This window comes from Lactuca saligna, chromosome 5 (genome assembly GCF_052625555.1).
Source record: "Lactuca saligna cultivar CGN05327 chromosome 5, ASM5262555v1, whole genome shotgun sequence".
Lineage (NCBI taxonomy): Eukaryota > Viridiplantae > Streptophyta > Magnoliopsida > Asterales > Asteraceae > Lactuca > Lactuca saligna.
In genome coordinates, this window is record NC_136421.1 from 130,571,891 (window position 1) to 130,716,069 (window position 144,179).

The window sequence follows — 144,179 nt, forward strand, 5'->3', positions numbered from 1 at the left end:
GAGTTTAATAGTCAAAAAACTCTTTAATTGTGACAACTCGATATTTCGAGACAATGTAATGTAAAACGAATCAAATTTAGGTCAAAATATAACTTTCCTAAAATCTTATATGGGTTAAATAAAATATTAGGAATCGTATCAAGGTTTTTGTACATATAAAGAACCCTAAAATCCGAGTTATAACGAAGAAGTTATGACCAACCGAAGATTCTCAGCAAAACCGGCAACACCGATTAAACGAAAAACACGAAGTTTCAATACAATAGTTTTTAACATTAAGTATCTAAACGAAAGTTATAGATAACCTCAAACCGTGAGCATACATAAAAAGAACGTCCAAATCTGACTTCGTATGAGGAAGTTATGATTTTTCCAAGATCCGGGTATAGCAGTAGACAGCTAAGAACTCAAAATAGAGCTCAAGATACTTTTGACCAAAACAACCTAAATGAGAATCTAAGGTATCAACATTAGTAGCGCAACGGTGAAAAGTCTGACGAAAACGGACATCGGATGAAGAAGTTATGGATTTTTAACGGAATTTTCGTGTCCCGGGCCGTTAAAAATAAATAATTAAAAATAAAGTCAAAATTAGCCAATGAAGTCTAAACAAGAGTTGTAGATCATGTTTTTAGATACGCGTGCATATAAAGAACGTCGAAAACGGAGGTCGTACGCGAAAGTTATGGATTTTACAAGTTCGGGGTCCAAAATCTGAGGCTGTCAGGCCCCCCACGATGTGGCACAAGCTTGTCGCGACCCGGCAAGTGACTGAGGGTGTCCAATCAACGGAAGGGGATAAGGCTTGCTCCCCACGACGTGGCCAACCTTAGCCACGACGTGGCACACCAGAAATGCCACTATAAATAGAACTCTTGGGGTGTCGGGTTTAAGTGCTCCATTCTTCCATCTCTCGTGCTGAAACTCTGCGGTTAAGCTCCCAAAACCCCGGTTTTTCACCTTCAAGTCCCGAAGGAAGGTTTTGTGTTCCCGAGATTCCCGATATTCCCGAGAATCCCAAGATTTTCCCGCGTTTTCAACTCTTCCTGTCAAAGTTCTGCTCGATTCTTCTCTAGACTATTTCAAATCAACCACTTCAATCAAGTGAGTTCACACCCCTTAACTAATGTTTTAAACTACTTCTAAATGTTTAATGGGGGGGGGGGGGAATACAAGTAGAATCATGCTAGTATTATATCAATCACATGCGATTAATAAGTAGAATTACGCTAGTTATTACATCAATCACATGTGATTAATATACAACATTCAAAAGATTTGGCTACTTATTAGCCGTTTTACCAAACAGTTTCCTTCAAATGACTTTTTATAAATATTTTATATGTTTTAAACTCCTTTTTACACTGTACAGCTTACTCCGTACATTACCTTTCAAACTTATTTACAACTGTGTTTCAATCAAATGTTTCCTTATACTCAAAACTGTTTTATCATACTTATGCCTTCAAATTGTTTTATAAATCGACATTAAGTCGATCTTTTCTTAAAATAATATTTATGTTTCAAATGTCTTACAAAATTTATTTATGCTTTTATATTATAAATTGCATGCCTCTATATGTATAGTTATATAAGAAATGTTTAAAAGACTTAGGAAGGCTATCCACCCTATTTCCTTTTCGCGCCTTGAGATGTGGTCTGGTGGGATATTGGGTATTCGTCCGAAAGTCGTTTAAATATTAGTTATATATCATGTGTACATATATAGTCATAAAAGGTCTTTCCAGTTCATCCCATGCCCTTAGTTAGTAAGGGTATACATCCATGACCATACGTACCAGTTAGACTGCTAGTAAACTACCATATGGATAGTTTAGGAAGATACTAGAACCGTTACTAGAACGCGATATCATACAATGAGTCAATACTTTCTAGAACATTACATATACAACTATACTAGGACGAGAACATATACAACTATACTAGGACGAGAACATATACAACTATACTAGGAAGAGAACATATACAACTATATTAGAACGAGAAACATTACCCTTACATTAATACGTTAACAATTGTGATCCACTGTATCGGGGCATGCCTTAAATGTCATGGCCCGAGTTGTAGCCAGAATTCTCTTGGAGGGAGAGCGTTGAGTTTGCGTATAGATCTATACTGGATTGACAATCCTACACCTTGCTGCTAGCTACAGCCGGACCTGTAGGTCTGCGGGTGCCAAACGTCATTCCGTTATTACGACCGTTCTTTATGTCGTTGTTATCAGTCGATAGTATGGTGCAATTATCACATTATACCTTAATATAAATCTGGTTTAAGGTAGTTAGTACAGCAGTAGTTCCAATAATACAAAACTACAGTACTACAATGATTTACCCATTACATTTTAGTGATAACCTCACTTAAACTTTAATGTACAAACTATATTTTGTTAAAAGATAGTTACACTTGGGAAATTACACACTTTTACATCAAACGAGCATACAAAACAGTTAAGCCTTGATAGAAGGCTACTTTAATAGAAAATATAGGTTTTTCTGAGAGATTCAAACTTTTTCAAATTCTTACAATACATGGACTTACAAATTCTTACATACAAATTAAGACACTAAATACTTATGATCTCACCAGCTTCAAAGCTGATACTCGCTTTCAAAATTACTTGTATCCTCAGGTCATCATAGACAGGTACCGATGCAAGGAGAAAGGAAGATGGAGCTTGTTCAAGACTTATCTTTCATTTTGATTTATGCTTTAGTGTTTATCAATATTTGACAGAATACAATTGTATAATAATTATTTTATTAATGCAATGGATGATTTTGTTGCTTGTTTACTACTTTACATTGTTGTTGATATTATACATGACGTCCTCCGCCCCAGAACGTTTCCGCCGTTCTCGGTTTTGGGGTGTGACAGATTGGTATCAGAGCATTGTTTATAGTGAATTGAGTATATCAACCCATAAAAGATATACTAACTATAAATACAATGAGATTAAAAATACTCTGATTTAGATTTTATACTTTAAATAATAAAATATTTAAGTAAGTATACGTGCCTGCATTCATACTAAAATCAGTATCACTAGAACAGTACAAAAAAATTACGATTGTTGGGCAACACAAGTGGGCTTAGAGACATATGGTCAAAACTGGGAAGATATAGCCTGATCACCTATATTATCCGAGGGTTGACTAGCATGTGCCTAAGTTTTAATTGGGTGGTTGCAATAATGCTAAAATCTTACCAACCCTACCACAATGAGAACAATAGAACATAACATTAAAAATTTAAAATACTATAGGAGTATTTGGTGTTACTATAAGTACTTTATACTTGAGAACTAAAATGGGATCTTCATTATTAAGTTGATAGTTGCTAAGTGGATACACTGAGGCTATATGTAATTAGGTTGTTATAGACTTAGAATCTGTGATAATTTTTCCTTGCCCCTATTCTGTGTGAATTTGGAATTAAGGTCACTTATTCGAAGGTCTATCCTGTTTAGATTACACATAGCTAGTATGCACTTCACAAATAGCAATGTAACTAATGAAGGTTTTCTAAATAATTATCTAGATAGTTCATCAAATAATTATCCTCTTACCCTAAATTCTCGCTTAGAAATCATAGTTAGACTCCATCCCCTCAGCAACCAGTATCTTCCGAACGAAGTCATAGCTGTTTGGCTTGAAGAAGAACCAGTGAATGATCATCCTATCCCCTTGGATGATCACCATGATGAATACTTTTCGTATGATGCTAACTCCGAACCAGAAGTTGAGAACCTACCCTGAGCAACTCCCGTTCCAACTCTTAATCCTCGTCCAGTTTTTCATGGCCCGACCCTGAGTGAGTGGAATGATTGGAAATATGGAGCCAAGGACAAGATCAATCTATGCTGTTTGATGGCGACCGAAGCTTTTCCGACTTGACCAATGGGGGCTCAGCAGATAGAGTCTTGCCAATCTTGGTCCGCAGAATGGCCCGAAAGAAGATTCAAGGCAGGACAACCCTAAATCAGATTACAGAAGTAGTCGCCTATGCTAGAATGCATACCCTCCGCACCATTCGTCTAGAAGATGCTCACGAGAGGTCAGAGAGAAACCATGAAACCCTGCTGCAAGCACTGGCTGAATCACGAGCTGAAGTCATAGGGCTCCGAGTATGCCAGATGGTGTACGAAAGACACCTACCTGACATGGAACGTCAATTGGCTGAACTAAGAGTTCACCAGAGTGATGACCGTCGCCAGTAGTAGACGCTTTACCTTATTTCCTTATAAAGAAGAATCGTAATTTTCTGTCTATACCTGATGTGGCATTTTCTAGGAAATTTTCTTGTTCCGTAAGTACTTTAGCTAGGTCTTTATGCTACCAGGAACTATCTTCTGCGGATATGATGTAAGACCTTTACAAGGTCATTTTCTAGAATCTTTACATCGTTAATATCAAAGATATTGACAGCCGGCTAACTTCTGTGTCATTCTTCATTCAAGTACTCTTATCATACTTTCATTGGAGTCTATATGAAACATGCTTTAGTCAAGTCATTGGACTATAGCGATTTATCTCTGGAGACACTTCTAAGTCTCTTTCTGTGGTTGGATCTTGTTATTCACCAACCCATGATACCTCAGCTCGAACGACAAACGTCTTGCGACCATTCTACGAACATACTCCCATTCCGTACTAGGACTTCATCATAGGGATGTAGGTCAAACCTTCGCGAACATACTTTCATTCTTTACTAGGACTGCATCATAGGGATGTAGGTCAAACTTTCGAGATCATACTCTTACTCTTTTCAAGAACAATCTAAGTACATCAAGGGTCAACCAGAATAGCTCACAAAATCTTTATTCTTTCGTGTTAACAGAATCATGTCGTCATCCGGAAACAACCAGCCAAGCAACGAGACCTCTACTTTTCCTATGGACGCCGCTACCTTTCAAATGGCAGTTACAGCTAACGCAGTGGCTACCGTAACCGCGGTTCTTGCGCACCGTAGCGCTAACAGCACAGTCAATGCTACTGATGGGAATGAAGTTTCCAATCGTGGTATCCATCCAGGAAGTCACCAAACGGTAACGGCCTCAGGCCCGCAAAGCCAAAAACCAAAGAACAAGAAACGGAAGCGTCAAACTCAGAAAGAACGCGAGAAACCCTGAAAACTTTCCATGCAACAACAGCAAGCGGAAACCTCTGTCATCCCAGTACCGAGCAGACCATACAAAGGAACACTCCCGAAGTGCGACCGGTGCAATTACCACCACGAGGGAACCTGCCGAGCCTTGCAATGCAAAAATTGCAACAAAAAGGGGCACACCAAACGTTACTGCAAGAGCCTATCAAAACCGATCAACAATTCACCCAACGCCGATGGGAACCAGACTTGCTATCATTGTGGAGAGTTTGGGCACTATAAAAGAGATTACCCGAAAAAGGAAATAACCCGCGTCCCCATAACTGCTACTCAACGTTTCACTTCCACCACCAATGTGGGTGCTGTCCATATATGTTACCAATGCGGTGAAATTGGACACCTCCATAAGGATTGCCCGATAACACAAAACTCTGGCGCAGACGGGAAGATTCTCAGGACCACAGCCGCAGGAGAGCCTGCTCCGGAACCACGTTAAATGTAATTTAGGCGTTTTGTTGTAACAGACTTATAAACTATCTAAAACTAGTGCAACTAGAGTCTTACCTTTTGCGAGATCCTGTTTGTATAGGAATTCTCGTGCTACGTATACTTGTCTTTTGTAGTATATCTTATTCGCAGCAATAGTCTTATGGTAAATCTAAAGTACTGTAACTCTGTTCATGGTTGCACGGTTATGCTTTGTCTGTAAACGTCTTATGTTCAAATCCAATGCCTTTAAGTTTCAGTATGATTTCGACATTATCATATGAATTGATTCAGTTTGATCCTCACGAAAACAGCTTCATACGTACATCTCTTTCTTCTAGATCACTTTTCCAGCGAAACCGTCACATCAGAACGCTGAAGTACTCATTCCAGGAGTACCTATTAGTTATTTTCTTTCCGAAGAAATCCCCGAAGTACCACTCGTGCAGTACGTCAAGTTTAATCCAGGGATTCATGCGGTTGATCTATCACTGAAGAATCTATGCATAAGAGTGATATATAATCAAGGTTCTACAGGTTTAGAATTGATGATTCCACTTTAAATTATTTTTCCCCGATGGGATGTGAACTTAAAGAAGAACCAATTATTCGACTACCTTTTCAACCTTAATTATATATGACTCGTATACACGAAAGGGTGATTGTGAAACTAGGTATGAATTCTAATATGAACGTCAGGACGGAGAACTGCCTAAGTACGAGTAATCACATCGTCATGAGAACAAGCATAGAACCCAGTACGACTCCCGTAAACAGATCACCTTATAGTTTAAACACCCACGGAGATACAAGAATAGTTTGGACAACATAGCGAACTACACATAAATAGAATTAGAAGACTAGGTTCCTCACCCTAGAGAACCTCGGTCATATTCTTCCAGAGATCGACGGATCACATTGTATGTACCTCGGTTATCGAAGACTCCGTCGAGATTTTTCATTAGAAATTGTTATCTCTGCCGCGCGTAGACAAAATGGTTGAGCAAACGCAAAGAAAGAAACTACTTCCAGGAATGGATCCGGGATCTGAATATCACCAGTTCGAGTGTTAGGGAAAGATGTCCGGAAGACTATCTCCTGAACTCGATGCGGACACTTCGAGTCCGTAGTGATACCCTTCGGATAGGACCAACACGTTCATAGCTTTTATGAGCTAAACGAGTAGGGTACGTCTTTCTTACCTGGATCAGTTCGTCATTTCTACATGTAATGACTTACTTATCTACCCTTGTAGTAAGAAGGAACCCATGGGAAAACATTTCCTTCAGAGGAACTTTTAGCGATGTTCTCAAAGCACGAGTTTTGAAATTGAAGAGTCAAATTTCCAAAGACACACTGTTAGTAATGTGAGAAATTATGAGCACTCTTGCAATTTGTCAAAACCATTGAGCATTTATCGACATCAGAGACGCCGACAGTTGTAACGACAAAAATTTCGAAACAATTAAAACTTTTCAAAACAATCCATTTTAATAACGTTGTAACAAAAAGGGTTTTCAATACATTATTTAACAGAGTATTTTTCCCAGGTCCATTTCATAAAACACCAACGCGAGGAACGGTACAATCACGCCTTTGCCTTGCCACAGACTCCTGAGAACCTGAAAACAAAAAAACCACAACTGTAAGCCCGAAAGCTTAGTGAGATACCCCCAAAATACCAACCACATATACGCCCTTCCAGGCCACAACCTTCCGGTCCAAACATATCGCCTTCCGGCCCATTGCGTAATGCCTTCCGGCCCATAACAAATCGCCTTCCGGCCCGCAATGTGAAAGCATATATATATCATGACAGAACATAGAACAACCGCGCATACCGGGTCACACTCCAGACCAGACAACCATACACATAACATGTAATCATATAGCAGTTCACAGTTAGCAAATCGATCAACAGATCACATAACATATCATTACCCTAACCAAGATACCAGCCTAGCCGATCACTAGCATAACATCACCCTACGGCTCAGCCAACATAATAATTATGCACATACGTCTTTCCAGGCCATGACCTTCCGGTCCACATCGCATTGCCTTCCGGCCCGCAACATGTAATGCCTTCCGGCCCATATCCCGCAATATCATACAACAGACAATTACCCTGATTTCCATCCGCTAAAAGGGTCGGCCTTGGTGCCTTAAACCCTATAGATATAGTGAGGATAACTCACCTTGAAACTGCCGACTGAACAGATAACCCAAGCTGCTCCGATCCCTGATACGATCTCCACCACTGGACAACCACCAATGCACTGAACTCGAAACCATAATCAACAATTACCAAAATACCCCTGGAAACCACTGGTCAACCCTTAGTCAAAGACTGGGTCAAAGTCAACCCCTGACTGACCCTACTCGCCGAGTCAACCCAATGACTCACCGAGTCCCTATGCTCAGAACCTCCCTCAATTAGCGACCCGACTCGCCGAGTCACCCCAAGACTCGTCGAGTCCAACAACTCTGAGTCCACTCGCACCCAACTCACCGAGTCATCCCTTGACTCACCGATTCTCGACTCAACCAGGAATTATTGGGACTCTTCAACAAGACTCGCCGAGTCCAAGAACAGACTCGTCGAGTCTAAGGCTATCTTCAACCTACTCGCCGAGTTGTTCTTCCAACTCGCTGAGTTCCAGGCCATCTTCAAGCAACTCGTCGAGTCCACCCATGTGACTCGCCGAGTCAACCCGATCTGAATCAATTCAGAAGCACTCCAGGCCATGCAATTGATCCAAAACATAGATCCAACCTCCTACAATCCATTCATCACGTAAAGTGGCAAACTTTACGTGAATCTAAAGAGATCTAGGCCTTATTCACCTTAGAACTAAGGTTTGGGGCATGATAGCTCCATTAACAACACAAGAACAGGGGCTTTAATGCTCTTAAGATCTTCTCCACTCCAGATCTGAGGTAGCAACCTCAGATCCATCCTTCAAACTCAAGATGTCACACAACTAAGCTTCCCACACAACCCCAAAATGAGAATCTGGGAAAACACAGCCAAGAACGAAAGTATTACCTCCAAAGAATGCCTCAACAGCAAACAAACTCGAATCCAAGCAAAGCCCTTTGATCCAAGCCTCTTCTCCTTCAAGATTTCTTCAACCCACACCTCTCCAAGCTCCAATTTGCTCAACAATGAGGTTCCTCCACGGAATTAGGGTTTCTGGGACTCAAGGGGGGATCAAGGAGGCTGTGGGGGAACATAATGATCTTTATATAGGGCTCATTCCCTGGATTTAGGGTTTTTCTTCGCCCAGCGCCTACTCGCCGAGTAGGCGATTTGACACGCGACCAAAATCGCGACCTGACTCGCCGAGTCCATCCATGTGACTCGCCGAGTCGCCCTCCAAAACTTACACTTTTAACCCTTCAACTCTACTCTTTCGATTCTGGGATGTTACAATTCTCCCCCACTTAAATTAGGCTTCGTCCTCGAAGCCTACGGCATCTCAACTGCAAAATACTTCCCACGACGCGCCACCTGACCTTGACCGGAGCAAGTCCCTCAAGGCACCACCATAGAAACCAGAAGCTCACTTTCTCCTTTCATACGGTGTCCCAACCACCTACTCAACCCGGGCACCAACTGTACCCTCCGATAGTCGCACTCAACAACCGAGAATTACCCATGATGCCTTACTGCTCCAATTCTCATCTTTCAATTGACTCATATGTCTAGAAACCATGAACCATCAGATCCCCGATCCGAATCCCACTCTATCCATTCCATGACGACAGAAAGACCCATTCTTCAATTTCCGGAGCAACTCCTCCGAGTTCTCCTCTCGCAATCATACACACATGCTGATTTGGCTCTAGCACCCTTAGGTTTGGAAAACTCGATACACTGATGATATCCTCAAACATCCTTCCAGGATGAACCGCTAATACATACCCAAAACCCTGATCAGAATCTCACTGAGAGTCCAAGACTCTCTCCCTGCATCCCTTCCGAACCCCTTTCCCTGGCTCTACGCCTGCGGAATTCCCTCCGTGCCCTGAGCAGACATCACGAATCGAATGAGCTTTTATTCTACTGCCGCAAACACGCTACTCAAAACCATCGACGGACCACTCCAATCATAACTCTACACTGCCGCTTTCACTTCCGTGAATTCGCACTCCCTTTCGGAATTTCATTCCTCCCTCTTTCCTTACCAAGGAAACCACTCGTCCGCCCTGTCACTATGACAGGTACTATGGGGCTCACCCCACGCTACACTACCTCTTTAAAGCGTACCCGACATCCATACATCACCACTACTCCAACTCTCTTCGCAGGGACTCTCAAGCGCATGCACTACCTTCACTACTCAAGATCGCTACCCGGGGCCAAACCTCCCAATGTAGTCACACTGCAACATACGCAATACATGTCCTCGAACCGATCCAACAATACTCGCAGAGTCTTCAACATGACTGGACCGCCTCCCCATGCCTTCAGCCAATCTAGACCACTCTCAGAACCTTCAGCCAATCTGACTGGACCGTCCTCCGAGCCTTCGGCCTGATTGGTACGCCTACCGGCCTTCAGTCTATCTAGACCGCTCCACAAGCATTCATCATTCTGAGCTACCTCTTCGGGAAATCTTCCCATGCATATCGTTCTATCCCTCTAGGGGGGTTTCCGAACTCTAATTCCAGCATGCATACTTGGTCCCGGCCTGCTCCCAGGCCTCCACAATCAAATGCACTAGGTTTGTATCCCTCCCCGCACGCCCGACACTCGCTCCTATCAGACTATACTCTGGGCTGACAGAACACGGCTGAATCCCAACAGCTAAGCACCCTCATGTACTCATCGATCTCCTGGAGAATTTTCCAATTCTCCCCCACTTATAGCACTGATTAACAACCACCGGTCGCCATCACCGACCTTCCAGAACAACTCGGTACAAAGAAACACTTACACGCGGACTGCTTCCCACAAGCATAAACAACCTTAACGAGATCTCACATCACCACTGATTAGCCCGCTCGAAAGAAACTCAAACTATATCTAACCACTCCTCAGAAAGCCGATGCTACCCGACCTTCAACCCAATGTTGCATCTCCACTAATAACCCTCACGAATGATAACCAACGAAAGCACAAAACACCAAACTATAACTATGCCAAACCCTCTGGGAACAACGGATACCAAGACGAAAACCCGGATCACAAATCCATAACCATGCCAAACCCTCAAGGAACAACGGATACCAAGATGAAAACTCGAATCACAAATCCATAACCATTCCAAACCCTCAAGGAACAACGGATACCAAGATGAAAACCCGAATCACAAATCCATAACCATAACCTCAACCCGCAAAATGACGAATACCGCATCAAAACCACACAAAGATACCAACACAAACAATACGCCATAATAATCGCAAGATAACATGACATCCAGAAAGAAACATACCTGCAGCTGCATCCGGCACTGCTCTAACCTCCTCTACCGCAAGCTAATAAGCACGACCCTGAGCCCTTGGGGGCTCCGCTCCACCCCGACCTTCTCCTGAAATCCTCAAAGTGGCCGGTGCTGGAGCCTGCACCGGTCCCGCAGAAAACTATGGACAGTTGACCCTCATATGTCCAACCTGACGACAATGATAGCAAATCCTCAAATCCCGAACCGGCGCTGACCGCCGATAATCCCTCGCATAGTGTCCCTCCTTTCTGTGCTTACGGCATGCACCACCGGACCTGCAAACTCCGGTGTGACTCCTCCCACACTTCCCACAAGTGTGGCTGCTCCGATCCCCCATCCTGGAATCAACGGTCTTAGACCGTTTCGTTGCCGGCTCTGACTGGACCGGAGCTTGCCTCAGCTCACGCAACTGCAACTCAATCTCTAACTCACGCCGCCTGGCGGCCTCCTGCAACTCCAACAATGTCCCGCACCTCTGTGCGGACACAAACTGTTTGATGTCTCTCTTTAGCATACCCAAATATCGGGACATCTGAGCCTGCTCCGAAGCGAACTCAGGGAAAAACATCGCCCTCTCAGTGAACATCCTGGTGATTTCCGTCACCGACTCCGAATCCTGCTTCAGCTCGAGGAACTCCCGAGCCAACCTCTCCCTCTCTACCTGCGGAACATAACGAGTACTAAACATCTCTCTGAACTGATCCCATGAAATCGCAACCCTCTGCGCATCCAAATATGACGCCGTGGTCAACCTCCACCAATCCTTTGCCCCGAGCCTCAACAGGTTCAGAGCACACCTCACCCTCTGATCAGCAGGGCATGAACACATGAAGAAACACCCCTCCACGTCTGATAACCATCTCATAGCAACAATCGGGTTCTGAACTCCATCGAAGGTGGGAGGCTCCGTATTATCGAAGTCCCGATACTGAAAATCCCTATCAGCTCCTCCCCCTGCCGTTGCTACAGCCACTGTAGCTGCCGCGGTAGCCGTCTCCGCGAGAGCCGCATAGCGCTCATCAAAATACTCAACCATGGCGGTCTTGATCGACCCAAACAACTCCGGCAACTCAGCCCGCAACAATGTAGCAACCTCATCATGCAGGATCTCGCGAATCCTCGCATCCAACTCGCATGAACTCATATGACCAATAATCTCAGGCGGTACTGACCCGTTCGCAACTCCTCCTCCTGCACCCGATCCTGACCCGGATCCGCTTCCAGCATGCCTCGAAATCTCCATACTGAAAATATACTAGAAAACCTCAGACTCTTCCCCCTATCCCGGGAACCAACTCTCAACCCAATCCTAGAGGTCATGGTTTCCCTGATACGCGTATGGGTCCTGTGCTTTCAGTAGTACGGGCCCATACTACCTTCCACACCTACCCATATTTGTATGAAGTACTACCACAACACCCTAGAGAAACATGCATAACAACACTCAACCCTCACCACTAGAGGAACACTGAGAATCTCCCATAAGGAACCCTAGGCTACAGGCATCATAATCAGGCAACATTAACATGAATTCCTGAAGATCCCTAGCCTAACTCTAGCATGCTGTTCTATCAAAGCTCAATAAAACAAATGTCATGAGTGGTAATTTGGGGTTACTTACTGGCTCCGGCTGATCGTACCTCCGCGTCCTCTTTTACTTAAAATTAAAAAAAAAAAAAAAATCCATTTTATTTCCTCTTTTTAAAACCTTCCTCGATTTGAGACTAGAGTCACACAAGTGTTCCTCCAATTCACTCAAACCAAGGCTCTGATACCAACTTGTAACGACCAAAATTTCGAAACAATTAAAACTTTTCAAAACAATCCATTTTAATAACTTTGTTACAAAAAGGGTTTTCAATACATTATTTAACAGAGTATTTTTCCCAGGTCCATTTCATAAAACACCAATACGTGGAACGGTACGATCACGCCTTTGCCTTGCCATAGACTCCTGAGAACCTGAAAACATAAAAACCACAACTGTAAGCCTGAAAGCTTAGTGAGATACCCCCAAAATACCAACCACATATACGCCCTTCCAGGCCACAACCTTCCGGTCCAAACAAATCGCCTTCTGGCCCATTGCGTAATGCCTTCCGGCCCATAACACATTGCCTTCCGGCCCATAACATATTGCTTTCCGGCCCATAACATATCACCTTCCGGCCCGCAACGTAAAAGCATATATATATCATGACAGAACATAGAAAAACCGTGCATACCGGGTCACACTCCAGACCAGACAACCATACACATAACATGTAATCATATAGCAGTTCACAGTTAGCAAATCGATCAACAGATCACATAACATATCATTACCCTAACCAAGATACCAGCCTAGCCGATCACTAGCATAACATCACCCTACGACTCAGCCAACATAATAATTATGCACATACGCCTTTCCAGGCCATGACCTTCCGGTCCACATCGCATTGCCTTCTGGCCCGCAACATGTAATGCCTTCAGGCTACGACTCAAGAATGAGGTTCCTCCATGGAATTAGGGTTTCTGGGACTCAAGGGGGGATCAAGGAGGCTGTGGGGGAACATAATGATCTTTATATAGGGCTTATTCCCCGGATTTAGGGTTTTTCTTCGCCCAGCGCCTACTCGCCGAGTCCATCTTTGGACTCGTCGAGTAGGCCATTTGACACACGACCTGACTCGCCGAGTCCATCCATGTGACTCGCCAAGTCGCCCTCAAAACTTACACTTTTAACCCTTCCACTCTACTCTTTCGATTCCGGGATGTTACAACAGTTTTTCGCCAGATTCTAGGTCTTACCTACGTACCGCCTTAGTTCATTCAGAACTCCTCGCAAGCTACAGAAACTCGTACGACTTTGACCCAGCAAGGGATGGCCTTTGACTGGGAGGTTACGCAAGAAAAGGAACCTTTGAGATTCCAAGTGAGTGACCAAGTTCTTTAGGATAACTCACTCTGAGAATGGCTTAATACGCTTCGTGAAGCGTGGAAAGCTAAATCCAAGGTAGAGAGGACCTCCGAGATTTTTATCAGAATCGGTCCTGTGCCTCACACAAACTAGACCTACTCCGCGAACTCAGTAACGTACTATCTACTCTTCGCATCTCGATCGTGAAACCATACCTTTCCGTTAGGACTCTTGCAAGTCTACTCGTCGAGATCCTCACCTTCGTATTAGAACCATAGTGACCCTCGACCGAGAGGTCAAGCAGACGAAGAAACGCCATCGCCAGTTAGTGAAGGTTCGTTGGAATGCCAACCGAGAACCTGTTATCACTTAGGTGCACTAGAACCAATCGATTAGGAAGTTTCCTCCTCACGACTCGATCATTCGTGAATACTTCTTTGCTTAAATTCTAATTTCGGGACGAAATTCCTTCTAACGGGGGGATAATGTAACAACCCGATATTTCGAGACAATGTAATGTAAAACCAATCAAATTTAGGTCAAAATATAACTTTCCTAAAATCTTATTTGGGTTAAATAAAGTAGTAGGAATCGTAAGGCTTTCGTACATCTAAAGAACCCTAAAATCCGAGTTATAACGAAGAAGCTATGACCAACCGAAGATTCTCGGCAAAACCGGCAACACCGATTAAACGAAAAACGCGAAATTTCAATACAATAGTTTTTAGCCTTAAGTATCTAAATGAAAGTTATAGATAACCTCAAACCGTGAGCATACATAAAAAGAACGTCCAAATCTGACTTCGTATGAGGAAGTTATGATTTTTCCATGATTCGGGTATAACAGTAGACAGCTAAAAACTCGAAATAGAGCTCAAGATACTTTTGACCAAAACAACCTAAATGAGAATCCAAGGTCTCAACATTAGAAGCGCAACGGTGAAAAGTCTGACGAAAACGGACATCGGATGAAGAAGTTATGGATTTTCTATGGAATTTTCGTGTCCCGGCCCGTCAAAATTAGCCAATGAAGTCTAAATGAGAGTTGTAGATCATGTTTTTAGCTACGTGTGCATATAAAGAACGTCGAAAACGGAGGTCGTACGCGAAAGTTATGGATTTTACAAGTTCGGGGTCCAAAATCTGAGGCTGTCAGGCCCCCCATGACGTGGTACAAGCTTGCCGCGACCCGGCAAGTGCCTGAGGGCGTCCAATCAACGACAGGGGATAAGGCTTGCTCCCCACGACGTGGCCAACCTTAGCCACAACGTGAGACACCAGAAATGCCCCTATATATAGAACTCTTGGGGTGCCGGGTTTAGGTGCTCCATTCTTCCATCTCTCGTGCTGAAACTCCGCGGTTAAGCTCCAGAAGCCCTCACGAAGCCCCGGTTTTTCACCTTCAAGTCCCGAAGGAAGGTTTTGTGTTCCCGAGATTCCCGAGAATCCTGAGATTTTCCCGCGTTTTCAACTCTTCCTGTCAAAGTTCTGCTCGATTCTTCTCTAGACTATTTCAAATCAACCACTTCAATCAAGTGAGTTCATACCCCTTAACTAATGTTTTAAACTACTTCTAAATGTTTAATGGGGGGGGGAGGGGTAATACAAGTAGAATCATGCTAGTATTATATCAATCACATGCGATTAATAAGTAGAATTACGCTAGTTATTACATCAATCACATGTGATTAATATACAACATTCAAAAGATTTGGCTACTAATTAGCCGTTTTACCAAACAGTTTCCTTCAAATGACTTTTTATAAACATTTTATATGTTTTAAACTCCTTTTTACACTGTACAGCTTACTCCGTACATTACCTTTCAAACTTATTTACAACTGTGTTTCAATCAAATGTTTCCTTATACTCAAAACTGTTTTATCATACTTATGCCTTCAAATTGTTTTATAAATCGACATCAAGTTGATCTTTTCTTAAAATAATATTTATGTTTCAAATGTCTTACAAAATTTATTTATGCTTTTTATTATAAATTGCATGCCTCTATATGTATAGTTATATAAGAAATGTTTAAAAGACTTAGGAAGGCTATCCACCTTATTTCCTTTTCGCGCCTTGAGATGTGGTCTGGTGGGATATTGGTTATTCGTCCGAAAGCCGTTTAAATATTAGTTATATATCATGTGTACATATATAGTCATAAAAGGTCTTTCCAGTTCATCCCATGCCCTTAGTTAGTAAGGGTATACATCCATGACCATACGTACCAGTTAGACTGCTAGTAAACTACCATATGGGTAGTTTAGGAAGATACAAGAACCGTTACTAGAACGCGATATCATACAATGAGTCAATACTTTCTAGAACATTACATATACAACTATACTAGGACGAGAACATATACAACTATACTAGGACGAGAACATATACAACTATACTAGGAAGATAACATATACAACTATACTAGAACGAGAAACATTACCCTTACATTAATACGTTAACAATCCATATAGATAAGGTGATCCAAAATCGACAAGAAATGCATAAACATGCTAAGTGATTTTTAAGTGGATTGCATAAATTGTATGTTTTGAAAAAAGTGCTTTTATAAATTTTTTTTATTATTCTACCATTTTAAAACATTTTGTATCATGAATATTTCATGCATAAAATATTTCATGGTATGTTTTGAGTGTTCCAAATTCTATAAAGTTGAATTTATTTTAAATCTAGTTTTACCGGTTAAAATTTTAATTCGACGTTAAAACGACTGGAAACATTTTTTTTAACTTTTTAATAAAACTTCCTTTTATTATAAAGTTATGGAGTTTATATTAAGTTTAAAAATCATTTTAAACCAGTTTTAAATCTTTAAAGTTTGGCAATTTAAGAGTTCTAAAAAATTAAAACTCTTTTAACAAAAAAACTTAATTTTTGACATCTTATGTTGGAAACTTTTATTTAAAATTCTAAAGCCCAACTTGATGCTATGTTTTTTGTCAAAATATTTTTAGCATGACAAACACATTTACATACAAATAATATTTTATAGCAGCCAAAATAAACATTATAAGCATGCATTTTAAGGTGTATAAACAAAGTCATTTTCTAGTAATATTTAATGTCGTTGTTTATACACAACAAAAACAACTCTTTGTTTATTCTAATGCAACTTTTATATAACCAAAGTACAAGGAAAAATTGTTATATAAAAAATAAACACTTTTAAACTGCAAGTTGCCAAAGATAACAATCATGAACATTTCTTTACTCAAAAAGAAATACATGTTTGTTTTTCATAAACCAAAGATTATCAAACGTAAAAAATCATTCTATCATATAAAAGATGACTTTGATACCATTGATGAGTTTTGATACAAAAATAAGATAGTTTTTCATAAAAATCGGGCAATAAAAGCTATAAAATCTACTAGAAATTTTCATGTATATTTTCAAAACAAAACCACCAATGATACTTTTAAAGATGTTAGAATGATTTTCAAACCAACCATAGAGTGTTTTAGAATGACAACCTTTAGAGTCTTTGAACTCACTTGGTTTTGGGGTGTTGATAAAGATGTAAAGATGAAAGAGGATGATCTTCTCTAATAGTATCCACCACTAACATTAAGGTATCAATAAATTCTAGTTTCCTCTTGAAATCAGAGTTCTTGAAGCCTTTATGTGCATCAATTCTTGACAACCAACTTCCAAAGGTAGAAAGTAAGAAGATGGAAGATATCTTCGGCTTTTAGAGAGAAAAGAATGGCAAAAGAACTAGCAATTTTTCATGTAAAGAGTCTCCTTTTATATCCTCATGCAAGGTAAAGGCTATACATTACAATACTCGAAAGTAATGTCTAGTACGGGGAGCATGTGGGGCAAGGGAGTGAAGGTTGACAAGCAACCTCCATCCTTTATGGAAGTTACAACCATAAGGCCTGATGAGAATTTTTTTTGTCTTCAAGTCACTTTTGCAAATTACTCCAACGAAATTATTTAAGTCATATTTACTCAAAGCATCCAAAATATTTGTACATGACTTATTAATCATACCATATGATTTAATAACTAGTTTGTTGTTATTTTTGGTATTATTTTCTATAAAACAATAATTTTTCTCTAATCAAATACAAAGGTTGAATTTATTTTTTAATAATCAAATTCATAATAAATACTCAATAAGTACCAACATGATTAAGGTGTGACCCTATAGGATCATGTGTCATTAGCAATATTGTTACAACCCATTATTTCAAGTCGATGTAATTAGGTCAACTTGTAACCCCTTTTAAAGTAATAAAGAAATAATAAATTAAAATAAAATGTTAGATAAACCTGATATCTATGAAAAAAGTTGTAGTGGTCGTGACAAGGAAGAAGTTATGGCCTATTAAAGTTTCGCTACAGAACCGGCGCTGCCACCTTTGTGACACGTCAGCTTCACCATCAATCCACTAAACATTAGAAATGGTTATCACTCCAATCATTTATATTTTTAATTTTTAATTTTTTTAACATTAGATTAAATAAAAAAAACATAATTATAAACTTATGTAATCATTTTACTAATTATAAAATCAAATAAGTATATTATTAGTTTTTAAAATTAAATAAACATATATAGTTGAAGGTTTAACTTAATTCAAATAAAAATGAAAGAGTATAATAAGATTAAATGATAGAATTCTAGGACCAAAATTGTAATTTCAGTTAAAACAAATATGAATGTCCATCCATGTAGGTTTTGGTCGTCTTCTTCACCTGTTTTTAGAAAAAATGGGTCCATTACATTTTTTATAATTTCCATGGTTACGGAGGAAAAAGGAAAAAAGGGGTCGAATATATGTGAGCTGCTTTCTTATTGGTCATCTTCGTCCGTCCTTCCACCCATGCTACATCCAAACCATCAGCCTTAGGGGCGGTGTTCACGCATCCTTAGGCCGGACACATCAACATGACGTGTGGGTTAGTCCTCTCACTTCATTTAGCCTTAACAAATTACCCTCAACCGTATAAATTCAAAATATCTTTAACTTAAAACCGAAGTTAATTATTACCATTTTTTAAAGAGTTAAAGCTTTGTTTTTTTATATAATTATGTCAAATATATTGGTAACCTAATAGTTAGGATACAAAATTAAAATCAAATATATTTTTTGAAGATATTGTTAGTGTTTACAAATTACCCTACACGACACTAAAATATATAGGTTTGGCATGTCTCTCCTGACAATATGATTTACTATTTTTTAGTTATATTAGAGAAGTGTAAACCACACCATTTGAACGGTTTAGTATCGTAGATGCAAGGCAAAATATCAAAGGTAGCACATGATTTTAGAGTTGGCACGTTGAAAATTTTACATTTTGCCGAAAAAATTTACACTGCGCTGCAAAATTTGAAGAGTTGCACAGAAAATCCCCTAAATCTGCCCCTCATGGCTCATTTTAACACCAACAACATTTCTCTCCAACCTCATTATTTGCAAAACTAAAATTATAAAATTAACACCAAAGTGTTGGTTTTTATACAAACAATCCTATGTGTGCATGCAACCCTAGAACTGGATCTATGTTTTCACTATTAGATACACAACATTATGAACACATAAAGAAACCCTAATTCTAGCATATAGGTAATCATATTAACATAAGAATAGGTTTATAATATTACCTTGATTGTTATGTAGCAATAACAATCCCAAATCTCCTTGTATTGACTTTGGAAGGCTTAGAGTCACAAGTGTCACTCCTCTAATGGTTAACAAACACCATAAGCAAGAGGATGAAGAGGAGAGAGGTTGGAGGCTGCCAAAAATGTGTGTAAACCCTTACAAGAACATTAGCCCCGTTTTTGAGCCTTAATGGGTCTTTATATAGTTGGGCTATTAGGGTTATCTAACAAGGAAACCTTAATTTGGATGCTTAAGCCCTAAGCAACCCATAGACTCCTTTTAATCAAGCCCTTGGACGATTTCCTTATGGGCTTCCCCATAGAATTCGTCCAACCCTTGATACAAGGCAATCCATGGCACAAATTGCAATTATCCTATAATTACAATTCCAGTCCCTTAAGTTTAATTAATCTCTTTTAGTCACAAAACTAATTACCAATTAATTATTGACTAATATTAATTAAACAACATGATTTCTCCTTTAATATATTATTCCCATAATATATTAATAAATCATATTTAATCCTTACTCTCCATAATTCATCCTATCAAGTTGCTTTGGTGAAGGCAACCCAAAAGGACCATGCACCATCGGGTCAAGTACATACCAAAATAGTTATGGACTTAGACACTAATCCAACAGTCTCCCACTTGGATAAGTCTAACAACTATTCTGCGTATGACTTCGGATCCTGATCTGCAATCGTAGCTTTCCAAAGCCGCTGTCAACTCTGATCATATCAGATACGCGTGTCCTTAGATAAGGGATCATATATTCCTCCATTCTTGATATCGTATGAGATATGATTTCAAATCATTCTCTTTGTACTATATCTCGATTTCTGATTTATGACGACAGACTAATTGAACAAATCAAATTAGCCCTAGCCCGGCCGAGCATTTACGTATGTCATCACTAAACCATCGAGGGGCCCAAAGATATCGCTTCTATCCTACCTTAGATAAAAGGAACGGATAAACTTTGATACAATGCTTGCTTGCACTCACTGACCAAATCACACACAACGATATGTTTTATAACACCAAGTTACTAGTGCGTTTACATATTATCAATGTGCAACCGATTAGCAAGATACAACTCACACATCTCGGTTTCAAGAATATAAGATGTTATCGTCTCACTAATCACTCGAGATAGTGATCCAAGTGAGTGTGGGTTTAATCCAATGCTCAAATCATATTCATAAGCACTCATGAACGTTGCAGCAAACATTTGGTTATGTCTAATACTTTTCTAGACAATCCACACACCAATTCATGACAGTCTTCATTCATATCTACTTCCAACATATGAACGACGGTGGCCCGTTTGAATAATTTGATTATTCTTAATAAACTCAATTATTCTGGAAGTCAAAACATGCAAGGTGAAACACAAGAATAATACTAATCCCATATGGCCTCAAACCTTTGAGTAGAAACAAAACACGTTTTATTTATCACCATATCGATTACTCATTATTTGTCGTTTCGGGTAATCAACTTCTTACTTGAATTCCAACACTTGTCCCATGCTCCTAGCATTCACACAATGTTTACCTATGGTTCTTACTTTTGTGAAATAGACACATTTCCAATCATTCTCATTTTACAACTCCAAATCCATTTTCTTAAGTGTAAGAATATCAAATTCTTGTTACTTATAGAATATACTAGATTCTAACACTTTATGCAACGATCCTTTTGTAATGTCACTGCACCAAAGTCTCAAAGACTATTGCCAATGATATTACAAAGTTCTCTAACGGAGATTGTTACAAGACAATTCCTTAGATATGATGTCTCTCACTCAAAGTACATTCCTTTGAACATCCTTTTGCATAAAAGTTTCTAATCTAGTCATAGATTTTTAATATTTACTTCCCAATATGGACACGCTTCCATATTTTCCTCATGACAACTCATTCTTAATAGAATCTTTTCTATTTGTAATGATTTCGATATGATCCATCCAATATGGAAACATTTTCATAATTTCCAATACTATACTTACAACTACTCACAAGCGACCAATTCTCGTCGAACTTTGAATTGTCCTTTGATAGTTGTTTAATTATTTTAGTCAAAATCAATTCTAGTCCCTTTTCCCTCTAAATGCGCTAGACATTTGGAAAAAAATTTAGAATGGTCAAACATTAAAACATTTGCAATCGATCCTATACCCGAAGCGTATGGAACACGACGCATAATGTTTTATTTGCTATGTTCTCAAAATTCGAATTGTGAAGAGGAATGTCGTAATCATAATCGAAATTTTAAGAACACACTATGTACCTTTGACTAAATTTATTAACATTCCACAACCTAATCCTTTAGATTTGAAATGAAGCATAATATTCTCTCCCTTAATTATAACAAAACAACTTTATAACCCTTACGACCTTGCAAGGTATAACTCTTGTTTTCTATAATTAATATTGCCAACTTGCAATACATTCCATAATAATCATACAATCATAACTTTTATGCTCCCACTATCATGATGATTACTATAAAACATAACACTTATGCTCCCACTAGCTTCGACATGTATTCATAAACATCTTAACTTCCAGAAAAACAATACTTATTGAATTTCTTAAGTTCATGTTTCTAATACTTAATGCTTTGATAATCCTTTTATCAAGGCTTCTTGAACTTATACACCTTTTCCTTAGATAGTTTATATGTGTGTCTTAACGATTAAGACTAATTGCCAAACCTCACAATTCGAATCATGGAAAGGGATACCGTAACCATAATCAAATTTGAGAATGCAATTTTACAATCACTATCTTCTTAAAAACTTTCTTAGTGAAAGCATTTCCTCACAACCATTTTCATGAAGGAGGAAATCTTATGACACTTAGATTTTAAACGGTGTATGTGTTCCTATCCATGTGAATTTGTTAAAACCAAAGTTTACGACAAATTCAGACTCATATGGACCAAACTTTCTTAATCTTGATTTCTTGCCTCATGGTAGCACAGCTGCCCACCACGTCTTCCAAGTAGTTAAGCATCTCATCTTTTCCTATCAATGTACTTTTCATTGATTAAGGTGCTTTGCCTTTTATGTGTTCAAATGAGAACTCATAGAACTCACATGCATAATTAACTCAATTTGAATGGCATAGAAACAAAATAACGTCAACACGATAGGTCGTGAACCTCAACTCGTGTGCTAGTGATGATTGATAAGGTTTATTTGATTTGTTCTTGAAACTTTTCAATACCATTAAGACTCCCACTGACTCCTTGACATATAAGCTTCTTTTGTCAATAAACATTTCTTGACAAACAAATATTCAAGAGTTAGTGTAGTTTTTATCAAAACACTTCATAAATTGGTCGTAGTTGGTCTTTGTCTTATCCAAGACATCACAACTTTCCACATTTGATGAATGTTATAAACCTTTAAAACCTTTCACTTATTGTCACAATCTTAACTTTAAGACTTGTTATTGGAACGAAGTATGATAGAATTCTTGATTTAACCATTTCTTCAATCCTTGATTCCTCTTCTTAAACATACAATTGTACTAAGACTCACTTAGAGGATCAATTGAGATATGGTTCTTAATCATTAAGACCTATCATAAAGTATAAAAGCTACTCTCCCTTCTTCTTAGAATGGAGAAACTTTTATCTTTTTTCCTACTTGATTCTTCTTATTCGTTTTGCTATTGATTTAAACCTTTTCAATCAATTCAAAATTACACTTAATCCTATAAGTATAATCATATTTACTAAACCTTTAGTAAATCATGACGAAAGTCTTTGTTACTCTTATGGTGCACTTAATCAACACGCAACTTTGTGTGCATGATTTCCTAGTTCTTCACTTGACACTTTGTCAACGAATCAGTCTAATTTCCAAATATGAAATTTCTCATTCATCATGCAACAAAGTTGCGTGATTCCAAATTTCTGTCCAATTGAAACTTTGGGCGATGAGAAACTCCCCCTATTTGGTAAATTTTCGACATTTCCATAAATAACATAACTAAGAATCATATCCATTCGTTGTAGAAATATGCTAACATCAATTTTCATAATGATTTCATTGCAAGGAAATAAACAAATAAATAAATAAATAAGTCAAACAAAAAAATTTATTTTATTTATAAACGCATCGGAAAAACATTTGTCCTTACAATGCAAAATCCATTGAAAACTATGTAAAAAATGAAAATTTCTAACAACTCTATCATAACTATCTAAGCTCAAAATCTAATCTTCTACTCCATGCGATCGAAATCCATCTCTTGGTGATTAGATTCATCTTGCTTTCTCAACAAGCTTCCTTTCTTTTCACTGATCCTACAAAACACTCAAATGCAATCTTATTACATCATGTATTAAGAATCAACGAATAGGAACTTAACGGAGTTATATATTGGATTTTACCTAAAGTGGAGCCATACTTTCTGACTCTCCCATCTCTTAGATCTCTTAGGTAATTAGGGCAACTTCGTCTCCCATGCCCCTTCTCTTGGCAATAAAAGCAAATTGACTCTTTTGGAACAACACATGGAACTACTTCAGACATCGCCTTTCTCTTATGATCAAACTTTTTGATCATTGCATGAATTTCATTGCCATTGTCTATATCCATAGAGGTCTTGAAGGCAGATTCACCAATCAACATTGCTTTTCTATTGCGCCAAACCATTGCTGATTCAGCAGCAATAAGCATATAGGTGAGATCAATAAGTGTCACGTCGTGGTTCATCATATAGTACTCTCTTACGAAATCACTATATGAGTTGGGAAGTAACTGAAGAACCCAATCAACAGTCATCTCCTCACCGACAATGGATCCCATCATTCTTAGTCTATCAATGTGTGACTTCATCCCTAGGACGTGTGCACACACCGACTTTCCTTCTTTATGTTTACTTGCCAAAAGTGCTTGAGTGATATTGAACCTTTCAATTTTACAATCTTGTGGGTTAGGGAGAATAATTAGAGGAGGAGGAGGAAGTGAAGCATGATTTCTTGTTCCTCGATCGAATCGTGGAATATCATCTTCATGTGGAATACTTGTTACACGGGATTCGGGAAGACCATAGTTGTCGAACTTTGACATCTACAAAACGGGAGAAAACGAAATTCAAGTTAGTTGATTGATTGAGTCCCTGGTAAATCACCCAAATGAAATTCCAAGGCTAGGACCCAACACAATATCCTACAACTCGGGAGAGGGATGCCGTAACCCAAATTGCAGAACATTTGAAGGTAAGTGAATGACGATTCACTAATTTCCACCATGAAAAACGAAAAAGAAATTTAAGTTTTAAATCTATGAAAACTCCTAGATCCTTTGAGATTCATTGAACATTTCAATGGCATGTTTAAATCTCGATATGCCCCTCTTGTTTGTGACTGGGATGCCGAGGATCACAAAGCGGGTGTGAATAACCATGCAAACTACATGGTGCCCTCACATGTTACAATCACCTATTCGATGTGCCGGTAAACCACACACGCTCCACCGAACTATGACAAATATTGAGTCACCCTTTGCTACCTTTGCGTAGAACCATTTAGTGTGCCGGTAAACCACACACGCTCCACTAACGTCTTCGCAAGGGCACAAAGTGTAATTTCATGGAATTGCATCAATTCACTTTTGCCTAAGTAACTAAGATTGGGAATTTGAAAAACATTTAGTTACTTTGTATTTCATTATACTTATAATGGAAGGTTTCGTCCTATCCTACCCGTTCGGCTAACGACCCTCCACTAGTCAAGAGTGTGGTGGGTAAGAGTGGATACCCATTCAATCGCCATTTTATAGGCAAATTCCTTAAACACCCCTTATAGACCAGCTTCGTGAATGAGGCCTACTAACGGTAAGACTGACTTTTACTCATACATATATATAATGTTACACTTTTAATGTTATATATAGTATAGGTTGTATTTTATACTTTTAAAATACTATATGGTTAACTTTAACAATTACACTTTTAAATTAATTAAAAGGTTAACCTAAACTTTTATGGATTTATTAAACCTCTTTTAATTATACTCCTTAATTAATTAATAAAACCATAAGGGTGTGATTTGAACTTTTCAAAACATTACTAGGGTTTTAGAATTTAACATTTCTAATTAAACCTTTAATCAACTTTTAAATTCCAAAACTTGAGGGCAAGTTTTGAAACCTTTTTCAAAACATTAGGGTTTTAACTATTTAAATTTCAAAACTCCAAAATTTTTGGGTTCAAATTTAAACTATAAAACCTAAAGGGGAAAATATGAAACCTTTCATAACAACAAGGATCAAATAACAAATAATTTTAAATTAACATTTAATCACATAATTATCCATATTTGATTTATTTAATGATTTCTTGCAAAACAATTTATCAATTTACTCAAAATAATTAATCAATTATCTTATAAGGAAACAATTATCTTGTTAATTGATAATTATCTTTAATTAGATCAAGAATATAGTTATATATATCATAAAATCGGATTTATATTGATCTAACATGATAAGGTAACTATCCATATGCAAAAACAGTAAGAAATCCCGAGATAAGCATTATCTGACGAGTTGACTCGTCGAGTCAGGCATGGACTCGTCGAGTCTGCATGGACTCGGCGAGTTCAGCCATGGACTCGGCGAGTCCAGCCTCCACAATCCAAAAAAAATCGAATTTTTTAGTTATACAATGCATCAATACAATTAAAACCAAGCTAGGCTCTGATACCACTGTTGGTTTTTATACAAACAATCCTATGTGTGCATGCAACCCTAGAATTGGATCAATGTTTTCACTATTAGATACACAACATTATGAACACATAAAGAAACCCTAATTCTAGCATATAAGTAATCATATTAACATAATAATAGGTTTATAATATTACCTTGATTGTTATGTAGCAATAACAATCCCAAATCTCCTTGTATTGACTTTGGAAGGCTTAGAGTCACAAGTGTCACTCCTCTAATGGTTCACAAACACCATAAGCAAGAGGATGAAGAGGAGAGAGGTTGGAGGCTGCCAAAAACGTGTGTAAACCCTTACAAGAACATTAGCCCCGTTTTTGAGCCTTAATGGGTCTTTATATAGTTGGGCTATTAGGGTTATCTAACAAGGAAACCTTAATTTGGATGCTTAAGCCCTAAGCAACCCATAGACTCCTTTTAATCAAGCCCTTGGACGATTTCCTTATGGGCTTCCCCATAGAATTCGTCCAACCCTTGATACAAGGCAATCCATGGCACAAATTGCAATTATCCTATAATTACAATTCCAGTCCCTTAAGTTTAATTAATCTCTTTTAGTCACAAAACTAATTACCAATTAATTATTGACTAATATTAATTAAACAACATGATTTCTCCTTTAATATATTATTCCCATAATATATTAATAAATTATATTTAATCCTTACTCTCCATAATTCATCCTATCAAGTTGCTTTGGTGAAGGCAACCCAAAAGGACCATGCACCATCGGGTCAAGTACATACCAAAATAGTTATGGACTTAGACACTAATCCAACACAAAGTCCTACCACGTTCTTTTTCTTTAAAACTGAAATGAAATTTTGTTGGAAACTATGTTTTTATTTATATAAATTCACACTAAAATCCATATGCTTTTAAACCACACCAAAATCCAAATACATCACCACCGCTTTTGATCGTTTTAAAATGTTGATGAATTTCTTTTCTATCCAAAACAAAAATAATGTTGCATTGCATATGTATACATAAAGTGTTTAATCACATATGTTACTAATGATCTTGAACGATCAAAACTAGTGAACAACCTATATTTAGTGGTTCATGTGCAGAATCCCAAAAAGTAGGTCTAGCTTCAAACCAGCTACACGTCGAAAATATTGTTATTGCTTCGTTGATTTTACTCTATCATGATAGGACCTAAGACGGGTTTGATATAGTTTACAATTTACTCTCTAGTTAAAAACATCTACAATTATAAGTTTAATGAGAAAGTTGAATGAAATGAGTGGATTTGGAGTTTAATAGTCAAAAAACTCTTTAATTGTGACAACCCGATATTTCGAGACAATGTAATGTAAAACCAATCAAATTTAGGTCAAAATATAACTTTCCTAAAATCTTATTTGGGTTAAATAAAGTAGTAGGAATCATATCAAGGTTTTCGTACATATGAAGAACCCTAAAATCCGAGTTATAACGAAGAAGTTATGACCACCCGAAGATTCTCGGCAAAACCGGCAACACTGATTAAACGAAAAACACGAAATTTCAATACAATAGTTTTTAGCCTTAAGTATCTAAATGAAAGTTATAGATAACCTCAAACCGTGAGCATACATAAAAAGATCGTCCAAATCTGACTTCGTATGAGGAAGTTATGAGTTTTCCAAGATTCGGGTATAGCAGTAGACAACTAAAAACTCGAAATAGAGCTCAAGATACTTTTGACCAAAACAACCTAAATGAGAATCTAAGGTCTCAACATTAGTAGCACAACGGCGAAAAGGCTGACGAAAACGGACATCGGATGAAGAAGTTATGGATTTTTAACGGAATTTTCGTGTCCCGGCCCGTTAAAAATAAATAATTAAAAATAAAGTCAAAATTAGCCAATGAAGTCTAAACGAGAGTTGTAGATCATGTTTTTAGCTACGCGTTTTATAAAGAACGTTGAAAACAGAGGTCGTACGCGAAAGTTATGGATTTTACAAGTTCAGGGTCCAAAATCCGAGGCTGTCAGGCCCCCCACGACGTGGCACAAGCTTGCCGCGACCCGGAAAGTGACTTAGGGCGTCCAATCAACGGAAGGGGATAAGGCTTGCTCCCCATGACGTGGCCAACCTTAGCCACGACGTGGCACACCAGAAATGCCTCTATAAATAGAACTCTTGGGGTGCCGGGTTTAGGTGCTCCATTCTTCCATCTCTCGTGCTGAAACTCTGCGGTTAAGCTCCCGAAGCCCCGGTTTTTCACCTTTAAGTCCCGAAGGAAGGTTTTGTGTTCCCGAGATTCCCGATATTCCCGAGAATCCCGAGATTTTCCCGTGTTTTCAACTCTTCCTGTAAAAGTTCTGCTCGATTCTTCTCTAGACTATTTCAAATCAACCACTTCAATCAAGTGAGTTCATACCACTTAACTAATGTTTTAAACTACTTCTAAATGTTTAATGGGGGGGGGGGGAATACAAGTAGAATCATGCTAGTATTATATCAATCACATGCGATTAATAAGTAGAATTACGCTAGTTATTACATCAATCACATGTGATTAATATACAGCATTCAAAAGATTTGGCTACTCATTAGCCGTTTTACCAAACAGTTTCCTTCAAATGACTTTTTATAAACATTTCATATGTTTTAAACTCCTTTTTACACTGTACAGCTTACTCCGTACATTACCTTTCAAACTTATTTACAACTGTGTTTCAATCAAATGTTTCCTTATACTCAAAACTGTTTTATCATACTTATGCCTTCAAATTGTTTTATAAATCGACATCAAGTCGATCTTTTCTTAAAATAATATTTATGTTTCAAATGTCTTACAAAATTTATTTATGCTTTTATATTATAAATTGCATGCCTATATATGTATAGTTATATAAGAAATGTTTAAAAGACTTAGGAAGGCTATCCACCCTATTTCCTTTTCGCGCCTTGAGATGTGGTCTGGTGGGATATTGGGTATTCGTCCGAAAGTCGTTTAAATATTAGTTATATATCATGTGTACATATATAGTCATAAAAGGTCTTTCCAGTTCATCCCATGCCCTTAGTTAGTAAGGGTATACATCCATGACCATACGTACCAATTAGACTGCTAGTAAACTACCATATGGGTAGTTTAGGAAGATACTAGAACCGTTACTAGAACGCGATATCATACAATGAGTCAATACTTTCTAGAACATTACATATACAACTATACTAGGACGAGAACATATACAACTATACTAGGACGAGAACATATACAACTATACTAGGAAGAGAACATATACAACTATACTAGAACGAGAAACATTACCCTTACATTAATACGTTAACAATTGTGATCCACTGTATTGGAGCATGCCTTAAATGTCATGGCCCGAGTTGTAGCCTGAATTCTCTTGGTGGGAGAGCGTTGAGTTTGCGTATAGATCTATACTGGATTGACAATCCTACACCTTGCTGCTAGCTACAGCCGGACCTGCAGGTCTGCGGGTGCCAAACGTCATTCCGTTATTACGACCGTTCTTTATGTCGTTGTTATCAGTCGATAGTATGGTGCAATTATCACATTATACCTTAATATAAATCCGGTTTAAGGTAGTTAATACAGCAGTAGTTCCTATAATACAAAACTACAGTACTACAATGATTTACCCATTACATTTTTAGCGATAACCTCACTTAAACTTTAATGTACAAACTATATTTTGTTAAAAGATAGTTACACTTGGGAAATTACACACTTTTACATCAAACGAGCATACAAAATAGTTAAGCCTTGGTAGAAGGCTACTTTAATAGAAAATATAGGTTTTTCTGAGAGATTCAAACTTTTTCAAATTCTTACAATACATGGACTTACAAATTCTTACATACAAATTCAGACACTAAATACTTATGATCTCACCAGCTTCAAAGCTGATACTCGTTTTCAAAATTACTTGTATCCTCAGGTCATCATAAACAGGTACCGATGCAAGGAGAAAGGAAGATGGAGCTTGTTCAAGACTTATCTTTCATTTTGATTTATGCTTTAGTGTTTATCAAAATTTGACAGAATACAATTGTATAATAATTATTTTATTAATGCAATGGATGATGTTGTTGCTTGTTTACTACTTTACATTGTTGTTGATATTATACATGACGTCCTCCACCATAGAACGTTTCCGCCGTTCTCGGTTTTGGGGTGTGACATTAATGGATAAAATGAAATTTTTTATTTCTTAAATAAATCTTATATAATTAGCTTTTGTAATGTTCTAATATTCATAAAATTTTAATATGTTTAATATTTTAATATTCTAAAACAATATTGTTAACACCTTTTACATTGAAATATTCTAAAACATATAATATTAGAACATTATACGTATTATATTTTTACAAACATAGAATATTATAATATTTCATTAGAAAAAATTACACACATATATATATATATATATATATATATATATATATATATATATATATATATATATATATATATATATATATATATATATATATATATATATATATATATATATATAGAGAGAGAGAGAGAGAGAGAGAGGGAGAGAGAGAGAGAGGTGGGTTCATTTGAGAAAATAAAAAAGGTTTAGAATGGGGGAATCATTCTCAATCACTCATTTAATTAGCCTCTAAACATAAAGGACACAATGACTTGTAAATATGATATAATAGCCTTCAACCACAAATACGAACAATTGAAATTCATTTGTTTTTTGCTCTTTCAATCCAACATTCAATTCTGTTTGAATATGAACATATCTTCAACATCTACGATTAATTATACTCCCAACATCATTAGAACAACATCATCGATAATCAATAAAAAATTCAATTAGTATTATTCATTCAACATCGTTCATCAAATAAAACATTGAAATTATGGTTACAAAAAGATCAAATCATTTTTTGTTTGAAATTTTCATACATTTCTCTACCAATCTACTATTTTGTAATATTTAAGTAGTTAAAGTATCATATTTATCACATTTTTAAAAAAGTTAACTTGTATGCACTCCAACTGTTTGATGAAATGCATACTAAATTACCACGTTATATTCACATATAATATGTTTCTCACCTGAATCAATATGTGATTATTAAAACACAAAACAAATATGCAAGTCTGTATGTTATTCATATGTGAATAACATATAAAAATTATATATGTTTCTGAAAACACATTGTAATATTCATATATGAATATACTATACAATATTCATATATAAATATACCAACTATTATTCATAAGTGAATATACGAACTAATATTTACAAGTGAATATATTATGTATTATTCTCATGTGATATACCGTGTAATCCTATATAATATTCACATATGAAAATATCATATAATAGTCATAAGTGAATATATCATCTAAACAAGTGAATATAATATGTAATAAGTCTATGTGTTATTTAATGGATGAATCTTTATAATTGTGACATATCACCTTATAATAAGTGGATTTGGAGTTTAATAATCAAAAAACTCTTCATTGGATAAAATGAAATTTTTTTATTTCTTAAATAAATCTTATATAATTAGCTTTTTTTAATGTTCTAATATTCATAAAATTATAATGTATTTAATATTTAATATTCTAAAACAATATTGTTAACATCTTTTACATTGAAATATTCTAAAACATATAATATTAAAACATTATATGTATTATATTTTTACAAACATAGAATATTATAATATTTCATTAGAAAAAATTTTATATATATATATATATATATATATATATATATATATATATATATATATATATATATATATATATATATATATATATATATATATATATATATATATATATATATATACACACACACGATGGCTAGGTCGCTCTATATTAAGCTATATTAAGCGTATAAGTGTCAAACCATATATCCTGTTAGGCTGTTAGCCATAGAATATTAGAATTATATTAGTAAAACCCTACTTTATTAAGAAAACCACATGCAATTCAAGAAACTTTTATCTTGCAACTCGTGAAAATGACATAGTTTGATTCACCTGGTATCAATCAAAATTACATATACTTAATCAAACCACATTCATTAATATATACTTGAAAATGACATAACTAACATATCCGAATATTCAAATAATCGCTATCTAATGAAATTCTTTATAATGAAACCAAGTACTGTGGAAAACCATCAGCATCGCCGGCGCCAATTAACCTTTCTTCTGTTGTCGTTAATGCATGGGAGGAGAACGGCTTCATGCACCTCAATCACTTGTATTCTTCTCTTCTTCTTAATGTCTTCTGCTTTCGCATACACTTCTTGCATCTTTCTCTTTGTTGCTTCAAATTTCACCGATGAATATTCCACCACTCCGCCATTTCCAATCTTTGCAGCTTTTTCTGAACCTTCCAACTTCCTCATCGTGTTCATATTCAGATTGATTAGGTTTACTTCTTGCTGGGATGTTAGTTCGACATGGTTTGATTCTTTCTTTATCCATTCCTCCACTGTGCGCTTCCATTCTTTCACGAGTTTCACAGCAATCTGGCGAACTTTTTCCGATGCATGCTTTTTAAGAGTGGTTATGGTTCTCCCAATCTTCGTTGCCTCCAGAGTTTTCATAGTTAAGTCCATGGATTGAAGTTTCATTAACAAGTCACATACTACTAATGCAGATTCAGATTCATCTCCACGTCTTTCAAGAATCTTTTTCATCCTCAGGACCTCCGCAACTCCCTGACTGTAAACCCTAGGACCAACATCATCGTTAACTTTTGGAATTTGGAACTTCGCTTCCGTATTGGACTTCAGTGTGTTCATCATTATCCGCTGTTGCTGTTTGCTGGTGGGTACCATTTGCTTCTCTATCGGTGGCTTTCCATGGCTGTTGCTCCATTCCGGGCTTTCTTCATTAATCACAACAGAAGCGTTCAACGTCTCAAGAACTATTTTAGTTTTGTCTTCCGTTTCATTACTGACTTTGGGGCTCTGATTCTTACGCTTATCATATTCAGAGTGCTTGATCAACTCATCGGACAAGAGAGTCTGAGCAATCTCGTGTCTTCTAATGTGGAACTCCGTTGGGCGATTAGAAGCAGCCAACACGATCGCTGTCTTGATGATCTCAAATATATCTTCATTCTTCGCATTGTGTAAGTTGTTCTTCCATTCTTTCGTCACTGATGCAGCGGATTTTGAGTCTTCCATCAGATTTTATTTTCAATTCAAGAAAACCCTGATTTCGATGTGATACCCAGAATCAAGAACTTGAACTGGAGCGAGGCAACGTAAGAAGTAAAAAACTATGTGGTTTTTTGATGATAGGGTTTCAGCGAAATTTGTAACGTTAAACATAAACAGTACGTAGTAATTGAGATTGACAGCTACGGATGTTTTCGTTGACGACGAGAAGAGATTGATGCATTAAACGAATAAGATCACTCTCTCACTACTTTTAACAGGCTTTCCATATTTTTTCCTTTGTTTGAAATAACTGAAGTAAAACTGTAGATATTTATCACTCAATCACGCGTAGTCATAAAGCAACCCAACTAGTGTAACCCGACTAGTGTGATACTTGATTGGCAAGAAATTAGTTTCGGTCATTTTTTCATGAAATATTGCTTAAGGTTAAAACAAAACAATATTTGTTTACCAAATTACTAATTACTAATTCAAATAAAAACGGGTATTCTTACCTTGTTTCCCCCGAGACATATGAATAACCAAATTAAGAATGTCATTGTGTTTTATTCTTAACTATAAAGTTTGTGATTGATGTTAAGGACTGTTTTTGTATTTTTGGGTAAAACTTTTCATCCTTGAATTTTTTATATAATAAATTGTTATCATAAATTGTTTTTTTTTTATTGAATCTTTACCATGTATAATTTGTAGAGAAAATAATATATATATATATATATATATATCTTTAAAATAAGTATTCAAAATATTATATTTGTCAAAATCATATTTTTTAATATTTTAATAATCATTATTTGTTACTTGTAAATCATTTTAATATTTTTTTAAAATTAATTAACAATAATACACTTGGTACCATTTTGAGTCGACGCTAACTGTATCTACCATAAACAACGATTGATCAGCTTGGAAACAAAACTACACACAGTCGAAGTTTGATCTGACACTCCATCAACGTCTTCCCCACCGGAAAATCGACGTCAGCTACGCCACACTCAGTGATTTCATTATCAACGATTTCATTCGTTAGCAACTTCATCATCCATGATGTGATATTAGTACTTAATTAGGCAACCAATGACTTCCAGCCTAGCTGGGAAGAGGTAGCGGGTTTAATACCCACATAAGGGTCAGAGGTCGGAAGTTCAATTGAAACATCTCAAAAATACGACTCAAAAATTTTGTTTTTTAAATAATAATAAAAGTCGTAATACTGAATGTCATATAATAAAACCATACGTCAGGTATCTCAACAGCCATAATAAAAATGTCATATCAAGAACTGTATCAAATCGCATCTAAGTATCTGAAAAAAAACTCCCAAGAATAAAGCTGAAGCTGTGGTGTGTGCGAGGTCATCATCTCGAGCTCTTCCCTTTACTTGCGGAAGTACCTGAAACCAAAACTGAAACTGTAACACAAAGCTTAGTGAGCCCCCCCCCCCCCCCCCCCCCCCCCAAACTACCACATACCATACAAACACATATAAACACATACTGGGCCTTGCCCACTGCATCAGACAGAAGTCCGGAATCTGCATCGGACCGAAGTTCGGAACTAACCACGGCCTTGCCCTCTGCATCAAACAGAAGTCTGGAAACTATATCGGACTGAAGTCTAGAATTGACTGAGACGTTGTCCCCTGCATCGGACCGAAGTCCGAAACTAACTGCATCGGACTGAAGACCGAAAACTGACTGAGCATAACATAACATGGCATAAACATATCAACTACCATGAACACATAAACTGCATACTGCATCGGGCCGTAGCCCGGAACACATATCACATAAATCCTGTCTGAGCCACGAAGGCATCAAACATACTAAAAACTGTATCGGACCGCAGCCCAGAAACTACTACCAGCTAAACGGGCTCGTATTATGGCCTTAGACCCTTTCCTACTGGAAGGAAACTCACCTGGTACTGCTGAACTTACTGATAACCCTCAGGCTGCTAACCGAAAACCTTCTGAGCCGCTGCTCCTCTAGCTCTCTGAGCTACCAATATCAAAATGATACTTAGTCTGACAGTCCTTCAAAAGTCAACTAAGTCAAATTTGGTCAAAGTCAAAGTCCTGGTCACAGTCAACCTTCTAGGTTGAACCTACTCGTCGAGTCAGCCTACTGACTCGCCGAGTTCATAAGCTCTGAAATCCCTTTCATTCACGACTCGACTCGCCGAGTCAGACCATGACTCGCCGAGTCTACTGATTTCCGAGTCCTGACCTGTTCACTCACTGGGTCCCCACTCAACTCACTGATCTGAGTCTTAACTCGAAGGGTTTGGGGTTTCGTGACTTGACTCATCGAGTCCAAGGCAATCTTCAACAGACTCGTTGAGTTGTTCTTCCAACTCATTGAGTTGCTGCCTAACTTCATCCAACTCGCCGAGTACACCCATGTGACTCGCCGAGTCTCTTCAGTTCTTAATCCATACAGTGGCTTTTCGAGCCATGCAGGGGCTCAAATCCATAGATCCATTCCTCTAGAGCCTAACCCCCATGTAAAGTGGCAAACTTTACGTGTAACCAAGGAGTTATATGCTTAGAACACTCTAGGGCTAGGGTTTGTAACAAAGGGGCTTCACCAACAACTTATTGGCCAAAACTTTATGACTTTTTGGATTATTACCAACCTAGATCTGAGGTAGTAACCTCAGATCTACTCCAAGCTCGAAATAGATCTCATCCATACTCAAAATGCCCAAAACTCAAACATAAGATATATCTAGATGCACATAAGCCTAAACAACAGACTATTACCTCAAATGAAAGCTCCAACTGAAGTAAATCCCGGATCTACACCACTCCTTTGCAGCAAAGCCCTTGATCTTCAAGCCCTTCTCCAAGATTCTCTCCTCCAAGGCTCTATTCTCTCAAATAATGAAGGATCACTCAATTCTAGGGTTTCTGGAACTCAAAAGGGGAGCAAAGAGGCTGAGGGTGGGTTATAATGTGCTTTATATAGGGCACAACCTCTGGGATTAGGGTTTTTCTCGCCCAGACCAGACTCGCCGAGTCCACTTGCTGACTCGCCGAGTCGGTCACTTACTTAATAACCCGGATCCCGCTCCGACTCGTCGAGTTCCTCCCTCGACTCGACGAGTTGACTCTTGATTTAGAGCTTAACCTTTCTTTTCTTGGTCTTCCTAATTCTGGGTGTTACAACTCTCCCCCACTTAAACTAGACTTCGTCCTCGAAGTCCACCACGACCAACTATTTCACAACCCACTTACTACTTATCACTAGCTATGCACTGGACACTTTTTGCTACTATAACTTAGTATTGAGTCCCCATCAATCAACTAGTCGAATTCTACCATAGTCTGCCTTCCATTACTGCCACTGACTGAAAATTTCTGTTGTCCCTTATCCGCCTTCCGGATGAACCGAGACCACCCTGGTCCCTACTGATGTCTCCATATCTGGGTTACCGGAATCCTACCGGTTACTACACCCCATCGCAATCTCCTAGTCACTTTCAGCAACTTCTGAAGATACCTCGACTATCTATAATTGTTCTACCCACTCTGCCACTCATATTGAATCGATGCTGCTGGAATGAGCCTACTTATCTCTCATCTGACTACTCAACTTCCAATAACTCGAGCCTTCCATCCAGAAAGAAAGGCTACCTGCCTAATTATCCTTACAGATCACTTATACTTGGCAGAAGACTCAACTGATCCTGCTGAGAGGGACTTGCCATTTCAAATCGACCAACTATACCGTCAACACTTGCATTCCAACAAAAATACTAATACTGGCCGTCAGACTGAAACTATCCGAAACACTGAACTGCCTGCAATACTGAACTGCCTGAAACACTAAACTACCTGAAAACACTGATCTGACTGAATCACCGAACTGGCTGAAACACTGAACTGGCTGAAACACTGAATTGGCTGAAACACTAAACTGACTGAAACGCTAAACTGACTGAAGCACTGAACTGGCTAAACACTGAACTGAGTGAAACACCGAACTGACTGAAGCACTGAACTGGCTAAAACACTGAACTGGCTGAAACACTAAACTGACTGAAACACTAAACTGGCTATATGGCTGCTTCCCACAACATCTGTGACAACCTGAAATTTCCATTATGTACGATGTAACGACCAAAAATTCAACAAAATTTAAACTTTTCAAAAACAACTCATTTTAATAATGTCATTACAAAAAGGTTTTCAATACATTTATTAACAGAGTATTCCCAGAACCATGTCATAAACATAAACACTAGGAGCGGTACGATCACGCCTTCGCCTTGCCACGATCTCATGAAGAACCTGAAAAAAACATTAAACCACAACTGTAAGCCTGAAAGCTTAGTGAGATACCCCCAAAATACCAACCACATATACGCCCTTCCAGGCTACGACCTTCTGGTCCAAATCATAATGCCTTCCGACCCATATCATACATAGTATACATAACATAATAGAACATAGAACAACCATTCACTTCGGGTCTACTGTGTGACTGGTCCGCCATGTCGGGCCTTCAGTCCACCGGGTCCACCCTCCGAGTCTAGTCATGTCCCTCGAGTCTGCAGTGTGGTTGGTCCGCCCGCACCGGGCCTTCAACCCACCTGGTCCACTCTCTAAGTCTACAATATGACTGGTCCGCCCGCATCGGGCCTTCAGTCGGCCTGGTCCACTCTCCGAGCCTCTGGTCCGCCCTCGTGGGGCCTACAGCCTATCCAGACCGCTCACTGGGCCTTCGGAACAATCGGTTCGCCCTGGGTATCTTGGCCTACAGCACAAAGCAGGGCCCGCTTCAACCCAACTCCAGTCTAAACAACCATGTGCACATAAACATACAATCATATAAGAGTTCACAGTCAACAAGCCGATCAAACAGATCACATAACATATCATCATCCTAACCGGTCACTAGCATAGCATCACCCTACATATCAGGAAACCGACCTTAACCAGGTCTCTAACATATACCTTCCTAGCTACCAGGATGCAGACATATCAAAGCAATAACATAACAACAAATACCCGGATCTCAATCCGATAAAGGGCCGGCCTTGGTGCCTTAGACCCTGTTGATATTGTGAGGATAACTCACCTCGCACTGCCGAAACTCTGAAGTGAAGAGCAGATTCTTGAATTACCAACTCACCGCAAATCCCGAGCTAGCCATCATAACAAAATAAACATTAGGCCAAGCATACATCCACTTATCGGGCCAAGACCAAAGTCCAAATCTTATACAAAGTCCAGTATTGGCCCAATTTACCAAATTGGGCCCACCTCACCAAATGGGCCTAGTTCGAAATTCCATAACAATAATTGGGCCCAAAAATACTCTATCCATAATTTCCAGACATGGCCCATAAACCAACAACCCGCAAAGAGCCCAAACTCTAAGGCCCAACATTAAAGTCTACTCAGGGGGAGTACGTTGGGCGTACCCTCCTTGGTACGCGGGGCATACACTCTTATTCGCAACTGGGGATTGGGGCTTTGGCCCGCTACGCGGGGCGTAACTGCACTACTCATTAAGTCATTATAACTTCTTAATGGCTTAAGCTATTAAGCCCAAACTTCAAATCCCTAGGCCAAATATGATTAGAATTCATAAAGTCTCAAACTTTATCACTTGGGATGTCCATAAGCTCTTAATCCAAGGTTTTAATCCATTAAGACCTATATATCTACAGCCCTCGGGATCTCATTTTTCTCACTCAAGACCTCTCCAAAGGTCTGAAAGGACAGATAATCTCGGCCAACACAAAGCATGAATCAAGATGAGAACTTTGGGACAAGAAAGATGCTAAAATCTTCACAACACTTAGATCTATGCAAAATACGTGGCAAGCAAGAAGCTTTATACCTCAAATAAGCTTCAAAGGATGATATCTCTTCAGATCTACAAGCTCCAATCGTTCCTTTCCTTCTTTGACATCTTCTCCTTTCTTCTTCTAGCTTTTCTTTTGCCAAAATGAGCTTCCAAAGGCTAAACACACCCAACAATGGAGGGAATACGAGTTTCTAGGGTTTCTGAGGTTAAGGATGAGTTTAAGGAGGCTAGGGTATGAACCAACATGTTCCTTATATAGTGGTGGCCCTTAAATTAGGGTTTGGGGTTTCTGAGAGTATGCTGGGTGTACCTCTAGTACGTTGGGCGTACTCACCTGGCCACCCCGCACATTACCTTTCACTACGTTGGGCGTACGTCCAGCTTACGCTGGGCGTACCCAACCAAACCCAAATTTCATGCATGGAACCCCTTTTTCCACTTTTCCATTAAGAGCTATAATTAATTATCATTTTCAAAATGCTGCAACTCCTTTACTCTAAACCCACTCCCAATAGACTTTACATTCACACAAGGGTGACGAGAAGCCCTATGCTTCAAACAACATACACCAGTCCAAAACCTTTTCGGACAAAACCCATTTTCCTGAAAAGGACCAAAATTACCCTTCCTCTTAAATCTCAGGGACTCATAATTAAATACTTTAAGAATTGGGTGTTACAGTTCTCCCCCACTTAAATTAGGCTTCATCCTCAAAGCCTGCGACAACTCTACTCCGAAACTACACCTTCAATGCACAGCCTCGCATTCACCGGACCAGGTTCCTCAAGACCCGACCATCGAAATACGAAACCCAACTTTACCCTTTTTGCTAACAGGATGACACATACTTCAGCCTTAGAGCAACTCCCACGAGTTCTTCACCGCAATCTCATAACCACACTGAACTGGCTCTAGTGTCCTCGGGTTAGGAAAAACCCGATACACTGATGACACTTCCAAACATCCTACCGGATGAATTTTCACCACATAAAACAAAATCTATCTGGAAATCCGAGATTCCATCCATGCATTCCTGCCGAGCCTCAGCAACCATCCAACCCGGATGTGATCCCATACCACTGCCGCATTCACGCTGCTCAATGACCATAATTGGACCACTTCAATCATAACTCTGCACTGCTGCTTTCACTTCCGTGAATTTACACTCCCTTATAGTATAATCGCTATCCATGCAACACACATGTCCTGAATCTGCTCGCAAGGACTCTTGAGTCCATGCACTACCTCCACCAATCAAGATCAATACCCGGGGCCAGACCTTCTAATGCTAACACATCACAACATACTCAACCCATTTCCTCGAACCGATCCAATAATACCTGCAGAGATCTTCAGCATGACTGGACCACCTTACCAGGCCTTCAGCCACTCTGGACCACTCTCAAAACCTTCAACCAATCTAGACCGCCCTCCAGGGCCTTCAGTCTGGTTGGACCGTCCCCCGAGCCTTCGGCTTGACTGGTACGCCTACCGACATTCAGTCTATCCGGACCGCTCGACTAGCATTCATCACTCCGAGTTATCCCTCCGGAAATCCTCCCATGCATACTGTTCTAGACCTCTAGGGGTTCCGAACTCTATCTCCATCATACATACTCGATCCCAGCCTGATCCTAGGCCCTCCACAATCACTACCATAGGTCTGTATCCCGCCTCGCACGCCTGCCACTCACTCATACCAGCCTGCTCTCGGCTGACAGAAACACTGCGGAATCCCAAGCAGCTAAACAATCTCTCATGCCTATCGACCATCCGTAGAATTTCCAATTCTCCCCCACTTAAGGCACTGATTATCAACCCCCGGTCGCTATCACTGACCTCCCAAAACAACCTTGCACAAAACCCAACCCTTACACGCGGACTGATTCCCACTAGCACTAGCAACCTTCACAAAATCACATTTCCACACTGATCATCCCGCTCGAAAGAAACTCAATCTTCAGCTAACCACTCCTCAGACTGCAGATGCTACCCGACATTCAAACCAACGCCATATTTCCACTAATAACCCTCATGAATGATAACCAGTGAAAACCCAAATTCTAACCCATAACCATACCAAACCCTCAAGGAACAACAGATACCAAACCGAAAACCACACAACGAGACTAGCAGATGATAATACTTCCACAATAATCACAAGATAACAAGATATCAAGGAAGGAACATACCCACAGCTGCATCCGGCACTACTCTGACCTCCTCTGCTCTAAGCTGAAAAGCACGACCCTAAGCCATTGGGGGCTCCGCTCCACCCTGACCTCCACCCTGACCTCCGCACGACCCTAATCGATAAGGTTTATTTGATTTGTTCTTGAAACTTTTCAAGACTATTAAGACTCCCACTGACTCCTTGACATATAAGATTCTCTTGTCAAAACATTTCTTGACAAACAAATATTTAAGAGTTAGTGTAGCTTTTATTAAAACAAAACACTTCATAATTTTGGTCTTAGTTGGTCTTTGTCTTATCCAAGACATCACAACTTTCCACAATTGATGAATGTTATAAACCTTCTTAATACTATTCACTCAATGTCACAATCTTGACTTTAAGACTTGTTTTGGAACGAAGTATGATTGACTTCTTGATTTGACCATTTCTTTAATCTTTGATTCCTCTTCTTGGACATACAATTGTACCAAGGCTCACTTAGAGGATCAATTGAGATATGGTTCTTAATCATTAAGACCTATCATAAAGCATAAAAGCTACTCTCCCTTCTTCTTAGAATGGGGAAACTTTTATCTTTCTGCCTACTTGATTCTTCTTATTCGTTCTACTATTGATCTAAACTCTTTAATCAATTCAGAATTCCACTTAATCTTGTAAGTGTAATCATATTTACTAAGCCTTTAGTAAATCATGACGAATATCTTTGTTACTCTTATGGTGAACTTGATCAACACACAACTTTGTGTACTCGATCTCCTAGTCCTTCACTTGACACTTTGTCAATGAATTAGTCTAATTTCCAAATACGAAATTTCTCATTCATCGTGCATCCACGTTGCATGATTCCAAGTTTCTGTCCAATTGAAACTTGGGCGATGAGAAACTCTCCCTATTTGGTAAATTCTTGACATTTCCATAAATAACATGACTAAGAATCACATCCATTCGTTGTAGAAATATTCAAACATAAATTTTCATAACGATTTCATTGCAAGGAAATAAACAAATAAATAAATAAGTCAAACAAAATTTATTTTATTTATAAAAGCAGCGGAAAAACATTTGTCCTTACAATGCAAAATCTATTGAAAACTATGTAAAAAGAAAATTTCTAACAACTCTATCATAACTATCTAAGCTCAAAATCCAATCTTCAAGTCCATGCGATCAAGATTCATCTCTTGTGATTAGATTCATCTTGCTCTCTTAGCAAGCTTCCTTTCTTTTCACTGATCCTTCAAAACATTCAAATGCAATCTTATCACATCATGTATTAAGAATCATTGAATAGGAACTTAATGGAGTTAGATAGTGGATTCTTACCTAAAGCGTAGTCATACTTTTGACTCTCCCATCTCTTAGATCTCTTAGGTGAATAGGGCAACTTCGTCTCCAATGCCCCTTCTCTTGGCAATAAAAGCAAATTGACTCTTTTGGAACAACACATGGAACTACTTCAGACATCGCCTTTCTCTTATGATCAAACTTTTCGATCATTGCATGTCTTTCATTGCCATTGTCTATATCCATAGAGGTCTCGAAGGCAGATTCACCAATCAACTTTGCTTTTCTATTGCGCCAAACCATTGCTGATTCAGCAGCAATAAGCATATAGGTGAGATCTATAAGGGTCACGTCGTGGTTCATCATATAGTACTCTCTTACGAACTCACTATACGAGTTAGGAAGTGACTGAAGAACCCAATCAACAGCCATCGCTTCACCGACAACGGATCCTATCATTCTTAACCTATCAATGTGTGACTTCATCCCTAAGACGTGTGCACACACAGACTTGCCCTCTTTATGTTTACTTGCCAAAAGGGCTTGAGTGATATTGAACCTTTTAATTTTACAATCTTGTGGGTTAGGGAGAATAATTAGAGGAGGAGGAGGAGGAAGTGAAGCATGATTTCTTGTTCCTCGATCGAATCGTGGAATATCATCTTCATGTGGAATGCTTGTTCCACAGGATTTGAGAAGACCATAGTTGTCGAACTTTGACATCGGGAGAAAAACGAATTCAAGTTAGTTGATTGATTGACTCCTTGGTAAATCACCCAAATGAAATTCCAAGGCTAGGACCCAACACAATATCCTACAACTCGGGAGAGGGATACCGTAACCCAAATTGTAGAAGATTTGAAGGTAAGTGAATGACGATTCACTAATTTCCACCATGAAAAACGAAAAAGAAATTTAAGTTTTAAATCTATGAAAACTCCTAGATCCTTTGAGATTCATTGAAAATTTCAATGGCATGTTTAAATCTTGATATACCCCTCTGGTTTGTGACTGGGATGCCGAGGATCACAAAGCGGGTGTGAATAACCATGCAAACTACATGGTGCCCTCACATGTTACAATCACCTATTCGATGTGACGGTAAACCACACACGCTCCACCGAACTATGACAAACATTGAGTCACCCTTTGCTACCTTTGCTTAGAACCATTTAGTGTGCCGCTAAACCACACACGCTCCACTAACGTCTTCGCAAGGGCACAAAGTGTAATTTCATGGAATTGCATCAATTCACTTTGCCTAAGTAACTAAGATTGGGAATTTGAAAAACATTTAGTTACTTGGTATTTCATTATACTTATAATGGAAGGTTTCATCCTATCCTACCCGTTCGGCTAACGACCCTCCACTAGTCAAGAGTGCGGTGGGTAAGAGTGGATACCCATTCAATCGCCATTTTATAGGCAATTTCCTTAAACACCCCTTATAGACCAGCTTCGTGAATGAGGCCTACTAACGGTAAGACTGACTTTTACTCATACATATATATAATGTTAGACTTTTAATGTTATATATAGTATAGGGTGTATTTTATACTTTAAAAATACTATATGGTTAACTTTAACAATTACACTTTTAATTCAATTAAAAGGTTAACCTAAACTTTTATGGATTTATTAAACCTCTTTTAATTATACTCCTTAATTAATTAATAAAACCATAAGGGTGTGATTTGAACTTTTCAAAACATTACTAGAGTTTTAGAATTTAACATTTCTAATTAAACCTTTTAATCAACTTTTTAAATTCCAAAACTTGAGGGCAAGTTTTGAAACCTTTTTCAAAACATTAGGGTTTTAACTATTTAAATTTCAAAACTCCAAAACTTTTGGGTTCAAATTTAAACTATAAAACCTAAAGGGGAAAATATGAAACTCTTCATAACAACAAGGATCAAATAACAAATAATCTAAACTAACATTTAGTTACATAATTATCCATATTTGATTTGTTTAATGATTTCTTGCAAAACAATTTATCAATTTACTCAAAATAATTAATCAATTATCTTATAAGGAAACAATTATCTTGTTAATTGATAATTACCTTTAATTAGATCAAGAATATAGTCATATATATCATAAAATCAGATTTATATTGATCTAACATGATAAGGTAACTATCCAAATGCAAAAACAGCAAGAAATCCCGAGATAAGCATTATCTGACGCTCGAACTCGCCGAGTACCACACTGTACTCGCCGAGTTGAGGTCTACTCGCCGAGTACACTGTGGTACTCGCCGAGTTCCTCAGCCATAAAGCCCAAAAAATGATTTTCCAGTTATACAATGCATCAATACAATTGAAACCAAGCTAGGCTCTGATACCACTGATGGGTTTTGGTCATAAGACATCCTATGTGCTCATACAAACCCTAATGCTTGGATCTAGGTTTCTCTATTGTACATGCTTTGAATCCAAGACTATAAACCCTAATTCTAGCATACAAGTAATCATATTAATATGTAATTAGGTTTAAGATCATACCTTGATTGTTATGTAGCAATAACAATCCCAATTCCACCTTGGATTGACTTTGGAATGCTTAGAGTCACAAGTGTCACTCCTCTAATGGCTCACAAACACCATAAGCAAATGGAGAAGGTATAAAGAGAGAGGTGAGAGGTTAGAATTCGTATCTAGGACCTCTTGGGAAGGGATACACGAATTCATGAACCTAGGGGTGTTTATATAGGTGTAGAGATAGGGTTTCAGTCATTATCCTTATCTAGTTGATTATCCATTAAGCAACCAATAAGATAATCCTTGAATCCTTATCATACTCGAATTCTAAGGCTTTCCAACCTTAAATTCGTCCACCATATAAATAAGATAATCCTTACCTTATTTTGTAACTATCACATAATTACAAATCAGCCCCTCTAGTTTAATTAATTACATTTGATCACAAAACTAATTCTTAATTAATTATTGACCAATATTAATTAAACAAATATGATTTCTCCTTTAATATATTATTCTTATAACATATTAATAAATCATATTATCCTTTCTCTCTTTATTCATTTCTCCAATCAAGTTGCTTTGGTGAAGGCATCCCAAAAGGACCATGCACCATCGGGTCAAGTACATACCAAAATAGTTATGGACTTAGACACTAATCCAACAGTCTCCCACTTGGATAAGTCTAACAACTATTCTGCGTATGACTTCAGATCCTGATATGCAATCGTAGCTTTCCAAAGCCACTGTCAACTCTGATCATATCAGATACGCGTGTCCTTAGATAAGGGATCATATATTCCTCCATTCTAGATATCGTATGAGATATGATTTCTAATCATTCTCTTTGTACTATATCTCGATTTCCGATTTATGACGACAGACTAATTGAACAAATCAAATTAGCCCTAGCCCGGCCGAGCATTTACGTATGTCATCACTAAACCATCGAGGGGCCCAAAGATATCGCTTTTATCCTACTTTGGATAAAAGGAACGGATAAAATTTGATACAATGCTTGCTTGCACTCACTAACCAAATCACACACAACAATATGTTTTATAACACTAAGTTACTAGTGCGTTTACATATTATCAATGTGCAACCGATTCGCAAGATACAACTCACACATCTCGGTTTCAAGAATATAAGATGTTATCGTCTCACCAATCACTCGTAATACAATTCATGGAGTGATCGAAGTGAGCGTGGGTTTAATCCAATGCTCAAATCATATTCATAAGCACTCATGAACGTTGCAGCAAACATTTGCTTATGTCTAATACTCTTCTAGACAATCCACACACCAATTCACGACAGTCTTCATTCATATCTACTTCCAACATATGAACGACTGTGGCCCGTTTGAATAACTCGATTATTCTTAATAAAATCAATTATTCTGGAAGTCAAAACATGCAAGGTGAAACACAAGAATAATACTAATCCCATATGGCCTCAAACCTTTGAGTATAAACAAAACACGTTTTATTTATCACCATATCGATTACTCATTATTTGTCGTTTCGGGTAATCAACTTCTTACTTGAATTCTAACACTTATCCCATGCTCCTAGCATGCACACAATGTTTACCTATGGTTCTTACTTTTGTGAAATAGACAAATTGAACACATTTCCAATCATTCTCATTTTACAACTCCAAATCCATTTTCTTAAGTGTAAGAATATCAAATTCTTGTTACTTATAAAATATACTAGATTCTAACACTTTATGCAACGATCCTTTTGTAATGCCACTGCACCAAAGTCTCAAAGACTATTGCTAATGATATTACAAAGTCCTCTAACGTAGATTGTTACAAGACAATTCCTTAGATATGATGTCTCTCACTCAAAGTACATTCCTTTGAACATCCTTTTGCATAAAGGTTTCTAATCTAGTCATAGATTTTCAATATTTACTTCCCAATATGGACACGCTTCCATATTTTCCATATGACAACTAATTTCTTAATAGAATCTTATCTATTCGTAATGATGTCGATATTGTCCATCCAATATGGAAACATTTCCATAATTTCCAATACTATACTTCCAACTACTCACAAGCGACCAATCCTCATCGAACTTTGGATTGTCCTTTGATAGTTGTTTAATTATTTTAGTCAAAACCGATTCTAGTCCCTTTTCCCTCTAAATACGCTAGACATTTGGAAAATTTTAGAATGGTCAAACATTAAAGCATTTGCAATCGATCCTATACCCGAAGCGTATGGTACACGACGCACAATGTTTTATTTTCTATGTTCTCAAAATTCGAATTGTGAAGAGGAATGCCGTAATCATAATCGAAATTTTAAGAACACACTACGTACCTTTGACTAAATTTATTAACATTCCACAACCTAATCCTTTAGATTTGAAATGAAGCATAATATTCTCTCCCTTAATTATAGCAAAACAACCTTTCAACTCTTACAACTTTGCAAAGTATGACTCTTGTTTTTTATAATTAATATTGCCAACTATGCAATACTTGCCTTAATAATCATACAATCATAACATTTATGCTCCCACTATCATGATGATTATTATAAAACATAACACTTATGCTCCCACTAGCTTCGACATGTATTCATAAACATCTTAACTTTAAGAAAAACAATACTTATTGAATTTTTTTAAAGTTCATGTTTCTAATACTTAGTGCTTTGATAATCTTTTATCAAGGCTTCTTGAACTTATACACCTTTGCCTTCGATAGTTCATATGTGTGTCTTAACAATAAAGACTAATTGCCAAACCTCACAATTCAAATTATGGAAAGGGATGCCGTAACCATGATCAAATTCGAGAATGCAATTTTACAATCACTATCTTCTTAAAATCTTTCTTAGTGAAAGCATTTTCTCACAATCATTTTCATGAAGGAGGAAATCTTATGACACTTAGACTTAAATGGTGTATGTGTTCCTATCCATGTGAATTTGTTAAAAAACCAAAGTTTACGACAAATTTAAACTCATATGGATCGAACTTTCTTTAATCTTGATTTCTTGCCTTATGGTAGCACAGCTGCCCACCACGTTTTCCAAGTAGTTAAGCAGCTCACCTTTTCCTATCAATGTACTTTCCATTGATCAAGGTCCTTGCCTTTTATGCACTCAAATGAGAACTCATAGGACTCACATGCATAATTAACTCGATTGGATTGGCACGGAAACAAAATAATGTCTTCACGATAGGTTGTAAACCTCAACTCGTGTGCTAGTGATAATCGATAAGGTTTATTTGATTTGTTCTTGAAACTTTTCAAGACTATTAAGACTCCCACTGACTCCTTGACATATAAGATTCTCTTGTCAAAACATTTCTTGACAAACAAATATTTAAGAGTTAGTGTAGCTTTTATTAAAACAAAACACTTCATAATTTTGGTCTTAGTTGGTCTTTGTCTTATCCAAGACATCACAACTTTCCACAATTGATGAATGTTATAAACCTTCTTAATACTATTCACTCAATGTCACAATCTTGACTTTAAGACTTGTTTTGGAACGAAGTATGATTGACTTCTTGATTTGACCATTTCTTCAATCTTTGATTCCTCTTCTTGGACATACAATTGTACCAAGACTCACTTAGAGGATCAATTGAGATATGGTTCTTAATCATTAAGACCTATCATAAAGCATAAAAGCTACTCTCCCTTCTTCTTAGAATGGGGAAACTTTTATCTTTCTGCCTACTTGATTCTTCTTATTCGTTCTACTATTGATCTAAACTCTTTAATCAATTCAGAATTCCACTTAATCTTGTAAGTGTAATCATATTTACTAAGCCTTTAGTAAATCATGACGAATATCTTTGTTACTCTTATGGTGAACTTGATCAACACACAACTTTGTGTACTCGATCTCCTAGTCCTTCACTTGACACTTTGTCAATGAATTAGTCTGATTTCCAAATACGAAATTTCTCATTCATCGTGCATCCACGTTGCATGATTCCAAGTTTCTGTCCAATTGAAACTTGGGCGATGAGAAGCTCTCCCTATTTGGTAAATTCTTGACATTTCCATAAATAACATGACTAAGAATCACATCCATTCGTTGTAGAAATATTCAAACATCAGTTTTCATAACGATTTCATTGCAAGGAAATAAACAAATAAATAAATAAGTCAAACAAAATTTATTTTATTTATAAAAGCAGCGGAAAAACATTTGTCCTTACAATGCAAAATCTATTGAAAACTATGTAAAAAGAAAATTTCTAACAACTCTATCATAACTATCTAAGCTCAAAATCCAATCTTCAAGTCCATGCGATCAAGATTCATCTCTTGTGATTATATTCATCTTGCTCTCTTAGCAAGCTTCCTTTCTTTTCACCGATCCTTCAAAACATTCAAATGCAATCTTATCACATCATGTATTAAGAATCAATGAATAGGAACTTAATGGAGTTAGATAGTGGATTCTTACCTAAAGCGTAGTCATACTTTTGACTCTCCCATCTCTTAGATCTCTTAGGTGAATAGGGCAACTTCGTCTCCAATGCCCCTTCTCTTGGCAATAAAAGCAAATTGACTCTTTTGGAACAACACATGGAACTACTTCAGACATCGCCTTTCTCTTATGATCAAACTTTTCGATCATTGCATGTCTTTCATTGCCATTGTCTATATCCATAGAGGTCTCGAAGGCAGATTCACCAATCAACTTTGCTTTTCTATTGCGCCAAACCATTGCTGATTCAGCAGCAATAAGCATATAGGTGAGATCTATAAGGGTCACGTCGTGGTTCATCATATAGTACTCTCTTACGAACTCACTATACGAGTTAGGAAGTGACTGAAGAACCCAATCAACAGCCATCGCTTCACCGACAATGGATCCCATCATTCTTAACCTATCAATGTGTGACTTCATCCCTAAGACGTGTGCACGCACAGACTTGCCCTCTTTATGTTTACTTGCCAAAAGGGCTTGAGTGATATTGAACCTTTTAATTTTACAATGTTGTGGGTTAGGGAGAATAATTAGAGGAGGAGGAGGAGGAAGTGAAGCATGATTTCTTGTTCCTCGATCGAATCGTGGAATATCATCTTCATGTGGAATGCTTGTTCCACGGGATTTGAGAAGACCATAGTTGTCGAACTTTGACATCGGGAGAAAAACGAATTCAAGTTAGTTGATTGATTGACTCCTTGGTAAATCACCCAAATGAAATTCCAAGGCTAGGACCCAACACAATATCCTACAACTCGGGAGAGGGATACCGTAACCCAAATTGCAGAACATTTGAAGGTAAGTGAATGACGATTCACTAATTTCCACCATGAAAAACGAAAACGAAATTTAAGTTTTAAATCTATGAAAACTCCTAGATCCTTTGAGATTCATTGAAAATTTCAATGGCATGTTTAAATCTCGATTGCCCCTCTGGTTTGTGACTGGGATGCCGAGGATCACAAAGCGGGTGTGAATAACCATGCAAACTACATGGTGCCCTCACATGTTACAATCACCTATTCGATGTGCCGGAAAACCACACACGCTCCACCGAACTATGACAAACATTGAGTCACCCTTTGCTACCTTTGCTTAGAACCATTTAGTGTGCCGCTAAACCACACACGCTCCACTAACGTCTTCGCAAGGGCACAAAGTGTAATTTCATGGAATTGCATCAATTCACTTTGCCTAAGTAACTAAGATTGGGAATTTGAAAAACATTTAGTTACTTGGTATTTCATTATACTTATAATGGAAGGTTTCATCCTATCCTACCCGTTCAGCTAACGACCCTCCACTAGTCAAGAGTGCGGTGGGTAAGAGTGGATACCCATTCAATCGCCATTTTATAGGCAATTTCCTTAAACACCCCTTATAGACCAGCTTCGTGAATGAGGCCTACTAACGGTAAGACTGACTTTTACTCATACATATATATAATGTTAGACTTTTAATGTTATATATAGTATAGGGTGTATTTTATACTTTTAAAATACTATATGGTTAACTTTAACAATTACACTTTTAATTCAATTAAAAGGTTAACCTAAACTTTTATGGATTTATTAAACCTCTTTTAATTATACTCCTTAATTAATTAATAAAACCATAAGGGTGTGATTTGAACTTTTCAAAACATTACTAGAGTTTTAGAATTTAACATTTCTAATTAAACCTTTTAATCAACTTTTAAATTCCAAAACTTGAGGGCAAGTTTTGAAACCTTTTTCAAAACATTAGGGTTTTAACTATTTAAATTTCAAAACTCCAAAACTTTTGGGTTCAAATTTAAACTATAAAACCTAAAGAGGAAAATATGAAACTCTTCATAACAACAAGGATCAAATAACAAATAATCTAAACTAACATTTAGTTACATAATTATCCATATTTGATTTGTTTAATGATTTCTTGCAAAACAATTTATCAATTTACTCAAAATAATTAATCAATTATCTTATAAGGAAACAATTATCTTGTTAATTGATAATTATCTTTAATTAGATCAAGAATATAGTCATATATATCATAAAATCGGATTTATATTGATCTAACATGATAAGGTAACTATCCAAATGCAAAAACAGCAAGAAATCCCGAGATAAGCATTATCTGACGCTCGAACTCGCCGAGTACCACACTGTACTCGCCGAGTTGAGGTCTACTCGCCGAGTACACTGTGGTACTCGCCGAGTTCCTCAGCCATAAAGCCCAAAAAATGATTTTCCAGTTATACAATGCATCAATACAATTGAAACCAAGCTAGGCTCTGATACCACTGATGGGTTTTGGTCATAAGACATCCTATGTGCTCATACAAACCCTAATGCTTGGATCTAGGTTTCTTTATTGTACATGCTTTGAATCCAAGACTATAAACCCTAATTCTAGCATACAAGTAATCATATTAATATGTAATTAGGTTTAAGATCATACCTTGATTGTTATGTAGCAATAACAATCCCAATTCCACCTTGGATTGACTTTGGAATGCTTAGAGTCACAAGTGTCACTCCTCTAATGGCTCACAAACACCATAAACAAATGGAGAAGGTATAAAGAGAGAGGTGAGAGGTTAGAATTCGTATCTAGGACCTCTTGGGAAGGGATACACGAATTCATGACCCTAGGGGTGTTTATATAGGTGTAGAGATAGGGTTTCAGTCATTATCCTTATCTAGTTGATTATCCATTAAGCAACCAATAAGATAATCCTTGAATCCTTATCATACTCGAATTCTAAGGCTTTCCAACCTTAAATTCGTCCACCATATAAATAAGATAATCCTTACCTTATTTTGTAACTATCACATAATTACAAATCAGCCCCTCTAGTTTAACTAATTATATTTGATCATAAACTAATTCTTAATTAATTATTGACCAATATTAATTAAACAAATCTGATTTCTCCTTTAATATATTATTCTTATAACATATTAATAAATCATATTATCCTTTCTCTCTTTATTCATTTCTCCAATCAAGTTGCTTTGGTGAAGGCAACCCAAAAGGACCATGCACCATCGGGTCAAGTACATACCAAAATAGTTATGGACTTAGACACTAATCCAACAGTACTGACCCGCCCGAAACTCCCTCTCCTGCTCCCGATCCTGACCCGGATCCACTCCCAGCATGCCTCAAAATCTCCATACTGAAAATAAACCACAAAATCTCAGACACTTCCCACTACCCCGAGGACCAACTCTCAACCCAACCCTACAGGTCATGGTTTCCCTGATACGCGTATGGATCCTGTGCTTTCAGTAGTACGGGCCCATACTACCTTCCACACCTACCCATATATGTATGAAGTACTACCACAACACCCTAGTGAAAAATATACATAGCAAGCGCTCAATCCTCACTCCTAGAGGAACACTGGAAATCTCATACAGAGGGAAACCCTAGGCTAACATGCATCATAAAACAGGCAACATTATCATGAAATCCTGAAGATCCCTAGCCTAGTACTAGCATACTGTTCTATCAAAGCTCGAAAACAAATATCATGTATGGTATTTTGGGGTTACTTACTGGCTCCGACTGATCGTACCTCCACGTCCTCTTTTTACTTAATTTGAAAACCATTTTAAATTCTCTTTTAAAAACACTCCTTGATTTGAGATTGGATTCACACAAATGTGCCTCCAATTCACTCAAACCTAGCTCTGATACCAACTTGTAATGACCAAAAATTCAACAAAATCTAAACTTTTCAATAACAACCCATTTTAATAATGTTATTACAAAAAGGTTTTCAATACATTTATTATCAGAGTATTCCCAGAACCATGTCATAAACATAAACACGAGGAGCGGTACGATCACGTCTTCACCTTGCCACGGTCTCCAACATTAAACCACAACTGTATGCCCGAAAGCCTAGTGAGATACCCCCAAAATACCAACCACATGTACGCCCTTCCAGGCTACGACCTTCCGGTCCAAATCATAATGCCTTCCGGCCCATATCATACATAGTATACATAACATAATAGAACATGGAACAGCCATGCACTTCGGGTCTACTGTGTGATTGGTCCGCCGTATCGGGCCTTCAGTCCACCGGGTCCACCCTCCGAGTCTAGTCATGTCCCTCAAGTCTGCAGTGTGGTTGGTCTGCCCGTACCGGGCCTTCAACCCACCTGGTCCACTCTCTGAGTCTATAGTATGACTGGTCCGCCCGCATCGGGCCTTCAGTCGGCCTGGTCCACTCTCCGAGCCTCGGCACGTCTGGTCCGCCCTCGTGGGACCTACAACCTATCCGGACCGCTCGCTGGGCCTTCAGAACAACCAGCCCGCCGTGGGTATCTTGGCCTACAGCACAAAGCAGGACCCGCCTCAACCCAACTCCAGTGCAAACAACCATGTGCACATAAACATACAATCATATAAGAGTTCACAGTCAACAAGCCGATCAAACAGATCACATAACATATCATCATCCTAACCGGTCACTAGCATAGCATCACCCTACATATCAGGAAACCGACCTTAACCAGGTGTCTAACATACACCTTCCTAGCTACCAAGATGCAGACATATCAAAGCAATAACATAACAACAAATACCCGAATCTCAATCCAATAAAAGTCCGGCCTTGGTGCCCTAGACCCTGTTGATATAGTGAGGATAACTCACCTTGCACGGCCGAAACTCTAAAGTGAAGAGTATATTCTCGAATTACCAACTCACCGCAAATCCCGAACTAGCCATCATAACAAAATAAACATTAGGCCAAGCATACATCCACTTATCGGGCCAAGACCAAAGTCCAAATCTTATACAAAGTCCAATATTGGCCCAATTTACCAAATTGGGCCCACCTCACCAATGGGCCTAGATCCAAATTCCATAACAATAATTGGGCCCAAAAATACTCTATCCATAATTTCCAAACATGGCCCATAAACCAATAACCCACAAACGGCCCAAACTCTAAGGCCCAACATTAAAGTCTACTCAGGGGGAGTACGCTGGGCGTACCCTCCTTGGTACGCGGGGCGTACACTCTTATTCGCAACTGGGGATCGGGGCTCTGGCCCGCTACACGGGGCGTAACCATGTGTTATGCGGGGCGTAACTGCACTACTCAAAGTCATTATAACTTCTTAATGGCTTAAGCTATTAAGCCCAAACTTCAGATCCCTAGGCCAAATATGATTAGAATTCATAAAGTCTCAAACTTTATCACTTGGGATGTCCATAAGCTCTTAATCCAAGGTCTTAATCCATTAAGACCTATATATCTCACACATGGAACAACTACAGCCCTCGGGACCTCATTTTTCTCACTCAAGACCTCTCCAAAGGTCTGAAAGGACAGATAATCTCGGCCAACACAAAGCATGAATCAAGATGAGAACTTTGGGACAAGAAAGATGCTAAAAACTTCACAACACTTAGATCTAGGGTTAATATCATAAAAACCCTCAAGTTTACAGGATTTTATCGGTTTTGCCCAGAGTTGAATTTTATGTCTGTTTTTACCCTAACATTTTCGAAAAAATATTCGGTTTTACTCTTTTACCGCTAATAACAGGTTTTCCAAGTTACCATTATATTAAATTCACAAAAAAAACCCTTAAGTTTACTATTTTTTGCGTTTTTACCCTTAAGTTTATACTTTTTTTACACTTTTATCCTAAGTATTTTTTTTTCATAATATACGTGTTCATGTAGAAAAATCGTATTTATATACGAAAAAATGTTTAATTAAATATTGTATTTATATTTTTTTAATGTTATATATATATATATATATATATATATATATATATATATATATATATATATATATATATATATATATATATATATATTTGTTTGTTTGTTTGTGTGCATGTGTGTGTGTGTGTTTGCAAGGTTATACCATTTAAAAAGATAAATAATATTTTTAGAATTATGAATACGTGTTTTATAGATATAGTTTTTAGAAGTATAAATACGTATTTTTACATTATTATATATAAATATGTATATATACTTCTAAAAATATATTTATACTTAAAAAAACATATATCAAAATACATATTTACACTTCTAAGATTATATGTATATACTTATATAAACATGTTTATGATTCAACAAGTTTTTTTATTGACATGTATATTTTTAAATGCATAAAAATATGTACTTGTAGTTCTAAAAACATATTAATTTGCGTTTTTTTACATCTTAAATGGTTTATTCAAGAACCCCCCCCCCCCCATATATATATATATATATATATATATATATATATATATATATATATATATATATATATATATATATAATACTTAATTAAAATTTTTTTGTATATAAATATAAATTTTCTGCATGATGAAAAAAAATACAAAGGGTAAAAGTGTAAAAAAAATATAAACTTAAGGCTAAAAACGTAAAAAACTATAAACTTAAGAGTTTTTTTGCGAAACTAATATAATGGTAACCTGTTATCACTGGTAAAAGGGTAAAACCGAATATGTTTTGGAAAATGTTAGGGTAAAAAAGGACATAAAATTCAACTTTGGGCAAAACCGACAAAACCCTGAAAACTTAAGGATTTTTATGACATTAGCCCTTAGATCTATGCAAAATAAGTGGCAAGCAAGAAGCTTTATACCTCAAATAAGCTTCAAAGGATGATATCTCTTCATATCTACAAGCTCCAATCGTTCCTTTACTTCTTTGACAACTTCTCCTTTCTTCTTCTAGCTTTCTTTTGCCAAAATGAGCTTCCAAAGGCTAAACACACCCAACAATGGAGGGAATACGGGTTTCTAGGGTTTCTGAGGTTAAGGATGAGTTTAAGGAGGCTAGGGTATGAACCAACATGTTCCTTATATAGTGGTGGCCCTTAAATTAGGTTTTGGGGTTTCTGAGAATACGTTGGGCGTACTCACCTGGCCACCCCGCACATTACCTTTCACTATGCTGGGAGTATGTCCAGCTTATGCTAAAATTCAAGCATGGAACCCCTTTTTTCCACTTTTCCATTAAGAGCTATAATTAATTATCATTTTCAAAACGCCGCAACTCCTTTACTCTAAACCCGCTCCCAATAGACTTTACATTCACACGAGGGTGATGAGAATCCCTATGCTTCTAACAACATACACCATTCCGAAACCTTTTCGGATAAAACCCATTTTCCCGAAAAAGGACCAAAATTACCCTTCCTCTTAAATCTCAGGGACTCATAATTAAATACTTTAAGAACGGGGTGTTACATATGAACATTATCAAGTCAATAGAAGTTAGAACAGGCGTAGTAAATTTTCAGACATTTCTGTATAAGTTTGAGTATTTCAGGGTTTACACTTAAGGAGATATCAGGAGAGTGGATGCACTAGGGTTTTGTGCAACTCTGTTATTTCAAAACTATATTATATTAGAGTTCATTTCGTGAATAAAATATTTTCTGCCAAAAATCTCAAGACTATATATAGAATTTTGAGTCATATCCATTCATAAGTTACATATCCAACTAGAGAAAATCCATTTTCTCTCTCACGGATATTCGGGTTTTCATCCCTAATCGTGAGTACCTCTCTCTATATGGCTTATAAGGTGCTTAATAACATCGATTTCATAACAAAACAGCTAGATTCGAGAGTTTACCGCCCAAGAACACCTTGGGGAGTAAACTCTTTTATGAGGGTAAATTCATGCCTAGTCCCTTCCCCTTATTATGTAACTACCTTAGACTTGTATGTAGGTATATTTAAGGCTACAAAACATCCATGAACACCAAGATTTAGGAGTTCACGGCCCAAGAAGTTCTTGGACCGTGAACTCCAAACTCAAAGGCGAAAGAGTGCCTTAATCACTCCTAAAGCCTTAGACAATAGCCTTGATTTACTTCTAGTTAATTTAGGGACTTTAAATCATCAAAAACCCCTTCCAAAGAGAGATTACGACCCTAATCTCTAATTGTTATGGTTCTTGGGCCGTGAACATCAAGGAAGGGTACCAAAGTGTGCCTAAGGCCTTCATTAGCCATAGATAAATGTCTAGAACCTATCCTACATGAGCATGGGACTTGAAAGCATAAAAACACCCCTTTCCATATGAGTTTACGACAGTAAACTCAATACGAAATTGCCTTGGGGCCGTAAACTCCTTAAAGGAGAGTATTAGTGCCCTAAACCCTTCCAAGGACTAAACCACCAGGTAGAATTGCTTCTAGGGATCATGTAACACTTCAAAACACAAAATGGCATTAAGCTTAGGAGCTTACAGCCGTAAACTCAAGAGTTTATGACCGTAAAGTCCTTGCGTAAGGTTTATTGGATAGTAAACTCATATATGGGGTCCTTTGGAACCCTAAACCCATTAGCCTTGTCCCACAACAACATAGATGCAATCCTTAGGGCTTATAACACTTATATAAAGTGTTTATCATGTTCTAGGGTGTCTTAAAATTTTCAATTAGTAGTTTAACACTAATTAGGTGCATATATGTGTGATTATATGTTCATTAGGATCATAGTGTGTGTACAAGTCCTCACTTGACACCTAACAATCCTACACCGTTCAGTTCGTCCAAACCACCATCTTCAGGTGAGTTCATACCCCTTAATCAATGTTTTAAATGATTTTAAATGCTTTAATTGGGGGGGGGGAATACAAATAGAAAACAATATGTTATTAAATCACTCATATATATTTTATAAATGTGTTTTCATTCAATAGATTTCACATACTTCAAAATGAGATGCATGAAATGGTTTTCTGTCTTAAAATACTTTGTTATCAAATGTATTAGTTTTTGAAATTTTTATTAAAATGACATCAAGTCATTGTTAATTGTTGTTCAAAACTCTTATATGTCTTACAAAACCATTTTTACCTTATTGAACAAAACTATATCTATGCACTTATGATCTTATATATGTATTGATGTTATAGTTTTCATCCTTCATTCAGTTCCCACACTCTTGTGTAGCAAGGGTGTATAAACCTACTTGGGCAACCAATGACCTTCCAGTTAACTATTATAGGGATAGTTAGGAGATACAAAACATCATTCCTATTACAAGGAATCACACCAGAGTCAGCTCATTCATGAGTCTATACTATACATTACATGTTACATGAATACGCTTACATGAATACGCTTACATGGATACACTTACATGAGTACCTTACATAAATACATTACATGAGTGCCTTTACGTAGATACATTGACCTGTATACACTTACATGAATACTTGTATCTCGATTCACGAGGATGATTTACTAGTAACTTCTGTGTAAATTGTCCTGCCTATCCCAGTTTAACGGGATGTCTAGACGGGACTAACCATTCCGAATCCCAGCTGTTAGCACCAGTGGTTGATGAACATCTACGGGTGCCTACGGTTATTACTTATACTAGGAGTACCTTTAAGGACTTAACCATTCCTTGGGCCTACTGTTCGCTACAGAGGTTGATGAACATCTACGCATGCCTAAGGTTAATACTTATATTAGGAATACTTATACGGGACTAACCCTTCCACCCACCTGTTGTAGCTACAGAGGACAATTGAACAATCTACGGATGTTCAAAGGTTATACATTTTTCTATTCGCGATGTCGTGTTAATCCTAATACAAAAGGATAACAATTACATTAGTACATTTTCCTATTACTTTATTTTGTGATACATTCACATAAATGATGAGTTAGACTAAGTACTTTTAGTAATAGTCAAAAGAAAGGAAAAACTATCATTTTCGCTTACAAAACATTCGGGTCTTGGTAGAAGACTACATTTCATACTAGTAGGAAATAAGGGATTTTCTAGGGTTTTCATTACTTACATCAACTGTTTCATTTAAAGAATTACAGGGCATTCATAACAGTTTTCCAAAACAAGACAATGACACTTAAATACTTATGAATTCACAAGCTTTAGGCTAATACTCGCTTTCAAAATAACTTGTATTCTTAGGTCACCAGTAGACAGGTGTGATGGCCAGGTTTTGAGAAGACGGAGCACAGACAAGACTCGTCTTTTATTTTGATTGTATATTTTGGTGTCTTATTACATTGATAGAACACACATGTATTAAAACTTTACTTTTAATGCAATGGATGATGTTGTTGCTTGTTTACTACGATACACTATTGTGATACTGTACATGACGTCCTCTACCCCAGAACATTTTCACTGTTATTGGTTTTAGGGTGTGACAACATCTCAAAGACCTTCCTGGTCTCCAATGATTCATCGGTTATCTGCAACACTGAGTTCCAACTCAAATGTGAAGCCCAAGGACTCCTTACTTAGTCGCTCCCACAACTTCTGAACAAAATCTTTCTCTGGAACGAGTTTCCACTAGTCATCCTAACACTGTGACTATAACAACCTCCCGATCCAACCGACCGGGTCCATACATCGAATCCTGACATTATCAAATCCATGACTAAAAAAAATGGTGGTTCCCAGACTAACGGTAGCCCTTAACATACACGAACCCAAGCGGTCCACTGCTTCCCTGATCTCATAACTGTGGTGACGATCGACTGACAAATCGCCGATTTAACCAGAACTGAACCATTTGGGAAATCCGAAATCTAATCCGTGGATTCCCATATTCTCACTGCTGCACCTGAACTGGTGGGTATTACTGATTTCCCCGAGTCCAAACAACGCGCTCATGTTGCCTACCAACCTGGTAAATGCTATAGTTACACCCGCAGACTTACAACTCTCTAATACTATCTTGCTGCTAGTGAATGCTACGGCTACCCCCGCAGACTTACATCACTCTACTACTATCTGACTGCTAGTGAATGCTACGGCTACCCCTGCAGACTTACAACACTCTACTACTATCTGACTGCTAGTGAATGCTATGGCTACCCCCGCAGACTTACAACACTCTACTACTATCTAACTGCTAGTGAATGCTACGACTACCCCTGCAGACTTACAATACTACTACTATCCCAAGGACATCCTGACTATCCCTAGTCTTGCTAGTGATTCCTCATCTTGATTTCTCAAACCAGCCTTCAGTCATCGAATGTTGCATCAACCTCGAAATCTTATATCCTTGATACACTTAGCGGTCCGTCAAGGAATTCTTCGGCTTGGTTCCCAAACCAACCGTTTACTAATCCGGATACATGAAACTATCGTTGGGAAGTTTCCAAAACCCCCAACTCTTGAATCCACACAACCCTACATGCCATCTCTGCCACTGACAACTAACATGAAAGCATCTATTGCTAACCGTTCTCAAGATCCTCGTTCCGACTCACTAGAGTCCTACAGGCAGTCCTCCAACCCTGAATTCCCAACCAACTACTAACCATCTCGATCACATGAACTCATTGTTGGGAAGTTCCTCAAACTCCCAACTCTGAACTCCTCAAACCATCAATCACTGCACTACTATCTTTTCTTCTCAGAGGTTGTGTACTCATTCAGGAATTGCATGCTCTTACCCTTGTATACTCGGAGGGTTCTCCCCCACTTGGATCCGGCTAACTCCTTACTGCTCACTGGTCGAAAGGATTCCCCAACCCTTCTTCCATTAAAAGGACGATTTGTTGTCCGCCTACGTTTACCTCTGTCGGCGCTCCAACTAACTTTAACCAGATCCGAACCATTCTTGCTATCTAACTGAGCACCCTTCAGTCCTTCACTGTATCTACTTAGTGACTGCATCCCGAGAACTTACGTTTAGGGTGAACATCTCTAAGCCACTTCCTTACCGACCGCTAGCTACTCCACTAGAAGCTCTAAATTATCACTACTAAGAATATAGCTGATCATTACCCGAATGATACCTTTCGAAAGTAGTGAGGCATTATTGATTCTTACACATACATGCTACAGTCACCGCATCTGAAGTAACCTGATCTTGAGGGGACGACCTCCAATTTACCATTCTAATTCCAAGGTATGCAGATGGCATAAAACTCAGTCACAAGCAGGTAATATAATACCCCAACACTTATGCTTATTGATAACAATGCAGCAACATAACAATAATATAATGAATAATAATTGACATGAAGGTAAAAGATACGTACCCACATCATTTAGTGCTGCTCAAATCCTTGTTGAAATCAACCAGAAAACTCGGCTCCGAGCCAGGGGCGCCCTTGCTCGACCCTGATGTCTGCTGGTGGTTCTCGAAGTCCTAGGGGCAAGAGCTGGCACCTGCCCTGCTTTATACAAACTCGGACAGTGGGCCTTCTTGTGGCCCCTTCTGACTACAACAGAAACATATCGGATCAAGCCCCTGAGCGATGGTAACAATACAATCTCTGCTAAAATGGCCAATCCGGCCGCACTTGAAACATCCAGCATCACCACCACTTCTACGCCTGCACGCATCCTCGTGTGTCCTACCACACTTCCCACATCGATTGTGGCTCTGATAGTCCCTCAATCTCGAATCCGGCCCCTTAGGCCTCTTGCCCGAACCTGCGGCTACCTGAGTCTCATCCGTTTTCCTCTTCCTTTCCGACTCCCTTCCCGGCTCTCGCTCATGCGTTACTTCGTCGACCCCATCCATCGACTGAACAACTGCTATCTGATCCTGGAGCTTCGCTGTCAACCTACCAGTGACCCGTCCAACAATGTTGGGCCGCTCCTTGCGAATGGCTTGCGCAACCTCCTTGACTATCCAATCATGTAGAGGTCTCTCCTAGAGACAGGGTGCCCCGCTCACTCCTGTTCCCTGATGGCAAGAGCTAAAAATGGGATCTCCCTCCCTAATGGATCCCTGAACTCCATAAGAATCGGGCTCTAGATGAGCCCCAAACTGCCCTGAAACTATCCCGACCCTAAAGGCCTCAAGACGACTGCCCAAAAGCTCCATAATGGCCTCTCTAACAGAACCAAATATCATGGGAGTCTGATCAGTGATGTTGCGCATAATCTCTACAGAAATAACATCTCTTATCTGATCATCAAACTGTCCGGCTCTAGAGCCTGAGCCAGATCCTTCCCTGGCACCTGAACTGCCAACTGATATCTCACGCAACGTCACCATGCTGGAAACACATCACAAATATGGTCAATATACATACCGCTACTGAGGGATCTTTCACACACTTTACTAGTTCCCTGGTTTTTCCTCGGCCGCTCTTGAATCGAGTACGGAACCTCTGCTTTCAGTAGTATGGGCCCATACTACCTTCCACATCTATCCGTACTTTCCTCAAGAGTTACCTCAACTCCACCAAGTCCCTTTTCTCTACTGCTAATCTTTGCTACTCTCATCCTAGGCTTGCCCTAGTGAACCTCTGACTCCACCCAAACCAGTCCTCAGCTGCTGAAGGCCTCCTTGCAACTCCAATTAGCCACCACTTGAATACCATCACATGCAATGAGGCTCAGATAATCCTTTGAGTACAAGACTCATCCCTACAACGGTTAGACTCAAACGAGAGCTGCGCAATAGGTCCAAGTTTAGCACTCTGAGATTATTCAACCCTGTTCACATGTGATGTGATGCATTCACCTAATGGCTAACTCCCATCACTAAGAGTCCCACAAATCACAAAGCAAACAACATTCATACATAGGAGACTACTCAAGCAATTCTATCCCCATAATGGGAAATTGTACTAGCATACAATGCTAAGCTCATGCTATCAGGCATAACCTAAACAAGCTATCATACTATTGACTACTCAATTCTAGTATGCAATTATTGTAAAGCTGAAACACATAAAGCAGACATATAAGGCATCCTCCTAGATCCTTAGTCCTATACTAGCATGTTGTTCTACAGAAACTGAAAATGTAAATCCAAAATCTGCCCGTGTATCAATCAGATCCGTTTGATGGTGCGGAATCCCAATCAAACGGATGATGTCATATCAAATAGAAGAGAAGGAGAAGAAGAATAATATGAATCTATGTATGAATTGATAATATAAATTAAGTTCCTTACACAAGATTCACCCACACAAACATTCCTTTCTCTCTCTCTGGCCGTCAACTCTCTAGGGTTTATCAATCTCTACTCCTCACCCTAACACCTCTATTTATACTTGAATATGGGCCGGACACATATGGGCCGTAAATGAGTTTACGGCCGTAAACTCAGCCGTAAACTAGGCCATAAATTCATAAATATTACAGAAAAATATAATTGCCCAGAAAAGTAAAGTATAAACCATATTTTGACCCAACAATCTCCCCCTTGGTTTATAGCTTTTCTTTTCTTAATGAACCAAAAAGTAGCTGGCTTTTCTTGTCAATCTTCAATGGGAGCTTGGCTTCAGCTTTAACCTTCGAGTTCTTCACAACATCAGGATGAACATATGAATCTTCAATGAATGACTTCATCTTGAGCACTTGAGGTTTTCTTCAGAATTTGGCATTGAACGCACATTGGGTGAGGAGGCTTGACGTACTGATTCTTGAAAGATGGCGCTTTCAGCTTGAGAATCTTCAGAGAGAACATCAGAGAGAAATAATTTTCTAGATCACTTCAGCAGGTTTAAGATAGCAGCAGACTGATTGAGGAGGCTTCAATGCAATCCATCACATATTCTTCAATTGCAGCTTCACCTTGCTTCTGGGGTTGAAGGATTGAATGTCGAAAGAATAATCTTCATTTCTTGGTCCTGCGAATGTGAATTCTTTGATGCTCACGGACGAGGCTTTGGCTCAGACAGCCTTTATCCACTTGTCGGTACCTTCTATCTTCACGTCTTTGTCTATTCGATCGTTGGTATTGTGGTCCACTTAAACACGAAAAATTGTGACAAATTTAGGAAATATTATTTGTTACAAGACAGGATGAACTTAAAATCCTAAAATTACATATGATCCTGATTTCTTAGATACTATATCTTAAGGACCATTCAACTGATGACGACCAGGGATATTGTTGTCCACCTAAATCGAGCAGCGAGATCTACATACAATCTGTATTTGTTCAATTTTAAGTGTACTAGAACATCTTTCGCACTTCTTGACATGCCCCAGCCATCAAGAACTGTCACACCCCCAAACCAGAACGGCGGAAACGTTCGGGGGCGGAGGACGTCATATTCAGTATCATAACAGTTCATAGAAAGGAAAGTACACACCACCATATATATTAAAGTTTCCAAGATGTTTACATGATTGTATTCGTTACATTTTCAAAAGTTAAATACATAAACATCTTTCAAAAGAAGTAATTAACGTTAGTACATTAATCCCCAAAAGTTGATTTCCAAATCTGCTTAGCGGTTCCCTGAGAATACAAGTTATTTCAAAGAGAAAGTGTCAACAATTAAGTTGGTGAGTTCATGAGTAGTGTTTTGAGAAAATGTACGCCATTCGAAAGTTCGTGTATGTTTTCCAGAAAACGCAATATTTCAAATGTAAAGAGTTGGGATTTGTTGTGTTGAAAGTGAATGTATTAGATCCAGAAAATCCCATATTTTCCCTAATGGTTGAGATATGAATTGCTGTGTTTTCCAAGAAAAACCCTTATTTTCTTATAAAAGTATGAAATGCATATGAATGTTCGTGTTATAAGTTGTAAATAATTGCACCAGGAAAATCCCTTATTTTCCTATTAGTTGTTTGGTTTGTATACAGGAAAAACCCTTATTTTCCTAACATAACTGGCAGTCTCTAAGACCGAAAATCGCAAGAAACCGACGTTCTCAAAAGTTGTGTCATAGTTTTATATAATAAAGCTATACGAAGATCGCATTTGTTAGATGAAGAATAGTTTTAATAGCTACTCGTTCATAAAAGCATAATACCATAATAATTGTATATCCGATGAGTTTTATAACCATACTAAACATAATATGCCTGTAACGATGTTCTTCAGGCGTCGCAGCGTTATGACAACTGTCACCCCAAAGGACGGACTGTAGCTAACAGTCAGGGCGCAGGATCATGACTTCCCGTATAAATCTATACACATTTGACATGTTCTCCGAATTGGAGACTCTGGTTATAGACAGAACTTGAAGCATTACTTTCTAATAAATAAAAGTAACATTTGAAGATATACACGTCTCATGGATTCTCAACTAAGTCCGCATTAAAGTGATAGTTTTGTATGCAAAGTTTATCCTTTTTAACAATGTTTGACAAAGCATCAATCATAAGTTTTTACAATGTATAAAACGACTTAGCAACGAAAGGTACTTTGAAAGCACTATATATTTTAGATAAGTCTAATGCACGTAATGTATGACAAGAGTTTTCCATAGTAGTAAGAAATTCCAAGTGATTTATTCGATAAAACAAGTGAAGTGAAACTTTATAAAATACACGATAATAACCGTATGTTTACTTGTATTCCCCCCCTAAAAGAGTATAAAAACATTTAAAATGTATTTAAAGTGTGTTTGAAAGGGGTATGAACTCACATGATCGATTGAAGAAAGCGTGACGAAAACCGAGCAGAACTTCTACTCGAGAAAGCGGATCTCTCGAGATTCTCGGGAAATCTCGGGAGTGTAAAACTTTCTTCCCACCTTGGATATGAAAACCGGGCCTTTGGGATGATTTCGAGGGTTGAAACGCAGAGCTTCGGCACGAGAAAGGAAGAAAATTAGCAATTTTGGCCGGCACCCTCGCATCTCTATTTATAGGGGTCTGAGAGGTTGCGTTACGCGGAGCGTACTAGAGTACGCGCTGCGTACTCATGCGTCATGCATAAGCGCATCCTCGGTCGAAACATTGGAGCGACGTGGACGAACCGGAGCCTAGCATCTGAGTACGCTGGGCGTACGGGGGATCAGACCAGTGACTCCTTCTTCCGATAATACCGGGCTTTAATTTTATTTATATTTAAATTAATTAACAAACTTCAAAAATTCATATCTTTCTCATACGAACTCCGTTTTCGACGTTCTTTATATCCACGCGAAGGTGAGGCTACGATCTACAACTTTCATTTATTCTCCGTCGGCTAGTTTTGATTGTATTTTTAATATTATATTTTTAACAGGCCGGGATAGGAAAGTCCGTTAGAATTCCATAACTTCTTCATCTGACGTCCGTTTTCGTCAGACTTTTTACCGTTGTGCTAGTATTGTTGAGCCGTTAGATTCTCATTTATATTGTGTCGGCTAAAAGTCTCTCGATCTCTATTTCGAGTTTTTAGCTGTCTACTGTTATATCTGTAACCTAGAAAAATCACAACTTCCTCATACGAAGTCAGATTTGGACGTTCTTTCTATGTACGGTTACGGTTTGATGATATCTATGACTTTCATTTAGACACCTAAGGTCAAAAAGTGTTTTATTGAAACTTTGCGTTTTTACGTAACTTCGTATTGCCGGTTTTTGTCGGGAAACTTACAATGGTCATAACTTCTTCGTTATAACTCGGATTTTAGTGTTCTTTATATGTATGAAAACCTTGTTACAATATCTACCACTTAGTATCCTTAATTACGGTTTTTATAAAAGTTTAAATTTTGACCTGAATTTTGTTGTTGTTACAAGAACCTCCAGAGTACTCCTTACACCGGGTGAGCGGACAATCATTCAGAGAGAAGATAGATTCAAAATTCTATAACGTATTACTTTAGAGGGGTTGAGAAGTAGAATGTTGCATATGCTGTGTACCAGGTCAGATTTGAAGTCACGCAAAGGAGACAACATATGGCTAATAGATAAGAAGAATTTCATATATATAGCATGCAGAGAGATAGAGTTGCATATGTTGCAATCCAGGTCGGATCTCTTCCAATCACGCAAAGGGTGCAACATATGACTAACAGACAGAGAGAAAGAAAATGATATTCTACAGACCTAATTTATCGGAATTTACCAGTCGCCCCATCCAACCGGAATTAAGGACATAATCCGCACATCGATGAAAAGTTAAACCACGGTTCCAAGTACGGGTTCATTTAATGTGACAAGTAGATTCCTATATATATCTCCCTGCTCAACCTATCCGAGCATCGTATTGTCAGGCTGAACGTATCTAACTAGGTCAAGATTTGTCAAGTCTATAAATTTCCTAAGTTCAACTCTGCCTAGTCAAGTCCATTTAGAATCTTTCGTGCCTACCGATGCATCAAACCAGAGCATAGACCCTTCAACTTCGGGTACGTTACGCAGACTCAGGTTGCCTGTTATCACTTGATAATTTCATTTCCCAAAACATCTCCCTCAAGCACATTTCATTTACACCATTTTTTTTTTAATTTTGTAATGTTTTTGGATTTTTTTTAATTTTCTAATTTTTTTTTGTTTTTATTTCTCCCCCTAAATTTGTGCATAGAAGAGAAATGAAAGTAAATGCGCAAATTTAAACTATCCTAAAACAAAAATTAGTCTTTAAAGCGAATCAGTTTAAGAAAAGCACAGGAGTATAGAGAGGAAAACGCAAACCGTAATTTACCGATTGAATCTGCATTCAGAAGGTCTGAGAACAGCACGTGTAATCTCAGAACAGATCTGAAAATTCTTTACGTCATTAAGCACTAACCCCGTGAGTGATCACTTCTTTTCTTCCCTTCCCGCAAAGGACACATACTCCCAAACTATGTTCTGAGTGTTATACAGTTGAGAGATTGCCTCCTATCATGTTCCTAGAATAGCTACTACCAACACACCGAAGTTTGGTGATATGCCTCCATAGCTGCTCCGACACAGAGCGGGATTAGTTGGTCTTTGGAACCCAGTCCATTTTAAAACTAGGTCGACCTTTTTCATCCTTGCACGTTACTCTCTCCCATGACATGTCCTGTTTATCACAAACAGAAGACATAGAAACGTTAGAAGCATTAGGAGATTTGGGAGTTTTCACCTTTGGTACCCATCTATATTCGGGTTTAACCCATTTCTTGTTCGATTCGATGGATACCTCGACACTTGATTTGGAACTTGAAGCCGGCTGCCGAGATGACTTTGACCTAACTGGTCTTGGCTTCACTGGAGCATCTCTTGAACTAGACTTCTGGGCCGGCATTCCCTTCTTGTTCTTGGGAGTTGGATGCTTGGCCTTGTGCGCATTCCAGTCATCATGGTCTGAACATGACCTTGAGGGGTTTCCTTTGGAGTATCTCCCACTTGGCGCATTTTTCCATCCTTGTGCATAGTAGGGAACGTATGCACGATTAGGACAATTTTTGGCAATGTGTCCAGGTGTTCCATAATGAAAACATGTCTTTTTCTTCACTGTGAAGTTGTTTCTTCGTCCCCCTGGTGGCGTATCCTTACCTTGTCTCTTGTTGTTCCCACATGCACACTTGCCACAAGAACTCTATTGTGTTGGAATTGGTGGCCTGTATTTCTCAACGACAAGTTGATCAGAAGCAGTTGAGTTCGAAGTAACAGATTCAAAGTTCAAGGAGATGTTGGTTTGTTCAATGGTTTTCTCCTTGTTCTCATCTTCTGCTACTTTTCCTGCACATGAAGAAGAAACATTAGTATTCTCAATATTAATAACTCCTCCTAACACAAATGCAGCTCGTTTGCCATATTAAAGATGTGGCTCCCTGTCAGTTTCATCATGTGTCATAGGGATAGATGTGTAGTTATGGTTATAAGGAGGAGGTACACTATCATACCCTAGACCCTTGTTTTGATTTTCTTTGAATTTTAATTTGGTTTCATATAAGGACTCGACTGTCTGACTTGACGCAATATACTTTTTGAAACTGACATCTGTTTTTCCACACTTAATTTTTAATGCGTCAAGTTCTTCAGTTACAGCAACAAGTTGTCTCTTAACATAATCATAATTTTCACACTTGTTGCTATACTCTTCCTGAAGTTTCCTAAAGTCCTTGGTTTTTGCTTCTAATTCAACCTTTAGGCATTTCTGTCCTTTCCTGAGTTGATATCCTGCATATCTCAGGTCCTCAACTTCTCTTTTAAATAAATCAATTTGTTCCCGAAGAAATTTAATCGTGGCTTCACAAGCTGGAGTACATGTAACTTCAGTGACCGGAATGTTTTCAGAACTCATTGTTTCTCTACACTTCAAAGCATCAAGTTCTTGAATAACATCAGCAAGACTAAGATGATTGAGATCTTTTGTCTTCTTGATGATGGCCACGTTCATATCCCATAATTTCGGAAGTGAATTTAGCAGCTTTTTGTTTATCTCGGATTTGGACAAGAAGATCCCCGCTATATTCATCTCAATAATGAGTGTGGTAAATCGCTGCAACTGAGTTTCCAGGGTTTCTCCAAGAATATAATCGAACATGTTGAAATTTTGTCTTAACATCTCCTGACGACTCTCTTTCATGTTTTTCAATTCCCTCGTAAAGCACAACTAGAAGTCAAACTTAAATTTAAAAATGCCCTTTAACTATAAACCTCAAAAATCAACAGTAAAAGTCAAATTTAAAAAATCAAACTCAAAAGTCAAACTTGAAAAGGTCAAAGTTAAAAAAGTCAAAGTTGAAAGTCAAACCGAAAAGATAAATTTGAAAATTTAAAAGTTAAACGAAAAAGTCAAAGTTTAAAATCAAAGATCAAACCTGAAAATCAAAATCAAAATTTTAAATAAAAAATCAAAAATAAAAGTTTAAATTTTTTTTTAAATATATTATTATTATTATTAATTTATTTATTTATTAATTTATTTTAATTTTTTTATTTTGGATGAAAAAGGAATTTAAAATTAAAAGGAATTGAATTTTGGGGTTAAAAGTGTAAAAATAGTGAAACTTGCTGCGAAAAGGATGCTTTATGAATTAAATGGGGAAGCAAAGTATCAACTTGTGCTTTAGAGGAGTTGGAAGAAGCTCCGCCTAGTGATCGTGTTCGAACCTTGGCACTTCTGCTTCTGCTTTAGAATTTTTTATATGCGAGGACGCCTTCCGACCGCGAACTTCGGACACGTTGCTGACCGTGAACCTCACACCGGCTGTAAACTCCGAGGCCGCAAGCTCGGGCTGTGAACTTCGGGCAGCAAACTCCAGACCGTGAACCTCGCAAAACCCTAGCTGCTGGCCGCCACCCCTCCCAGGTTACGACCAAAAACGGTGATTTTTGCCCTTTTTTGCTCCAAAACTCGATCAAAAACCCTTTTTTATGAAAAATACGAAGAACAAACCCCCCTTATTTTTGTGAGATCTATCCAAAAACGCAAGAATATTTCCAAAATAAGATCAAATAATGCCCCAAATCTGACAAAAATGACTGATACAACTTGGCTCTGATACCAATTGTAAATCCAAAATCTGTCCGTATATCAATCAGATCCGTTTGATGGTGCGGAATCCCAATCAAACGGATGATGTCATATCAAATAGAAGAGAAGGAGAAGAAGAATAATATGAATCTATGTATGAATTGATAATATAAATTAAGTTCGTTACATAAGATTCACCCACACAAACGTTCCTTTCTCTCTCTCTGGCCGTCAACTCTCTAGGGTTTATCAATCTGTACTCCTCACCCTAACACCTCTCTTTATACTTGAATATGGGCCGGACACACATGGGCCGCAAATGAGTTTACGGCCGTAAGGTGTTTACGGCCGTAAACTAGGCCATAAATTCATAAATATTACAGAGAAATATAATTGCCCAGAAAAGTAAAGTATAAACCATATTTTGAACCAACAGAAACTGAAACTCAACATTAACTGATACATACAGTTGTATGGGTAATTTGGGAGTACTTAATTGAGCTCGGCCGATCGCATGCACCACACCCTTTTCTCTTTTCAAAGTTCTTTTCTTTCTAAAATTCTTTTTACTTTTCTAAAACTCTTTTCTTTCGAAAAACATTTTACCATTTCCTTAGTTTGAGTTCAGACACACCCGGAAGTATGCCCGAATCCCTCAAACCAAGGCTCTGATACCAACTTGAAACATCTCAAAAATACGACCCAAAAATTTTGTTTTTTAAATAATAATAAAAGTTATAATACTGAATGACATATAATAAAACCATACGTTGGGTATCTCAAAAGCCATAATAAAAATTTCATATCAAGAACTGTATCGAATGACATCTAAGTATCTGAACAAAACTCCAAGGAATAAAGCTGAAGTTGTGTTGTGTGTGATGCCATCATCTCGAGCTCTTCCCTTTACTTGCGGAAGTACCTAAAACCAAAAGTAAAACTGTAAACAGAAAGCTTAGTGAGATCCCCCGAAACTACCACATACCATAAAAACACATATAAACATATACTGGGCCTTACCCACTGCATCAGACAGAAGTTTGGAATCTGCATTGGACCGAAGTCTGGAACTAACTAGGGCCTTGCCCTCTGCATCAGACAGAAGTCCGAAAACTGCATCGGACCGAAGTCCGGAACTGACTGGGACCTTGTCCCCTGCATCGGACCGAAGTCCAGAACCAACTGCACCGAACCGAAGTTCGGAAACTGACTGAGCATAACATAGCATGGCATAAACATATCAACTAGCATGAACACATAAACTGCATACTGCATCGGGTCATAGCCCGTAACACATATCACATAAATCCTGTCTGAGCCACGAAGGCATCAAACATACTAAAACCAGAATTGGACTGAAGTCTGGAAACTACTACTAGCTAAACGGGCCGGCATTATGGCCTTAGATCCGTTCCTACTGGAAGGAAACTCACCTAGTACTACTGAACATGCTGATAATCCTCTGGCTGCTAACTGACAACCTTCTGAGTCGCTGCTCCTCTAGCTCTCTAAGCTACCAATATCAAAATGATACTTAGTATGACAATCCTTCAAAAGTCAACTAAGTCGACTCTGGTCAAAGTCAAAGTCCTGGTCACAGTCAACCTTCCAGGTTGACCCTACTCGCCGAGTCAGCCTACCGACTCGCTGAGTTCATAAGCTATGAAATCCCTTTCATTCGCGACTCGACTCGCCGAGTGTACTGATTTCCGAGTCCTGACCTGTCCACTCACTGGGTCCCCACTCAACTCACTGATCCGAGTCTTAACTCGAAGGGTTTGGGGTTTCGTGACTTGACTCGTCGAGTCCAAGGCAATCTTCAACAGACTTGCCGAGTTGTTCTTCCAACTCGTTAAGTTGCTACCTAACTTCATCCAACTCGCCGAGTACACCCATGTGACTCGCCAAGTCTCTTCAGTTCTTAATCCATACAGTGGCTTTTCGAGCCATGCAGGGGCTCAAATCCATAGATCCGTTCCTCTAGAGCCTAACCCCCACGTAAAGTGGCAAACTTTACGTGTAACCAAGGAGTTATAGGCTTAGAACACTCTAGGGCTAGGGTTTGTAACAAAGGGGCTTCACTAACAACTTATTGGCCAAAACTTTATGACTTTTTGGATTATTACCAACCTAGATCTGAGGTAGCAACCTCAGATCTACTCCAAACTCGAAATAGATCTCATCCATACTCAAAATGCCCAAAACTCAAACATAAGATAGATCTAGATGCACATAAGCTCAAACAATAGACTATTACCTCAAATGAAAGCTCCAACTGAAGTAAATCCCGGATCTACACCACTCCTTTGCAGCAAATCCCTTGATCTTCAAGCCCCTCTCCAAGATTCTCTCCTCCAAGGCTCTATTCTCTCAAATAATGAAGGCTCACTCAACTCTAGGGTTTCTGGAACTCAAAAGGGGAGCAAAGAGGCTGAAGGTGGGTTATAATGTGCTTTATATAGGGAACAACCTCTGGGATTAGGATTTTTCTCACCCAGACCAGACTCGCCGAGTCCACTCGCTGACTCACCGAGTCGGTCACTTACTCAATGACCTGGATCCCGCTCCGACTCGTCGAGTTCCTCCCTAGACTCGATGAGTTGACTCTTGATTTAGAGCTTAACCTTTCTTTTCTTGGTCTTCCTGATTCTGGGTGTTACATAAATCCCTGCAAAACCCAATTTGGGTGCCTCTTAAACTTGTGCCACATGTGGGGAAATTTTCCTTGGAAACCCCTATGGGGGCTTGGTTTGACCTGTAAAGGAGCTCGAACCCGGGGTGTTCGTTGAAAAATGTGAGTAGGTTTCCGATTAATCATTTTTCGTTTCCAAAAAAAATTAGGGTTTTGTTTACAATATAGAAAAAAATAAAAAAATTAGATCCTTCTAATTGTAATTTGCAAGTGTGTTCATGAATAATTGTTATACAAGTGAATATATACAATGTCTCGATAAACAACATCACAGAAATTAATTAGATATAGCCGTCAAAAGATCATAATTGTAACATTTTGACAATAACCCATGTTGTAGTATGGGAACATTTTCTCATACGTATGGTGTTTGTTCTTTAGCATGAAACATGCCCATAAATGATTGAAAATGATCAACCGTTGATTTTTATGCACGTATTATGAGCCTAAAATGAACGACAAATTACTTTTAACCACAAATTTTAACATAGAACTTGGTCTTAAAAAATAAGGGATAAAAAATAAAGGATAAAAATAAAGAGTAATAAATATTTAATAATACATGACGTCAATTCATGAATATATAAATAAATAAACAGATGTGATATTGATTTTACTTGCATATGATTCTTTAATATGTTGGACTATAAAAATTAATAAAGTTTTTATCGAACTTGCATGAGAGTAATGACTAGGAACAATAGAACAAGAAATAAAGCCTTTAGCGACGCCACCTTTAGAGAAAACGTTGGCATTAGTGACGACATTAAGTCGGACATGCTTAATGTTGCCGCTAAACCAACATCACCGCTAAAGGTGATGTCGCTAAAGACCTACGTCGGCGATCCGTGTGACTTTGCCAAAAATCAGTTTTATTATATAAAATTTAGTTTTTATATGAAACCTTTTAAGTTGATTTTCTTTTGAAAATTGATACAATAGCTTATTATATACATGTAATAATCATGATATCACATGTTTTTTTTTTTTAAAACTAGAATTATAAAAATATTAAAGACCCTTAAAAAACTGCAAATCTATGCAATTTTATTTCAATAAAACTCGTACGTCTCTAGATACGCTAGTCAAACAAATGATATCTAACCGCTTAGTGTTATCTTTTTTGAATCTATATGCTCAATAATCAATATGGAGTGACATTTCTTGAAACACCTGGTATGTTTTTCTGAGTATATATATTTTTCTCTGGGACTCGACGAGTTGGAGGATCAAGTCGTTGAGTAGGGACGTGGTTGCAGACATTTTAAGTGACCGACTCGACGAGTCGGGAGATTGACTCGGCGAGTAGGTGTTGGATAAGTGAAACCTAAAATCCGAGGGTTTGCACCCAATATAAACAAATTAACTCAGCCTCCCCTGTCCCTAACACTCTCTTGAAAGCTTCATATCGAACCCTAACTGCTTCTGTGTGAGTTAAGGCCATTTTTGGTGTTCTTGTGTGGATTGTAAAGCTTGGAAGGAAGAAAGGAGGTTGGAAATCGAGTTGGGGCTTGTAGATCCGGAGATCTTACTTCATTTTCAGCAACTTCAAGGTATAATGCCCCTGTCTTGACTCATCTATATGTTTATTCATCTTTAACTTGGGATCTCTATGGATTTCTAAGTCATTTTTTGGATTTGGAAGTGTTGAGTGGGTTTTGACATTAGATTTGGGCCTTAAGATGGGTCTCATGGCATAAAGGTGCCAACTTTAGGGCCATGAGAGCCCCATGCACATTGTAGGATACTTTATATGGATTTTTGAGCTAAAAACCCCATGCATGTGCATCAAGTTTGGAACTTTACATATAAAATGGACATTAGGAGGCCAGATCTATGGTTTTGGTGTGTTAGACCTCATTTAAATCGACTGTATGCAATTGGTTAAGGTTGGACTCGGCGAGTTGTTCTTGGCACTCGACGAGTCGGTGACCATTGTGCACCAAACCCTTTCTGTGAATGGATAAGTGTTAGGAAGGAAGTCCCTTATGGGTTTAGACGCGAAAAAGTACCCGTAAGCCATGGGACTCGGCGAGTGGTATGAGCAGACTCGACCAGTCCATAGCAAGATCCCAATCTTTGAAGATGGAATCGACGAGTTGTTCATACAGCTCGGAAAGTCATAAAGTGGACAAGTTCTTAAGTTGGAGATGAAATCGACGAGTTCAAGAAGGAACTCGGCGAGTCGAATGAAGATGGTCCCGATGTTATGATTGAAGGAGAACCCGTCGAGTTTTTTCTAGACTCGATGAGTGGACCCGGGGTTTTGTGTGGGATTAGAGAAGCATGGACTCAACGAGTTGGTAGGCCAACTCGGTGAGTCAGGTCAACTGAATGTTGACTTTGACCAATGTTGACTTTGACTGAACTTGGACTGACCCTGTTTAGGGTTGTATGTGATGTGTGTTAACTTGAAAGTTGTCGTGTAGGGATCGAGGAGTCGTAGGGAGTCGACTTGTGCGTCGAGGATAGTTCAGACACTGCACGACATTGAGGTGAGTTACCTTCCAGTAGGGGTGGGTTTAAGGCCACAATGTTGGCCCACCAAAAAGGGGTATTTAGAAGATAATCGTCTTTGTGATAATTATCTTAGTCTAGTTATGTGTTGGTTATGAGGCTTATCTGGGTAGTATGTTATGTGTATGGTAGGGATTAGTTTCCCTGACATTGGTCCTTAGGACCCAAGGGTAGGTCAGTTCCCGGATATGCCTAACTGTATGCTTATATCTATTGATTGTATGCTAGTAGTAGGGGGTGAAATAGTCCCCAGTTACCGATTGAAAGATACCGATGTTGATTACCAGTTGAAAGATACCGATGATGGTCACCGGTTGAAAGATACCGATGAAGGTTACCAGTTGAAAGATACCGATGATGGGGGAACTCACTAAGCCTTATGCTTACAGTTTCGGTTTTGGTTTCAAGTACCTCTTCATCGAAGGGGAAGGAGCCGGCGGTGTAGCAGCGCATCACACACACACATATTTCTGCAAGAAGTTTTTGGGACTGTACTCTGATTTTCCATACTTATGATGTTTTGGTTTGAAATACAACATTATGATTTTGTAATGGAATGTTTTATTGACAATGTTTTGGTAAAATGTTTATTAAATGTGTTAATTCAAAAATAAAATTTTGGGCCTTGAAAATTAGGTCGTTACAAGTTGGTATTAGAGTTCAAAAATGAAATTTTGGGCCTTGAAAATTGGGTCGTTACAAGTTGGTATCAGAGCCCTGGTTTGAGGGATTCGGACACACCCTCGGGGATGTCTGGACTCAAACCAAGGGACTAAAAGATCTTTCAAGGAAAAATTGTTTTCTAAAGTCTAAATTAAGAAATTTTAAGAAAGTCGAAGTGTATGATGCGTGCAACTGGCCAGGCTCAAGTAAGTTTTCCCCAAGATACCCATACTTGTTATGTTATGTTATATGGTTTTGATTCAGAGAACTGCATGCTAGAATAGGACTAAGGATCTAGGACGATGCCTTGTGTGCCTGATATTTGATTCGGAGAATTGCATGCTAGTTAGGGCTAAGGATCTAGTAAGGATGCCTTATGTGCCTATTGTATGATCTGTATGCTAGGACTGTTTAGTCAGCAGTAGGATGGCCTGTGTAGGTTATGCCTGGTTTGGTTACTCAAGGCACGAATGCTGCTTGCTTTGTGCTATGGGGGTTCTGACCAACTTCAACTAACTATGAAGCGGATATGTAACAATATCTGCAAGCTAGTTAGGGGAGGTGGTGGGGACTCCTAGTGCAGCTGATGGCGGAGAGTAGGTCGGAGAGTGTCCTAGGGAAGCCTAGGATGAGGTCAGTGGAAAGGGTATCAGTAAAAAAGACTTGGTGAAGCCGAAGCAATTCTTGAGGAAAGTACGGATAGATGTGGAAGGTAGTATGGGCCCGTACTATTAAAAGCAGAGGATCCGTACTCGAACCGAGGAGGGCCTAGTTGGAACCGAAAAACTTGGAAAGTGTGTGTGACCTCCAGAAAGTATATGTGATCCTAACATTCATATGATTATTGTTTTAGAATGGTGGTTACGCGACATGGAGTAGGAGGTTCACGATCCGGGTCAGGATCGGGCTCGAGAGCAGGATCTAAGCATGTGGATGATGGGTTACGCGAGTTCATTGCATCCGAGATCACGAGGTCTATCCTTAGTGCGATGCTGGTTATATTCAGGTCGATCAAGGAGGGGATCATTGAGCTGATGGAGGATCGCCTCAGGGCGTTCCAGAGTGACATGGTGACCAGCCACTCAGGACCATGCACACTATCCTTTAAGGACTTCAGAGGGAGTGGTTCGCCAGATTTCCACGGGGTGAAGGACCCCATTAATACCAGATGATGGATTACAAACATTGAGTATGCACAGCTGACCAGCTTCTGCCCCGAGGGGTCGAAGGTACGATTTGCAACAAGGTGTTTGAGGGACCGGGCTAGGGAATCGTGGGAGTCGGTTGGTGACTCTCTGGGAGCCTTGGCTGTTGAGGCTATGACATTATCAGATTTTGTGACCCAGTTCAGAGTAGAGTTTGCACCAGCTGTAGAGCTTCAACAGCTGGCCAGGGAATTCTTGGATATGAGACAGACTACGGAGACTGTGGCAGAGATCACCGCCAAGTTTCGGGAGAGAGATTTGTTGGTACCCCAGTATGCAAGTGATGAGGACATGAAGAGGACCTGCTACCATGACATGCTACGAGCTGACATCCAGGAGCATGTTAGTTTTTCAGCTTGCCCTACCATAGATTCCATGATTGCTAGGGCTGGGGAGAGGGAGATTGATCTGGAGCACATCCGGAAGAGGAACGCAACAAAGGGGCAGATGGGGGGGGGGGGCTTCGGGGAAGAAGCCCAAGGGATCCGATGGTAAGCCAAAAGGTCAGTCAGGCCGGGACCACTGTGGAAAATGTGTTCTATCACATGAAGGAGCTTGTCGCACTGGGCCGGTTCAGGCTGCTGTAAGTGCAACAAGGTTGGGCATTTTGGCAAGGATTGTACTGCCCCTACTCTAGCGATACAGATGTTAGACCTGATTTGCTTTCATTGCAATCAGAAGGTCCATAAAAAGGCCAATTGCCCTAGATTGGCAACAACAGCGGCGCCGACAGTGGCGCCGACTACAACGACAGGACGGGTTGTGGATGGCCGGAAGGTCAAGATGGAGGCTCTAGTGTTTCAGAGCCGAGCATTTCAGCTGACAGCCAAGGAGGCACGCCCTGTACCCGATGTGGTGACGAGTATGATTTCTTATCCTTATGCTTTTATAGTATGTCGCTGTGATTTTGATATATCATGTGCCTAGTTTAGGATCATTACATGTGAATGGAATCCCAGTTCAGGTGTTGTTTGATTCGGGTGCCACCCAATCATTTGTCTCTCTTGCGCTTAGCAAGAAGTTTCCGGAGTCTTCGGGCATGTTGGATTGCCCTCTAAAGGTCGAGATTGCGGACGACCGGTCGGTACGAGTATCGGAGGTCTAACGGGACTGTGTTTTGAGGCTGTTCAAGGAGCGTTACCTAGTAGACCTGGTTCTTATGTCACATCCTGGCTGTCGGCGGAAACACCGAGTGATGTAACGTCATTCTTCGTATCACAGTTATATAACATACATTGAATAGTATTAAAGAAAATACATAACTTTATTGATAATTGAAAGTTACATAACTGTTTTTCTAGAACCTATTACATAATATCCGACTATGACATATTTCTTAATGAACAGAAAGATAATAGTAAAACTTCTCCTGTTCGAATACATACTAGCTTTTCAAGATCCTAAAAACACATACATTTTAAAATACGTCAACATAAAGTTGGTGAGTCCACAGGTTTTGACTCTATATAAAAAAAACACATTTTCCAAGTTCAAGAGTATAGTTTTGAAAGTATCATTTTGATTCTTCAACACTTAGTATATATTTCAGGTATAATATTCTACTTATCAAATAAGTGTTATACCTAAACGTTTTTTGAACCTAGATTATATAAGTAGGGGGAAACTTATACATAACATTAATACTTGTATACGACAAAGTATAATGTTTCTAACAAATTGCTACCATGAGCCTGTAACTGTTGCTATGACACAATACCTCTGATAAAATACACTCATGATTTACCATGAGAAATAATACACTCATGATATCCACGAGAAACAGCACTGTACGCTTCATCTTCATCGGAACAATAACAAATAAAAGGATAGTTCGTCACTTGTTTATGGTTGACTGTAGCTTACAATCACAAGTGGGGTTGTCAACCCGTATACTAATTATACATGACTTCCTTGCTCACATGAGATTAACGGTTATAGCTCAAAGGATTTCCACTAAGATCCCCAATCTTAGTTGATGAATACAATTACTCAAGTAGACTTCGACGACTTCCTATAGCTCTAACAACAAAAGTAATTATGTGTCTAAAACCCTAAGTTACTCGACTTTGCCTTTAAACATTACTCCTAACTTCATAACATTTAGGCATTACAACAACTATAACTTGAAGTAAAACCAGGTTTTATCTTGTCATAAAACCAATAATAACAACAACATATAACAATAACAACGTACATACTTTTTAACATATAGAACTTCCGAATATAACTTCGGAACTATATCACACACAATATATATAAAATCTAAAGTATAACTCAAGATATACAGTAATATATTTCTATAAGAATAGCATGCTAACAAGTTGACAATAGTTGTATATTTTCAAAATATTATATTTAGAGCAACTATATCCCGGTTATTATAACTATCTACGTTGATACTGATATACTATCATATAGACATAATAATAACGTGTATAATATTTAGCATGTGTTTTCCCCTGAAAATATTAGAAAGTGGGGCCGTGAATCTCACCCTAGTAGCGTGATTTTATGTAGTCAATGCAGAAACTGTCAGCAATACGAGGTTGTCGGGGCTCGGGATGCAAGATGGCCTCAGCAAAGGAGAGAAAGAGAAGAAGTTTAGGTGTAAGAATGGCTAAAGTCGGACCTACTATTTATAGTAAGGATTTTAGAAACTCACGTCGTGAGTTTCATAAGGCTCATGTCATGAGTGTTGCATGCTCATCCCGTAGACTTGCCATTTGCATCCCTAGCTTCGGAAGGTGGCCATGTGACTCATCACGTCGTGAAAAACTCCTTGTTCACGCCGTGAGTTTGAATCTTATCCCCTCGTAGCCTCATCACACCTTCTAGATTCCGAGATGTGGCAAATGATACCTCACGTCGTGAATAAACCTTTGTTCACATCCTGAGTTCAGTCCAATTAGGGTTTCTAATAGGCGAATCTTCGGAAGGTCATAACTTTTTCATACGAACTCCGTTTTTGACGTTCTTTATATCCACACATAGGTATTTATGAGTACTACAACTCTATTTTAAACTCAAATTGATAATTCTAAGTCTATTTTAAATTCCTCATATTATAGAGATATATAGTGTTCAGTTTATCACAACTTCCTTATGCGAAGTCAGATTCAGACGTTCTCTATATCTTTGGAATCGTATGGACATATACTTGGAGTTGTATTTTAAAGAAAGTTCGTATTTGTATTAGAATTTATCCTGAACTACATTGTACGTTTATCACATTACTAATTTACAAAATCACATTACATGATTGGTATAATCACATGTGATTGTCTATTGACCTATTTTGACTGGTGTTACATATTTCGTTGAGGGGGAACAAGGTGATTATAGGCATGGATTGGATAAGCCCCAATGGGGCAGTGATAGATTGCACGCATAAGCTGGTTCGGATCATAACCCCATGTGGGGGAGAGTTGGTAGTTCAGGGCGAGAGGCCGCAGCAAGGACCAGCGGTACGTTCAGCAGCGAGAGCTAGACGTTACATTCAACAGGGTTGCGCAAGATATGTCACCTATGTTATGGACACCCGGGAGGCGGGTAAGGTGATGGTGGGCGATGTACCCATGGTGCGTGAGTTTACGGACGTATTCCCTGAGGAGTTGTCTGGGATACCTCAGGAGAGGCAGGTGGAATTCAGGATCGACCTAGTCCCCGGTGAGGCTCCGATAGCCAAGGCACCGTATCGGCTGCCTCCTCCTGAGATGCAGGAGTTCTCTATACAGCTGCAGGATCTGTTACACAAAGGATTCATTAGACCGAGTAGTTCTTCTTGGGGAGCCCCGATTCTGTTTGTGAAGAAGAAATACGGGTCGCATCGGATGTGTATAGATTATCGGGAACTGAACAAGGTAACGGTGAAGAACCGTTACCCACTCCTGAGTATTGATGACCTCTTTAACCAGCTTCAGGGAGCATCTTGGTTCTCCAAGATTGATCTACATTCAGGATACCATCAGATGAGGGTCAGAGAGGAGGATGTGCAGAAGATTGTGTTTTGGATGCACTATGGCCACTACAAGTTTATAGTAATGCCCTTCGAGTTCAACAATGCTCCTGCCGTGTTCATGGACCTCATGAACCGCATGTGTAGACCGATGTTAGACCGGTCTGTGATAGTGTTTATTGATGACATCTTGGTTTACTCCAAGACACAGGAGGAGCACGAGGAGCATCTATGGGAGGTTCTGGAGACTTTGAGGAGGGAGAACTTGTATGCTAAGTTCTCGAAGTGTGAGTTCTGGTTGTGCTAGGTGTAGTTCCTTGGGCACCTCGTCAACCAGGATGGGATTTCAGTGGACCCGGCCAAAGTGGAGGCCGTGATGAGATGGGAAGTTCCGATGTCTACATTTTAGATTCGGAGTTTCCTAGGATTAGCCGGCTACTATCGGAGATTCATCAGCTGGCCAGGGAATTCTTGGATATGAGACAGACTATGAAGATTGTGGCGGAGATCACCGCCAAGTTCTGGGAGAGGGCTTTGTTGGTGCCCCAGTATGCGAGTGATGAGGACACGAAGAGGACCCGCTACCATGACATGCTACAAGCTGACATCCGGGAGCATGTCAGTTTTTCAGCTTGCCCTACCTTGGATTCCATGATTGCCAGGGCTAGGGAGTGGGAGATTGATCTGGAGCACATTTAGAAGAGCAAGGCAGAGGAAGGGCAGATGGGGGGCTTCGGGGAAGAAGCCCAAGGGATCCGATGGTAGGCCGAAAGGCCAGTCAGGTCAGGACCGTTGTGGAAAATGCAGACGGTCACATGAGGGAGCTTATCGCACTGGGCCGGGTTCAGCCTGCTATAAGTACGACAAGGTTGGGCATTTTGGCAGGGATTGTACTACCCCTACTCCGGCGATACAGATGTCAGACCTGATTTGCTTTCATTGCAATCAGAAGGGCCATAAAAAGGCCAATTGCCCTAGCTTGGCAGCAACAAAGGCGCTGGTAGTGGCGCCGACTACAGCGACAGGACGGGTTGTGGATGGCTGGAAGGTCAAGATGGAGGCTCCAGTGGTTCGGAGCCGAGCATTTCAGCTGACAGTCGAGGAGGCACGCGCTGCACCCAATGTGGTGATGGGTATGATTTCTTATCCTTATGCTTTTATAGTATGTCGTTGTGATTTTGATATATCATGTGCCTTGTTTAGGATCGTTCCATGTGAATGGAATCCCAGTTCAGGTGTTGTCTGATTCGGGTGCCACCCGATCATTTGTCTCTCTTGTGCTTAGCAAGAAGTTTCCGGAGTCTTCGGGCATGTTGGATTTCCCTCTAGAGGTCGAAATTACGGACGACCGGTCGGCACGAGCATCGGAGGTCTACCGGGACTGTGTTCTGAGGCTGTTCGAGGATCGTTACATGGTAGACCTGGTCCCTATTCCGTTGAGGGGGAACAAGGTGATTATAGGCATGGATTGGTTGAGCCCCAATAGGGCAGTGACAGATTGCACGCATCAACTGATTCAGATCAGAACCCCAAGTGTGGGAGAGTTGGTAGTTCAGGGAGAGAGGCTGCAGCAAGGACCGACGGTATGTTCAACAGCGAGAGCTAGGCGTTACCTTCAACAGGGTTGCACAAGATATGTTGCCTATATTATGGACACCCGGGAAGCGGGTAAGCCGATGGTGGGTGATGTGCCCGTGGTGCGTGAGTTTATGGACGTATTCCCTGAGGAGTTACCTAGGATACCTCATGAGAGGCAGGTGGAATTTAGGATCAACCTAGTGCCCAATGCAGCTCCGATAGCCAAGGCACCGTATCGGCTGGCTCCTCCTAAGATGCATGAGTTGTCTATACAGCTGCAGGAGCTTCTAGACAAAGGATTCATTAGACCAAGTAGTTCTCCCTGGGGAGCCCCAATTCTGTTTGTGAAGAAGAAAGACGGGTCGCATCGGATGTGTATAGATTATCGGGAATTGAACAAGGTAACGGTGAAGAACGTTACCCACTCCTGAGGATTGATGAAGTCTTTGACCAGCTTCAGAGAGAATCTTGGTTCTTCAAGATTGATATGCGTTCATGACACCATAAGATTAGGTTCAGAGAGGAGGATGTGCAGAAGGCTGTGTTTCGGATGCGCTATGGCCACTACGAGTTTATAGTGATGCCCTTCGGGCTCAACAATGCTCCTGCCACGTTCATGGACCTCATGAAGCGCATGTGTAGACCGATGTTAGACCGGTCTGTGATAGTGTTTATTGATGACATCTTGGTTTACTCTAAGACATAGGAGGAGCACGAGGAGCATCTGTGGGAGGTTCTTGAGACTTTGAGGAGGGAGAACTTGTATGCTAAGTTCTCCAAGTGTGACTTCTGGTTGTGCGAGGTGTAGTTCCTTGGGCACCTTGTCAACCAGGACAGGATTTCAGTGGACCCGGCCAAAGTGGAGGCCGTTATGAGATGGGAAGTTCCGAAGTCTTCATCTGAGATTCGGAGGTTCCTAGGATTAGCCGACTACTATCAGAGATTCACCCAGGATTTCTCCAAGATAGTCGTACCCCTGACTAGGCTAACAAGGATAGTCGTGGTCTTTCATTGGGGTCCTGAGCAGCAGGACGCATTCGAGACTCTGAGACATAGATTGTGCGAGGCGCCAATCTTAGCCCTGCCAGAGGGCATGGAGGATTTTGTTATATATTGCGATGCATCCATCTCAGGTTTGGACGCAGTTTTGATACAGAGAGGGCATGTCATTGCCTACACCTTGACGCAGCTAAAGCCTCATGAGAAGAATTACCCGACACATGATTTGGAGCTGGGGGTTGTTGTGTTCGCCCTCAAGATTTGGCTTCATTACCTCTATGGGGTTCACTGTACTATCTACACGGACCACAAGAGTTTGAGGTGCCTTATGGATCAACCAAATCTGAACATCAGTCAGCGTCAGAGAGATGGTGGTGCAGCATGGGGTCCCAGTATCGATGATTTCAGACAGAGACATTCAGTTTACTTCCAGGTTCTGGAAGAAGTTCCTGATGGGTTTTGTTCATAAGACATCCTATGTGCTCATACAAACCCTAATGCTCGGATCTAGGTTTCTCTATTGTACATGCTTTGAATCCAAGACTATAAACCCTAATTCTAGCATTCAAGTAATCATATTAATATGTAATTAGGTTTAAGATCATACCTTGATTGTTATGTAGCAATAATAATCCTAAATCTCCTTGTATTGACTTTGGAATGCTTAGAGTCACTAGTGTCACTCCTCTAATGGCTTACAAACACCATAAGCAAATGGAGAAGGTATAAAGAGAGAGGTGAGAGGTTAGAATTCGTATCTAGGACCTCTTGGGAAGGGATACACGAATTCATGACCCTAGGGGTGTTTATATAGGTGTAGAGATAGGGTTTCAGTCATTATCCTTATCTAGTTGATTATCCATTAAGCAACCAATAAGATAATCCTTGAATCCTTATCATACTTGAATTCTAAGGCTTTCCAACCTTAAATTCATCCACCATATAAATAAGATAATCCTTACCTTATTTTGTAACTATCACATGATTACAAATCAGCCCCTCTAGTTTAATTTATTAAATTTGATCACAAAACTAATTCTTAATTAATTATTGACCAATATTAATTAAACAAATATGATTTCTCCTTTAATATATTATTCTTATAACATATTAATAAATCATATTATCCTCTCTCTCTTTATTCATTTCTCCAATCAAGTTGCTTTGGTGAAGGCAACCCAAAAGGACCATGCACCATCGGGTCAAGTACATACCAAAATAGTTATGGACTTATACACTAATCCAACAGTCTCCCACTTGGATAAGTCTAACAACTATTCTGCGTATGACTTCAGATCCTGATCTGCAAACGTAGCTTTCCAAAGCCGCTGTCAACTCTGATCATATCAGATACGCGTGTCCTTAGATAAGGGATCATATATTCCTCCATTCTAGATATCGTATGAGATATGATTTCTAATCATTCTCTTTGTACTATATCTCGATTTCCGATTTATGACGACAGACTAACTGAACAAATCAAATTAGCCCTAGCCCGGCCGAGCATTTACGTATGTCATCACTAAACCATCGAGGGGGCCAAAGATATCGCTTTTATCCTACTTTGGATAAGAGGAACGTATAAACTTTGATACAATGCTCGCTTGCACTCACTCACCGAATTACACACAACAATATGTTTTATAACACCAAGTTACTGGTGTGTTTACATATTATCAATGTGCAACCGATTCGCAAGATACAACTCACACATCTCGGTTTCAAGAATATAAGATGTTATCGTCTCACTAATCACTCGTAATAGTGATCCAAGTGAGCGTGGGTTTAATCCAATGCTCAAATCATATTCGTAAGCACTCATGAACATTGCAGCAAACATTTGCTTATGTCTAATACTCTTTTAGACAATCCACACACCAATTCACGACAGTCTTCATTCATATTTACTTCCAACATATGAACGACTGTGGCCCGTTTGAATAATTCGATTATTCTTAATAAACTCAATTATTCTGGAAGTCAAAACATGCAAAGTGAAACACAAGAATAATACTAATCCCATATGGCCTCAAACCTTTGAGTATAAACAAAACACGTTTTATTTATCACCATATCGATTACTCATTATTTGTCGTTTCGGGTAATCAACTTTTTACTTGAATCATTACACTTGTCCCATGCTCCTAGCATGCACACAATGTTTACCTATGGTTCTTACTTTTGTGAAATAGACAAATTGAACACATTTCCAATCATTCTCATTTTACAACTCCAAGTCCATTTTATTAAGTGTAAGAATATCAAATTCTTGTTACTTATAGAATATACTAGATTCTAACACTTTATGCAACAATCCTTTCGTAATGTCACTGCACCAAAGTCACAAAGACTATTGCCAATGATTTTACAAAGTCCTCTATCGGAGATTGTTACAAGACAATTCCTTAGATACGATGTCTCTCACTCAAAGTACATTCGTTTGAACATCCTTTTGCATAAAGGTTTCTAATCTAGACATAGATTTTCAATATTTACTTCCTAATATGGACACGCTTCCATATTTTCCATATGACAACTAATTTCTTAATAGAATCTTATCTATTCGTAATGATGTCGATATTGTCCATCCAATATGGAAACATTTCCATAATTTCCAATACTATACTTCCAACTACTCACAAGCGACCAATCCTCGTCGAACTTTGGATTGTCCTTTGATAGTTGTTTAATTATTTTAGTCAAAACCGATTCTAGTCCCTTTTCCCTCTAAATGCGCTAGACATTTGGAAAATTTTAGAATGGTCAAACATTAAAGCATTTGCAATCGATCCTATACCCGAAGCGTATGGGACACGACGCACAATGTTTTATTTGCTATGTTCTCAAAATTCGAATTGTGAAGAGGAATGCCGTAATCATGATCGAAATTTTAAGAACACACTATGTACCCTTGACTAAGTTTATTAACATTTCTCAACCTAATCCTTTAGATTTGAAATGAAGCATAATATTCTCTCCCTTAATTATAGCAAAACAACCTTTCAACTCTTACAACTTTGCAAAGTATGACTCTTGTTTTCTATAATTAATATTGCCAACTATGCAATACGTGCCTTAATAATCATACAATCATAACATTTATGCTCCCACTATCATGATGATTATTATAAAACATAACACTTATGCTCCCACTAGCTTCGACATGTATTTATAAACATCTTAACTTTCAGAAAAACAATACTTATTGAATTTCTTAAGTTCATGTTTCTAATACTTAGTGCTTTGATAATCTTTTATCAAGGCTTCTTGAACTTGTACACCTTTGCCTTTGATAGTTGATATGTGTGTCTAAACAATTAAGACTAATTGCCAAACCTCACAATTCAAATTATGGAAAGGGATACCGTAACCATGATTGAATTCGAGAATGCAATTTTACAATCACTATCTTTTAAAATCTTTCTTAGTGAAAGCATTTCCTCAAAATCGTTTTCATGAAGGAGGAAATCTTATGACACTTAGATTTAAACGGTGTATGTGTTCCTATCCGTGTGAATTTGTTAAAACTAAATTTTACGACAAATTCAAACTCATATGGATCGAACTTCCTTAATCTTGATTTCTTGCCTTATGGTAGCACAGCTGCCCACCACGTCTTCCAAGTAGTTAAGCAGCTCACCTTTTCCTATCAATGTACTTTCCATTGATCAAGGTCCTTGCCTTTTATGCATTCAAATGAGAACTCATAGGACTCACATGCATAATTAACTCGATTGGATTGGCACAGAAACAAAATAATGTCTTCACGATAGGTTGTAAACCTCAACTCGTGTGCTAGTGATGATCAATAAGGTTTATTTGATTTGTTCTTGAAACCTTTCAAGACCATTAAGACTCCCACTGACTCCTTGACATATAAGATTCTCTTGTCAATAAACATTTGTTGACAACCAAATATTCAAGAGTTAGTGTAGCTTTTATCAAAACACTTCATAAATTGGTCTTAGTTGGTCTCTGTCTTATCCATGGCATCACAACTTTCCACAATTGATGAATGTTATAAACCTTCTTAATACTATTCACTCAATGTCACAATCTTGACTTTAAGACTTGTTTTGGAACGAAGTATGATTGACTTCTTGATTTGACCATTTCTTCAATCTTTGATTCCTTTTCTAGGACATACAATTGTACCAAGGCTCACTTAAAGGATCAATTGAGATATGGTTCTCAATCATTAAGACATATCATAAAGCATAAAAGGTACTCTCCCTTCTTCTTAGAATGGAGAAACTTTTATCTCTCTACCTACTTGATTCTTCTTATTCGTTTTGCTATTGATCTAAACCCTTTAATCAATTCAAAATTACACTTAATCTTGTAAGTGTAATCATATTTACTAAGCCTTTAGTAAATCATGACGAATATATTTGTTACTCTTATGGTGAACTTGATCAACACACAACTTTGTGTACTCGATCTCCTAATCCTTCACTTGACACTTTGTCAATGAATTAGTCTAATTTCCAAATATAAAATTTCTCATTCATCATGCAACCAAGTTGCGTGATTCCAAATTTCTGTCTAATTGAAACTTTGGGCGATGAGAAACTCTCCCTATTTGGTGAATTCTCGACGTTTCCATAAATAACGTAACTAAGAATCATATCCATTCATTGTAGAAATATGTAAACATCAATTTTCATAACGATTTCATTGCAAGGAAATAAACAAACAAATAAGTAAGTCAAAATTTGTTTTATTTATAAAAGCAGCGGAAAACCATTTGTCCTTACAATGCAAAATCTACTGAAAACTATGTAAAAAGAAAATTTCTAACAACTCTATCATAACTATATAAGCTCAAAATCCAATCATCAATTCTATGCAATCAAGATCCATCTCTTGTGATTAGATTCATCTTGCTCTCTTATCAAGCTCCCTTTCTTTTTACCGATCCTTCAAAACATTCAAATGCAATCTTATCACATCATGTATTAAGAATCAATGAATAGGAACTTAATGGAGTTAGATAGTGGATTCTTACCTAAAGCGTAGTCATACTTTTGACTCTCCCATCTCTTAGATCTCTTAGGTAAATAGGGAAACTTCGTCTCCAATGCCCCTTCTCTTGGCAATAAAAGCAAATTGACTCCTTTGGAACAACACATGGAACTACTTCAGACATCGCCTTTCTCTTATGATCAAACTTTTTTGATCATTGCATGTCTTTCATTGCCATTGTCTATATCCATAGAGGTCTTGAAGGCAGATTCACCAATCAACTTTGCTTTTCTATTGCGCCAAACCATTGTTGATTCAGCAGTAATAAGCATGTAGGTGAGATCTATAAGTGTCACGTCGTGGTTCATCATATAGTACTCTCTTACGAACTCACTATACGAGTTAGGAAGTGACTGAAGAACCCAATCAACAGCCATCGCTTCACCGACAACGGATCCCATCATTCTTAATCTATCAATGTGTAACTTCATCCCTAAGACGTGTGCACACACCGACTTGCCCTCTTTATATTTACTTGCCAAAAGAGCTTGAGTGATATTGAACCTTTCAATTTTACAATCTTGTGGGTTAGGGAGAATAATTGGAGGAAGAGGAGGAAGTAAAGCATGATTTTTTGTTCCTTGATCGAATCGTGGAATATCATCTTCATGTGGAATGCTTGTTCCACGGGATTTCAGAAGACCATAGTTGTCGAACTTTGACATTGGGAGAAAAACAAATTCAAGTTAGTTGATTGATTGAGTCCTTGGTAAATCACCCAAATGAAATTCCAAGGCTAGGACCCAACACAATATCCTACAACTCAGGAGAGGGATGCCGTAACCCAAATTGCAGAACATTTGAAGGTAAGTGAATGACGATTCACTAATTTCCACCATGAAAAACGAAAAAGAAACTTAAGTTTTAAATCTATGAAAACTCCTAGATCCTTTGAGATTCATTGAACATTTCAATGGCATGTTTAAATCTCGATATGCCCCTCTTTTTTGTGACTGGGATGCCGAGGATCACAAAGCGGGTGTGAATAACCATGCAAACTACATGGTGCCCTCACATGTTACAATCACCTATTCGATGTGCCGGTAAACCACACACGCTCCACCGAACTATGACAAACATTGAGTCACCCTTTGCTACCTTTGCTTAGAACCATTTAGTGTGCCGGTAAACCACACACGCTCCACTAACATCTTCGCAAGGGCACAAAGTGTAATTTCATGGAATTGCATCAATTCACTTTTGCCTAAGTAACTAAGATTGGGAATTTGAAAAACATTTAGTTACTTGGTATTTCATTATACTTATAATGAAAGGTTTCGTCCTATCCTACCCGTTCGGCTAACGACCCTCCACTAGTCAAGAGTGCGGTGGGTAAGAGTGGATACCCATTCAATCGCCATTTTATAGGCAATTTCCTTAAACACCCCTTATAGACCACCTTCGTGAATGAGGCCTACTAACGGTAAGACTGACTTTTACTCATACATATATATAATATTAGACCTTTAATGTTATATAGAGTATAGGGTGTATTTTATACTTTTAAAATACTATATGGTTAACTTTAACAATTACACTTTTAATTCAATTAAAAGGTTAACCTAAACCCTTATGGATTTATTAAATCTCTTTTAATTATACTCCTTAATTAACTAATAAAACCATAAGGGTGTGATTTGAACTTTTCAAAACATTACTAGGGTTTTAGAATTTAACATTTCTAATTAAACTTTTAATCAACTTTTAAATTCCAAAACTTGAGGGCAAGTTTTGAAACCTTTTTCAAAACATTAGGGTTTTAACTATTTAAATTTCAAAACTCCAAAACTTTTGGGTTCAAATTTAAACTATAAAACCTAAAGGGGAAAATATGAAACCTTTCATAACAACAAGGATCAAATAACAAATAATTTTAAATTAACATTTAATCACATGATTATCCATATTTGATTTATTTAATGATTTCTTGCAAAGCAATTTATCAATTTACTCAAAATAATTAATCGATTATCTTATAAGGAAACAATTATCTTGTTAATTGATAATTATCTTTAATTAGATCAAGAATATAGTCATATATATCATAAAATCGGATTTATATTGATCTAATGTGATAAGGTAATTATCCTAAAGCAAAAACAACAAGAAATCCCGGTTTTCCCTCCATCTGACGAGTTAACTCGTCGAGTCAGGCTTGGACTCGTCGAGTCTACATGGACTCGGCGAGTTCAGCTATGGACTCGGCGAGTCCAGCCTCCAAAACACCAAAAAACGAATTTTTTGAACATGTAATGCATCAATACAATTGAAACCAAGCTAGGCTCTGATACCACTGATGGGTTTTGTTCATAAGACATCCTATGTGCTCATACAAACCCTAATGCTCGGATCTAGGTTTCTCTATTGTACATGCTTTGAATCCAAGACTATAAACCCTAATTCTAGCATTCAAGTAATCATATTAATATGTAATTAGGTTTAAGATCATACCTTGATTGTTATGTAGCAATAACAATCCTAAATCTCCTTGTATTGACTTTGGAATGCTTAGAGTCACAAGTGTCACTCCTCTAATGGCTTACAAACACCATAAGCAAATGGAGAAGGTATAAAGAGAGAGGTGAGAGGTTAGAATTCGTATCTAGGACCTCTTGGGAAGGGATACACGAATTCATGACCCTAGGGGTGTTTATATAGGTGTAGAGATAGGGTTTCAATCATTATCCTTATCTAGTTGATTATCCATTAAGCAACCAATAAGATAATCCTTGAATCCTTATTATACTCGAATTCTAAGGCTTTCCAACCTTAAATTCGTCCACCATATAAATAAGATAATCCTTACCTTATTTTGTAACTATCACATAATTACAAATCAGCCCCTCTAGTTTAATTTATTAAATTTGATCACAAAACTAATTATTAATTAATTATTGACCAATATTAATTAAACAAATATGATTTCTCCTTTAATATATTATTCTTATAACATATTAATAAATCATATTATCCTCTCTCTCTTTATTCATTTCTCCAATCAAGTTGCTTTGGTGAAGGCAACCCAAAACGACCATGCACCATCGGGTCAAGTACATACCAAAATAGTTATGGACTTAGACACTAATCCAACAGTTCCATGATGAGCTGGGAACTCGTCTGCATTTTAGCATCGCTTTTCACCCGCAAACAGATGAACAGAGTGAGCGGACCGTCCGGACCTTGGAGTATATGTTGCGGGCGTGTGTCTTAGACTTCGGAGATAGTTGGGATACTTATCTTCCTTTGGCTAAGTTCTCGTACAACAATAGCTATCACGCGAGTATTGATCATCCTCCCTTCGAGATGTTGTATGGGAGGAAGTGCAGGACCCCGATATGATAGGGTGACGTTGGTCACAGGGTTATGGGGAGTACCGAAGTGGCACTCAAGACTACGGAGAGGATCCAACAAGTCTGGAGCAAGCTTCAGACTGCTCAGAGTCGGCAGAAAGGTTATGCCGACAAGCACCGATCAGACATGGAATTCTAGGTCGGGGATATGGTTCTCCTGAAGGTGTCACCTCGGAAGGGTGTCATCCGATTCAGGAAGCAGGGCAAGTTGGCCCCAGGTATATCGAACCTTTCAGGGTTATAGCCCCGGTGGGCAAGGTTGCGTATAGGCTAGATCTGCCAGCCAAACTCAGTCAGATTCATAGCACTTTTCACGCTCCTAGTTACAAGAATTGTTTGGTGGACGAATCAGATGTGGTACCCTTGGAGGATATTCAGGTTGACAACAGCCTGAACTACACCGAGAGACTGGTGGCAATTCTTGACAGGAAGTCAAGGTATCTGCAGAACAAGAGGTGGGTCTGGTAAAGGTTCAATGGCAACATCGAAAGGGCTCGGAGTGGACCTAGGAGCCGGAGGACAAGATGAGGGAGCATTACCCAGAGCTCTTTCAGGATCAAGCGGCAGACTTCGAGGACGAAGTCTAAAATAAGTCGGGAAGATTTGTAACACCTGATATGTTTTCCTTAGTATATGTATTTTTCTCTGGGACTCGACGAGTTGGAGGATCAACTCGTTGCGTAGGGACGTGGCTGCGGACATTTTAAGTGACCGACTCGACGAGTCGGGAGACTAACACGACGAGTAGGTGCTGGATAAGTGAAACCCTAAATCTGAGGGCTTACACCCTATATAAACAACTTAACTCAACCTCCCCTGTCCCTAACACTCTCTTGAAAGATTCATATCGAACCCTTGTTGCTTGTGTGTGAGTTAAGGCCATTTTTGGTGTTCTTGTGTGGATTGTAAAGCTTGGAAGGAAGAAAGGAGCTTGAAAATCGAGTTGGGGCTTGTTGATCCGAAGATCTTACTTCATTTTCAGCAGCTTCAAGGTATAATGCCCCTGTCTTGACTCATCTATGAGTTTATTCATCTTTAACTTGGGATCTCTATGGATTTCTAAGTCATTTTTCGGGTTTGGAAGTGTTGAGTCGGTTTTGACTTCAGATCTGGACCTTAAGAGGGGTCTCATGGCATAAAGGTGCCAAAATTAGGGCCATGAGAGCCCCATGCACATTGTAGGACACTTTATATGGATTTTTTAGATAAAACCCCCATGCATGTGCATCAGGTTTGGAACTTTACGTATAAAATGGACATTAGGAGGCCAGATCTGTGGTTTTGGTGTGTTAGACGTCATTTAAATCGACTGTATGGAATTGGTCAATTTTGGACTCAGCGAGTTGTTCTTGGCACTTGCGACTCATTGACCATTATGCACCAAACCCTTTCTGTGAATGGGTAAGTGTTAGGAAGGAAGTCCCTTGTGGGTTTAGACGCGAAAAGTACCCGTAAGCCATGGGACTCGGCGAGTGGTATGAGCAGACTCGACAAGTCCATAGCAAACTCCTAATCTTTGAATATGGACTCGACGAGTTGTTCATACAACTCGGCGAGTCATAGATTGGACAAGTTCTTAATTTGGAGATGAACTCGATGAGTTCAAGAAGGAACTCGGCGAGTTGGATGAAGATGGTCCCGATGTTATGATTGAAGGAGAACCCATCGAGTTTTTGGTAGACTCGATGAATGGAGCCGGGGTTTTGTGTGCGATTAGAGAAGCATGGGCTCGATGAGTTGGTAGGCCAACTCGGCGAGTCAGGTCAACTGAATGTTGACTTTGACCAGTTTTGACTTTGACTGAACTTGGACTGACCTTGTTTGATCTTCTTGTTCTTGGAGCTCTAGAGTCACAAATGTCACTCCTCTAATGGATTACAAACACCAACTAGCAAGGAGGATTATTTGAGAAAGAGGAGAGAGGACAAAAATCGGCCAGGGTTCTTCCAAAGACACAGGTGCCGATTTCCCCATCCCAAAAGGTCTATTTATACTTGTAAGGCTCCTAGGGTTTCACCCTTAAACCCTAATTGGATAACTATTACTCAAAGCAATCCAAATCCTTTCCAAGATAAGCCCTTGGACGATTTGTGGCTTATCCCAAGCCCTAGAAATCGTCCAACCCTATCCATGAAGGATTTACAGCCCAAAGTGTAACTATCAAACAATTGATAGTTTATACCCTCTTACTTAATTAATCTCTTTAAGTCGCCAAATTAATTCCTAATTAATTTATGACTTATATTAATCAAATAATAATATTATTATTCCTTATATTATTCTCATAATATATTAATAATATTTATTCTCTCATAATAAATCATCCTGTCAAGTTGCTATGGTGAAGGCAACCCAAAAGGACCATGCACAACCGAGTCAAATACTTGCCTAATATAGTTGCAGCCTTAGACACTATTCCAACAGTCTCCCACTTGGATAAGTCAAGTAACTATATGCACAAATACAATCCGGTTTGCAATCGTAGCTCTCAAAGACGCTGTCAAACTCTGATCTAATCAATCTTGTCCTTTAGATAAGGGATCGTACAGTCCTCTATTAGATGTCATGCTGACAATTCTATGGAATAATTAGTCTAGCATTTGGTTTCTCGATCTCTGATTTATTTGACATAGAACTTAATCGAACACATCAATTCAGTTCTAACCGGGCCTGACACATAAGTCAAATCAAATCATTGAGCGGCCAAGATATCGCTTTTACCCTCTTAGGATAAAAGTTACAAATAAACTTCGACTTATATGCATTTACTTATTCATTACTCAACTATACACAACAATGCGTTTTATAACACCGAGTTACTGATGCGTTTTCGCATTATCAATGTACAATCAATTAACAAATAACAAACCATATATCTAGGTTTTAAGACTATATGATATTATCGTCTTGCGATCACCTTTTACATCACATTCCATAAGGTGATTCCACCAAGCGCGGGTTTGTTCCAATGCTCAAAACCAGTTCATAAGCACTCATGAACATTGCAGCAATCTTTTGCTATGTCTAATACCATTTAGACAATCTACACACCAATTCATGACAATCATCATTCATATCTACTTCCGATATATGAATGATTGTGGACAATTTGAATAATTCGATTATTCGTAATAAACTCAATTATTTTGGAAGTCAAAACATGCAAAGTGAAACAATAGTTAAACAATTAACATAAGACAGTAACATTACTGATAAATAAAACTCCTTTATTTAATCATCAAATGTTAATTACATTTATCTATTACACGTTTCCTAACACTATCTAATCTATGCTAATATCATCCTTCAGCCCAATACTCCTAGCATGCTGCAAGTGTTTAACCCTACTCAGTCCCTTCGTAAGCGGATTTGCTAGGTTATCTTTTGATGATATCCTCTTCACTACGCGTTGTCCTTCTTCTACACGATGTCTGATGAAGTGATATTTCCCATCGATATGCCGAGATCTACCATGATCCATCGGTTCCTTGGTCAAGGCAACCGCTCCTTCATTATCACAGAAAATCTCCATGGGTTCCTTTATGGCAGGTACAACTCCAAGGTCACCGATGAAGTTCTTCAACCACTTTGCTTGCTGCAATGTACTCTGATTCGCATGTTGAATCAGCTACGGTTTCCTGCTTGGAACTCTTCCAGGTTACTGCTCCTCCATTCAGGGTAAACACCCAACCTGACTGCGAACGGTAGTTGTCCCTGTCGGTTTGAAAGCTGGCATCACTATACCCTCGCAACTTCAAGTTATCACTCCCTCCGACGACTAAAAACCATTCCTTCATCCTCCGAAGGTTCTTAAGGATATTCTTCACTGCAATCCAATGAGCTCTGCCAGGGTTCCCTTGATATCTACTAACCATGCTCAAAGCAAAGGCTACATCAGGGCGAGTACAAGTGATAGCGTACATGATTGATCCAACTGCGGAAGCGTTTGGAACTCGGCTCATTTCAGTTATCTCAGCTTCGGTACTCGGACTTTGAGTCTTACTCAACTTGGCATTACTTTGTATCGGTAATTCTCCCTTCTTTGAGTTTTCCATACTAAAACGTTTTAGTACCTTCTCTAAGTAAGTGTTCTGACTAAGTCCTATTAGTCTCTTACTTCTTTCTCTTACTATCCTTATTCCCAAAATATAGAAAGCCTCTCCAAGGTCCTTCATAGCGAAGCACTTCCCGAGTCAGGATTTAATCTCTTGCAGTGTCGGGATGTCGTTTCCTATGAGCAGTATGTCATCCACATACAAAACGAGAAAGCTAACTATACTCCCACTGGCTTTGACATATACACACGGTTCATCTTCGCTTCGTACAAATCCAAACTCTTTGACTTTCTCATCGAAGTAAAGATTCCATCTGCGAGACGCTTGCTTAAGTCCATAAATGGACTTCTCAAGCTTACACACTCTATTTGGATGCTTCGGATCGACAAAACCCTCTGGCTGAGCCATGTAAACATCCTCAGCCAACTTCCCATTAAGGAAAGCGGTCTTGACATCCATTTGCCAAATCTTATAATCATGAAATGCGGCAATTGCTAGCATCACTCTAATAGACTTTATCTTCGCAACTGGTGAGAAGGTCTCATCATAGTCAACTCCGGGAGTTTGAGTAAAGCCCTTCGCAACCAATCGCGCCTTATACGTGTGTACCTTTCCATCCACGTCGGTCTTCTTCTTGAAGATCCATTTGCACCCAACGGTCTTACGTCCGGGTACATTATCAACCAAATTCCAAACTTGGTTATGATACATGGATTGGATCTCGCTATCCATTGCCTCTTTCCATTTTGCAGACTCCGGGCCTGCCATGGCTACCTTATAGCTATTAGGTTCATCAAGGTTTATTAGTGTACTATCACTAATATACGTGTCCCCTTCAGTAGTAATATGAAAACCATATAACTGGGGTTGAACTCTAACTCTTTCGGAACGCCTAAGAGGTAATGATATGTCAATCGGTTCAACTGGAGTTTCCTCCTCGGGTTGAGTGCCAGCGGTAGAGGTTCCTTCATCTATCTGCTCTTGAATCTCTTCAAGTTTGATTTGCCTCCCACTGTCTCCTTGGCCTATAAGTTCTCATTCTCGGAAAACTCCTCTCCTCGCAACAAAGACAACATTGTCCTTTGGTCTATAGAAGAGATATCCAAAGGATTTCTGCGGGTACCCGATGAAAATACATCGCTCACTATGAGGTTCGAGCTTGTCATGAGTATCTTGTCTTACGAAAGCCTCGCAACCCCAAACCTTGATATGTGCCAACGAAGGAGCTTTCCCCGTCCACATCTCGTGAAGTGTTTTGGCAACCTTCTTAGTAGGGACTCAGTTAAGGATATGGGTGGAAGTCTCTAAGGCATACCCCCAAAAAGAGATAGATAGCGAAGCACGACTCATCATAGAGCGAACCATGTCCAACAAGGTTCAATTACGCCTTTCTGCCACACCATTCAACTGCAGTGTTCTAGGTGGTGTCAATTGTGAAACTATTCCACACTCCTTGAGATAATCGTGGAATTCAAGACTTAGGTACTCTCCTCCACAATCGGATCGAACCATCTTGATTTTCCTGCCCAATTGATTCTCCACTTCATTCTTGAATTCTTTGAACTTTTCAAAAGTTTCCAACTTTTGCTTGATTAAGTAGATATACCCATATCTACTATAGTCATCAGTAACAGTCACGTAGAAGCGGTTTCCATCTTTCGTGGTAGATCCAAACGGTCCACACACATCGGTATGTATGAGGTCCAATAGACCCTCACCCCTTTCGCACGTACCAGCAAAGGGTGACTTAGTCATCTTTCCAAGTAAACAAGACTCGCATGTATCATCTTCCCTAAGGTCGAATGACTCCAACACTCCATCCTTTTGGAGTTGAGCTATGCGTTTCTTGTTGACATGTCCAAGACGATAATGCCACAAGGATGCCTTATCCATACTATTGGAAGAATCCATGCATAAAAATCATTTCCTAAGTTATCAACAATCATAACAGTTTCATAAATTCCATTACACAGTATTGCTTCAAAATAAAAGACACTATTTTGATAAGCCAAAATAGAACCATTCTCATTATTAAAAGAAAATCTAAAACCTTGTCTAAACAAACCATGAAATGAAATGATGTCTCTAGCCATTTCTGGTGAATATCAACAATTGTTCAAATCTAAACATAAACCATTCCTAAGCACTAAAGAATACACTCCAATCTTGTTCACAGGCGACGATCTTCTGTTCCCCAATGATTAGATTTATCCTTCCATGCTCCACATCCCTATTTCTTCTTAGTCCCTGCACATTAGAACAAATGTGGTAACCACAAACGGTATCAAGAACCCAAGAAATAGCATGAGATGAATCGTTAGATTTAATTGTGTATGTACCTGCGAAAGACGGCTTGATCTTTCCTTCCTTGATGGCTTGCAGGTACTCTGGGCAGCTTCTCTTCCAATGCCCTATTTTGTGGCAATGGTGGCACTCTGCCTCCTTTGGGTTAGAAGTAGACTTGGTGGGATCAACTTTTGTCCCACTAGATGAGGAACCATCTCGGGACTTTCCCTGGCGGTAGCTCTTAGACGGAGCCTTCCTCTTCTTGCCTCTTCCTTGCCCAATGGCCAAAACAGGAGCAACGGGTGGATTAGGAGTAGGTGCAACGGACTTGTCCTTGAGATTTCTCTCAGCAACCCTAAGGAGACCTTGGAGCTTGCTTAGGGTGACCTCTTCCTTATTCATGTGGTAGGTCATCCTAAATTGATTGTAACACGGCAGCAAAGAGTGAAGCACCATGTCGATCACCAAGTCTTCCCCAAAGTCAACATTTAACTTGCGAAGTCGATCGACATACCTTTGCATCTTTTGCAGGTGTACGGTAAGAGATTCTCCATGACCCATTTTGGCGGAAATCATGTTAGTGAAAATCTCATAACGCTCTTGCATCGCGTTTTGGTGGTATCTCTCCAACAAGTTTTGGTGCATTTCGTACGGATACATGTCCTTGTAGGACTTTTGGAATTCGGAGTTCATATTAGCTATCATGATGCAATGAACCTTCGTTGCATCACGCTTATGAGTTTAAAAAGCGGTGATTTCAGCCGGAGTAGCGATTTCAAGATTGATTTTCTCGAGCTTCTCATCGAGGATATACTCCTTGTCCTCGTAGAGAGAAATCGAGCGAATGTATCTTATCCATTCGCTAAAGTTCGTTCCATTGAATGCCACCTTTTGGCAAAGGCTCATCAATGTGAACGAGCTTGCAGCAGCGTTGTTCGCGTTTCACATCTACAAATAGAAAGCACAAAGATAGATTAGAATTTGGATCCCTAATTATCACCCAATAAGAAAATTAGGTCTAGGATCCAACAACAATATTTACATATTAGAAAAGGGATCCCGTAATCTAACATGCAAACAATTTGAAGGTAAGTGAATGACGATTCACTAATTCTCCACCATGAAAAACATAACTCCAAGTTCTAAATGTATTGAGAATTCCTAGGTTTGGATGAGATTCATTGAAACTTTTCAATGGCATGTTTAAATCTTGATATGCCCCTCTCATTTGTGACTGGGATACCGAGGATCACAAAGCGGGTGTGAATTACCATGCAAATTCACATGGTGCCTTCATTGTAATGATCACCTATTCGATGTGTCGGTAAATCACACACACTCCATCGAACTATGATAAACAATGAATCACCCTTTGCCACCTTCTCTTAGAACCAATTAGTGTGCCGGTAAACCACACACGCTCCACTAACTTCTCAGCAAGGTGCAAAGTGTAATTTCATGGGATTGCATCAATTCACTTTTCCTAAAGTAACTAGGATTGGGAAATTGTTGAAAACATGTAGTTACTTTGTATTTCATATTATAGTTTTAATGAGAGGATGAGGTTTCCCTATCCTACCTGTTCGGCTAACGACCCTCCACCGATCAAGCAAGCGGTGGGTGTGAGTGTACACCCATTAAGCGGCATTTTATAGGCCGCAACCTTATACCCACCTTATAAACCGACTTCGTGAATGAGACCTACTAATGGTAAGACTAGCATTTTAGTTATACATATATATATATATATATATATATATATATATATATATATATATATATATATTAATCTTGTAATATTATATTAGTATAGGGCTGAATTTTTAACTTTTAAAATTCTAGGGTTTGAAATTTCAAATTGTCTGAATTAAACTTTTAATCACAAAACATAAATTTCAAAACTTGAGGGCAAGTTTTAAACTTTTCAAAACATAAAGGATCAAATAACAAATAGCAATTAATCACATAATTATCCATATTTGATTTATTTATGATTTCTTGCCAAATAATTTACCAATTTAATCAAAATAATTAATTAATTATCACATAAGGAAATTAAATATTTTATTAATTGATAAATATCTTTAATTAGATCAAGATTACAGTCATATATATCAAAAAATTGGATTAGGGTTGATCTAATATGATAAAGGCAAGTTTCCATAAGATAAATATCAAAAAATCCCGATTTTTGCTCTTCCTGACGCTCGGACTCGCTGAGTTCCCAACTGGACTCACCGAGTCAAGGCAACTCGCCGAGTCCACTATGGGACTCGTCGAGTTCAACACTCAGATCCACAAAATTCGAATTTTGCAAGTAAGAAACAAACAATCATGCATCAATTTAATAGAAACCAATCTAGGGTCTGATACCACTGATGGGTTTTTGGCCATATGAACATTCCTATGTGCACATGCAAACCCTAATGCTTGGATCTAGGTTTCTCTAATTAAACATGCATTGAATCCAAGACTTCTAATGACTAATAAGATATAAGAACAATACAAAATCAGAGTTATAAGCTTACCTTGAAACACTTGTTTGATCTTCTTGTTCTTGGAGCTCTAGAGTCACAAATTTCACTCCTCTAATGGCTTACAAACACCAACTAGCAAGGAGGATGATTTGAGAAAGAGGAGAGAGGAAAAAAATCGGCCAGGGTTCTTCCAAAGACACAGGTGCCAATTTCCCCACCCCAAGAGGTCTATTTATACTTGTAAGGCTCCTAGGGTTTCACCCTTAAACCCTAATTGGATAACTATTACTCAAAGCAATCCAAATCCTTTCCAAGATAAGCCCTTGGACGATTTGTGGCTTATCCCAAGCCCTAGAAATTGTCCAACCCTATCCATGAAGTGTATCTATCAAACAATTGACAGTTTATACCCTCTTATTTAATTAATCTGTTTAAGTCACCAAATTAATTCCTAATTAATTTATGACTTATATTAATCAAATAATAATATTATTCCTTATATTATTCTCATAATATATTAATAATATTTATTCTCTCATAATAAATCATCCAGTCAAGTTGCTATGGTGAAGGCAACCCAAAAGGACCATGCACAATCGGGTCAAATACTTGCCTAATATAGTTGCAGCCTTAGACACTATTCCAACATGTATGTGATGTGTGTTGACTTGAATGTTGTCGTGTAGGGATCGAGGAGTTGTAGGGAGTCAACTTGTGTGCTGAGGATAGTTCGGACACTGCACGACATTGAGGTGAGTTACCTTCCAGTAGGGGTAGGTCTAAGGCCACAACGTCGGCCCACCAAAAAGGGGTATTTAGAAGATAATGGTGTTTGTGATAATTATCTTGGTCTGATTATGTGTTAGTTATGACGTTTATCTGCGTAGTATGTTATGTGTATGGTAGGGATTAGTTTCCCAGACAGTGGTCCTTAGGACCCAAGGGTAGGTCGGTACCCGGATATGCCTAACTGTATGCTTATATTTGTTGATTGTATGCTAGTAGTAAGGGGTGAAATAGTCCCCAATTACCAGTTGAAAGATATCGATGTTGGTTACCGGTTGAAAGATACCGATGATGGTTACCGATTGAAAGATACCGATGAAGGTTACCGGTTGAAAGATACCGACGATATTGTGTGGTACATGTTTCCGTAAGACGTTTTTGGGATTGTACTCTGATTTTCCATACTTATGATGTTATGGTTTGAAATACAACATTATGATTTTGTAATGGAATGTTTTATTCACAATGTTTTGGTAAAATGTTTATTAAATGCGTTAATTCAAAAATGAAAATTTGGGCCTTGAAAATTGGGTCTATACATTGCTAATAATATATGATCCTATAGGGTCACACCTTTATCAAGTTGGCACATTTTCTATATTTATTATTAATATGATTATTAATAAATAATATCAATTCTTGTATTTAATTAGGGAATAATTATTGTTTTGTGAAAATAATAATTATAAGAGAGTATAACTAGTTATTATTTCATATGGTACAAATTAATAAGTCATGCACTGTAACATCCCAAAAATCGTAGAAATTTAAAATTTTTAAAAACAACCATTAACCATCATTATTTACAAAATGAATCATTGTTTCAAAAGTAAATTCATATCAAAGTGTCTGAAAAATCAAGATCATGAAAATAGGAAAATGATCAAGCATTCGCTTTCCAATGATCCTGAAACAATAAACTAAAACGGTAAGTTAAAGCTTAGTGAGTTCCCCTAAATTACCATCACACATAACATATAACATATAACATTATATATTGGGCCTACATCTAAAAGACTTGATTACTCCAGAGCGAACAGTATGAGTTTGGCTTGCCCTCGGGGCCCATATCTCATATATGGCTTGCTCCCGAGCCCACAACATAAGTCCACCTTGCCATCAAGGCCCACAGCTTACGTTTGGCTTGTTCCTGAGCCCACAACATAAGTCTGGTTTGCACTCGGAGCCTACAGATTATGTCTGACTTGGTCCCAAATTTGTTGGCTACCGTACAAAGCAGTACAACCTCAACCCTACCAAACTATGTTGACATTTACAAAATAGATAACATGTATCCAACAAACAGATAATCATATAACTAGTTAGACAAACAGGCAAATCTGCAGACCACTACCGAATAGCAACATCCTATATCCCAAAATACACATTTAACAGATCACTACTATATAACAACGCCCGATATACCAGAACACATAATCCACTGGGCTGACAATCGTGCCTTCGATCCACAATCATAATGAGGAAAACTCAACTCTCACTCCGAGCACAAGCTGAATAAATCCTTGCTCCGAAAACCAACTCCACTTGACACATATTATTCAAAATATTGCCTAACTTAAGTTATTACTAACTTACCCAAAATATCCTTTGGTCAAAATTGGTCAGACTCAAAAATGCAGTCGAGTCAACCCAACTTCGTACGTGGGGCGGACTCATACATACGCGGGGCGTACTCAATAGCTGACCAAAATACATGTAACAACCATATTTTCAGGTATAATATTGTGTATTATAATCTTGAGATTTATGGAGAGACTCGACGAGTTGAGGGTCCAACTCGCCGAGTCGAGTCAATTTGTTTGCATGGAATTAATGAGTGGACTCGACGAGACAAAGACCTGACTTGCCGAGTAGATTCTGGGTATAGAAACCCTAATTTCTCAGGGTTAGGGCCTATATCAAGGAGCTTATGCCCCCATACACGCCTCACCAGTTACCCTACACCCCTGAGAGCAAACTCGCCATTAGAGTTAGAGAGTAAGTGAGCAGCCAATTTGAGTGGTTTTGTGCATCCTTTGAAGGAGATTTGGAGAGCTTGGTGTGTTTGATGAAGTAGGGACTGTAGATCCAGAGTTCTCCAGTGGTTAGCTTCAGTGCAAAGGTAAAAAGCTCCTACCTTGACGTTTCCTTTGTGAGATCTTAGTTTAGGGAGATTTTGTAGGTTTTCTCCCATCCATTCTTGGAAATGAGTTATTTGAGCATATCATGAGGTTGAAACCTTAGATCTAGACTGTAGAAGGACTAGAGAGACCAAAGATCCAATATTTATTGAGCTAGAGTCTAGTTTTTGTGCATCTAGCCCTTATGGGAGCATGTTTTGGTCATTATGAGTCTTATATGCCATGTTTAAACATAACGCTTGCAGCTTTACATGACAATCGACCCTTAGGATGGTAGATCTAGCATTTGGAGTGATGGATCTGCCTTAAATCGTCTGATTGAGGAATCTGATCGAAGGGACTCGCCGAGTCCATAGCCTGACTCGATGAGTTGGTGAGGGTTTCTCCCGATGGGTTGATTGTACGATAACTTGGCAAGTTGGGGGTCAACTCGACGAATTGAGCTGGACTTTTTGAGACTTTTGAGGATACAAGGGGACTCAACGAGTCACTAGAGTGCACTCGACGAGTCAGGTTAAACATGGACTGTTGACTCGAGTTTTACTTCTATTGATTTTGGGGTCGTGGTCAACATGAGTAATAGAGACCATGGAGGGGTAAAATGGTCTTTTATCCACTTCAAAGAGTTAGAGAGAGAAAGAATAGCCTTCGGTTATTTGAGTGGTGAAAAGAGTATTAATTAGATATACTCATCTTTTGTGTTAGGCGGAGTCTAGTTCGAGATCCGAGTGCGAGGTTATTTGCCCACCTGCTTACGAAGTGAGTTGTAACAGCCCGGAATTTCAGGTATTTCTTTAAATTATTTTTGGGCACATTTAAGAGGGAACTCGGCGAGTAGGTGCATGACTCGCCGAGTAGGGCCATGTCTTGGTCGCAGTCGCAGATACGCGACTGGACTCGACGAGTCAAAGTAAGGACTCGGCGAGTCGACGCTGTTTCGGCTGAACCCTAGCCGTTTCATTTCTGATCGTATATAACGATCTTATGGCCGTCATGTCGCGTCTTTTGGCCGGTTGAAGATACCCTGGGAGTGTGTGAGCATCTGAAGCAAGAGAGAGGACTTGAGGAGGCTTGAAGAGATTGTTAGACAAGGAGGAGCAAGGTGGTGAACAAAGGAATCGAGTACTGGAGGTTTGGAGACACAGGGAACACGTTTCCAGGTAATCTTCGGATCGAAATCTGTAACTTTTACGTTGTATGCGAGTTTAGGGTTTAGGAAACCCATTTAAGGATTTGTTAGATTATATTGTTGTTATAAGTGTTAAAAACCCCTGTAATAGTATATGTGAAAGTCCAGGAAGCCCTATATCTATATACTTCGAAATCATGCAAAATACAGGAGGCAGCGGATTGACTGCATGGCGAGGACTCGCCGAGTCCAATGATCAGACTCGGCGAGTAGCTTGAAGATTCACTAGAACTCGCCGAGTTGTTCTTCAGACTCGGCGAGTAGCTTGAAGGTTCACTAGGACTCGCCGAGTTGTTCTTCAGACTCGGCGAGTAGCTTGAAGATCTACTGGAACTCGTCGAGTCGTTCTTCAGACTCGGCGAGTGGTGTCAGGGTGTCTAAACTCGTCGAGTTACCCTTTGCACTCGACGAGTCCGGTCAAGATTGACCGTTGACCTGTATATAACTTAGTAGGGTCAGTTGTCTTGTTTGATAAGATCATTAACAAAGGATGTGGTATTATAGGGAACCTGCGGATTAGCGGATCGTGTGCGAGTAGCTCGAAGGGTTTATAGCTTGCATACTACGAGGTGAGTCTTCTCACTATACTTCACCCGGAAGGGTTTGACTGTGAGACCGGAAGGTCGTATGTGTTATGTTCATGCTATGTCTAGAGAGGTAGATGCTTTATATGTGATGTGTGCTTATGTGTGATGTATGCTTATACGGGCCGGAAGGCGAGACTTTATGTGATAGAAAGGGCGGTATGATGTATGACTTATGTGTTATGTGTATTATGTTACATGTGTTATGTTTTATACTATCATGGGCCGGAAGGCAAAATACTATGGGCCGGAAGGCAATCTAATACGGGCCGGAAGGCGATATATATTATGGGCCGGAAGGCGATTATATTACGGGCCGGAAGGCAATGTTATGTGGACCGAAAGGTTCGGGCTGGAAGGCGTATGTGGGTAAGTCGTATACTGGGGAACTCACTAAGCATTTATGCTTACTAGTTGTGTTTATGTTTTTCAGGTACTAGTGATGACCGTGGAAAGGCGCCGGCGTGACACGTACACACTGCCACTGTTGAAGATCCTGGAGATTTATTATTTATATTTTTGAAATAAACTTGGAATAAACCCTTTTGTCGAATAATGATGTTTTGTTTTTAATGAAAAATTTATTTGAAAATTTGAGCTGTTACAATTGGTATCAGAGCCTTGGTTTGAGGGATTCGGGTGTACTTTTGGGTGCAACTGAACTCAGACCGGGGATTTGAGGAAAAATTTTTTCTTAAAAATAATAAGGACATAACATTTTATAAAGGGTAAGGCGGTAAAAACAAGGGTGGAACAGTGTGTACGAGCAGCCAGCGTCCGAACGGTAAAGATCCCCAGAATACCTTACGATGTTATGTTATGCATTGAATTATGAATTGTTATGCATGCTAGAAGACTAGGTATACATGATAGGACTAGAATTTCCTGTTTGTGATGCCTTAGTCTAGGGAGATTGCTTATATGAGATATTTGGTAGCGTGCAAGTAGATAGTGCATACTAGAGGTAGAGTACTCATTATTCGGGATTTGGGGAGGAAGATTTAGGACGAATACTGATACGGTGTGGTCGGTAGTATTGGGCCCGTACTATCGAAGGCACCAGATCAGTGGAAGACTCAAATAAGAATCCCTGGAAATCGGAGACTGGGTAGGGCGCGTATCGAGTACAATTGTACTTGGTGGAGTCTCTGATGATTTATGTTGTATTTCAGAGACATCATGGTTATCACACGCAATGGGGCGAGTTTGAGCGGTGTGAGTGACGAGGAGATTCGTCAGATTATTCAGGAAGAGGTAGCTGCGGTGGTCCGGGCTGAGATCCCGGAGATGTTTGGGTCTATTAAGACCACGTTGATGGAGGAGTTTGAGGAGCGGTACGCCGCACTTACTGAAGCTGCAGTTGCTGCCGCTACCGCAGCGGTGGCTGCTGCCAGGCCGCAAGGGGGTGATTCATTACTATTCAGGGAATTCAGCAACACGAAACCCCCTGAATTTGATGGGACGCAGGATCCGATTGCAGCTATGAGGTGGATCGCTGACATCGAGGGGTGTTTCTATACTTGCTCATGCCCGGAGCACTTGAGGGTACGGTTCGCCTTGAACCAGCTCCGTCTGGGAGCGAAGGATTGGTGGAAGTTCGTGACAGCGAACTTCACTCAGGCAGAGATTTCGGCGGTGACATGGGAGAGGTTTACGGAGATGTTCAGGGATGAGTACGTTCCCCCGGTAGAGAGGGAGCGATTGATTCAGGAGTTCTTGACCCTTAAGCAGGGTACTGATTCCGTGGCAGTGATCACATGGAAGTTTCATGAGAGGGCAATGTTCTGCCCCGAGCTGGTATCTACGGAGCAGTCGCTGATGAGCCGCTATTTGGGTGTTTTGAAGAGGGAGATTCGGGAGTTTGTGTCAAACTCCACCTATCGTACTTTCACTGAGCTTCAGGCGAACGCCAGGAAGCGCGAGATTGAGTTGGAGACTCAAGCGAGGGAGGAGGCTGAGTCTCGGCAGGTGGATCGACGGCCGGCCCAGTCTCAGCCGGCAGCCAAGCGGACTAAGTTCGCTGATTCGAGGATGGGAGGTTCGAAGGGTCGCACTTGCGCGAAGTGCGGCAAGAGTCACGAGGGGGCGTGTCGAGCTGGTGGTTGCTACAAGTGTGGCAAGGAGGGACATATTGCCAGGGATTGCCCTAAGGGGTTTATGGTTTGCTTTCACTGCAACCAGACAGGCCATCGGAAGGCCGAGTGCCCGCAACTTCGTCAGGGAGCTACACCTACTACCCGGACTACTGAGACCCGACCGGCGAAGGTCGAGGCCCCGAGGGCTCGCGGGAGAGCCTTTCAGCTGACTGCGGAGGAGGTTCGCGCTGCGCCCGATGTTGTGGCAGGTATGTTATCATTCACGTATTTAATTAAAGGTCGAAATGTTATGCTTATGTTAATGTATGTGTAGGTACTTTCCTTGTGAACTCTATGCCTGCTCTAGTATTATTTGATTCGGGTGCGAGTAGATCGTTTGTATCGTTAGCTTTTAGTCAGCACATCGGCATTAGTCGTGAGCCGTTAAGTCGGCCCTTGAGCGTTTCTATTGCGGCTGAGAGGGTGATTTGTGCTACGGAGGTTCTTAGGGGATGTGTGCTAGAGATCTTCGGGGTCGCATTTCCGATTGACTTAATTCCCATTGCGATGGGTGATGTCTGTGTCATCGTAGGCATGGACTGGTTGAGCCGATTCAGCGCTGTCATCGACTGCGAGCGTCAGCTGGTGACTATACGAGACCCTAGTGGGGGAGTTCTTACGGTATACAGCGAGGGTACCCGTTCGGGATCAGCTTTTTGTTCGGCCGCTAGGGCGAGGCAATGTCTACAGCAGGGATGTAACGGTTTTGTGGCGTATGTGATGGATACGCGGGAGAGTTCCGAGAGACCGAAGACATTGAAGGAGGTTCCAGTGGTGCGCGAGTTTCCAGATGTTTTTCCCGAGGATTTGCCGGGAATACCTCCTGCGAGGCAAGTGGAGTTTGGTATCGATCTAGTTCCAGGGGCTGCGCCTATTGCGAAGGTGCCTTATCGTCTTGCACCTCCAGAGATGCAAGAATTGTCCTCGCAACTTCAGGAGTTGTTGGGAAAGGGATTTATTCGGCCGAGTAGCTCGCCGTGGGGAGCACCGATTTTGTTCGTCAAGAAGAAGGATGGTTCACACCGGATGTGTATCGATTACCAGGAACTGAACAAGGTGACAGTTAAGAACCGTTATCCGTTACCAAGGATCGATGATCTATTCGATCAGTTGCAAGGGGCATCTTGGTTTTCCAAGATCGATTTGAGATCAGGGTACCATCAGGTAAGAGTGCGGGATGAGGACATTCAGAAGACAGCCTTTAGGACGCGGTATGGGCATTACGAGTTCGTGGTGATGCCTTTTGGGCTCACCAATGCCCCAGCAGTGTTCATGGATCTCATGAACAGGGTATGCAGGCCGATGCTGGATCGGTCTGTGATTGTATTCATCGACGACATTCTGGTGTATTCGCGGTCTAGGGAGCAGCATGAGGGACATTTGAGGGAGGTCCTTGAGGTACTGAGGTCGGAGAAGCTATATGCAAAATTCTCCAAATGTGACTTCTGGTTACGGGAGGTTCAATTTCTGGGGCACGTTGTAAATCAGGCAGGGATATTGGTCGATCCGGCCAAGGTGGAAGCGGTGATGAGTTGGGAGGCACCGAAGTCACCTTCGGAGATCAGGAGCTTCCTTGGGTTGGCGGGGTACTATCGAAGGTTCATTAGGGACTTCTCCAAGATCGCGGTGCCACTTACCAAATTGACCCGAAAGGGTGTTACATTCTCATGGGGACCCGAGCAGCAGACTTCCTTCGAGACACTTCGTCAGAAACTGTGCGAAGCACCAGTATTAGCTCTTCCGGAAGGGATGGAGGACTTTGTCGTATATTGCGACGCATCGATTTCAGGATTGGGTGCAGTGTTGATGCAGAGGGGCCATGTGATAGCCTATGCATCGAGGCAGCTGAAGCCTCACGAAGCGAGATATCCCACGCATGACTTAGAGTTGGGGGCAGTAGTGTTCGCCCTCAAAATTTGGCGTCACTACCTGTACGGGGTTCGTTGTACCATATACACGGACCATAAGAGTTTGAAGTATTTGATGGATCAACCTAACCTAAACATGCGTCAAAGGAGATGGTTAGACGTGGTTAAGGATTATGACTGTGAGATCCTATACCACCCAGGCAAGGCTAATGTGGTAGCCGATGCATTGAGTCGTAGGGCGGAGGGTACTCCATTGCGGGACGTATGTTTGAGATTGACGGTGATGACTCCGGTATTAGATACTATTCGTGGGGCACAGGCCGAGGTTGTGAAGTCTGGGATGCAGAAACAGGAGCGGGTCGTCGGGTTGATTTCAGAGTTCGTTACGGATGGGCGGGGACTTCTGACATTTCAGGGTCGGATCTGGGTGCCATTCGTGGGCGGTACGCGTGTTATTTTGATGGAGGAGGCACATAGATCGAAATTCTCGATCCATCCCGGTGCTACGAAAATGTATCTGGATTTGAAAAAGGAGTACTGGTGGCCTTGCATGAAGAGAGACGTTGCCTGGTTCGTGGAGAGGTGTTTGACCTGCCGTAAAGTTAAGGCCGAGCACCAGAGACCGCACGGTAAGTTGCAACCCTTGGAGATCCCTGAGTGGAAGTGGGATCAGATCACGATGGATTTCATCACCAAATTGCCGAAAACTGCCAGGGGAGTCGATGCGATTTGGGTGATTGTGGATAGGCTGACAAAGAGTGCACATTTCCTTGCCATTAGTGAAAGTTCATCAGCAGAGAAGTTGGCGGAGTTGTACGTGAGAGAGATAGTATCTCGGCATGGAGTGCCGACCTCGATTGTTTCGGATCGCGATGTACGTTTCACTTCCAGGTTCTGGAAGAAATTTCATGAGGAGTTGGGTACTAAGCTGCATTTTAGTACCGCATACCATCCCCAGACCGACGGTCAGAGCGAGCGGACGATTCAGACATTGGAAGACATGCTTAGAGCGTGTGTGTTAGACTTCGGGGGTAGCTGGGACGCGCATCTGCCGTTGGCTGAGTTTTCCTACAACAACAGCCATCATTCGAGTATTGGTATGCCACCTTTTGAGTTGTTGTATGGTAGGAGGTGTCGGACTCCCATTTGCTGGGGAGAAGTGGGACAGAGAGTGATGGGCAGTACAGAGATTGTACTTCAGACGACCGAGCAGATTCAGCGAGTGAGGCAGAGGTTATTGACCGCCCAGAGCCGACAGAAGAGTTATGCGGACAGACGCCGATCCGAGCTCGAATTCCAGGTCGGCGACTTCGTTCTCCTAAAGGTTTCTCCTTGGAAAGGAGTAATTCGGTTCAGGAAGAGGGGCAAATTGGGGCCCCGGTTCATAGGTCCATTTCGGGTAATTGCAAGGGTAGGTCGGGTAGCTTATCGGTTGGAGTTGCCAGTGGAGCTGAGTCAGATTCACAATACCTTCCACGTGTCGCAGTTGAGGAAGTGTATAGCCGATGAGGCAGCTGTGGTTCCGTTAGAAGATATTCAGGTGGATGCGAGCCTGAATTACGCCGAGAGACCAGTAGCTATCAGGGATCGGAAGATCAAGGTTCTACGGAACAAGGAGATACCTCTGGTGTTGGTTCAGTGGCAACATCGGAAAGGATCGGAGATGACTTGGGAGCCGGAAAGAGAAATGCGGGAGCAACATCCGGAGTTATTCGCAGAATGAGAGACTTCGAGGGCGAAGTCTAGTTCTAGTGGGGGAGAGTTGTAACAGCCCGGAATTTCAGGTATTTCTTTAAATTATTTTTGGGCACATTTAAGAGGGAACTCGGCGAGTAGGTGCATGACTCGCCGAGTAGGGCCATGTCTTGGTCGCAGTCGCAGATACGCGACTGGACTCGACGAGTCAAAGTAAGGACTCGGCGAGTCGACGCTGTTTCGGCTGAACCCTAGCCGTTTCATTTCTGATCGTATATAACGATCTTATGGCCGTCATGTCGCGTCTTTTGGCCGGTTGAAGATACCCTGGGAGTGTGTGAGCATCTGAAGCAAGAGAGAGGACTTGAGAAGGCTTGAAGAGATTGTTAGACAAGGAGGAGCAAGGTGGTGAACAAAGGAATCGAGTACTGGAGGTTTGGAGACACAGGGAACACGTTTCCAGGTAATCTTCGGATCGAAATCTGTAACTTTTACGTTGTATGCGAGTTTAGGGTTTAGGAAACCCATTTAAGGATTTGTTAGATTATATTGTTGTTATAAGTGTTAAAAACCCCTGTAATAGTATATGTGAAAGTCCAGGAAGCCCTATATCTATATACTTCGAAATCATGCGAAATACAGGAGGCAGCGGATTGACTGCATGGCGAGGACTCGCCGAGTCCAATGATCAGACTCGGCGAGTAGCTTGAAGATTCACTAGAACTCGCCGAGTTGTTCTTCAGACTCGGCGAGTAGCTTGAAGGTTCACTAGGACTCGCCGAGTTGTTCTTCAGACTCGGCGAGTAGCTTGAAGATCTACTGGAACTCGTCGAGTCGTTCTTCAGACTCGGCGAGTGGTGTCAGGGTGTCTAAACTCGTCGAGTTACCCTTTGCACTCGACGAGTCCGGTCAAGATTGACCGTTGACCTGTATATAACTTAGTAGGGTCAGTTGTCTTGTTTGATAAGATCATTAACAAAGGATGTGGTATTATAGGGAACCTGCGGATTAGCGGATCGTGTGCGAGTAGCTCGAAGGGTTTATAGCTTGCATACTACGAGGTGAGTCTTCTCACTATACTTCACCCGGAAGGGTTTGACTGTGAGACCGGAAGGTCGTATGTGTTATGTTCATGCTATGTCTAGAGAGGTAGATGCTTTATATGTGATGTGTGCTTATGTGTGATGTATGCTTATACGGGCCGGAAGGCGAGACTTTATGTGATAGAAAGGGCGGTATGATGTATGACTTATGTGTTATGTGTATTATGTTACATGTGTGATGTTTTATACTATCATGGGCCGGAAGGCAAAATACTATGGGCCGGAAGGCAATCTAATACGGGCCGGAAGGCGATATATATTATGGGCCGGAAGGCGATTATATTACGGGCCGGAAGGCAATGTTATGTGGACTGAAAGGTTCGGGCTGGAAGGCGTATGTGGGTAAGTCGTATACTGGGGAACTCACTAAGCATTTATGCTTACTAGTTGTGTTTATGTTTTTCAGGTACTAGTGATGACCGTGGAAAGGCGCCGGCGTGACACGTACACACTGCCACTGTTGAAGATCCTGGAGATTTATTATTTATATTTTTGAAATAAACTTGGAATAAACCCTTTTGTCGAATAATGATGTTTTGTTTTTAATGAAAAATTTATTTGAAAATTTGAGCTGTTACATGAGTCTTCTCACTATACTTTACCTAAAGTGGTATTTATGTGTGACCGGAAGGTCTTATGTGCTTACTAGAGTCGTGCATTTTTCTATGTGATATATGTTATATTATGTGTTATTGAGACTGGATTGAAGGGTCCCCACCAAACTAGACCGGAGGGACCAAAAAGCCGTAGGACTGGAGGGTACCACTAAGATACATGGACCGTAGGGTCTACAGTGTGATAACTGATGGGTTTTGGTCATAAGACATCCTATGTGCTCATACAAACCCTAATGCTTGGATCTAGGTTTCTCTATTGTACATGCTTTGAATCCAAGACTATAAACCTAATTCTAGCATACAAATAATCATATTAACATAAGAATGAGTTTATAATGTTACCTTGATTGTTATGTAGCAATAACAATCCCAAATCTCCTTGATTTGACTTTGGAATGCTTAGACTCATAAGTGTCACTCCTCTAATGGCTTACAAACACCAAGAGCAAATGGAGAAGCTATAATGAGAGAGGAGAGAGGTTAGAATTCGTCCTTAGGACTTCTTGGGAAGAGATACACTAATTCATGAGCCTTAGGGCCTTTATATAGGTGTAGAGATAGGGTTTCAGTCATTATCCTTATCTAGTTGCTTATCCACAAACAACCCATAAGATAATCCTTGAATCCTTATCATAGTCGAATTGTAAGGCATTATCTCCTTAAATTCGTTCACCCTATATATAAGATAATCCTTACCTTATTTTGTAACTATCACATAATTACAAATCAGCCCCTCTAGTTTAATTAATTACACTTGATCACAAAATTAATTCCTAATTAATTATTGACCAATATTAACTAAATAAACATGATTTCTCCTTTAATATATTATTCTTATAACATATTAATAAATCATAATAAACTCTCTCTCTATTTATTTCTCCAATCAAGTTGCTTTGGTGAAGGCAACCCAAAAGGACCATGCACCATCGGGTCAAGTACATACCAAAATAGTTATGAACTTACACACTAATCCAACAGTCTCCCACTTTGATAAGTCTAACAACTATTATGCCTATGACTTCAGATCCCGATCTGCAATCGTAGCTTTCCAAAGCCGCTGTCAACTCTGATCATATCAGATACGCGTGTCCTTAGATAAGGGATCATATATTCCTCCATTCTAGATATCGTATGAGATATGATTTTTAATCATTCTCTTTGTACTACTTCTCGATTTCTAATTTATGACGACAGACTAATTGAACAAATCAAATTAGCCCTAGCCCGGCCGAGCATTTACGTATGTCATCGCTAAACCATCGAGGTGCCCAAAAGATATCGCTTTTATCCTTCTTTGGATAAAAGGAACGGATAAACTTTGATACAATGCTTGCTTGCACTCACTAACCAAATCACACACAACAATATGTTTTATAACACCAAGTTACTAGTGCGTTTACATATTATCAATGTGCAACCGATTAGCAAGATACAACTCACACATCTCGGTTTCAAGAATATAAGATTTTATCGTCTCACTAATCACTCGAGATAGTGATCCAAGTGAGCGTGGGTTTAATCTAATGCTCAAATTCATATTCATAAGCACTCATGAACGTTGCAGCAAACATTTGCTTATGTCTAATACTCTTTTATACAATCCACACACCAATTCACGACAGTCTTCATTCATATCTACTTCCAACATATGAACGACTGTGGTCCGTTTGAATAATTCGATTATTCTTAATAAACTCAATTATTCTGGAAGTCAAAACATGCAAAGTGAAACACAAGAATAATACTAATCCCAAATGGCCTCAACCCTTTGAGCAAAAGTAAAACACGTTTTATTTATCACCATATCGATTACTCATTATTTGTCGTTTCGGGTAATCAACTTCTTACTTGAATTATTACACTTGTCCCATGCTCCTAGCATGCACACAATGTTTACCTATGGTTTTTACTTTGTGAAATAGACAAATTGAACACATTTCCAATCATTCTCATTTTACAACTCCAAATCCATTTTCTTAAGTGTAAGAATATCAAATTCCTGTTACTTATAGAATATACTAGATTCTAACACTTTATGCAACGATCCTTTTGAAATGTCACTGCACCAAAGTCACAAAGACTATTGCCAATGATATTACAAAGTCGTCTAACGTAGATTGTTACAAGACAATTCCTTAGAAATGATGTCTCTCACTCAAAGTACATTCCTTTGAACATCCTTTTGCATAAAAGTTTCTAATCTTTCAATATTTACTTCCCAATATGGACATGCTTCCATATGTTCCATATGACAACTCATTCTTAATAGAATCTTATCTATTCGTAATGATGTCGATATGCTCCATCCAATACGGAAACATTTCCATATTTCCAATACTATACTTCCAACTACTCACAAGCGACCAATTCTCGTTGAACTTTGAATTGTCCTTTGATAGTTGTTTAATTATTTTAGTCAAAACCGATTCTAGTCCCTTTTCCCTCTAAATGCGCTAGACATTTGGAAAATTTTAGAATGATCAAGCATTAAAGCATTTGCAATCGATCCTCTACCCGAAGCGTATGGGACACGACGCACAATGTTTTATTTGCTATGTTCTCAAAATTCGAATTGTAAAGAGGAATGCCGTAATAATAATCGAAATTTTAAGAACACACTATGTACCCTTGACTAAATTTATTAACATTTCTCAACCTAAGCCATTAGATTTTAAATGAAGCATAATATTCTCTCCCTTAATTATAGCAAAACAACTTTACAACCCTTACGACTTTGCAAGGAATGACTCTTGTTTTCTATAATTAATATTGCCAACTTGCAATTCATGCCTTAATAATCATACAATCATAACTTTTATGCTCCCACTATCATGATGATTATTGTAAAACATAACACTTATGCTCCCACTAGCTTTGACATGTATTCATAAACATCTTAACTTTCAGAAAAACAATACCTATTGAATTTCTTAAGTCCATGTTTCTAATACTTAGTGTTTTGATAATCTTTTATCAAGGCTTCTTGAACTTGTACACCTTTGCCTTCGATAGTTCATATGTATGTCTAAACAATTAAGACTAATTGCCAAACCTCACAATTCAAATTATGGAAAGGGATACCATAACCATAATCGAATTCGAGAATGCAATTTTACAATCACTATCCTTTTAAAATCTTTCTTGGTGAAAGCAGTTCCTCACAATCATTTTCATGAAGGAGGAAATCTTATGACACTTAGATTTTAAAGCGGTGTATTCGTTCCTATCCATGTGAATTTGTTAAAACCAGAGTTTACGACAAATTCAAACTTATATGGATCAAACTTTCTTAATCTTGCTTTTTTGCCTTATGGTAGCACAGCTGCCCACCATGTCTTCCAAGTAGTTAAGCAGTTCACCCTTTCCTATCAATGTACCTTTCATTTATTAAGGTGCCTTGCCTTTTATGCGTTTAAAATGAGAACTCATAGGACGCATATGCATAATTAACTCAATTGGAGTAACACGGAAGCAAAATAATGTCAACACGCTAGGTTGTAAACCTCAACTCGTGTGCTAGTGATGATCAATAAGGTTTATTTTATTTTTTCTTTAAACCTTTCAAGACCATTAAGACTCCCACTGACTCCTTGACATATAAGATTCTTTTGTCAATAAACATTTCTTGACAAACAAATATTCATGAGTTAGTGTAGTTTTTATCAAAACACTTCATAAATTGGTCCTAGTTGGTCTTTTGGTCTTATCCAAGACATCACAACTTTCCATATTTGATGAATGTTATAAACCTGTAATATTTTTCACTCACATGTCACAATCTTAACTTTAAGACTTGTTATTGGAACGAAGTATGATAGACCATTTCTTTAATCCTTGATACCTCTTCTTAAAGATACAATTGTACTAAGACTCACTTAGAGGATCAATTGAGATATGGTTTTTAATCATAAAGCATAAAAGGTACTCTCCTTTCTTCTTAGAATGGATAACCTTTTATCTTTCTGCCTACTTGATTGTTCTTATTCGTTTTCCTATTGATCTAAACCCTTTAATCAATTCAAAATTACACTTAATCTTTTAAGTGTAATCATATTTACTAAGCCTTTAGTAAATCATGATGAATATCTTTGTTACTCTTATGGTGAACTTGATCAACACACAACTTTGTGTACTTGATCTTCTAGTCCTTCACTTGACACTTTGTCAACGAATTAGTCTAATTATCAAATATGAAATTTCTCATTCATCATGCAACCAAGTTGCGTGATTCCAAATTTCTGTCCAATTGAAACTTTGGGGAATGAGAAACTCTCCCTATTTGGTAAATTTTCGACATTTCCATAAATAACATAACTATGAATCATATCCATTCGTTGTAGAAATATGCAAACTTCAATTTTCATAACGATTTCATTGCAAGGAAGTAAACAAACAAATAAATAAATCAAAATTTATTTTATTTATAAAAGCAGCGGAAAAACATTTGTCCTTACAATGCAAAATCCATTGAAAACTATGTAAAAAAGAAAATTTCTAACAACTCTATCATAACTATCTAAGCTCAAAATCTAATTTTCAATTCCATGCGATCGAGATCCATCTCTTGTGCTTAGATTCATCTTGCTTTCTTATCAAGTTTCCTTTCTTTTCACCGATCCTTCAAAACATACAAATGCAATCTTATCACATCATGTATTAAGAATCACTGAATAGGAACTTAGCGGAGTTAGATAGTGGATTTTACCTGAAGTGTAGTCATACTTTTGACTCTCCCATCTCTTAGATCTCTTAGGTAAATAGGGCAACTTCGTCTCCAATGCCCCTTCTCTTGGCAATAAAAGCAAATTGACTCTTTTGATCGCCTTTCATTGCCATTGTCTATATCCATAGAGGTCTTGAAGGCAGATTCACCAATCAACTTTGCTTTTCTATTGCGCCAAACCATTTCTGATTCAGCAGCAATAAGCATATAGGTGAGTTCAATAAGGGTCACGTCGTGGTTCATCATATAGTACTCTCTTACGAACTCACTATACGAGTTAGGAAGTAATTAAAGAACCCAATCAACAGCCATCTCTTCACTACCAACGGATCCCATCATTCTTAACCTATCAATGTGTGACTTCATCCCTAAGACGTGTGCACACACAGACTTTCCTTCTTTATGTTTACTTGCCAAAAGAGCTTGAGTGATCTTGAACTTTTCAAGCCTTTGATCTTGTGGGTTAGGGATAATAATTAAAGGAGGTAGAGGAAGTGAAGCATGATTTCTTGTTCCTCGATCGAATCATGGAATATCATCTTCATGTGGAATGCTTGTTCCACGGGATTTGAGAAGACCATAGTTGTCGAACTTTGACATCGGGAGAAAAACGAATTCAAGTTAGTTGATAGATTGAGTCCTAAGTAAATCACCCAAATGAAATACTAAGGCTAGGACCCAACACAATATTCTACAACTCGGGAGAGGGATGCCGTAACCCTAATTGAAGAATATTTGAAGGTAAGTGAATGACGATTCACTAATTTCCACCACGAAAAACGAAAAAGAAATTTAAGTTTTAAATCTATGAAAACTCCTAAATCCTTTGAGATTCATTGAACTTTCAATGGCATGTTTAAATCTCGATATGCCCCTCTTGTTTGTGACTGGGATGCTGAGGATCACAAAGCGGGTGTGAATAACCATGCAAACTTACATGGTGCCCTCACATGTTACAATCACCTATTCGATGTGCCGGTAAACCACACACGCTCCACCGAACTATGACAAACATTGAGTCACCCTTTGCTACCTTTGCTTAGAACCATTTAGTGTGCCGGTAAACCACACACGCTCTACTAACGTCTTCACAAGGGCACAAAGTGTAATTTCATGGAATTGCATCAATTCACTTTTGCTTAAGTAACTATGATTTGGAATTAGAAAAACATTTAGTTACTTTAGTAATTCATTATACTTATAATGGAAGGTTTCATCCTATTCTACCCGTTCGGCTAACGACCCTCCATTAGTCAAGAGTGCGGTGGGTAAGAGTGCATACCCATTCAATCGCCATTTTATAGGCAATTTCCTTAAACACCCCTTATAGACAAGCTTCGTGAATTAGGCCTACTAACGGTAAGCCTAGTTTTTAGTTATACATATATATAATGTTAGACTTTTGGAGTTATATATAGTATATGGTGTATTTTATACTTTTAAAATACTAGGTGGTCAAATTTAACAATTATAATTTTAATTCAATTAAATTGCAAACCTAAACTTTTATGGATTTATTAAATCTCTTTTAATTATACTCCTTAATTAATTAATAAAACCATAAGGGTGTATTTGAACTTTTCAAAACATTACTAGGGTTTTAGAATTTAACATTCCTAATTAACTTTTAATCAACTTTTAAATTCCAAAACTTGAGGGCATTAAGGCCTTGGTTTGAGGAATTCGGATGCACCTCCAGGTGTGTTTGAACTCATACTGGGGATTAGAGAAATATTCTCAAAAGAGATAAAAAATTTCTAAAAATGAGAAAGAGTTTAAGAGAAAATGAGTTGGAGCAGTGTGTACAATCAGCCAGAGCCTGAAAGGTGATTTCCCAAAATCCCCTAACTTTTGTGTTATGAGATATTTTATGAGATATTATGCATGGTAGAGATAGGCTAGGTATTACATATTTTTGGACTAGAGTTGCCTCATTTGTGATGCCTTAGCCTAGGAGTTGTTGCTATATGTGATGTTCTTTTGAGTATGTGTTGAGTAGAGTAGTTAGATACCTCGAGAGGTAGGATTGCCTGAGTCGGAAATGTATGTTGAGTTGGGAATAGAGCAAAAAGAAGTATATGCCAGAGTGGCTTTATGTGTTAGTGGGGGTCATTCAATGCCCGAATGTTGCTTGCTTCGTGCTTTGGGGAATTCTTGATGATGGGAGACAGCTACTAAGTGGATATGATGACATTCAGGAGGTAGATGGTTGGCATCATGAAGAGTTATTCAGCATCTGATGGCAGAGAAGTGTAAGAACCTAGGAAGAGCCTAGGCAATGAACTTAGTCAGATGAGTATGCTGACAGAGGAGAGTATTCGTTGTAGGGCGAACTTGCGTAACGGGATTGGTGATCGAGAAGGTTAAACAACTATCTAGGGAAATCTAGGACGATCCGTGTGGAAAGTATGGGTAGATGTGGCGGGTAGTATGGGCCCGTACTACAGAAAACAAAGGACCCATACTCGAAACAGGGAGAATTCCAAATGTTCTAAGTAGCGGATTGAGAAGAGAGAACATGGTTCGAGTACCATGATTTGTAGCGAATTGAGAAGAGATAACATGGTTTGAGTACCAAGATTCGTAGCAGATCGATATGAGGCCACATGGTTCGAGTACCATGACTCGTGGCGGTTAGTGCTTCTGGTTTTATCGGTTATTCTGTTGTGATTGGTTAGACTGAGATCAGATGTGAAAGAGTATGGGGACAGAGGGCCATGTTGAACGAGTTTCAATAGGGCATACCTTGAGAAGGAAATCGAGTTAGTTTCCGAGGGATTTTTGGTGAGATGCCAGTTGGAGTCGCAAGACTCAGGGATGAGTAGAAGATGGTGATTTATGGAGGATCACGGTCTGAATTGAGCAATCGGCCGATAGAGGAGATGTCACATTATGTGACCAGATTCATGTTATTTCCATTTCCCGTAAGAAGAAGAAGAGATATTGAGACTTTCGGTTTTTGAGCTTGGGGGTAAAACCTGTGGGGTAGCATTGGTTGCGATCTTTTACCAAAGTATTTGGGCAGTATGTGTACTGTCAGGTAGTATTACAGTAAGAGAGGATCATCATTGGTGACTGAGATGATCAAGGACAAGGATATACCATATTTGAGTATAGTATGGCATGTGTTAGCAGCGGTGTCAGGTAATCAAGAGGAGCATTTTTAGGGTCAGTGGCTTTCATTCTCTAAGTCGTGTACAGGCTATGAGAGTGAGGTCTCTTGCTTTTATGATTATTCCTGCGTTGGGAGGATTTCGAGATTTTTGGTCAGAGATAGGATATTTGGAGATTGCTTGGTTCCATTGGGAAGTTCCTTGAGCGATTGCGTAGTACGTTTCAAGAGTAAAGTGTGACAAACCTGGTGAACCAGTCTATGGAATAGATTGTTGGCTTCGAAACCCGGCTCTACCCGACAGATATTATTCAAAATATTGCCCAACTTAAATTAATACCAATTTACCCAAAATAACATTTGGTTAAAATTGGTAAGACTCAACAAACAAGCTGAGTCGACCCAGCCTCGTACGCGGGGGGTTCTCAATCGCTAACCACAATACGGGAACTTGACAATGTACGCACACTGTACCATCTGGTATACCCAACGTACGCAGTTGGATGCTCTCCCAACTCATTAAGTGCTTAATATTTAAGTCGTCTTAATTAAAAATCCAAGCCCCAAATGTTGTCTTTGACCATAAAGATTCCAACTTTATGGTCTTGCATGACCCTTATGCAACACCCTAAACCTGGTATGTCTTGAAGCCCTCAAGAATTTAGGTTTTAGCATAATTGGTCCCTTGAGTACGCTTAGCGTATTCTGCATGAATGATCGCAGAGGAGCGTCACATACGCTGGGCATACGAGAGGGTATGTCGGGCGTACGCATCAGTGGGTCAAAACCCTAAATTCCGGACTTGTCCCCTATTTAAACCTCTCTTAGCCTCTTGGACCAAACCATATCAGTCTCTTTAGCCCTCATTTCTTCTTCCTACAACTGATTTAGTGTGTGAGTGAGAGTTGGAGCCTAAGAAGAAGGTTTTGGTGGCCATTTTGGAGTTCTTTCAAGAAAGAGAGTTGTTAAGTAAGCTTGGATGAGTTTGGTGCTTCAAGAATCTACATTGGGGTCATCTTGCAAGGCTTCTGGAGGTAAAAAGCTTGCACCTTTCCATTTAAATCTTTAGATCTAGCTAGCGTTTTCTAGTTTTGTCCATTTATTGGATTTTGGACCTCTTTTGGCAAGTTAAGCAACTCCTTGAGAGGAGAATGTCAGATCTGAGGTCCCCTTGGTCATTTTGAAGCATAAAAATGGAGCCTTGGTGGAAGTATTAGTCTCATACATGGGTTATAAACCTTGGAAAGGTCTTAATGAAGGTTTTGGGTGTATGTGAGGCATGCAAAGGCATAAAGTTCGCAACTTTATGCCTTAGGACGTACTAAACAACTCATATATGGCTTTTGGATGTAAAGGAATCGGGTATTAAGCACTTAATGGAGAAAGTGCTTGATCTGGAAGAACGTTGGGCGTACTCAATGTACGCCGAGCGTACGCGTTACAGATTGGGTCGGATCTATTTTGGGCCTTTGAGCTTTTAGGCTTCATTTTGGTTATTGGATTGGTTGCATTCTGTGAATTATGGGCTATTTCATCTGTTATGGGCCATGGATAATTTGGTTGGGCCTTATTGAGCCAAGAGAACCATTAATAATTTTGGACTTGGATTTTGGGCCCAATAACAATGGAAGGATAATTTGGCCTCATGGATGGGTTTGGATTTTGGGTTTCTTTTGTCTAATCTAAGGTCCTAACATTAATTAATATTATTATTCAGCACGGGAGATTCGGACTATTAGGAGAGTAGCTTTTGTATTCAGCAGACAGAGGTGAGTCTTCTCACCATACCCATGGGTCTAAGGCACCAAGGTCGACCCATTATGTGATTACATGATTATGATATATGTATTAGTCATTCTACGATTTGATATGATACGTGTTTGTGTGTTTTGCATGGAAGACCCCGGGGGGAGCCCGTGGCAATTGATGTAAGACAATGTGGGGTAGCCCATGGCATTCCCAGGTAAAGACCATGTGGGGTAGCTCATGGCATTAGATGTAAGACCATAAGGGTTAGCCCATGGCAGTCCTAGGTAAAGAGCATGTGGGGTAGCCCATGGCATTCTTATAGGTTTTGTGTATGCATGGCTTATGTGATATGTGTGTAGTTTTAATTAGCTAACAGAATATATGTATGTGTAGTTTGTGGTATGCTCTGGGGAACTCACTAAGCATTTCTCTTACAGGTTGTTGATTTGTTTCAGGTACATCTAAGCCCAATGGCAAGGGCAAGGTGTGATGGCGCGGCATGCACTCTATCTCTCTCTTTCACTGTTAGGGTTTGGGGACACTGATGATTTAAATAAGTTGTAATGAATAGTTGACTTGAAAACAATTATGTTGGGATTTCATGGCTTATGCAATTAAGTTTTATTAATTAAAAGTGAAAATTTTCTTTAAAATTTGGGTCGTTACAAGTTGGTATCAGAGCCTTGGTTTAAGGGATTCGGGCACACTCTCGGGTGTGTTAGCACTCAAACTAAGGAAATGGTAAAATTGTTTTCAAAAGTAACATAAAAAGGGTTTTCAAAAGGAAATGAAAGATGAGAGTGCAACATGCCTGATCAGCCGATCCAAGTAAGTATTTCCTCAATATGTTAGCCATGTTATACTGATATTTAAGCCTTGTTGAATATATGGAACTTGCTATGTGTATGTTCTAAAAATTGTATACGGTTAAGAGCTTATAGCCTCAGAATGATTGATTTAGCCTTATATCTCGTTCCTTGTTTGGTTGAGGTGCTAGGGTAGAATCTTTAATTCGAAATTCTATTTGATCCTTTTTCTGTGTACAATTTGCATGCATAAGGGAAACCTATCATGATTGGTTTGATTTATATGAGTAGAGAAAGTCTTAGTACATCCTGAGGTTGATGTTCTTGGTGATTTTGGGATATGGTTTGCTTGTGGGATGAATTGGAGTTGTCAGGTAGAGCGGTGGGGAAAGGTACAGGTAGGTGTGGAGGTTAGTATTAGGCCTGTACTACTGGATGCACAGGACCTGCACCCAAACAACTATTAAATCTGATGACTTCAAGGAGGACCGGTGTGGGAAGATCCCTTATATGGAAATCATGATCATTGTAATTTATGATATTTCAGTCCATCATGGTGGTGACATGATTTAGAGGATCAGGATCGGAATCTGGATCCAGGGCGAGATTAGGATACACTACTGATTTCATCGATGAGAGGTTGCGCAAGCTCATTGCAGCCGAGGTTACCAGGGGCATCCTTGACGCGACCCCAGTCATTTTCGGGATGGTTAAGGAGGTCATTAAGGAGATTTTGGAGGAGAGACTCAGATCCTTCAGGGATGAGATGGCGGCGGGTTACCTTGGGGCCCGAACTCCCTCGATTTGGGGTTCAAGGCGTGTGGAGCGCCGGAGTTTTTGGGGGCTAGGGACCCCATTGTCATCTGATGCTGGGTGGCAGATATCGAGAATGCCCAGTGCATGAGTTCCTACCCAGATACGACAAAGGTTGGGTTTGCTTCTTGCATGCCGAGGGATAGAGCCCAATATTGGTAGGGCGACGATACTAGCCAGGTGGGGCCAGTCGGGGTAGCTGAGATGTCATGTACCGAGTTTGTTCGGTGGTTTGATTCGGAGTTTGCACCACCTATTGAGGTGTAACATCTAATGAGGGAGTTTCATGACTTGCAGTAGACCACCGAGATTGTGGAGGAGATCACCGCTAGGTTTCGGGAATGAGCTTTGTTGATCCCACAGTCTGTTACAGACGAAGAGATGAGGAGGATTTGATATCATTCGATGCTGAGGGATGATATTGTTGGATAAGGTGTCTAAGTCCATAACTATTTCTGGTATGTACTTGACCCGACCCGGCATGGTCCATTTGGGTTGCATGGCACCATGCAATTGGATAGACTAAATGAGAGAAATAACACTTGGAGATTATTAATATATTATAAGTTCTAATATATTAATAATATTATTTGATTAGTTTGATCAAGAATTAATTTAGAATTAATTAAGTGATCAAAAGATAACTAATTAAATATATGGGTTGATTATGTAAATCATCCATATCTTGTATAGTGGGCTACAAGGCTCCATGGACCATCAAGTTGGGTTCCACCCATAGGATGCTCCATGGATGCTCCATGGGAGTTACAAACCCATGGGTCATGGAAATGAAGAGTCATGACACATTAGGGTTTAACCCTAGATGTGTCAACACTATATAAGTAACATATTCTCCACCCAAAATCGGCTACACTAAGAAACAAGAGGGCTTGGCCGATTTTGAAGAAGTGTGTATACTCTCATAAGTTCTTCCAAGAGCATTTGGTGTTGTGTGAAGCATTTGAGGCATCACACTTGGGGTGCTAGGCTCACAAGGTTTCAAGGAACACAAACAACAAAAAGGTAAGTTATTCTATCTATACTTTATGTTAAAATTGTTCCCCATGTATGCTAGATAGGAATATAACCTTGGAATTCAACTTTGCATGACAATTAGACAAACATAGATCCAAGGTTATTAGGGTTGCATGTACACTTAGGAAGTGTTAGAATGCTCAAAACCCATCAGTGGTATCAGAGCCTAGGCTTGTTTGTTCTTATTTGTGCTTAAAAGTTGAAAACAGAATCGGAAATTTTGCTGTCTGCGAATGGACTCGTCGAGTCTATAGGGGGGACTCGTCGAGTCCATGAGTATCTTCAACCAACTCGGCGAGTCAGTTTATGCACTCGGCGAGCAGGGCCGAATGAGTGCAGAATTTCGATTCAGTTGCTGGAAAATGAATTAGAAACATTACCCTAAACTGTTTTGGTAATTGAAAACTTGTTTTTGGTGGTGTAATGTCTTTGCTAATTCATTTACAACAACTAGTTATCAAAATTACAAAGTTTTATGTAATTTTTTATTGTGTTCATATTCATGTTCTTGTTCTTATGATGTTTTAGATGATCATAGGAATTATTTGTAACCTATTTGGTAGTTTAATTCTTGATCATAATGTGTTTTAATGGAGTCCATAACTTATCCTTAAGTTATGGAAAACCAAGAGTCACACTTGAGTTAAAACCATTAAGAAAACACAAGAGTTAGAAAAATGAAGAGTCTTCATTTTATTACTCTATTAAACTCATAAGTTACAAGAAATGAAAAGTTTTGAAAGTTACAAAACTTGCCCTCAAGTTTTGGAACAAGTAAAGTTAAGTTAAAACTTTAAGTTCCAACCCCTAGAATTTTAAAAGTTAAAATTCAACCCTTATACTTATATTATGATGATTTAATAATTATATATATATATATATATATATATATATATATATATATATATATATATATATATATATATATATATATATATATATATATGTATGTATAAGAATAAAGTCGTCTTACCGCTAGTACGCCTCATTCACAAAGCCGATCTATAAGGTGGGTATAAGGTCGTTGCCTATAAAATGGTGACTTAATGGGTGTACATTCTCACCCACCGCTTGCTTGACTGGTGGAGGGTCGTTAGCCGAACGGGTAAGACAAGGACTTATAAATTCTCATTCAAAGTATGATGAATATAATAAAGTAACTAAATGTTTATTAAATTCCCAATCTTAGTTACTTTAGGAAAAATGTGAATAAGGTGCTAATCCATGAAATTACACTTTACACTTTGTCTAAGTCGTTGGTGGAGCGTGTGTGGTTAACCGGCACACTAACTTGGACTTAACAAGGTAGGTAAAGGGTGACTTAAGGTTTATTATAGTATCGGTGGAGCGTGTGTGGTTTACCGGCACATCGATTGAGTGATAAACGTTAAGGGTACCAAGTGATTTGCATGGTTACTTCACACCTCGTTTTGTGATCCTCGGCATCCCAGTCACAAAACCTGGAGGGCACTCTCGAGATTGAAACATGCCTTTGAAAAGTTCATTGGATCTCAAAGAATCTAGGAATTTCTAAAACCAATAAAAACTAAATATCTAATATTTCGGTTTTCGTGGTGGAAATTGGTGAATCGTCATTCACCTACCTTTCAAATATGGTATAGCTTAGATTACGGCATACCTCTTCTAAGTTATATTATATTGTGATTGGATCCTAGCCTTAATATTACATTTGGGTGTTTTATTAAGGACTCTCTTAAATCTAAACTAAACTTGTTCTTCTCTTTCAGATGTCTTCAAATAATGCTTCTGGCTCGAATCCTAATGGCTCCTTTACTCTTATGAGTTTGTGTGGGAAAGTCACCTTTGATGGATCCAACTTCAATAAATGGATCAGAAACATCAGGATGATTACCCGCTACGAGGACAAAGAATATGTCCTTGACAAGGAGCTTAAGGAAATTGATGAGTCCACTGCAACTCCCCAGGAGATCGCTGACTTTCATTCTCATGAAAGAGATGCAACCAAGGTGGCTTGCATCATGTTGGACACCAAGACAGCTGAACTCCAAAAGTCTTATGAAGATTTCTACCCTTATGAAATGCACCAAGATTTGATGGAAAGATACCATCAAAGTGCACGACAAGAGAGGTACGAAGTCATCTGCTCCATGATAACAACCATGATGAAGGACGGAGAGTCCGTCACGAACCACATGCAGAAAATGCAAAGGTATGTGGATCGTTTACTGAAGCTCAATGTGAACTTCCCTGAGGAGCTTGCAATAGATATCAGTTTGCACTCCTTACCATCGTGCTATGATCAATTCCGCATGACATATCACATGAACAAGGAAGAGGTCACCCTCAGCAAACTTCAGGGACTTCTCAAGACTGCAGAAACAGGTCTTAAGGGGAAGTCGGTTGCTATCACTCCTACTCCAGACTCAACTCCGGTCTTGGCAATCGGACAAAGTCGAGGGAGGAAGAGAAAGAGATCTTCAAAGGGTACCAAGGCTCGGACCCTTGATGGCTCTTCTTCAAGTGGAACCAAGAAAGGTTTCATTACTCCTTCTTCTGACCCAAAAGAGGCTGAATGCTTCTATTGCCATGAAAAAGCTCATTGGAAGCGGAACTGCCCAAAGTACCAGCAGGATGTGAAGGATGGGAAAGTCAAACCCAACCATGCAGGTATTTACACTATCATTTCTAATAACTCACCCCATTCGAAATCTTGGGTCCTTGATACCGGTTGCGGTATTCATATTTGTTGTAACTTGTAGGGACTAGGAAGAAGTGAGAATGTGGAGCAAGGAAGAATAAACTTAATCATGGGGAATAGGAAAGTTACACCTGTCACCAAGATTGGAGTTTATACTTTATCGCTAAGTAGTGGGTTAAATTTAGATTTGAATAAATGTTGTTATTCGCCAGAAATGGCAAGAAATATTATTTCCTTTCATGCATTGTACAAACAAGGTTTCACCTTTTCGTTTGATAATGAAGTTGGTTCGATTAATGCTTTCTTTAATAATGTACTTTATTTTAAAGCATTACCTTGTGATGGTGTGTATGAAGCTGTATCTATTGTAGATAACTTAGGAAATAATGTTTTGTGTATTGATTCTACTAATAATAATAACTTGGATAAAGCATCATTATGGCATTGTCGTCTTGGACATATAAGCAAGAAACGCATAGGCCAACTCCAAAAAGATGGAGTCTTGGAGTCGTTTGACCTAAAGTCAAATGATAGTTGCGAGTCATGCTTACTTGGAAAAATGACAAAGTCACCCTTCACAGGCTCATGTGAAAGGGGTGAAGGTTTGTTGGACCTTATACACACGGATGTGTGTGGACCATTCAAACATGCCACAAGAGATGCTAATCGTTATTATTTGACTTTTACTGATGATTACAGTAGATATGGATATGTCTACTTAATCAAGCATAAGTCAGAGACTTTCGAGAAGTTTAAGGAATTTAAACAGGAAGTCGAGAATCAATTGGGCAGGAACATTAAGATGCTTCGATCCGATCGGGGTGGTGAGTATCTTAGTTCAAAGTTCCTCGACTATCTAAAGGAATGTGGGATTATCTCACAATTGACACCTCCCAGGACACCGCAGTTGAATGGTGTGACTGAAAGGCGTAATCGAACCTTGTTGGACATGGTTCGTTCCATGATGAGTTGAGCTTCGCTACCAATCTCATTCTGGGGGTATGCCTTAAAGACTGCCGCCCATATCCTTAATCTAGTCCCTACAAAGAAAGTTGCCAAAACTCCTCACGAGATGTGGACTGGTAAAGTACCTAAACTAGACCACATCAAGATTTGGGGTTGCGAGGCTTTCGTGAGACGCGAGACTCATGATAAGCTCGAACCCCGAAGCGAGAGGTGTATTTTCATCGGCTACCCACAGCAATCCTTTGGTTACCTCTTCTACAGACCTAATGACAATGTGGTCTTTGTAGCAAGAAGAGGAGTCTTTCGAGAAAGAGAGTTTATAAGCCAAGGAGACAGTGGGAGGCAAGTTGATCTTGAAGAAATTCAAGAGTCAAGTGGTGAAGGAACTTCAAACTCTAGCCCTCAACCTGAGGAGGAAACTCCTGTTGAGCCAATTGACGAATCTGTACCTCTGAGGCATTCCACGAGAGTTAGGAGTGCACCTGAGCATTACTATGGATTCCATATTATTGCAGAAGGTGAGACACTTATTAGTGATGAGACACTAGTAAGTCAAGATGACCCTAACAGCTACGAGGAAGCCATGGCAGGCCCTGAGTCTGCTAAATGGAAAGAGGCTATGGATAGCGAGATACAATCCATGTATGACAATCAAGTTTGGAACTTGGTTGAGAATGTACCAGGTCGAAAGACTGTAGGGTGCAAATGGGTCTTCAAGAAGAAGACCGACATGGATGGTAAAGTACACACTTATAAGGCTAGACTGGTTGCAAAGGGCTTCTCTCAAATTCCTTGAGTGGATTATGATGAGACCTTTTCTCTGGTAGCCAAGATTAAGTCTATTCGGGTTCTGTTAGCCATAGCCGCATTTCATGACTATGAAATTTGGCAAATGGATGTCAAAACCGCTTTCCTTAATGGGAAGTTGGCTGAAGATGTTTACATGAGTCAGCCAGAGGGTTTTGTCAGCAACGAGTACCCTAATAGAGTGTGTAAGCTTGAGAAATCCATTTATGGATTAAAGCAAGCACCTCGCAGATGGAATCTTTGCTTTGATGAAAAGGTCAAGGAATTTGGCTTTTCTAGGAGTGAAGATGAATCTTGTGTATATGTCAAGGCTAGTGGGAGTATAGTTAGCTTTTTGGTATTGTATGTGGATGACATACTACTCATAGGAAATGACATTCCAACCCTGCAGGAAGTAAAGTCCTGGCTTGGGAAGTGTTTCACTATGAAGGACCTTGGTGAAGCTGCCTATATTTTGGGGATAAGGATCTTGAGAGATCGGAGTAAAAGACTAATTGGACTTAGTCAAAGTACCTACTTGGATAAGGTTCTGAAGAGATTCAGAATGCAAGACTCCAAGAAAGGAGAGTTTCCCATCCAGAGTAGCGCCAAGTTGAGTAAGACACAAAGCCCTAGCACTGAGGCTGAGATAGCAGAAATGAGTCGAGTACCTTATGCTTCGGCTATAGGTTCGATCATGTATGCTATGACGTGTACTCGACCTGATGTAGCCTTTGCCTTGAGCATGGTTAGCAGGTTTCAGGGGAACCCTGGCAAGGCACACTGGACTGCGGTAAAGAATATTCTCAAGTACCTACGAAGGACTAAGGACTGGGTCCTTACCCTCGGTGGGAGTGATAACTTGAGAGTTGTAGGGTATACTGATGCTAGCTTTCAGACTGATAGGGATAACTTCCGCTCTCAGTCGGGCAGGGTCTTTACCCTAAATGGAGGAGCAATTTCTTGGAAGAGTTCCAAGCAAGAGACAGTGGCAGATTCTACTTGTGAATCAGAGTATATTGCAGCTAGCGAGGCGGCAAAGGAGGCTTTATGGCTGAGGAACTTCATTGGAGACCTTGGAGTTGTACCAGCTATTAAAGAGCCAATGGAAATTTTCTGTGATAGTGAAAGTGCTGTTGCTTTAGCCAAGGAACCAAGGGATCACGGGAGATCCAGACACATCGACAGAAAATACCATTTCATCAGACATCGGATCGAAGAAGGACTCCTCGTGACAAAGAGGGTATCATCAGATGAGAATCCGGCAGATCCCCTCACGAAGGGACTGACTCGGATTAAGCATCTCCAGCATGCTCGGAGCATAGGGCTGAAGGATGATATTAGATTTAGTAGTTACATAATCTCGAAATTTGTAAAGTGTAATTGACATTTGATGATGAATAAAAGTGTTTTATTTATGAGTAAAGTGTTACTATCTCTTGTCGATCGTTTACTATATTTCTTTTGCATGTTTTGACTTCCAGAATAATTTTGTTTGGTATAACATATTATTCAAACCTCCACAGTCGGTCATATGTCGGAAGTAGGTATGAATCAAGACTATCATGTTTGGTTGTAGAGGTCTGGGACAAGGCTACAACAATCATGAGTGCTCATAAGTTCTGAGCATTGGACTCAACCCACGCTCACTGGAATCACTTCATGGAATTCTAACTCGAGTGATCGTGAGACGGTAATATCATATAAATCTTTAAACCTAGAGATATGATTTGTTACTTACAAGTTGGTTATGCATTGATTGTACGAAAAACGCATTGGTAACTCGATGTTATAAAATCGCGCTCTTATGTGTAATTCAATGAGTAGTAGAACAAACATATGAGTCGAAGTTTATCTGTTCCTTCTTGGATTAGAAGCTGATATCTGGGCCCCTCGATGATTTTGTTTTGACCTATGTACCGGGCCCGGTCAAAACTAAAATTGATGTGTTCAATAAAGTTCTTTGTCAAACAAATCGGAAATCGGGAAACAAATGTTGGACAATAAGTAAGACATTGTTCCATGTATTTGTCCGACTGATATCTAGAACATAGGATTATATGATCACTTATCTTAAATGGCGTACCATCATCTTCTCAGTTTCGAGAAACCTTGAAAAGAGCTACGATTGCCGATCGGTTCCTGAAGTCATACTTGCAGTAATAGTTATTAGACTTATCCAAGTGGGAGACTGTTGGATAAGGTGTCTAAGTCCATAACTATTTCTGGTATGTACTTGACCCGATCCGGCATGGTCCATTTGGGTTGCATGGCACCATGCAATTGGATAGACTAAATGAGAGAAATAACACTTGGAGATTATTAATATATTATAAGTTCTAATATATTAATAATATTATTTGATTAGTTTGATCAAGAATTAATTTAGAATTAATTAAGTGATCAAAAGATAACTAATTAAATATATGGGTTGATTATGTAAATCATCCATATCTTGTATAGTGGGCTAAAAGGCTCCATGGACCATCAAGTTGGGTTCCACCCATAGGATGCTCCATGGATGCTCCATGGGAGTTACAAACCCATGGGTCATGGAAATGAAGAGTCATGACACATTAGGGTTTAACCCTAGATGTGTCAACACTATATAAGTAACATATTCTCCACCCAAAATCGGCTACACTAAGAAACAAGAGGGCTTGGCCGATTTTGAAGAAGTGTGTATACTCTCATAAGTTCTTCCAAGAGCATTTGGTGTTGTGTGAAGCATTTGAGGCATCACACTTGGGGTGCTAGGCTCACAAGGTTTCAAGGAACACAAACAACAACAAGGTAAGTTATTCTATCTATACTTTATGTTAAAATTGTTCCCCATGTATGCTAGATAGGAATATAACCTTGGAATTCAACTTTGCATGACAATTAGACAAACATAGATCCAAGGTTATTAGGGTTGCATGTACACTTAGGAAGTGTTAGAATGCTCAAAACCCATCAGATATTAGGGAGTTTGTGAGTTTTACGCGGTGTGAAACCCTAAATGAGATGGCGGAGAAGGACTGTGAGTGGGATGTGGAGTTGGATACTTGCACAAAGAGGAAGACTAGGTAGGTACATGCAGCAAGGGGTCGGGCTAAAAAGCCTAAGACCTCTGATTCTTTGGGTAGGGGCCAGCAGGGTCGGGGCCGATGTGCAACGTGCGGGAAGCTTCATAGTGGGGTGTGTCGGACAACTGGGATATCAGGATGTTACTCTTGTGGTCAGCAGAGCCACATGAGCAGGGATTGCCCCAAGAAGGGCCTGATATGTTTCCACTGCAACCAGACTGGCCATATAAATGCCGACTATCCGAGGTTGCACGGAGGGGGAGGAGCATTGGCGGCACCTGCTTCCACCACACCGAGGATTGCCGATGGCCACCCTGTTACGGCGGAAGCCCCGACGGTGAAGAGTTGCGTGTTTCAGCTGACTACCGAGGAGGCTCGGACCACGCCAGATGCTATGGCTGGTACATGTTTTCTACCCTCTACTTTTATTATTTTGTATGACTTATGTGGACTTACGTTTGTATAGGGACCTTTTTGGTCAATGGTATGAATGCTCATGTCTTGTTTGATTTGGTTGCTACCCATTCATTTGTGTCTCTTGCGCTTAGCAAGAAGTTTAGGGACGCGCCGAGGACCTTGGATTCCCCGCTCGAGGTAGAGATTGCTAATGACTGTACCGTTAGTGCGGCGAGGTTATATCGGGGATGTGTTCTGAATGTAATGGTCGAGCGGTTTCGTGTGGATCTAATTCTGATACCGTTACGAGGATTAAAAGTGATTTCTGGAATGGACTGGTTGGGGGCCAACAGGGCCATGGTTGATTGCAAGCGAGAGTTGGTCAGGGTTCAAACCCCAAGTGGGGGAGAGATGGTTATTCATGGCGAGAGGGCCTCACAGGGACTAACCCTCTGTTCGGTTGCGAGGGAAAGGAGGTTTTTATAGCAGGGTTGCTCAGAATTGATGGCTTATCTTTCAGATACAAGAATAGAGACCGTGACAGAAGTGGGCAGTGTGCCGGTTGTACAGGATTTTCGGGATGTGTTCCCCGAAGAGTTACCAGGAGTGCCTCCGAATAGGCAAGTGGAGTTTCACAATGACTTGGTGTTGAAGCCGCCCCGATACCAAAGGCACCATATCGGTTAGCACCACCACAGATGAAAGAGTTATCTGTGCAGCTTTAGGAGCTGCTGGACTAGGGGGTTCATTCGTCGGAGTAGTTCCCTGTGGGGTGCACCGATTCTTTTCGTGAAGAAGAATGATGGATTGTACAGAATGTGCATCGATTACAGGGATCTGAACAAACTAACGGTGAAGAACGATTATCCGTTGCCGAGGATCAATGATTTGTTTGATTAGCTTCAGGTTGTGTCTTGGTTTTCCAAGATTGACCTTTGGTCTGGGTATCAACAGAGGAGGATTCGGGAAGAGGATATACCAAAGATGGCTTTCAGGACTCGGTATGCGTACTATGAGTTTGTGGTGATGCCGTTCGGGCTCACCAATGCTCCAACAGAGTTCATGGACCTCATGAACCGAGTGTGTAGGCCGATGCTGGATCGGTCGGTGATTGTTTTTATCGATGATATTCTGGTCTACTCTAAGACCATAGAGTAGCAGGAGCAGCATTTGAGGGAGGTATTAGAGACCCTGAGGGCGGAGGAACTTTATGCAAAGTTCTCCAAGTGTGATTTCTGGATGTGGGAAGTGCAGTTTTTAGGGCATGTCATCAATCAAGAGGGTATTTCGGTTGATCCAGCCAAGGTCGAGGCTGTAATGCAGTGGGAAGTACCGAGGAGTTCATCAGAGATTCGTAGTTTCTTGGGCTTAGTGGGCTACTATCAGAGATTTATCCAGGATTTCTCCAAGATTTTCGTGCCATTGACCTGTTTGACCAAGAAAAATGTGACTTTTCGGTGGGGTACGGATCAGCAGATGGCGTTTGAGACCCTGAGACAGAGGTTATGCGAGGCTCCGACTCTAGTACTACCTGAGGGGTTATATGATTTGGTGGTGTACTGTGACGCGCCAATCTCAGGGTTAGGTGCGGTACTGATGCAGAAGGGGCATGTGATAGCTTACACCTCGAGGCAGTTGAAGCCTCATGAGGCCAATTACCCCACTCATGACTTGGAATTGGGGGTAGTGGTGTTTTCCCTCAATATTTGGAGGCACTACTTGCATGGTGTGTGGTTCACTATATATACCGATCACAAGAGTCTAAAGTATCTGATCGATCAGCAGAACCTCAACATGCGACAGAGGAGGTGGTTGGATGTGCTGAAGGATTATGATTGCGAGATTCTATACCACCCAGGGAAGGCCAACGTGGTGGCCGATGCTTTGAGCCGCAAGACGGCAGGGTCCCCGATTAGGGACATTTGTATGAGGATGACCGTGATTTCACCTTTGTTGGATATGATCAGGGAGGCCCAGGTCGAGGGGACAAAGAAGGAGAATTGGAAGATAGAGAAAATCCGGGGGCAGTATCCTTTGTTTCCAAAAGATAGCTGCGGACTTTTGACGCAGTGTGGTCAGGTATGGGTACGAGTGACAAAAGGAGTGAGACAGAGGTTATTAGAGTAGGCGCACAAGTTAAAGTTCTCTATACACCTAGGAGCTACGAAAATGTATAGGGACTTGAGGTTGAGTTATCGGTGTCCCTGTATGAAGCGGGAGATTGTTGGGTTTATGGAGCAGTGCTTGACCTATAGGAAGATCAAGGCCGAGCATCAGTGGCCTCATGGAACGATTCAACCACTACCCATCCCCATGTGGAAGTGGGAGGAAATCACCATGGACTTCATTATGAAGTTGCCTAGAATGGAGAGGGGAGTGGACACTATATGGGTGATCGTAGACTGACTAACAAAGAGTGCCTACTTTATTTCAATCTCCGAGAGTATATCCACGGAGAAGCTGGCAGATATTTATGTTCGGGAGGTGGTGGCTAGACACAAGGTGACCGTTTCTGTAGTCTCCAACAGGGATGTCCAGTTTACTTCCAGGTTTTGGAAGAAATTCCACGAGGAACTGGGAACTCAATTGCATTTCAATATGGTGTACCACCCTCAGACTGACAGTCAGAGTGAGAGGATGATCCATACGTTGGAGGACATGCTTTGAGCATGCGTGTTGGACTTTGGAGGGAGCTGGGATATATACCTCCCACTGGAAGAGTTTTCGTACAATAACAGTTATCATGCCAGTATTGACCAGGCTCCATTTGAGATGTTATATGGACGGAGGTGCAGGACCCCGCTGTCTTGGGACGAGGTTAGGCATCGGGTCATGGGGAGCACTAAGGTCATTGTGACAACCCAAAATTTCCATTTGTACGAACATTATCTATTCAATAGAAGCTAGTCTAGTTTCTGTAAATTTCAGACTTGTCCGAACAAGTTTGTGTACATTAGGGTTTACGTTTCTGGACGTATCAGGAGAGTGGATGCTCCTGTAATTGTGAAACTTGAACATTTTAAGTTTCATAATGTTATAGTCCGACTTCCGGAATAAAAATATTTTCTGTCAAAATATTCCAGGACTATAAATAGATTTCTGAATTTAATTAATTCATTATTCACAATTCCAAATAGAGAAAAGCTAATTCTCTCTGATGGATCTTCGGGTTTTCATCCCAGATTGTGAGTCTACTTTACTAAATGTGTTTCAATACTTGTTAGATGCTTTATAACATCAATAACATGTTTAGATTACAAGATCCAGGAGTTTACTGCCCAAGAACGTTCTTGGGGAGTAAACTCCAAAATGGAACTTTAAGGCTTCCTAGTCCCATTCCCTTGATAGAAAACTTGTAAAGGACCTTGTGTATGATCTTTAGAGACTAGAAAGCATCCAAAATCAACAAGTAATAGGAGTTTACGACCAAGGATTTTTCTTGGGCCGTAAACCCCTTTTCAAGGGCTAAATGTGCCCTAAACTACCCCTTAAGCCTAAGGACTTTAACCCTCATATGCTTGTGACTATTTTAGACATCAAAACACTTCAAAATCATAAGTTTATAGGAGTTTACGGCCAAGAACATTTCTTGGGCCGTAAACCCCTTTTCCAAGGGTTAAAAGCACTTCAAACACCCCTAAGGCCTTAAGACAATTACCATTGAACACCTAGGACTTGAATGGAGAGTAAAAGACATCAAGAACATCCCTTAAAGGGAGTTTACGGCCAAGGAACACCTCTTGGGCCGTAAACTCCAAGTAAAGGCATAAAAGTGTGCCTCTTGTCCCCATTAGCCTTAGATAAAATCATGGAAGCCATCCTTGATGTGCAAGTTCCTCAAATGAATTAAAAGCCATCACCCAAAGGAGTTTACGACCGTAAACTCTAGGGTATATGGACTATAGGCTGTAAACTCCCCTATGGAGCATTCTAGGGCCTTAAACTACTTCATGTAATATTCCAACAAAGCTAGGAGTTTTCTTGGATCAAGATAACACTTTAAAACACCCAAAACCACCATATGAGGAGTTCACAGCCATAAACCCATGAGTTTACGGCCGTAAACTCCAAAGGGTGGGGTTTGTTGGGTGGTGAACTCGTATGCAAGGCCATTTGATGTTTCAAACCCTTTTGCCTTGTCCCGTATCAACTTAGATGCAACCATTAGGACCTATAACACTTATACAAAGTGTATACATGTTCCTAATTGTGTTAACTTACTTTGTTAAGTTATTATGTGACTAATTAGTTATATATATGCTTATTATATGATAACTAGGCTCGAACGTGTGAACAAGTCTCCGTTTGACACTTAGCACGGTACCCGATACATCAATTCAATCTACTCACCACAAGTGAGTTTATACCCCTTTAATCAACCTTTGAAATACTTTTAAATGTTTTAAATACTTTATGGGGGGGATAGAAGTCAAATACTTATAGTTATTACATCAATCACCTGTGATTGCATTAATCACATGTGATTAATAACTAGAAAACCAATGATTTTATCACTGTTCAACTGTTTATCAAACTGTTTCACTTCAAATGTTTTACAAACTCTTTTTACTTATCAAATGCTTTTATTAAACTTTGTTTTACTTCTTATAAATTGCATGCCCATATATGTATATATATAAGTAATGTTTAAAGGGCTTAGGAAGTCCATCCGCCCTATTTCCTTTTCGCGCACTGAGATGTGGTCTGGTGGGATTTCGGGTGACCATCCGAAGGTCGTTTCAATATTAGTTATATATCATATATACATGTATAGACATAAAAGTACTTCCATATTCATATTTATCAGTACATCAATAGTTAGTTACCATCGGGGTAACACAATACATATACAATGATGCTATGAACAATACATATACATATACTAGAAACAATACATATACAATGATGCTAGAAACAATACATATACATATACTAGAAACAATACATATACAATGATGCTAGAAACAATACATATACATGTACTAGAAACAATACAAATACAATGATGCTAGAAACAATACATATACAATGATGCTAGAAACAATACATATACATATACTAGAAACAATACATATACAATGATGCTAGAAACAATACATATACAATGATGCTAGAAACAATACATATACAACTATACTAGAATGAGAAACAGTACATATACATGAATACTTTATTATTGTGATTTAAATCGGAGCATGACTTAACTGTCATGGCTCGAGTTGTAGCCAGAATTCTCTTGAAGGGAGAGCGTGAGTTTGCGTATAGATCTATACTGGATTGACAATCCTACACCTTGCTGCTAGCTACAGCCAGACCTGCAGGTCTGCGGGTGCCAAACTCCATTCCGTTATTACGACCATTCATTATGTCGTTGTTACTTTTCGATAGTATGGTGCAATTTATCACGTAATGCCTTAATATAAATCCGGTTTAAGGTAGTTAGTACAACAGTAGTTCTTATAATACAAGGCTACAGTACTACAATGATTTACCCATTACATATTTTCAGTGATAACCTCACTTAAACGTTTATGTACAAACTATATTTTGTTAAATGATAGTTACATTTGGGAAATTACACACTTTTACATCAAACGAGCATACAAAGTAGTTAAGCCTTGGTAGAAGGCTACTTTAATAGAAAATATAGGTTTTTCTGAGAGATTCAAACTTTTACAAACAATTGTAAACCTTTACATACATTTTACAAACTTATACTTTATACATGTTCAAACATTTTTGGATGACAAATACCAACACTAAAATACTTATGAACTCACCAGCTTAATGCTGATAAACTCTTTCAAAATAACTTGTATTCTCAGGTCATCAGTAGACAGGTACCGAGGCCAGCTTTTGAGAAAATGGAGCGCATTCAAGACTCATCTTATTATTTTGATATACGTTATTTTTGGTGTCTATACTGTACAGAACACGCTTGTATTAAAATTATATATTTAATGCAATGGATGATGTTGTTTGCTTATTTACATTTACTGTGTTGTGATACTTACATGACGTCCTCCGCCCCAGAACGTTTCCTCCGTTCTTGGTTTTGGGGTGTCACAGTCGTGCTCAAGACCACAAGACTGATTCAGCAGGTGCGTGACCGGTTCCGAGTCGTGCAGAGTCATCAGAAAAGTTAAGCTGACCGGCAGCGTGCGGACCTCGAGTTTTAGGTGGAGGATTTTGTATTGATGAAGGTGTCACCCTAGAAAGGAATTATCAAGTTTCAAAAGAGGGGCAATTTAGGGACCCAGTTGATAGGCCCATTTAGGATCATGGCCCGAGTGGGCAAAGTGGCATATCGTTTAGAGCTTCCATAAGAACTTAGTCAAATTCACAACACATTCCATGTGTCTCAGCTTCGGAAGTGTGTTGCTGACGAGTCTGCAGTTGTTTCCTTGGATGACATTCAAGTGGATGGGAGCCTGAATTATGTCAAGAAGTCGGTCGCCATCATATATAGGAAGACGAAGGGTCTTCGCAACAAGGAAGTGAAGTTGGCAAAGGTACAATGGCAGCACCGGAAGGGCTCCGAATGGACTTGGGAGCCGGAGGAGGAGATGCGGGAGAATTATCCCGATCTGTTTACAACTATGGACTTCTAGGACGAAGTCTAGTTCAAGTGGGGGAGATTTGTAACACCGTAAACCCGGTACGTCATGAAACCCTCAAGAATTTGTGTTTTATATGAAACCTTTTACAATAATTTTCTTTTTGAAAATTGGTACCATAGCTTATTATATGCATTTAATAATCATGATATCACATGTTTTTTTAAACTAGAATTATAAAAACATTAAAGAACCCTAAAAAAGCTCAAATCTATGCAAATGTATTTCAATAAAACTTGTACGTCTCTAGATACGCTAATGAAATAAATGATATCTAACCGCTTAGTGTTATCTTTGTCGAATCTATATGCCTAATAATCATTATGGAGTGATATTGCTAATAATATATAATCATATATAGTCACACATTTATCAAGTTGACACATTTTCAATATTTATTATTAATATGATTTTGAATAAATAATATCAATTCTTGTATTTAATTAGGGAATAATTATTGTTTTGTGAAAATAATAATTATAAGAGAGTATAACTGGTTATTATTTCATATAGTATGAATTAATAAACCATGCACTGTAACATCCCAAAAATCATAGAAATTTAAAATTTTCAAAAACAAACATTAACCATCATTATTTACAAAAAAGAACCATGGTTTCAAAAGTAAAGACATATCAGAGTGTCCCAAAAATCAATATCATGAAAATAGGAAAATGTGCAAGATCAAGCATTCGATTTCCCATAATCCTCAGAAGTACCTAAAACAATAAACTAAAACTATAAGTCAAAGCTTAGTGAATTCCCCCAAATTACCATCACACATAACATATATCATATAACATTATATAGTAGGCCCACAGCTAAAAGACTGGATTACCCCTAAGCTAACAATATGAGTTTGGCTTGCCCTCGGGGTCCACAGCTCACATCTGGCTTGCTGTCGAGCCCACAATATAAGTCTAAATTGCCCTCTGGGCCCACAGCTTATGTCTACTGGCTTGCTCCTGAGCCCACAACATAAGTCTGGTTTTCCCTCGGAGCCCACATTTTTATGTCTGATGTAACATCCCAAAAACACAATCTGAAAATTTCGTTTAATTTAATGATAAAACCATAGACAATAAACCTCATATAGAAATCATAAGCAATGTATCTCAAAATATTATAACAACTGTCAAATATATCAGAGTATAAACATCCCAGTATGAACAAATGGTGTGTGCACTGCAATCTTCCTAAGCTCCTCTTTTGAAAACTGAGTACCTGAAAGCAAAACTGAAACTGTAAGCACAAAGCTTAGTGAGCTCCACCAAACTACCACATACCATACAATAACATATAAACACATATTGGGCCTTGCCCACTGCATCGGGCCGAAGCCCGGAAACTGCATCGGACCGAAGTCCAGAACCGACTAGGACCTTGGCCCCTGCATCGGACCGAAGTCCGGAACTAATTGGGACCTTGTCCCCAGCATCGGACCGAATTCCGGAACTAACTGCATCAGACCGAAGTCCGAAACTGACTGGGACCTTGTCCCCTGCATCGGATCGAAGTCTGGAACTAACTGCATCGGACCGAAATCCGGAACTGACTGGGCATAGCATAGCATAGCAAAACACATATCAAATAGCATAACACACATGATCATAAACTCATATACTGCATACTACGTCAGGCCGTAGCCCATAACACTTAACACATAAATCCTATCTGAGCCACGAAGGCATCAAACAACTAACAACTGCATTGAACCAAAGTCCGGAAACTACTGCTACTAAACGGGCCAGCATTGTGGCCTTAGACCCGTTCCTACTGGAAGGAAACTCACCTGATACTGTTGAACTGCTGCCACTAATCCCTTTGACCGCTACCTGACCTCTGTCTCCGAACTGCTGCTCCACTAGCTCCTTGAGCTACCAATATCAACATAACACTTAGTTTAACTGACCTCCAAAGGTCAACTATGTTAACTCTTGCCAATGCCAAAGTCCTGGTCAAAGTCAACCTTCCAGGTCAACCCTACTCGCCGAGTCACCATACTGACTCGCCGAGTTCATATACTTAGAGTTATTCCTGTTCGCGACTCGACTCGCCGAGTCAGCCACTGACTCACCGAGTCTACTGATTCCCGAGTCTTGTCCTGTCCAACTCACTGAGTTCTGGCTCGGCTCGCTGACTCGAGTCTTAACTCGAAGGTTTGGGACCACGCGACCTGACTCGTCGAGTCTAAGAACAGACTCGCCGAGCACAATGTAATCACCAACCAACTTGCCAAGTTGTTCATCCAACTCGCCGAGTTCATGCCCATCTTTATCCGACTCGTCGAGCTGTTCTTCCCACTCGTCAAGTTCCTCCTCATCTTCATGCTACTCGCCGAGTCCACTCGAAGGACTCGCTGAGTCCATTCGGTTCTACATACATGCAGAGGACTTTTGAGTCATGCATGGACTCCAAACTGTAGATCCACTCTTCTAAGGTCTATTCCTTACGTAAAGTGGCAAACTTTACGTGTGACTGAGGAGATCTAGGCTCAAAACACTATAAACTAGGGTTTAAGACAAAGGGGCTCAACAATCAACCCCAACAACTGATGCTTTATGAGTCTCTAGGCCAAGATACACTTAGATCTGAAATAGCAACTTCAGATCTGAGCTTCCAACTCGAAGTGGGTCTCAATCAACCATAAAACCCCCAAAACTCATAACAAAAATAAATCTAGATGCAAGGAAGGGGAAATGGCAGCTTAATACCTCCAAGAAGAACACAAACTGAAGTAGATCTCGGATCTACACCTCTCCTTTGAAGCAACCTTCCTGATCTTCAAGTCCCTTCCAAGATTTCCTTCCTCCAAAGCTATTTCTCTCAAATGATGGAGGCTCCCACGAATCTAGGGTTTACAGTTTCTCTAGGATGATATGGAGGCTGAGGGAGGGACATAACTCCCTTTTATATAGGATAAAACTCCCAAAATTAGGGTTTTCCTCGCACAGACCAGACTCCCCGAGTCTCCTTGGTCAACTCGCCGAGTCGGTCACTTACTCCCCGACCCGGATCCCGTTCGGACTCGCTGAGTCCCTCCTTGGACTCGCCGAGTCGACCCCTAAACTTAGGGTTTTCTTTCCTTTCTTGGTCTTCGAAATTTGGGTGTTACAACTCTCCCCCACTTAAACTAAACTTCGTCCTCGAAGTTTGCTATGCCCCACTGCTGTGACAACCGTCAAATTCTAGTCAATTCGAAGTCAAATAAAGTCAACAAGTCAAACCGGTCAGCTCAACTAACCCTTGTGTACTTGGACTTACGTTCAGTATTTACTAAACAACTCGCTATTCTGATAAGAAAACATAAATCGAAAAGTACGTGCAACTAGATCTCTTTAACCTAAAAGCTGCGGTAAGTGGCAAGCCAAACCGATAAAACAATGATGCTTACTCATCGGGAGTGTGTAAGATCCTTAAACAAGGCTTAACAGGGTTTACGAACCATGCATTGCGATGCCGGACACTCACAACTGTCCCACACGGAACCTCTCTCAATCGTTTTCACTCTATCTCTCTCTATGTCAAATCTCTCCCAAATCTCTCCAAGTATGTGAAATCTCTCTCTAATATCTCTCTGTATTAGAAATCTCTCCAAGAATGTCAAATCTCTCCCAAATCCCTCTAAGCATGTGAAATCTCTCTCAAAT